Source organism: Xiphias gladius, chromosome 8 (assembly GCF_016859285.1).
Source record: "Xiphias gladius isolate SHS-SW01 ecotype Sanya breed wild chromosome 8, ASM1685928v1, whole genome shotgun sequence".
Lineage (NCBI taxonomy): Eukaryota > Metazoa > Chordata > Actinopteri > Istiophoriformes > Xiphiidae > Xiphias > Xiphias gladius.
The window spans coordinates 9,031,279-9,152,195 of NC_053407.1; the positions used below are offsets into that span (position 1 = coordinate 9,031,279).

The 120,917-nt window shown below is 39.4% G+C and overlaps 4 protein-coding genes across 6 annotated transcripts; 2 read left to right on the forward strand and 2 right to left on the reverse strand.

Annotated features, from left to right (window-relative positions):
* Nucleotides 1-4,149: 4,149 nt before the first annotated feature.
* On the reverse strand, nucleotides 4,150-16,698 carry mlycd (malonyl-CoA decarboxylase). The gene is made up of 5 exons (XM_040133912.1): nucleotides 16,088-16,698; nucleotides 11,094-11,206; nucleotides 9,677-9,833; nucleotides 9,136-9,288; nucleotides 4,150-5,501 (listed from the first exon to the last, which is right to left on the reverse strand). Exons 1-5 carry the CDS (start codon nucleotides 16,631-16,633, stop codon nucleotides 4,956-4,958), a joined length of 1,515 nt encoding a protein of 504 aa, XP_039989846.1. The 5' UTR covers nucleotides 16,634-16,698; the 3' UTR covers nucleotides 4,150-4,955.
* Nucleotides 5,438-49,630, forward strand: zgc:173742 (DNA topoisomerase I, mitochondrial). 3 transcript variants are annotated; one of them, XM_040133911.1, is made up of 22 exons: nucleotides 5,438-5,526; nucleotides 11,111-11,221; nucleotides 18,681-18,810; nucleotides 20,544-20,672; nucleotides 21,998-22,052; nucleotides 23,114-23,160; nucleotides 27,483-27,602; nucleotides 27,812-27,899; nucleotides 28,021-28,148; nucleotides 28,320-28,435; nucleotides 29,528-29,649; nucleotides 32,899-33,021; nucleotides 33,156-33,343; nucleotides 33,884-34,028; nucleotides 36,148-36,291; nucleotides 36,864-37,049; nucleotides 42,487-42,555; nucleotides 46,397-46,511; nucleotides 47,228-47,355; nucleotides 47,579-47,679; nucleotides 48,583-48,732; nucleotides 49,312-49,630. In XM_040133911.1, exons 4-22 carry the CDS (start codon nucleotides 20,557-20,559, stop codon nucleotides 49,412-49,414), a joined length of 2,244 nt encoding a protein of 747 aa, XP_039989845.1. In that variant the 5' UTR covers nucleotides 5,438-5,526; nucleotides 11,111-11,221; nucleotides 18,681-18,810; nucleotides 20,544-20,556; the 3' UTR covers nucleotides 49,415-49,630. The 3 variants fall into 3 exon arrangements, with proteins under 3 accessions (XP_039989845.1, XP_039989843.1, XP_039989844.1); XM_040133909.1 differs by lacking the exons at nucleotides 5,438-5,526; nucleotides 11,111-11,221; nucleotides 18,681-18,810 and adding an exon at nucleotides 20,063-20,197; XM_040133910.1 differs by lacking the exons at nucleotides 5,438-5,526; nucleotides 11,111-11,221; nucleotides 18,681-18,810 and adding an exon at nucleotides 20,177-20,247.
* Nucleotides 49,631-49,683: 53 nt separating this feature from the next.
* Nucleotides 49,684-52,680, reverse strand: hsbp1b (heat shock factor binding protein 1b). Its single transcript, XM_040133914.1, has 4 exons — nucleotides 52,443-52,680; nucleotides 51,101-51,167; nucleotides 50,722-50,848; nucleotides 49,684-50,563 (listed from the first exon to the last, which is right to left on the reverse strand). The coding sequence occupies exons 1-3, from the start codon at nucleotides 52,485-52,487 to the stop codon at nucleotides 50,727-50,729; spliced, it is 234 nt and encodes a 77-aa protein (XP_039989848.1). The 5' UTR covers nucleotides 52,488-52,680; the 3' UTR covers nucleotides 49,684-50,563; nucleotides 50,722-50,726.
* Nucleotides 52,681-52,894: 214 nt separating this feature from the next.
* Nucleotides 52,895-102,424, forward strand: si:dkey-246g23.2 (solute carrier family 66 member 2). The gene is made up of 5 exons (XM_040133913.1): nucleotides 52,895-52,994; nucleotides 55,501-55,756; nucleotides 56,245-56,378; nucleotides 84,377-84,593; nucleotides 102,250-102,424. The coding sequence occupies exons 2-5, from the start codon at nucleotides 55,548-55,550 to the stop codon at nucleotides 102,422-102,424; spliced, it is 735 nt and encodes a 244-aa protein (XP_039989847.1). The 5' UTR covers nucleotides 52,895-52,994; nucleotides 55,501-55,547.
* The last annotated feature ends 18,493 nt before the right edge of the window (nucleotides 102,425-120,917 follow it).

Consider the following 120,917-nt stretch of genomic DNA (forward strand, 5'->3'; position numbering starts at 1 on the left):
AAAGAGGAAAGGACAAATGAAGAGGGATTTGTGACTAATCGTCACCTTTGGGCCTCAGACTGTGTACCCAATCAATGAACTCAGCAACAGAGCCTCATGTGTATGTGTTTGTTGTACACATATCGGCACACTGGAGCTCTTTATGGAAGGTTTTCATCGTCTGTTTAACTTTTTCGGTCTCAGTGATCCAAGGGGGAATCAATGAACAAAGTCTTTGTGTATGAATGTGCGTGTGTGTGAGAGAGAGACACATACAGTGAGAGAGTCTTCACACTCTCATTTCAATCTGTCTGGCAACTGTATCAGGCCTAGAGTGGCTGTCACCTGAGGGTGATGCTACCTCTGCCTGTTTACCTCCTTTTCATTCAATTACCCAATCTGGTACAAGACGTCAGGTCAACTAATACTGACTAATTGCAATGAATGAAGGGGGGCAGAAAATGCCATCAGCAAGCCAAATGAATTTTAATTACAGCCTATAATCAGATATAGCAAATCTGTCAATCTCCAACTCACTCTGCAACTGGGACAGAGGCGGGGGTTGGTAGGAGTGAGCTGAAAGAAATAACAGCACGGACCCGAAGGGAGAGAAAGGAGGGAATGCAAGATGAAGGTATAGAAGAAGAGAGAAAGGTTATGGTAAATTACAAAAAGTGAGGGAAAGAGGGTGTTAGGCCGGCCAACACATCAAAGAAACATTGCGTGAACTATCAGAGTGAATTGTGTCACATGCTGTGATACAATTCACCCTGTGAAACCCTGCTGCCCCCTAAAGGTTACAGCTTGCAAAATATGGGCTCAAAAGGCAGTGTGTCTTGTATGTGTGGCTATGCACATGTGGAACGTGTGAATGTGTGTGTCCCGATTGCTCGTAAAACCATGAAGCCCTTTGAAGACAGACCAAGGGATTGGATGTGCTGTGGGTGCAGGGTCGGGTTACCAGGGGGTAGAGAAGGAAGAGAATGGTGATGATGTGAGGTGAGAAGCATGAAGGAGGGCCAGCAACAGCAACCAGGAAGAATGGATTAACACACTTGGATGAACCCTCCCCTAACACACACATTCACCCTCACTCATGAAAGTCAGTGGCCTGCAGGTAAAGCCAGCCTTTGGGAAGATTTTTTTTTTCTCTCTCCCTCTCAGTATCAACTGAAGATCCCATATTTCTCACATCATCACTTACCTGCAAAAACTGATGTGAATAGACCACACAATGACATTTATTGCATGTGTGCGAAAATTCTCGTCCAAAAACAACTCAAGCTGAAAAAGTGAGAGGCATTGATTTTCCACAAATGTCAGCAGTAAGTTGGCTGTTGCAATAAAATGCCACACCCTATAAAATTCCAGAGGACACATCCTTCAAACTGAGCTGATGCCCTAAAAAAAAACATACAAAAGTTCATAACACTGCAAATGCACATCACTGACAGGAAAAGTAGGTTGTGTAGTGGTTAGTTAAAGGACTTTAACTCACCAGACTTTGTTTTCTATAAGTGTCTTACTATGAGTGATAGTGCTACGTGAGAACAAAATTTGCTGCCAAAGTTGGAACAGTTTTCGGTGATTCAGATGTGAGATATCTATCTGTGTTGTTTTTACTGAAGCGGGAAGGACTATTTTGGAAAAAAGTGATGTCACGTAGTTTTGTGCACTAAGAAGAATTTAACGATATTTGAGTCAAAATCTGATAGGAGTTGGTGGATTGTTTAGCCACTGTCAGTTAAATCTGGTCAAACCACACCAACACAGTCCTGATAAAGTAGATTAGCTGAGGTTTTGACTGTTTAGTGTTTAATGAATAATACGTAAGAATGTTCTTTATCAGAACTTTAACTTTGATCGAGCCTATTTAGTCATGAATGCTTTAAAAGCCAGGTTATCAGGGGCTGTAAGCTTTGCTGTGGTTTTGAAGATTTTGTGGTGTATTAAAAAGAAACAATTAAGCTATTTCTCAGTATTTGGCAACAATTTGATGGTTCCAAGAGGAAGCTGTGACACTGAAGGTTCAATAAGAGTTTTCCCACCATCATCTCAAAAATTAATTCGTTTTTTACTTTTTTAATTTTTCTATTATGTTTGCCTTTGAGGACTGCACTGTTAAATTGAATGTGACTTGGCATGAATATACTCAGTATGTTTTCCACAGGGGCGCAGTGATCACAGGAAATATTGGACTAATAGTTGGAATGGGTTTGTTTGTGTCCTGTGCCAATCTTTATACTCTATACTATTTAATATAATCAAGGTCCCAAATAATGAAATGAAATTGAAGCATTTTGAGAAAGATGATATACACTGTTTGGATGAAGTTTTGGAGCTCTTAGACTAATAACTAAATGTGACATTTTGAATTTATCGAAATCCTTTTCACTCAAACTCATGAGAGTATTCAATTAATTGTTAAAGGCTCGAATGTTGCCATATTCAGTGGTTACTCATTGTTTTAATTTATTTTTTTTTAATAAATTCTAATATAAAATTCAACAAATCCACATTTATCAGTGATATAGAGCAGCATTAATTTCTATTGTTGTCTTTTAAAACTCTGTACAGATGAAGACAAAAGACTTTTATATCTCAGACCTCAAACATGAAAATACCGTGGCCACCACCATCTGACTTTTCTGGCCACTGTGATCTGTAAAAAATGGATTAGCTTCATTTGTAAGGCAATTTCCACTGAATAAGGGACAAGAAATTAAATACACCATCGCCAGGCACACATGCACTCCCATCTTAAAAAAAGAAAAGGACTGTCTGAATTACTGGATTATTTTTAGATGAGGAATGAATTTCAACAACAGACAGCTTCTAATCAATTGTAATTAGGTCTTCTTCTGCTTTTTGGAAACTATTGGCTCGAAGACATGTCAGACAACAGAGCAGTACAATATTGAACTTGGCTTTGAATCCATTATCAGCGTGTGCTGAGCTGGAAATGTGACAAAACTGCGGTCTGATTAGATACAAATGAAGACTGGTCTCAGCACACACTGTGCCATTGTGGAAATTGTCAATGATAAGAATTCTGACTCCTACACTTGTCTACAAAAAGCCCTAACATAGCAATCAAATTTTACTGCATTTTGATCACAGGTGTTTAAAAGTATCAAACATTGTCTTTGTCACAATATTCAAAGTAATTAAATGTTCAGATACCATTCATTTGAACAGCCATTTTCAAATGAAGTCCATTTAACACATGAAAAGTGGACTTGATTAGCACTTTATCATTGGCACCTTTAAAACAATTAAAAGCCTTCCCATCAGATACTGTTGGCGTGCAGCAGGGATTGACTCACACACTGAAAAGCCTCCACTGAGGATGTTTGTATCATCTCATTTAGTGGGACCTGATGTGTCCATAAATCAGATGTCAGTGCTGTTAACTGTTCACCATGTGAGCAATTTGTCTTCTTAGTCCTATGGGAAATACCTGACAGACTACTTGAAAAAAAGTCATCACTTTCACTGTACAACATAATATATTAAAAAAAAAAAAAAAAGTTTTAAACTAAAAACTACCTGACTTTAAACCTAAACTGCTCTGTGGTCACTATCATCAGCCATTCCTGGGCAAAGTTGACTCAAAACAAGCTCGGGCCACCAGTAGCAGGTGTGGAATATGTCATTTTTGTTTCCATGGCAACCCATACCACAGTGTTCATGCTCCTCCATTGTGAGACAACTTTACAGTGTCGCTCTTTTCCGTGTCCCCCATGCACATCAGTGCACAGAGAAGTATGGGTCTCTTATTGTCTCCAATATCTCTGGAGACACTCTCACTGTCTCTCAAGGGCATCCTTTAAACAACTGTCCTTTTTATGCTTCTTTATTCTCCTCCCCCCTTCTTCACAACTGAACACCATCAATCTAGCCATTTACTTTAACTTTATTTCTCACTCCATTAGTTTCTAGGACACAGAGAGGCACACGCAGAGAAGGGGGGGGCAGAGTGTGAAAAAATGAAAAGAAAGTTTGGCTCCTTGGAGAGATAAAATGTAATTTCACAGTCAACTTGCTGTGATATATTATTTCACAACAATGGAGTGTGGGCTGATATGAATCCTGCTTGGCACCTGTACAGAGCATTTAGAACATCAGTGATGGCTCTCTGGGGAGGTTGGCCGTGTGTGTGAGTGTACGAGTGTGAAGGAAAAATTATCAAAAATACAGCTGAATGGAGGTACCAGGAGGGTCCGGCCCAGTGGATCAGAGTCAGCACAGTCAACTGAAAAATATGAGCAGTAATTATGGCAGAAAAAAAAAATCCAGTTTTATTTAGTTATTTAATATGAAATAATATTTTACAGTCTGTTATTTCATGCCTTTGTGTATTGAGCTTTAGTGAGAGTAAGCAATTTAACAGCAGGTGTATATAAACCCAACCCATGAAAAAAAAAAAAAAAAAAAAAAAAAAAAATCCAATACACTCCCATTCTTCAGACTGTTTGCAGTGAGACAGTTCAGCCATATGAAAGAATCTAAACATCATTTATTCCAGTAGCTGCACTCCCTTATTGCTCCTGCGTCACCATTGCACACACAGTTATCCAAAAACATGGAAAGGCATTGATAGATGCCTCATGCTTCACTAGCTACAGTCTCTCAGCCTGGGAAACACTTACACAATATCAAACCACCTTCTGCCAGAAACCCAATGAGGGAAATAGCCCAACCTATGCACTACATGCTGCAGATGGGATAAGACACGTTAAGTGAGAAATGGTCTAATTTCAGTTTTTAAAAAAAAAAACAAACAAAAAAAAAACAAAAACAAAACAACTACATTAGCTGATGTCCATTCAGTGGGGCTTCTGGAGCTGTTTTTTAATTAAATATTAAAGACAAATTAAACAAAATAAAGTTTGTCAACACAGTCTTGATATCATGTGCAATCTAATCTGCAGATCAAAAGAATAAGTATTTCTGGGTGTCTCCTGATCTCTTTCTTACAGTTTGCTGTTCTTCTGAAACTGGGACACCAGTCCCAGCACCTGCTCTGATGCCATGATGACCTTATTCTGCAAGTACAGAGCGCTGTTTTTAGACGTCTCGTTCAGGAAGTAACGATAGTTCACCATGATACCGCAGGAGTTTGCCACACCCCTGGGGCTGGTGTCAGCGTGCCAGTTGAGTCGCCACATGGTGGCACCGTTTTGCAGGTGGAAGTTGGCCACTGGGTTGAGAGCGTAGCCTCGTCTTTTCTCCCCATAGAGGTACCAGGCACAGAGACGCATCAGGATGGGCTCCAGGCTATGGGAAAGCCTCTCTGAGCGCAGCCACTCGCTGGTGCCAATCAGCTTGCGGAGGGCGTCTACAGCCGGGGTCCCAGAGGATGAGTCAGTGGCCTGCTCCACCTCCTTCCACTCCTGTTCAGACAAGAGGTCATAGCCCCGGCCTTCCTTTCTGTACTGGCTGAGGAGGCCTTGGAGCCAGGAGGAGAAGCCTGGGATGGGTGACAGGCTGGAGAACTGGGCCATGTGAGGGAACTCGCTCTGGAAGACATGAGGAGGGAGAGAGGTAGGGACGTGGGACCATTTTACACCCTGTCTACTTCATTCATTTTATTCAATTAGGCCCTCAAATCCCTTTTGTTCCTCAAACTATTTCTGGCATCAGAATGTCAAAGTTGCTGGGAAAAAAAATAAATAAATAAAATAAATAAAAATCACTGTTTTTCTAATGTTTTTCTCTAAAAGGTTTTTAGACCAGAGGTATTCAAGGGTGTGATACTTTTGGGGCTCAATTTATTTCAGAAGCAGAACTGGAGCATGAGTATGACACAGCTCAGAGGTCATGAGCTTGATAGGAATATTTCAAACAAGTGCATGTAGTGCGCATAACCATGTTACAATAGCCACCAGACAGTAAGTGTGATTTGTGATCTCATGTTGACCGCTTCACTGAGCAGTCACAGTAGCCTATGTGTTAATGCAGTACAATATGCATGACCAAAATATATAAAATGGCTACATTGAAGTATATTAATAAGTTGATTTTTTTTAATCTATAAATGATCAGAAGAAAAAAAAAAATAGACAAAAACATGTTTTTGGGGGGTTTATTATTAATACTGTGAAATTGTTATAAGCAATGTTATTTTAATTTGTAGCTCCATCTGAGTTAAATATGGAACAGGTCACCAAATATCCAAGATATGTACACAAAAAGTTCCAGAATCATTTAAAAAAAAAAAACAAAAAAAACAAAAGAAGAAAAAAACTAGGAAAGGGGTGGGATGAGAAAACAAGGTGAAGGTATAAAGAAAACAGATGAGAGGCAGCAGAGATTTGATCTCTAGTAGAAGTAGGGCACCACTTTTGCAACAGCGGAAATAAGGGAGAGGAATGCTCAACCTCGGCATCAAAACAAAAAACGAAATTTTTCTTGTATGGGCTCAGGCTGCCGCTTGGGCCTTTAGTTCCTCAGACAGGGATAGTATTACAGATCACTTCCACTGCTTCATGATCATGCCCTGCTGCCCTGCCCTGCTGATGGAGATGGATGTTCCCTCTCTCCTTCCCTCCCTCTTACTCTATCCTCCTCCTCCGTCCCTCACACTCTCACCTTTGATGCCTTTCTTGTTCTCTCGCCCTCCCCTCCTCTATGTTTCAGTTTCGTCCAGAATCATGAGCTCTCTTCCACCCCCATAACCTCTCCTTTTGTCAAAATACCCCCCCCCCCCACCCCCCACCCCCACCACCACCAATATTTTTGCAGTCCGGCATCTGGGTTGATAAGTGACAGAGCGATGTGGCAGGCAGTGGAGTGAAAGGCTGCAGATGCAAGATGAAGTGTCAGACAGCCCTTGCAGGGACACGTTGCTGCCTGTCTGGCTGCCTCACTCAGCAACACTGTTTTCCTTTCTTCCGCCTTGATTTCACCCTCTTTTCACTTCAAAATCCAGCCTTGTCACTTTCCATTTCCTGCTGGCTCTCCCCCTTGTGTTTCTTTTCACTCTGCTCTATCATGATCTCGCCTTCGTCACTCCAACCTCTACATTTAACTACTGGGTGCTCTCATGTCGAGAGAGGCCAGGATTAACAGAGAAAAGAAGGTGGTGGAAATAAGCAAAGAGGCAGTAGGCAAGGTGAAAAAGGAACAGGGAGGAAAGGAGAAACAGAAAAAGGAGGAGCAGTGCCAGAACTTTGCTCCAGGGTCTAATCTACAAAGACAAGCAAGACCTCCTCCCCTCACCTTAAATCACTACTGTGACCTTTTCTTTTCCACTCTATCATCTATCCATCATCACAGTGGTCCCTCCGTGGCCGCACTGCTGCTCTCATCACCTTCACGTAAGGTATGACCCTGTCAGAAAGCCGCAGCCTCTGTAGAATACAAGTCTGTGTTGTGGTTTTTTGTAGCCTCAAACGCAGAGTATTGCAGTTACACTGTTGGGGTCAGGGGTTTCATTCCCCACTAGGATCATAGAAAAATGTATGTATGTTAGAGCTTATACGGCAGTGATTTATTTGGGTAAAGTAGTCTGCATAACTAAAAAAAAACACATAAAATATGAGGCATTACAACTTTTCTATCTGTTACACAGTTGCCCGCCTGAAAACTTTAAACCCTTCATTTCCAGCATCAATGATTTGTAGTTACTGCTCTGTGCTTTTGTAGGGCAGTATGGAAAAGTTAAAAAGTTTATTTTACAGGAGAAGATGTCGACATGCAAAGCTACTAGACCTTTTGACGAAGACAACATTGCACATCAGTAAGGCTTTTACAACACAGTGCAATAACCTACTTTCCTCTGACACAAACAGCCCTAATGCTGAAGCAGAAAGCACAAAACAGTATCTGTTGAGCTCACTGAGCCATATGTTTCCATTAATAAAAATGCTCCAAGTAAAAAGCTTGCAGCAATTAAACAAGTCCTCCTGTATGAATACCTAAAGCGGAAGCAGCTTAAGCTCTGAAATCTGATTTTTATGAGGATACACTAAAAAGAACTGTTTCCCATCTGTCGGGTAGAGTGGTTTTTGATGTTCCATTCAGTGTTCCAATCATTTAACTAGTGTTAGCTGGAGTGGCCCAACATGAAGGGCTCTTGCGCTTATTGAGAGGGATAGATGAGATTTCATTATTGCCTTTCTGGTGACTACTGCTCTGTTTGTTACCTCTGCCAAGGAGGCGTCTGTCTGTTGGTTTGTTTGTTTATTTGTAATGCTTGCGCACCGATTTACACCAAACTTGGTGGAGGGATGGGCCATGGCCTATGGGAGAGGCCGTTAAATTTTGGTGCCGATCTGGTTAAAAGAGCCAATCCAGGAATGTTTTTTAATCACTTTCTTTAACATTGTGAGAGAGGGCGTTTTTCATGTTGGCAGAGGTATGCGCTGTACTGAGTGCCAGTCAAATGTGTGTATTCATTCATGTGTTATTATGCAAAAAAAAAAAAAACTTTTGAAGAGCAATCAAACACAATTCTTTCCTGTCCCAGCTATATCTATCTATCTATCTATACACATGTACCATGTACGTGCAGACTTTCTATGTCATGTGCACTGTCATGATCAGAAATTATTATCTAGCTATAATGGGATAGAATTGTTTAAAAGCTTCACTGATAAAACTGGGTACTTTACGGCTATTGTTTTTAGATAACAGATGTTTCCATAACCTTGCCTCTTCTCTCAACTTAAGCGCTACCTTGGCTTTACCTTGCCAAGTCGTTATAGGAACTCGAATAGAATGGATTCAAATAATTCTTCTATTACAGTATTTTACAATGGCTTTGGCTCTATATTTACAGCATTTTAATTTGCAAAATTTAACAGACAATGCTATACTCCAATCCAAACAACTAATCATTTTTGCATTTTAAAATAAAATTATAATTTGCATTGATGAATGTTGCATTGATTCAGTGATTTGTTTATTCAGTTATAAGCATTAAATCTTGTTTTAATTTGATGCGGGTGTGTTTTGAGGAGTGAGAAAGCGATTTAGCCACAACTAGGTGTGAAAGCTCCCTAAGCCTAAATAACTGTATTTTGGTGAGTTACTTTCTTGCATGCCATATCCATTCCTTGTAGTTAATAGCTCTTTGACTAACGTTTTGCTGACAAGCACCCAGATTACACCCTGAATCCCTCCCACACACACACACACACACACACACACCTGCAGTTCTCGCACCACCCTCTTGATGAGATAGTTGCCCAGCTCCACCCCTTGTAGGCCAGCCTGGGTGGAGGAGATGGAGTAGAAGATGGCTGCATTTATCTTATTAACATCCTCCTCAGAGTCGAGAGTGGCAAACTCACGGACGATACTCTAAGAGAGGAACACAAATTTTGTAAAGACAAATTCTACAATACTCATTTAGATAGAAGCCCATTCCTGGTGTTCTCATAGGGATAGTTACGGTCAAGACAGAAGTCTCTAGCAAATATTTCAGAGGTGCATTGTATCACACCATGAAATATTCAAAAAATTTCAGTATTATCAAAACCCCCCTTTTCCCCACTGTAAACAAGAACAGAAGTCGGCACTGTGGAGGTCGCTCCCACCGGGATAAGCAGGTTAAAGGTCTCGGTATTATTTTTCACACAGCAATAATCCATTTATCAGATGAGAGGAGGAACAAAGTAGTTAATCCCAGATGTGTAACTATCCTCCAGGGTGTGGTTAAGTGAGACAAACCATTACAGCAGCTTCTCACCTGAATGTTATCAGAGATGTCTTCAGTGAGGGCCACGTGTAGCACAACCAGGGGTTCTCCTGGCATGGCAGCATGGGTGAAGGCATAACAACGGCGGTATGGCCCCACCCTGCGCTTCAGGTCAGTCCAGTTCCTAACAGGGTGCACTGCCTCATACCTGACAGAGAGCTGATAGTTAGGTCTTTCAGTATTCAGTTTACCGTTCACTAAGCTCTGCCTTCCTTAGTTACTTTTGCTATGCCTATTAAGCTTTCTGTTTCCGTGCATATGCAGTTTACAATGATGACTGTGACAGACAGACAGAGGTAAACAAAAGCAGGACTTTCATTTATAGCTCATTTTGCTGGCTGAAAAACTGTTTGTTGGCAGATTTTATTAGCTGTAGCAAGCTCTCCACTTCAGCTAACGTTAGCTCCAGGAGTTATTTTAATTGCCATCTCTGGATGACTTTTTGATGTTTCCAGCTGACTTGATTTAAAACAAGAAAATGTGTCTTAAACACGCACTTGATGGCTATATATATATATGTTTTCATTCTCAAAGTTTGTTAGGTTAGGTTAGCATCCTTACCTAGATCCATGCAAAATACGTGGAAATAGTAACAGCATGTCTTGTATTGTAGTATAGAGCTAGTTAGCTCTAGTATGGTAAGAATCAGATGGTACATTTTCCATATTTAAAATAGCCTGTTTGGGTTTAGCGTAAATACTTTGACAAAACAGGACAGACATTAGATTTATGCTTTTGAATTTAAACAGTATATTTCACTTTCTATGTTAAAAGAGAAAAGGCATTTATGACAATGACCAACCAAAGTTTTTGGCAAACATGCTAGCTCGGACAATGAGCCTGGCTGGTGGTTGCTGGAGTCTAAACTTTCCCAAAAGAGTAGGACAGAGTTGCTAAGGGTAGCCTACACTCTGACATAGTAGCATCCAGGACCAGCTCTGTTTTTTCTAACGTTACCTATCAGCCCAAAAAAGTGTAGTTAGCTAATGAAATGCCCCTTTCCCTTGGATGTACCCAGATTACGTTTAAATTATTACTGTAGGTAGTAAGCTATTTGGACATGCTAACCTTTGCAGTTTAACACACTGTTTAATCCATTCCTCGCACTTTTTCACTTTTAGTCTTAGAAAGGCAAAATAAAAACTCTTCAGATGCCAACTACCAGTCTTAATAAAGCCCCATGAATGGCTGTTAAGCATGTGGAAAAATATACTGCTTGAAAGGCCTGCCACGCCTAGTTATGGTTGCTAAGCTAGGACTGGACAATCACTGGTCAAAGGAGGGGTTGAGCAAACAGTCAATTTTTAGACTGTGTCATTTGTATGAAAGAACACAGATTACAATGACATAAAAGAGGGAGAGAAAGAAAGAAGAGAAACACAGTGTCGGGGTCCGTGAATGCGCTTACTGGCTGATCTTCTGCAGGATCTCGCAGGGGGACTGCCAGGTGATTCTTTCCAGGCGGAGCAGACCTACAGAGAACCACTCAGACAACAAGCTCTTCAGCGTGCCGTTCAGGTCCTGCGAGAGAAAAAGGTGAGAGTTTAGAATTAATATCCACATCTAGCTGATAATCAAAAATTCACCACATTCTTTCCCTTGTCAAGAACAGCTCAGCAGCCAGGCTTTGGGGAGAATGAAAGCTCAGTCTTGAATTTGTATTTTATGATGGTATAGGACCTACCCTCTATAATGTATAAATAAAACACTGGTATGCAGGTAAATCTTATATGCACATGATTAATAAGAGAAAGGTGGTCATGGTGTCCGCTATTTTAAGTTATCTGAGCACTGTGGGGAATGTCCCTTTACTGTGGCTATGGAAGAATTTTATCTCTTTTTTTTTTAATATATCTTATCGAGAAGAAACACCATGAAAGTATTCTCTAAAAATTGCAGCTTTTTTATGACTATTAAAAGAAATGGATAGACACGCAGTCTTTACAACCTCAGCCTCTTTTATTGAGAAAACTCACAAGCTCTATCTTGTTGACTGACAGCAAGGTTGCTTAAGTTTGTCTGCTGGCTATGAACAATTCCATACCCGTATCTTACAAACTTTGCGGAGTGTATGGTCCCCTGGGTGTCTGGTTGCTGTTTGAATGTTTTCATATTATGAGTAGTGATTTGTTTGAGCCTGCAATGGGTGTACGGAAGGCACTTCAATAAACAACTTGCCATTTCAAAGCAGGCCTGTCCTCCTGCAAAGGTCAGGCGTCATTTAAAGCAAATCTCTTGCAAACACACAAACAAGAGGACAAGGTGCACACACAAACACACTCAAACACATGAATACAGCTTATATTGGCGATTCCATAGGATGATTTCACTTCAAACTTACTTTAATGCCCTTACGTCATAATAATAGCTAACACAAACTAGCTCAAATACAGTCATGGTATAAAAGCCACTGGGTGAGATTCTATGTGAGCAACTATCAAAACCAAAACTAAAAAAAATCCGAAATTCTTCCACACATAAATATATAATCAGACCCCGCAATATTCAGCTCTATGGTTGAGAGGTTTCACGCTGGAAAATTCTGTTGAGTGAGAAGCAAATCAAAAGTGACCCTCAGAAAAAAATATGTAAATTAAATAGTTCAGCAAAACTTCCATCCCTACTTATGGGATGTGTGTGTGTGTGTGTGTGTGTATGTATGTGTATTTGTGTTCCTCCAACTTCACAAACTGCCAGAGGTTAAATAATCTATGATGGAGGATAATCCCAGTGTGGCATTTCTGCAGAAAACGCAGCACATCAACAACCGGCAAGAGTGCAGTCGCTGCCTTGGGTAGCCAATTCTCATCCACACAAAAGGAAGGCCAAACTAAGATGTGTACTGCATTGACCTTGTAGAAAATGAAGTCTTTTGAAATGGAAGGGTCTAACATTTGAAGCTTGAGATGAGGTAATACACGGAGGAAAATGGGGGGAAGAGGGAAAGAAGAAGATCCTGCATTCCATTAGAAAGAAAATGAAGCAGCACTTTTTGACACTGGAGCAGTGCGGAGCTGATGCTGTGATTTGATACAGCCTCTGCTCTTGATACACCCTCTTTACCTTGAGCTTCAGTTATTGTGTGATTACACAGAGCGATAGAGACCGCAGTGCCTGGAAGGAACAGCCTGTCTATACAAGGCCAAATGACCAATGACAGCCAAAGTGTTTATAGGTCAGGCTCAGAGAGTGCCACTACCTTTACCCCAGTAGGCTCCCTGCCCCTTGTCAGCCTCGCAGTCTATCTGTGCGGAAAAAATAGCCTCATGACACTTTGTTTAATCCCAAAGAGCCAACTAAAATTACATCTCTGACTTGTCTTTACATCTTTCATCCACTCAGTTTGTGGCAAGGTGAACAAAAATGAAAGGCCTGGAGGTAGAAGGAGTGACGAGGAACATCAAAAATCAATTACCCAACCAAGAATAGACTAATCTAGCGTAGAATTCAAAGTGACATGCTTGCAAGAACCAGAGTAATTGCTGCCTTGCAAATTCCAGACTTCAGTAATTTTAGAAATTGTGTCTTTTTCCCCTTCTATGATTCAGTGCTACTTTGATTATCTGCATTTTTTTTTGATTGCCAGTTTTTTTCTCTCCCCTGGTATGCACATACCATCCATACAGGTACTAAAAAGGTTCATATTTACCTTGACCTTTTCTCATTTTTAGCTCAATTAATTCTAACAATGGCAACAAGCAAAGATTGCTGTGCACCACCACAACCAAGGTGGTAAGCACGGAGTACAAGTGAGTACTCTGTAGGTTAGACATTTTTAATCTACAAAAGCTCTAAGTGGGCTTGGGATATTGAGATCAAATGCAACCGAACCACTTCTCAGCAGGAATAAAGTAGATACTGAGCAGGAGAGGACAGGTCCTCTGACGATAGTGCAGTCAAGGTGTAAAAAAAAAAAAAGAAAACAAAAAAAACAAACATATTAGGCAATAGCTTTTATCACTTGATAATGCAAGGTCAAAGGCACACAGGCATACAGCTCTATTCCAAAGTGAAACCAAAAATAAAAACTGATCACAAAGATAATAGAAAACTTTTTCTCTCCATCATCAATCAGAGCAGGAGAGTTTTAGTTTGACCATCTCAGCTTTTGATGGCACACATATCAGTTTTGTTGCTATCCCTTGCATCTCACCATAAAAAGGCTGACAAATCAGCAGTATGCATTTCATCTAGTGTGCTCTTGATGGTGAATTTCTGTAGAATAATTCTACATCCACTATACACTATGGGGGCTTTGTGATTGTAGTTTCAATAAAAGAGCTGCTGGTGGCCTGTGAAACAAACAGCAATTCACCAGCACAAAGCTTATATAAAGCCACTAGTCTATTTATAAATGCAGTTTCATATCAAGCCAGTGTCAGTCCAATTTAGGGAGAAGCCAGCATAAAGAATTCAAGCCATACTGGGTTTATTGGCAGACATCAAACTTAGGGAAAGTTGCAGTTGCCTACTCAGGTGAAGGAATTTCTGCATACACATTTTGATTGCTTAACCACACCGGTAAAAATAAAATTTGAATCTTCATAGTATACTAGACAACTGCCTCACACTATTGTCACTTATGAAATACAAATACATACTTCAACAGTTCTGTAACTTTCATCAAGTGTAATAATGCATTGCTAAAGAAATAGAATATATCCTTGCCTTCAGTGATAAGCATATTTGTTTCTATTTTGCTCTATTGGAGGCAAGCTCTGATTCCGGAAATAAAACTAGAGCTGACACGGTGAGTCAATTAATTGATTAATCAATTGATATTAAAAAAAACAATTATGATTGAGAGATTCATTGTCGGAGTCATTTTTCAAGCACAAATGCCCAACATTCCCTAGTTTCAGGTTCTAAATTGTCAGGATTTGCTGCTTTTCATTTTCTAATGTGTTACTAACCTGAATATCTTGAGGTTTTGGTGCTGTTGGTTGGAAAAAACAAGCAATTTGATATCCTAACCATGGACATTAGGAAAATGTAATGGGCATTTTTTTTCCTAATTTCTGACAATTAATAGCCCTAACAATAAATCGACCAATCAAAAAAAAAAAAATATTAATCGATAATGAAAATACTTGTTATTGGCAGCCAAAAATAAAATATTAGGTATCACACATTTAAGTTGTTCTTCTGTAACTCAGATAGTAATAAGATTACTATAGATAAGACTAATCAGTGCATTTATCTATACAGTGATCTAGTTTAGGTGATGCACCTGCTAAGAAAGTAGTTGGATTTGCAACCTTTGGTGGACTTTAAATATAAGCTGCACCCTTTGACATGTTATTAAAAGAGTAAGCCTGTCAAATTACCCCATCTTTGCACTAAATGAATGAGCATGTATCAGTTACAAAACATCTATAGAATATTTCTTGTACATTTCTGCATTGTGGGAAAAAAATCCAGGCCCTAGAAACTTGACTGGGGAAAGAGCAGTAGGGGTGCTGGATGGAGTTATCATTCTAATTCTTGGACAAACTAAGTGAATGAATTATACATGCAAATACACACACGCACACAGAGAAATTCCACTCTTATGTCAAAGCGTGCATGGAAACCGCTAAATTTAAGTGGTGAACTGAACTGAAAACTAATTAAATCTGACTGAACCTGAATGACTGAACAATGAGGTAAATGAGAATGGAAAGGTGGCTTTTCTGAAAAATGAGTTGCCAATAATGTGCCAATAAGGGGGCAAACAGCATGAGAGCCAGGTATGTGTGTGATTTGAATATTAAGGGTTTTTTTTCCCACTGCCTTTACCTTTCAAATTTTATTTTCACTTTGTCTTCAAAGGATTTATTCAAAATATTCATTACATGCCTCATTTATATTCGGCTCTTTCACCTTTTTGCTGCCGCAGAGTGGCTCTTGCCTCTTCATGTAAAGACTGACACATTGTTACAGGGTCTATTTTCACAAAAGAGCTTTCCAGCAACAGTGGAACCAGCTCTGAGCAGTACCGTAAGTTTATCTGTTGAGCCAAGTAGTGCAGAAAAATATGGAGCTTGATGTCGTTTTATGCCAAACAATCTCCGTCTAACCCGTTAGCAAAAACCTCCTAAACTATGCAGAAATTAATAATAATCTAAATTAGTTCCTCCAGTTTGGCATGGAAAGTAAACTGGAGCAAAGGTCATTGACACTCAAGCCGTGATGAAATGTGAACCATGTGATGGGGGGCAAAAAAAGGGGCGCGTCTGCGTGGGTAACTTGAATAGGCGGCTATACTCAGCCCACCGTCAATGCTGTTAAAATATACCACATACAAGGTCTCTAAATCACTGAACATTCAGGCCCAGCTATTCAGGCAACAGCGCCAAACGCCTAAACGCGCACTACTTGACCCATGCGAGCACCCGTAGAAAATGTAAACAAATGTATTACCTTGATGTGAGGGCTATCGCTAGCTTTCGATGAAATTATTTCAAGCACATCGGCTCTGAGATCCACCAGAAACTTCACTCCACCTTCGGCCCTGCTTATATGATTAAGCAACTGTTTATAACGGGGAGTCAAATTGTACCGAAGCCTGTCTTCAACTTGCAAAATGGTTGCCAAGTCCCGTAGCTGAGTGTCTAGCAGCTTCACAGCTAGCTCTGAAACGCTTTTGTGGTCTACTCCGAAGTCTTGCGACAGCTTCGTGAGGAAAGCGAGTCTGTCCTCTTTGTCGAGACTTTTGTAAAAGTGCATGAAGTCCAGGCTGTTTGAGTCAGGGGGAGGGGGGGATTTGTCTTTCGTTTCGTATGTGGGTAAAGGTGCGACGATCCTCGCCAGTATCTCCTCCATGCCCGTGACACCGACACGAATCGGGGAAGAGTACCAGCGCCAACCCCTGATGTCCGAGGCCTCCAAAGCAGCTTTGAGGCCAGTCCGGTGTCGCCAGCACCTCACACTGTTACGAAAGGCCCAGATAACAGGATGGGATATCATCGCCGCCGGGGAGCTCAGCTGTCCGTTTGGAACCCGCGACCAGTAAACACAATGGAGGGAACCGTTTCCGGGTCTCTTAAAGAGACAGTATAGCTGCCATGGCAACAAATTAGAAGGCTAGATGTTAGACTGATGCATGACTGATGCACTCTTAGTATGAAAACAAAACCAGGTATTTCAATCTTTTTGGTGGTTAAGCTTATGGATAAACATGGTGATACCTGAGGTAAAAGGATTTGCAAACAGAAACTGTATTCCAACGACACTCATCATTATCATTATAACTCATCTGCAGTACAGCCCACTGACTGTACAAATCTGTTACTGCACGAATACATATTTGTGAACAAAGGTATAATAATTCACACAAGAGTAACTACTGGTGGTCAACAGAATTTCATTTATTAGAACAAAAATACAAAAAACATTGCACAATTTTCATCCACAAATTCATTATTAAAATTAGTAAATGTGTTGTTGTTTTTTTTTTTGTTTGTCGTTGTTTTTTTTTTACAACTACTGGTACTCCCAAATGTTTTGGTCAGATGTTTTCTAGTTTACAGATGTGTTACTATATAGTTGCCTTTGTAATTAAATGTATACATTTTCAGAATATATTTTTTTATCTTTTTATTTAGTATATATTATTACAGTCGCTCCTCTGGAAGAGTTTGTGGAGCACATTTAATGTATTTTCTTTTTTCTTTTTCTAATGATAATTCCATAATTTTAAACTGTCCCTGCCTTATGTTATTATTTTGTGAGTTGCCATGTACGTGCAGACTTTCTGCATGTATAAATACATTTTTTTAAAAAGAAGAAAAGAGAAACATCTATTCTTAACAGATCCAAACTTTATATCAATCAAATAAATTAATGGGATGTTGTAGATTAAAAGTTTAATGATTTGATCTTGTTTTCCTTTTTTTATGTGCTTATTTTGTTCATACGATGTATTTTATTCCATGGTCTGTAACCTCTAAGGAAAACTACAAATTCCAATTTCATCATCATGATATGAAAACCTAAAGATAGTGTTTTGTAGAAGCTGTCCGGTCAAATCATCGCCCTATATAGTCAAGCAGTACAGTAAGAGGTGATTTACAGGATCGGGATAATCTTGGTTTACCTTCTATGTCCTTAACTATCTGCAGATTGTAACATTTTTTTCACTGTTTGAAAGTAGAAATTCTTTACTCTTTACTCCTGAAACAACTGTATGGCATTCGAAAGGATTATCCGAGTCCTTGGCATTCATAAACAACTTTCAGTTTTTTTATTACCATATTTAATTAATTCCATTTATTTTAAAGACTTTTGTGTGTATGATGTGACGAAAGGTTTAAGAGCTGGTCATAAATATTGTCTTTTGATTTCACAAATAAGCAATGTGTTCCCACTGATATTTTGAGATCCCAAATCATCAGCTTTTATGGCAGCTCACAGAAAAGAAAGACAGCTGCAATAAAGAAAATTAATGAATGACAGCACTTGTATTGTTCTATGTTTCATTAAACATTATTTTAATAGACAAAGGTGACAGAAAAAAGGTCTTCTCAACATTGCCGAAAATGGTGAGAAGCTTCCCTCGCTTATTATGCATCTGATGAATATCACCTACTCTAGATAGGTAAATGCATAAAGGGATAAAATAAAGAGAAAACAAGGAGCCATACAGTGATTCATTTCCACAACCAGCCACCACTACAGCTAAGACCTTACCTTTAGTATATTTTTATGCTATCACTGAATAATGGTGATTTATTTCACCAGTATCTGCTTGTGAAGAGCTGTAGGTTGACAGAAATGCAGTTACACACCCCACAGAGCAACGGCCATTTACTGTTTATATATTTTTTAGCCTCTATTCTGCTTTATTTTAACCTGAGCAGTGTTTGTGTTCAGCATCGGACATCATGCAAGGCAACTAAAGTTTATATGTATTAGTCTGAGGTTTTGGTGTAGGTACAATATGTATTGTAGCTCAAGGTTCACTCCCCATCATCTTAGGCCCCTGTATATATGAATTTTTACTGGACCTTTTCAGGTGTCTTGTTCCTGCCTTTGGGAATACAGAAGGCTCTATAGAGAAAGACTGCACTGACAACCTGTGTGTACAGCACTTTTCCACTAAGTCAAAGCTTTCTTCTCTATTGGAATCCTTCATCAAGTAAAAAGTAAGTATAAAGTAAAAACATCAAGCCTCTGTCCAGTATTGTTTGACAGTGTTTGATCTGCCTCCCTATAGACTGATATATCACTCAATCTTGTCACACAACTGTATGAAAATTTTTTTTGTTAAGTGATTTATTTAAATTAATAATTAATTTAAACGCTAAAATATTAATAGATTAGCTCATAAATTGCCACTAACCAAAACTAAAGTAATTAGTTTGGTTTTTAATGAGGAACTTTGTGATAGTCCTACTGCTGATTTATAGTTAGGTTTCCACTCTCAAAAGAATAAAATTATGATAACAATAAAATATGATTATCATTATATAACTTTGGATTTAAATTCAGTCTAAATAATAATAATAATGATTATTGAAAGAATTAATATAAAACAATGGTCTTAATATTGTCAACACAGTTTTGATATTGATGTTAGCAGAAATTTTGAGCAACAGCCAAGTATGGCCTATACTATAGTATTCATCTTCTGGGTCTGGGATGAAGTGGGGCTGATGGAGACAAAGCCTTGCCTCAGTAAAAAGGCTGAGAAGACAAAAACAAAAAGACTAGGCTTCCCCTCACCAAATGGCAGAGAAAGTGAGAACAAATACAGAAAAATCCCCTCTGCAGACTTGAAGAGGGTATGTGATGGCACTGCCATAGTACAAACCAAAAGTATGGAGTGAAATAAACTTGTGTCAAGGGGTAGATCAGGAGCCAAAGTGAGGTCACTAAGTCAAGTGGTGCTTTAGATTTGCTTGTTTGACCTCTGATAAGTGCAGCTTTGCACCTCCAGATACTGTGAGTGTCGCTTATTCCATTATTTATTTGCTGTCGAACCTTCTCTACTGCTGACACTGATTTTTTTTTTTTACTACATATATAGCCTACATAAATTCACAATGCATTTTGCTTTTCAAACGGTAATACTGTACATTGCAGGGTAAAATAAACGATGTTACAGGTTTGGCCAGTCAAAACCAAGATGCCCCATCCGTCCACGTTGCAGAACATTTAACATCACTATCAGACCAATCCTTAATTTAAATGTCCAAACACAGTTCCTTTCAAGTTTCGTATGATCAGTGGTGTCCCAGAGATATCAAGTGTTTGGGAGACCCAACTAGTCATTTCTGTATGGAACGTCATTTGCGCAAATGACGTCTTGGAGATTTCTGCGGGGCATAAACAAACACAACACAAGACATGATTCTGTCAAGTCAGGTCACAGAATTTTGCGTAATACCACCCAACCTGGCAACCTGGCGACTCTCGGAACTTCCTCAGCCAATCAGAATTCAACCTGAATTGACGCCATCTCAATTCAACGCCAGCAAAAGTCGAGTGAGATCCCGCCCTGGCGATTAAGGGATTTTAACCGCCTAACAGGTTTGTCTTTTACTCGAAAAATAACCCATTAATTGGTGTCATTGAAAGTGGTGAGCAAGTCTGTTGATATTGTAGAGTTTTACTTGCCAGCCATGTAATTGAATTTCTTTTACTTGATACGTCGACGCGGATTAAGAGAAATTTGTAAATAGCTAATTAGCGTTAAAATTAAAGTTATTTTTTTCCTGCTGGCTTTGGCTGAAGTTTGCGAGCTAACTGGCTAACTTGGAAGGCGAAAGCTTTCCAGGGCGCTTAAAATTTTAATATTGAGAACCTTGATTTTTTTTTTTTTTCCTTTTCAAAACTGTAAATTTATGTTTTGCTGACGGACACTGTTCTGCTTAAGGTCCATGTGAGAGATGGGAAGAGAGAAGGACGCTAAAGGAGACGGGAAGGCCAAGCACAGAGCAACGAAACTTAAAAGGCTAAGTGATCATGAAATCGCCGGTGCCCGGGGCGATACGCTCAAGAACAGGTGTGTGTTGTTTGTTTGTTTGTTTGTTTGTTTGTTTGTTTATACACGTGTGTGTATTCACGTGTGAGACCCATAAAAAATGATGGATAGAAAAAAATGTTTGCTGACAGGCACGGTTTAGCTAGCACTTAATCATTATTCCATGAAGGGCGAGTCAAGTGCCATTATCAGACAAGGTACCCGAATGACGCCTGGTAGCAAGAACAAAGTTAGAGCAGCTCCCTAATAATATATTCTTGTGTCCTGACTCCATCACATCCAACGTCTGTTCACCATCAACATCAAAGCTGGTTTTTGCATGGAGCAAGCAAGAAGCATTTCCTTTCATGTTGCTGAAACGTGAAGACAAATTAATTTGGATTAATAAAATAAACGCATACTTGTATTGGTGATCAATCAGATGAGAGTGAGAGCTATGTTGCAGTGTGTGTCTACTACTAAAGGACAGACACACAAAAGTGTTACTGAGAGAATGCTACGCTGGCTGAGCTGTCTAACAGGCTGGTGGCATCGAGTGCATGCATTCATTTCAGTGAGTACAGTGGGTACTCCATCTTCATATGAATAAATAAATTTACCTTGATATCTGATGCATTTATTACCATGCATATGTGAACAGACAAATTAATGCGGCGTGATCTGTCATTGGCTTATGTAATTGATGAGAGCAGAGAGATGAATAGACACCTGTAAGCCGTACTGGGAGTAGAGCAGGCAGCTTTCTTTGACAGCTAGCCTCGTGTTATTCATGGCAACCTGACTGAATAACTGAATAAGGATCGATTTATCATCTTCAGCTGCAAGATTCATGGAACTAATTTTCCGCAGCATAAAGGTGTCTCCTGCTTGAACTGTTGTATTGTCATAGTCAGATGTTCAAAACTGGGATTTCTGAATAAAAGAATTAACATAGCTTGGGAATAATTGCAGCTCAGTTTCATGACACATCCAGCCCTGAAGGCTGGAAAGGTCAAACTGAAAAGAAACATGTTCAAAGCTGTAGAGAGATCCTCTGGGACACTGCTTGTCTAATTAATGGCATTTTATAGCGTTGTCTGACTGGAATGGTACTAAGCAGGCAGACAGACATGAATCTAACATCAGCTTAATATGCTCTCACTTTAAGCTTGCACTTTAAATTTGCAGCTCAGACTGTCTCTTGGGGCCCTTTCAGTCAGGTCGCAGCAACAAGGAAAGCTGATTTCTTCTTGCCATTGTACTGTTCTTCCCTAACTGCTCATGTGTTACAAGTACTGGATCACTAACAAGCCTTTCCTCCTCATCTTATTGTCATCCCTGTCCAATCTTGACGTCCTGATGAGCAGCACAAAGCCAACTAAATCTACAGAGAAAACCAATACTGGAAAGTCTCATAAGAAGGTAAATCACCCCCCCCATCTGCTCTATATGAACGATAGATCTGGCTAAAATTTGACCTGATGTCCCATTTACCTCAATGGAAATTCAGTGTCATCTTGACCAAAGGAGGGTTTGTGTTGATCATGAGAGTCCATCAAAAACTCTTGCCCTCTCTGGAATTAGTACGTTGGATACCATGTTGAAAATTCCTGCCCCTTCTACCCACTGACCCCAGCTCAGACTGATATAGCTATAGTATGTGCAGCAGCTTGCCCAGGTAGGTTGCCTCCATGCTATTGGATTCCCATTACACTGACTGAGTATATTTACATGCATACCAATATTGAATTACTTCCTGTTGGAAGTAATTATTTTGGGTGCTGTTTTGACTAAAGTGTTAAAAAGGTAGAAACTTGTTATCTGATAACAAGTTTAGCCAATAATAATTGTATGGCCTCCCACTCGACAGCACAGTGCTATGTTTAGAGCTGCAACGAATTATTATTTTCATTTGAAACAAATCTGCCAGTTATTTTTTCAGTCGGTCAATAAAACATAAAATTGTTTTCTTTATAAAATTTCAGAAAACAGTGAAAAATGTTAGCAGTCGGAAATTAAAAAAAAAACAGGAGATATTCAGTTTACATCAAACAATGTAAAACAGCAAATACTTGCATCAGAGACACTGGAAACAGTGAATGATTTGCATTTTTGCTTGATAGATTGATTATCAAAATTGATTAATTTCCTGTTGAACGACCATTTGATAAACGATTATACTGGATTATGCTCTCTCCCTCTGATCCAGAGCCTCATATGAAAGATTTGCCTGATATTTTTACAAGTTTCATGAGTCAAAATAGTACATTATTCAGAGTAAGATGTAACGTGTGAATAAATGTACACACTAGGAGACCTAGAAGATAAGGTATGACCTCTTGTGGTGGTATGAATGTTTGAAGACTTCCTGCATACATTTATTTATATGCAAGAGGTCGATGTGTTACTGTGCACAGTGTCATGTAAATGTGCTTGCAGTGCATTTATGTTGTGTGAAGCCTTAATTCATGTCCTCCCCTCAGGTCAAGACATCTAAGACAGAGACCCTGGAGTCAGCCAACAGCCCCAGGTAGGGATGAAGTCTTAATGCCAGTAGACTGTACCTTTTTAAGGCCAAGATAATATGCTGACAAGCTAGTATGGAGTGACTGTGCCAGAAATATATATTTTTTCTTCTTCTCTCTTTCCTCCTGAGGTGATGGAAACTAATTCTTCTGTTTTTGATGTTCAACGGCCCTGGACAGAAGCCATTCCAATTTAATACAATGTGTTAACCTCTCTCACAGAAAATTAATTTTACTCTGCACTGAAGACAAACATCTGTGGCTTGTCAGGAAAGTAATAAATGAGAATGCATGATTTGAGTAGTTGCACGCTCAGCGGGGTGTTGACGGAGTGGCAGACTTTGGCCGAGGCCTGCTGCGTCAAATCTGTCTCACAGCAGTGTTTCTATACAGTTGATAATGGATTGTTTGCCAGACACAGACTTAGCCCAACCCAATATGACGAGTGACATTTCTAAGGAGATGTCAGTTGTAAACATTATTTTGCTAAATTCAGGCTTTTACTGTTTCCCTTTTTTAGGGTTCTTTTATTCAAGGCTCAGGTGGAAACTGTCCTAGTTGAGTGGGTTTCATGCAGAGAGAAAAGTTAAGGCAGCAGAGTTAGGGAAGTAACATAAGACTATTATAACCGCGGACCGTAAATGTCAATGGACCCAGTGACCCACTCTCCATTGTATAGCTTTTTATGGATCTTGCTCAGTGGTGCACTATACCAAAAAAAGATGACCATTTCTATACACCCTTTTTTTTTTTTTTTTTTTTTTTTTTTTTTTCTTTCCACATTGAGCAGTTGAACTGAACAACATAGCAACAGCACACACTTAGGGTTGCTAAGTAAACTAAAAGAAGAACAGGGAGAAAGTTAGACAAAGGCTTCTATGTGTGTAATTTACAGTATAGTGTATATAATAAGAACTTTGGCTCACAAGTAGTTTGCCTACTGCGAAGGTTACGAAAATGAAGGTGTCAGTAATTTGTGATTGTGACACAGTGTGAGACCTATAGGCAAGTCAGTTTTTGCATTAACTGATCACATTAAAAATCCCTTCATCCCTGAAAGGCATTGATGCACAAAGCTTTATGCAAAAGGAACCTGTTGGAACAAATGTAGTCGTTATGGCCGTATTTGGCCCACATTCGCCCAAACATACGAAAAGTTACAGTTACATTTATTTTTATTTTTTTTTTGTTGCTGTGCTGTTTTATTAAACAAAGACGGTAAAACATAAATGTCAGTGATGACACTTGCCATCCCTGTTAGTAGAAAACCAGTCACCTTGCTTTCTTTTCTACTAACTTAGACTATGTACAAATGGAGGACTGCACTGCAAAGAGTAAATCTTCCATCATGTTGAAAAAGGTGCAGGGCAGAAGGTTCTGCCTTATATCAAGATACTGACAATAGGGCAGCGTGAAGAGAGTAGTGAATGAGTGATTTCAGACTCGGCAAAGGTATTCCTAATAAAATTAACAATGGCTCAGCACCGTTCAGGTGTGACAGTGAGCCAGCATGTACCATACCAGGATCTTGACGCCAGTATTATTTTTTTCACCCGTGCTTTTACAGCTGCGAAAATGAAAGAAGGCTCGGTACCCTCAATCAGAACCTTGACTGAGCTTCTGATTGAGGGTACAATCAGGGGTCATGCTATAGAAGAGCTGAGAGAATGCATTAAGCTCATTTGATGTGTACCAGGTACTTGCTAACACAGTGGCTTGTAATTGGGATTCAGTAAGACAGTTAGTGCTGCAGTGCTTTACATTTTCCCCAATTGCCCCTTAACTAAATGTTGTGTGAGGGGAAAGGGGAACATTGTTATTTATTAGCAGTGGTGACTCTAATTTGTTGATTTCTTAATTTGGGCCATTTCTCCCTACCCACCAATTCCTCACTGTGCAGGGAAATCCAAGCCTGCAATTGTGTAATTATTTTTTTTTATTGCTGTAATTATTCCATTATCATTACTGTTTTGATAATGGTGCTTAACTACCATGATTTCATGTGGTCAGTGAGTCATTGTTTGCTTAATGATTTTTTTTTTTTTTTTTTTTTTTCCCTCTGTCCCGCATGGCAGATTAATTTTGTCCTAACTCTTTAGCCAGGAGTTTGGCCAGCAGCAGTGAAAAAGAGCCATTAAGCTTAAGTAGAGTAAAAACGGAACAGTTAATAAGAATTTAGGAAGTTGTTTGTCCAAGTCTAACAATATTGAAAAAAAACTTACTCCCAATAGGGTCAAATAAGGAGGGTTTTAAAGAATTAACTGAAATTAAAAAAGTTGCTTCCCTTTTGTAAACTGGAGTTTAAGAGGGTTGGTTAATTGAACAAATTTATCGTCCGGCATAAAAGCACAAGTGTGTTGTGGTCTATAAGTGTAAGTATAGGTGTTATGGTCTAATACGCATGCATCCGCGATGTGTTTATCTGTCGGAGGCTCTGTCATAAATTGACATTTTTACTTTTAGGGCACAGTTTCTGCTACAGTTTTAGATCCTGGTTCTTTTTGCCTACAATTTTAAGTTGTAAGATTTCAATTATTGGAACGTCCGGATTTTAAGTTATAAGTAGTTTACGTTGGCTGTCAGATGTATGTAGCCTACTGAATGACTAAACGGAGCGAACAGCTAAGCACACTACAAAAGCCTCACTAGAGTTTCTGTGAACATCAAACAACAGATTTAACATTATTATGCTCCGCCAGGCCTGCCTAAAAGCAAAAAGAGACGTTACCTACCTCAAGGGGGATATCTGTTATCTTTAAGATGAACTGCGAAAAAAGGACCCCCTTTTATCTGATTTTATTGACACGGCAGCCACACAGTCCAAAACAATCTCAGTCATGATCTCAGCCACCTCGGATACCATCCTCTGGGACCCATCATCATGTTGTCAGTCCTTCTCCTGTTCCTCCCAGCCTACAGGCTACCTGTTGGAGGCGTTAGTCTGAATTGGCAATATCGCTTTGCCATACCACCGGCTGATGCCACAGCTCATCCTGCCGCTGACTATATATCAACCAATAAATTGGACTTCCTCGTCTTAACTGAGATATGGCTTATAACTGGTGATATAAGTGCCTTCTCAGAATTATGTTCCCCCAATTACACATTCGTCAACTCCCCTAGGCTTAGTGGTAGGACGTGGACTTGCAGTTGTCTATAAAAAATATTTAAACTGTGCCCTCCTCTCAGTGGAGAAACATCCATGTTTTGAAGTGCTGATGTTCAAAATCAAGGTTGACATCCCTGCGTGTTGTATTATTATTTATCGTCCTCCTAAACCCAGTAGTTGTTTTTTAACAGAATTGTCAGATTCTATTCTTTCCATTGTGCTTAGTTATGACCACATTTTATTTGGTGATTTTAATATCCATATTGACCATTTTGTTAATCGTTTTACATCTGAATTTTTAACAAAATGTGAATCTTTTAATCTAAAGCTGCATGTACCATTTCCTACATATGAACGGGGCCACACTATTGACTTAGTTTTCACCCTGGGTTTAGACACAAGCTCCCTCTCCCTGAGAGATTTTATTTCAGATCATAAAATGGTTTATTTGATATGAACTGCATTTCTGCTATTCCCTGTTCTAGGCAAACAGTGTACACACACATTTTAAATAGCAATTTGGCTGCAGACTTTGCTCCTACCTTAAGTGCTTATAGTTGTATTACACAGTGCAACAATGTAAATGATATAGTTGACCTATTTAATACCACGTGCTTAAACTCTTGACCAAACAGCAGCTATGAAAGCTAGGCCATGCAGTCCGTGTAACACAAGGCCATGGATAAACGAAAATATTAGAAAGCTAAAAAGAGAATGTAGGAGAGCCTAATGTGAATGGAAAAAGTATAAACTTCAGTTTCATTGACTCCATATGAGGGAGCTATTATCTTCATCTAACTGACTGGTAAAGAGTGAGAGACTCTTATTTTTCCAATCTAGTTGCCTCCAAAAAACATAATTCAATACTTTTTGCAATACCATCAACAGTCTAGTAAACCCTGCCCGAGCTCTCAGAACTCTTAACCCCCTATTCTTTACCTAGACCTCTCACTTCAGACAATCAGAATGTTGTTAAAAGTTCCGTGGTCCAGGCTTAAAACAAAAGGGGGAAGCACCTTGTAACTCTGGCTACAACTCTGGTATAATTATTGTTGTTGTTGTTTGTATGATTTGTAGGATTTTAATAACTCCGTGAGACCACGAATCAGGCCAATTTCAGACTGGAGAAAAAAAAGAAAAACATTAACTTCCAGTGTTAAGATGATAAGGTCAGTCAGCTTTATGTTATGGACACTGCCTGTTCTTTTGTGGTTTTAGCAAGTTGGTGAAACTGGAGCCAGAGGATGAGGACTTCACTGTGAAGAAGAGAGGGTTGAAAAGGAAAAGAATCAAAGATGAGCCCATGGAAGGCCCTTCACGTTCTACTATCACACCTACGTAAGTGCGACAGGTCTCTAAGCTTTGGTTTGGCCTGAAATGAAATCTTTACATGTAAGTTTTTCTTGATATTAGAGTATAGCTAACAAAGTCATTTTGGCATTCTAGATACATGTAAATATTTGTTTTTAAATTAGTAGTTAATGAGTTCCACCTTTCATTTTATCCATATTGTATAAACTATTAGTATTCTTTCTGTCTCCTTTTAGCTCTAAGAAAAAAAATGAGCAGCAGTGGCAGGAAGACGAAAGTGATGAAGAATCTCAGAATAAGAAGTCAAAGAAGAGAACAGAAAAGGTAAACATGTCTTCCCGTGATAATCGGTCTCTATCAATAATACTCCCGCTAAATGAAGTTTGCTAGAGATGCGGTTCACAATCGTGTTTGAATTGACATTGTAAGTATTTTCTCGGCACAGACAGTAAAGAAGGAGAAAGGAGAGCACCTGGTCTCAAAAAAACCCAAAAGGAAAAAGGAGGAGATTGAGGAGGCAAGACAGTTGAAGATCAAAAAGAAGGAGGAGGAGGAGCAGAATCGCTGGAGATGGTTTTGAAATGCTACTTTTTTCATCTTGTATTGATCTGGACCCACCACACGCACGCACGCACACATGCACACACATACACAATCAAATGCAAACTACATGGGGAAACCAGAAAGGAGCAGTTTTCACTTTCTCAGATAAATCCTCATTGTTTCATCATGTTGCTTTGTCAGGTGGGAAGAAGAAAAGTATGAAGATGGGGTGAAATGGAAATTCCTGGAACACAAAGGACCCTACTTCCCTCCTGAGTACCAGCCTCTACCTGACAACGTTCACTTTTACTATGATGGTCAGTTGAGCATGGAAGTGAAATGTATGAGAGAGGGTAATTGCAACAGGGTTCAGAGGGTTTTACTCAAGCTATTTGTGACACACTCCACATATTTTCTCTTATGCCAGTAATTTAAAATAATTTGGTACCTCAGAGGTACTGTTGAGAACTACAACAGAACATTCAGAAATTTCATGCATTTAACCAGTGGTTCTCAAGCTGGGGGCATGACCAGGGGAAAACATGGAGTGAAACTAAGTTGAATGAATATGATTTATGTAGGGAAAATAAACAAACAAGTTTGCTGATGCTATTGCACTGACCCTTATTTCACAAAAATTCAACTTGGATCCTTTTTCATTTTTTGCTTCCCCCTATGATTGATAAAAATTGTGGGGTGGGGGTGCGTGATTTTTTTTTTTTGCCTTCTTAGTAGGGGCATGCCAGAAGGGAGTTACGCAAATTTGCTAAATTGCCTCAAGTGATGTCACCTGAGTCAGTGTCAGTTGGGTCTCGCACATGAAAATGTATTTTACAAACTTTTTTTATACATTTGTACGAAACAAGTGAAAGGAAAAAATTTGTAAACAAGTAAAACATTTCATATTTTTGAAAAATTGCAAGAGAATCACAGGGACCAATACAACACTAACTGTAATATATAGTCTAAATTATATGCAAGCCTGTTGATTTAAAAGTGTACTCAGAAACTTTTAAAAGAAGATACTGATTTTTAGACTCAAGTCTAAATTCTCAAGTAGGTCATTCCAGAGCTTGAGTGCTGTAAGCACAAAAACCATTTCCCCTTTACTCCATGAAGCATAGGAGTCATCTTTCAGCAGGACCCTTAACCCTAAACATTCTCTCCAGTCACACAACCATAGTCACACGACCTCGACCCTTCTCAGCATATTTGGTAACATTTGGGAACAGGTGAATAATGTTGGAATGTCACATTACACTCTTGGAGATGCTTTAAAATTGTGCCAAAATTATTTAGATTCCAAATATGTATTGGGTCAAACACTGATGACTGTAATTGTTATTGCTTTGTTTACCAGGCTAAGAAATAATCATTGTAGTGGTGTGCTTGTGTTCATATGTGTACAGGTAAGAAGATGAAACTGAGCCTGGCAGCTGAGGAGGTGGCACTGTTCTTTGCCCAGATGTTGGACCATGAGTACACCACCAAAAAGGTCTTCCGGGAGAATTTCTTTAAAGATTGGCGGAAGGTAAAGCCAAAAGGCATCATAGATCTTTTCAGTTTTGGAAGATGAAAAATACCCCCAACTGGTATTCGGAGCTGATACCTGCAGCTCAGAGGTTATCTCTAGTATTAAAATTGAAATCAACAAATGAAGTAAAGTAAATTTGACATTTACATTAAAACAATATCCTCAGGGCTCCAGACTAACTTTTCCACTGGTAGCACTGGTGCTACCAACTTTCCCAGTTGGACACACCAGCACATAATTTGGTCGTACCCTTGAATGCTGATGAATAGTTGTCTTCATTTTTGTTCTTCCTCCACTGAGCGATTACATCTAACCACTGAAAAGACGTGCAGATGGGCTCTTTTTTTTTTTTTTTTTTTTTTTGGGGTGATGAAACCTGCAGATTTTTTGTTTCTTACTTTCCTGCAACTTCGAAGTTCCAAGCTTAAACTGTGTTGACCCAGTAACAAGTTTAGACTGGCCTGCAACACACACACAGCATAGCATTCTCCTCGTACCACAACCACAGGTACTGCATTAGCCATTGTGGTTAAAAGTAGTACTCAGTACTCAGTACTCAGACGGCCTGTCACTTCCTACACCTGCACTTTCTCTGCAGCCTGCACTATCATCATCATCGTTGGCTCTCCCTCTCCACCAGCCTTCTCCTCTCTTGTTTTTTAAAATAATCAACTATAGACCACTTCATCTTTGAAACATGGTAACGGCTAAATGGATTGTGTGATGTGTGTGCACTGATGATGAAAGTGCAGGCAAGGAGTAACAAACAGAGCCAGTGAAGAAGAAAAAAAAGTCTAGTTTCAGCCACAATGGCTAACGCAGTAGCTGTGCCAGAGGGCCACCAAAACAGCCTAATGATCATCACGCCGTCACATAAAGGTGACCATGTGAAATTTTAACACACACTCTCTCAAAGATAGTCGCATATGTTCTGCAACAGTTCTGTCATATTTCTGAGTGTGAGCCATTGTGGTTTTCATCCAGCAACATTTCCCTTGATGCTGCTACAGCAATGATGACTGGAAGCTTTTCCAGCCATGGTTAATTTGCTGTGTACATGAGTGCATACTTTTAGCTGAAACTTTACTGTCTCAACTGTGTTTACTTTACTGTCACTCCAGGGGAAAAATGCTTATGTTGGCATAAAAAGTGCAACATAACAGTGTCAGCTTCTGCAAATGTCAGCTGCAGAAACTTTCTTTTGATAACATCCAATTACAGTATCAGTTGTCTGTAATTGAAGCTTTACGTTAGAATATGTGTGTATAAAGTGCGGGTTGCGTGTGTGACTGTTACATGGATGCCGGTGTCTGTCAAGGGTCCTCTGTACACAGAAAACACTGTGCCAAGCCCCAAGGCATATCATGCAGAATTAATTTTTCGCTGCTTAGTGCTCAATGCACTCGAAAATACGATTTGTGTGAAGGCATTGATATGCTAATCCATACAAGTAGCTCCCCTGCATATGAACAAATCCAATTAAACTGTTTTATTATAGCCGGAAAAAACTCTCCTCGCTCCACTGCCCTCAGTGCCCGCCCACTGTCGGGTGTCAGTCATGCTTAGACACACAGACTGACTGCGACTCCACACTGTCAGTGTGTGTCTGCAGAGGGGTGTGTGTGTGTGTGTGTTTGTGCCTACGTGCTGATCTAGAGGTCTGTTTTTATCTCATCTCCTATGACCCTAGACAACAAAACTGGACTAGTACTGCTGTGAGGAGTTTGAAAGATTATTTTTTTTTTTTTTACCCCTAATGAATATGTTAAGGTTAGATGACCTTTTGTTTGTCAAATATTTCACCCATTTAAGTCTTCCTTATATTATGATCTATGTTTTTGTATGATAAGTATTAGTGTTACTGCCGTGTTTATGATTAGCTCTGAAGTGAGTGATGACAATGAGATCTCCAGGTCATTAAAAGCCCTTTTCATTGTTTACTGTTATGTTCTGCCACTATAGGCCAATGTGACCTTAAAAATACACATCCAAAAATGTATTTTTGGTTTACTTGGGCAGAGTCTTCGAACAATATTGCCCTCTAGTTCCTGTAGCAATAGCTTTCTTGCCCGACAGCAGAACACCATATCAAAAGGGGTTAATGTTGTTTTAACATTTTAACATCAGAAAATTCTGATTTAGTGACCTCTTTGAGGAGGTGACCCTTTGTGCAAAATACTTCAGAAAGTTGATAGCTAAAGTTAAAACTGCTGCTCTGCTGCTACCTTCAGTGTCCCGAAGTGTCAACGCTGCTTTTGTAGCTCGCTTGGCAGTGTCCTTAGGAGGAAATGGTCTATACACTGGCCTTTCATAATGAGACCACTTTTTTCTTTTTCTGTCTCCTCCGCCTCCTCAAAGATGAGTGATTAACGAAAAGTCACTGATCTGTTTTGATCATTCATGTTTTATTTGGTTTTTATGATACATTATTATTGTAATGCGTTATACGTACAGACAAAGGTTCCACACACTGTTGTATTAGCTCCTGGTAAATTTAATGAATGTTGTGTGCAGATCTTATGGTTTTTCCTCCTACATTTCCAAGGTTTTTGACCCAGCACGTTAGTGTTGTGGATGTGCATACTTTCTGTTTTCACTATTGAGGTTTCAAGTTAAAAAGTTCTATCTGCAATAGAAGCTTCTGATTGGTAATGAAAATATATGCAGTGGCTTCAGAAAGTATTCAGACCCCTTCACGTTTTGAACAATTTATTGTGTTGTAGATTAAATTTTAAATCAATAAAATTGGCATTTTGCAAATTTATTAAAAATCAGAACATTTAAAATTAAATCTACAGCACAATAAAGTGAAGTAAAGGGGTCTGAATACTTTCTTAAGCCACTGTAGATGTATGTTATGTATGTATATTATTTACCACACTAACACAGTTAATTCAAAGATAGTTAATCATGCATGCCCGGATTGTTCAGGCTGTAACTAAGGATTACTTTCATGGTGGATTAATGTGTTGATTTAATTTGTAAAATGTATTTGATAAACTGAAAATAAAACGTCAGAGAAACTTCAGTAGGTGAAATTGCCCATCAGTTTCCCAGTGGCACTTTTCCTCTCTGCTTGATAATGATTGAAAAGATGAATAGATTATCAAAATTGCTACTTATTAATTATTTATAGACACTTTGTTTTAGGGAGACCACAGTTTTTATGATGATTTCAATTAAAAAAAAAACATCAGACTCAAGATGGGACCATACTTCAGTGTAACAAACTTTGTGCCTGTTTAGGAAATGACCCATGAGGAGAGGTCACTGATTCAAGATCTTGACAAATGTGACTTTAGAGAGATCCATACTATGCACAAAGCCAAGGTGGAGGCCAGGAAAAACATGACCAAGGAGGAGAAACTGGTAAGGCTTGGGCTTTTTTCTTCTGTGCATAGGCCCGCTGTTGCTTTCATATCTTCCTGTTAGCGTCTAAAGAAGTTTGGTGTAGATTATTTAGATCTTGGATAACAGATTTTTTTGCTTTACATCTGTTGTAGGCTTTGAAAGAAACGAATCAGAAGATAGTGGATGATTATGGCTATTGTCTGCTGGACCACCACAAAGAGCGTATCGGCAACTTTAAGATTGAGCCTCCAGGGCTGTTCAGGGGTAGAGGCGAGCACCCCAAACAGGGCATGCTGAAGAAAAGGATCCAGCCAGAGGATGTCATCATCAACTGCAGCAAGTGAGTGGGATTATGACATCATATTGATGCATCAGTAAAAGGCTGGCCTTATGAAAAGCAGGATTTACCAAAAATTCATCATCGTAGGTACTATTAAAAAAAAAACCACTTGGTGTGATCTTCTGGCTTAAAGCGCAACAAAGATTCATCCACTGACCTCAATGCACAAAGTGTTTAAAAATTTGGATTCATAGGAAAATCACTTTTTAGTTTTTTCAAAATGTACATTACCATCTTTCTTGGAATGCAACAAAGCGTAGCCACAGGTAATGGCAATACACTGCTACGCAGAATGTGTTATCTTTAGTTAACAACCAGAATAGGGTTCGTCAAGGCAGTACATCACTCAAGAATTATAGTTATGCATCACTTACTCACTCTCAGTAGCACAGATGGAACACATGGAAATTATATTTGTAGTATCCATTTCTGGTACTGGTGTCAGACATTTATGTTGAGGAGGTTTGGGCCTCTGCAGGATGGTCAAGTTTATGCTCCAATGCTGTAACTGCTTATACACACTTTTTCTTGGCCCGACAGAGAATCCTGTGACCCAGTGCCGCCTGCTGGTCACCACTGGAAGGAGATTCGATATGACAACACTGTGACGTGGCTGGCCAGCTGGACTGAGAACATCCAGGGCTCCATTAAATACATCATGCTCAATGCCAACTCAAAACTCAAGGTAGGCCGTCAATCTGCTGCAAACACTGAAAATGCTCCCATTTAAGTAGACAGACACATTAGTCATAAAAAGCTGCAACCAGTTTATGGGTAAATTATAACTTTTTCTAAAAAAAATAGCCAGGTGTCAGTGGTTCAGGGTTTTTAGATAGGGTTTTCAGTTGATTAATACATTATCCACAATCACCTGATTGCACCACCTGTCAAGTGTTGCCATAGCAGTTCCTGTACTCAACAGCTTGCCACTCAACAAAAAGGTAACTTGATAAAAATGATAGATGTCATGTTGTTAGCCGTAGTGGATTGTGTATATCAAGCAATTTTCAAGTCTTTAAGTTGATTTATTTTCTCCTTTTCATATCACATTGACATTAATGGAGACCAGTGACTGCCCGAAAGGTGGAAAAAAACAGTCATCAATCAAACCCTTATAACCTGCATTGGAAAATAGTAAACATAAGTTGTATTTAGGATACAATCTCTAAAATTTAGTCTGAATTGTAAATTAAATGTAAATAGTTTATAATTAGTTAATTGTATATTAACAATGAATCAATTAACTACTTTGAATGTGAATGAGATAGGGTGGTGCCCTACCATGATCTGTAGTTTTTGCACACTGTGTATTCACCACCATTTGGTCTTGGTGGTGGCCTAAACGGGTTGTTTTGAATCAGCATTAGTGAGAAAGAGCTAACTGAATCTTAAAGACAGACTACTGTCACAGTGTGTTCAAGTGCAACTTTCAACATAAGACGCAAGGTGACACAAAGCACTTGATCAGCTTGGCTTTGTCGGTACTAGTTATTGAAGGTTGGCTTGGTCTGTCTGGGCCCTAAATATGCAGTTGTTCTTATTTGTTCACTTGACCAGAGTATCAAATTCACAATAGATACTGAGGGATTCTTTTTATGTAAACTGCCTACTTAGACTTTGTATAAAAGTGAACTTCACAACTATATTATACAGTGCTATTAAAAACTTGCAACCCCAACTGAGTGTACAAAGATGTGTTCTGTTGAAATAATACAAGCAGCACATGACAGCTCTAGCACTAAAATTTAATCAACCAATATGGGCAGACCAGTTATGTTAAAATGAGGGCGTACCAAGGCGCAATTCTTCCAGTAGGATGCACATATCAATACAAGAATTTTTTTTTTTTTTTTTAAAGAAAAAAAGAGAATTAAACACTTTTAAAAACAACTTATGCTGATTCTGAATGTGATCTACCCACTAATAGTTTATGGAAATAAAATTATATTTTTAAACACAATTTTAAGCAAATGTCTGTATTTCCTTACAAATAAACTTTAATCTTTTTACCCTTATAGAAATGCTTATTTAAACATTATTAACATGGGTATTAAATCAAACCTGTACTTTTGTTTGAAGCATGTTCATTAGTTTCATTTTCTTACAAATTCAGAAGTTGTCACCTTGAAGCAGCTGTGCTTTATAGTTCCTGAAACAGTTGGATTTAGACCAGAGCCATGATTCTGATTTTGATCTGCATTGTACACTATAAGCACCTAATATGCATCCTTATCATTGTTGATAAAGCCAATAATGTTTCTGAAGGATATTTGCATTTAAATAACTTAATGTTGTTTTGCTTTTGTTAAACTATTAAAATTTAATAATTGTTTGGTTTGAGAGTAAATAGCAACCCCTGTGAGTTATGTGTTAAGAGAGACTTTTGTGCGACATCTTGTTATTCTTTCCCTATCTTTCATTTTTCTTTCTCTCTCCTCCACTTGCTCACTCTCCCTCTTCCTCCTTTTCATCTTTCATGTGTAAAGGTTAAGTTATTCCACTTTTAGTCTCCATGACAAAATGTGCGATGTATTTGTCCTCTGATGTTGGGTTTAATTGTGTCTTGGTCGTAATCTATATACAGCAGCAAACAAAGAGAATTTTGTCATTGTAGTTGTGTGTTTTTATATTCATTTTCTTTTGTGTGCATTCATGTCATGATTACCATATTGAAAAACAATTTTGGTCTGACGCTTTTAAAGGAAAATTACTTTTCTCATCTTTCCCTTCCTGGTCACGATTGCTTTCTCTTTGTCTACTCCCCTCTACCGCCTCTTTTCCTTCCTGTCATCCTATCAACGCAGGGAGAGAAGGACTGGGAGAAATATGAGGTTGCTCGGAAACTGAAGACATGCGTTGACGACATCCGTAACCAGTACCACCAGGATCTCAAGTCTAAACAGATGGGAACTCGTCAGAGAGCTGTAGCCCTCTATTTCATAGACAAGGTCTGGTTCTGAGTTGATAATCAAGGAAAAACCTCGGAAGTAAAGATGCAACAATGAGGATAACAATTTTTATATGGTTAAGCACTAGTGCTAGAAAGAAATCTCGGTCAGTGTCAGATTCTCCTTAGTACTCAAGTCTAATACCAAGGGCCATGTGAACATATTGGAAATCAATGCAGTGTGTCTTGATTGCCTTTTCTGTTTTCTCTCATAGCTTGATGGAAGATCTTTTACAAGGAGAAAATTGATTATATGTAGCTTTTTTTTTTTTTCTAGTGACCCCAAGCTAATTATCACAGAATGCATTGAGTCAAATGATAGATCGAGTGTGTGATTTCTTTTAGTTCATAACAAAGATTATTTGACTTTGATTCGGCTTTGTTGTGTTTGCTATGCAGTTTGGTTTTTTTGTTTGTTTGTTTGTTTGTTCTACTTCATGTCATGAGTGCCGATTTTGATAGTCATCTGATAGGCACATGTTTGTTCTGTGAATTGGAGGGATGGTGTTTCAAGTGCTTGGTGTGAATGTTTGGATTTGAAGTGTATTTATATCTCCATCTTACCAAAAAAAGCTGGCGCTGAGAGCAGGTAATGAGAAGGAGGAGGGAGAGTCAGCAGACACAGTGGGCTGCTGCTCGCTACGTGTTGAGCACATCACCCTGCATGAGCAACTGGAAGGCAACGAGTGTGTGGTGGAGTTCGATTTCCTGGGTAAAGACTCCATTCGCTACTACAACAAGGTCCCCGTCATCAGGAAGGTAAAGGAACAAAAGACGCACAAACTGATTAACACCTCCACCATCCATCCTCTCCTCCTCTAAATTGATGGAAAAAAAAAAACTGTAAAACTGTATTTTGAAAATATTTTTTAAAGCTACTTAATATAGTTCATTCACTCTCCATTGAAGAAGACATCACAATACTCCAGTGCAAGGGCTGTTCATCGTGATACAAAACCAATACATTTCATTATAATCTAGGTTTTGCCCTTTGGATTTTGGCAGACGTCCCTGCAGAGAAGGTCACTTGCATGCATATCGATACGCACAGAGCCTGAAGCAGAAAGGGAACTGAGAAATATCCTTGGAGCAAAGTAGTAGATTGGATTCCTGTGGCTGTAGTGGTTTAATTTGTCTGTCTGTCAGAATTGCTGAACTGTCGGTCTGCTCCAGTCTGCTTCTCTTGGATAACATCTTCATGGAGGGGAATTTTTAACCTTCTAACTGGGGTAACCTGGAGCTGGTCAGTGCATCTAAGCATCATGACATGGTTTCAACAAGCTGGTCAAGTTTACTAATAGTAAATTAGTAAAAATATTAAGTAATACTAGAGGAATCAGTGTTTTCTTTCCCTTGTATTATAAGTAAGTCAGATCAGGTTGTAATAGTGTTTTTGAAAGTGAAACCTATCTCGATGAAACACCACAGGTAAACATATGCATTCAGTCAGGGGCAGTGCTGAACTCATTTATCAAGAAAGCACAAAAAACAACCACAGGTGTTAATATTCATCATCTTTCCTTGTTGTGTCATAGCATTATGTAGTTTAGGATTTTTGACTGCTGGTCACACAAAATAAGCAATTTAATACTTAATTTTGGCTGACATAACTGGTAATTGTCAGAAAAAGATTAATTCCTTTTAATAAACAATCATCAAAATAATTAGCAGCAGATTTATTGCTACAGACTATATATATCTGACTAAATATATCTTATATCTATATAGTCAAAAGATTAGACAGCCCTGTGATTATCAAAGATGTCACGCACATTAGTTTTAATAATAGACAATCATTGTTTGTTTCATTGTTTACTATTACTTTTTAGTATTGCCCTTACATTAAGTTGGGGGACTCGTAAGAGACAGAATAAAAGTGTTCAAAATGGAAGCAGCAGGGGCCAAGATAATCTATAATCTATCTGTATGCATTACATCTGTTGCATTTCTTATCTGTATGTAACAGTGTTTATTTGATCCCTGTTAAATAAGCAAGCAGATAAATATATTTTAGTCCCTATTATGGCTCAACCTCCAAAAACACTTGACTCCTACATTTCCCATAATGCAACTCAATAGCATCTTTCATTAGACTCCAACTTCCTAAATACCCTCTTCTTTTACACTCCGCGCCTCCAGTTTGTAACTCAGGCTTCCTGTTAAAAATCTGAAATCCAACCCTGATGACATCAGTTTCATTATCAGGGTTTTTTTTTTTTTGTTTTCAAGGTTTTTTAACGCTCCTTCCAGAGCAACAAAAGACATTATACAAGTTTCACAGGCTGAGTTGTACTTCTAATAATGCGAAAATAACCTTTTATGTGTTAAATTTGTGGAGTGACCTTTTAAGATGTGCTGTGCTTTTGCCATTCAGAAGTTTTCACAATAAAGAGTATGGTAACAGGAAACCTGTTGAAGCTTCCTTAAAATTGTTACAGCACTTCAGAGTTTTCATAGTTGCACTACCACTTAGTGATGTTTATATTCACCCTTTCTACTTCTTGAGTCTCTTATTAGGAGAGACAGAATAGTTGCATGTTAGAACCTGTACTGTTGCAGCAAGATTACTGCAGTGGAAGTGGAAAATAGTAGCTAGATTCTTGACCTACTAAACACGCATGTGTTGGCGGCAAGTCAGGTAACAACTTCCACATAACCGTTGCCAATGTCATGTACTCAGTTAGTCTTTTTAAGTAGAGTGCTCAATTAGTTATGCTGTACTGTCTTGTATTTTTAGGTGCAAAGGGTGTTTGCACAGGTAACAGTATACTAATGCCTGAAGGGAAAGCATCAGCACTATAAAAGAACAGAATGTAATTAAGCATTGCAGCAATTCACCAGTTGTTAGTTTATCAGATACAGTAAATGATGATGGATACTGTAGCAGGTTAGCCAATGCCACAATAGAAGAAGAGAAAGTTTTTTTGTCTTGTTTAGTGTGTCTGTCTCTGTGTCTGTGTCTGTGTCTGTGTAAATTTACCCCCATTCTGGTCAACCCATGCTATCTCCTGTTCCAGTGATGGAAAGGAAGTGTTAGCACCTGACAGCCAAAGTGTTTTATTTCTTGGCAGAACATATAATTATTCAAATGAGTGCATGAAAAAAGCAACACATTAGCTAGAATTAATTAGTGCCTTGCATATTTTAGCATGATCAATTCCCAGGGAAATCAGTGGGATTGCTGCTAAATGTCACTTGGAGTAAAATGGAACAAGGATGGAAGGAATTTCCATTTTTAACCTCTGGAGGTGTGAAATCATTGAATCAAATTCCCTGTTCACACCTGGCATTAACATGTGTCTTGGGTGATGTAATCAGAAGTAGGGATGTGCATGATTAGTCAACTAAACAATTAAACGTTGCTGCCCTTGGTAGTCGGCACCAGAAATACTAGTCAGTTAAACTAACTATTAACATTTTATTAATTTTCAACTAACATCTAATATGTTATGCTATTCCTTGGCATGTTCCAGGCAAACCAAATCACCCAATATGTTTGATGCACTCTGAAAAGTGCATCAAACATAAACCCCTTGAATTAAAGCTGAAAGTCTACACTTCAATCACATCTTGAAGTTGATGACTTCGTATTAAATTGATTGTGATGGTTTACAGAGAGCTGCCTGAGAGCATCATAAATGCTGTTATCAAAAAACATAACAATTACAAAGCTACAAGGCGATCGCCAAAGCTCTCAAAATCCCAGTTTCAACAGTTCGTAATGTCAAGAAGTTTCATAGTCATAAATATGTTAAGACGCTTCCAGGAAGTAGCGCTGAGAAGAAACTCAATATGAGAAGTCTGCGAAGATGGATACGTATCATGGAAAAAACACCACGCAAGACATCTAAAGCGCTTCAGGCTAAACTGGGGCATTGTCGAGTGGTGGTTTCAGCCCATACCATACGCTGCACACTAGACCAAGGAGGGCTCCATTGGCGAAGGTCTTTCAGCAGGACAGTGACCCAAAGTACAAATCCAGCAGCACAAAAGAATGGTTGAAAAGTTAGAGAGGGACTCTTTTACACTGGCCAACAGTGAGTCCTGACCTAAATCCCATTGAAGAACTTTGGAGAGAGCTGAAATCTGCCATTGTAAAAAGGACTCCCGCAAACTTAAAAGAGCTTGAGCATAAAGCAATGGAAGAGTGGCAGATACTACCAGGAGACAGGTGCAAGACGCTACTAGATGGCTACAAGAAACATTTACAGGCTATCATTGTTGCAAAAGGTTCTGCAACCAAATAGTAGTGAAGAGTGCTAATAATTGTGCCTTTGTTACATTTTGTGTTTGCAATATTTCTATTCAAGTTTGTTTTTTTTATTTTCTTTTGTTCAGTAACCTTGAATATTGTATTAAAATATTTCAATTATACAAAATTGGTTCATTTCCATTTATTTCTGACGATATTATAAATTCTGTACTTAAAATTCAGGGGTGCCGATAATTTCAACCAGGACACTACTGGGAATGAATACAAAAATGGCAATGAAGTGCAATCTATGCACAATATGGACCGCTAGTGTGTTCCATATATAATTTGAGGTGAAGACATATCAAGTCATATCATTGCAATAAAACATAAGGATTATGTTTTATTATAGGATTATAAGCCATCCGTTTGAGCACTTGTGTGCCTTTCTTTGCCTTTCGCACCCAATGAATGCTTAGCCAATGACTCATCAGCACCTCAGTGTATCCGTTCATTGTTTAAAAAGGAGTACCTACTTAGGACTAAATTTAAACATCAGTTAGAACGCTGAATGACTATCAAATAGCCCCAGACTGTGGGGACACCTGCAGCTTCATAAACCTACAGTGTGGGTATGTTCAGCCTGCTGAATAATTATTTTTTTTCTGAATGATTATTTCCATTCTCAGCGCACACACATGCACCCAAACACATCACTAAACCAATTAGGCAAGCTCACTGTGGTGTCGCTGCTTCTCTGAGACTTTTAGACAGATACGGATTTACAGTTTCATTCAAAAGCACTTCCACTTTCATATTTTCAGTTTATTTGCAAAGGTGGGAACAATTGCCCCACAAACCGGCCAGCGAAATATGTCAGTGTGTTTTATAAAGCAACAGATCTGTTGCTATTAATTGCTGTCTTGCATACTTTACTAGTTTATTGGGGATTGGTGCATATGTGGAACCCACAGAGTTGCTGGAAATGCCGGGGTTTTTTTGTTTGTTTTGTTTGTGTGTCTTTTTTAGAATTTCCAGGCTGGTGTATACTTCTGCGTAGGATCGAAGCAGAGCCTACACCGATGTGAGCATTTATACTTGTGTGCTAGTGTGTCTGCATCACTCTGCAGTTACACAGCCCATACAATAGTTGCCGGTGGGTTTTATATGCCACTGTATTGAGTTTGTTTGTGTACTTGAAACAATGAATACTCAAAATTACTGCAACAAAGAATAGGAAAGACTTCGGAGAGATGGTGCGTACGACCATTGAACCAATTGAGCCAGAAGGAGGGTGAATTGTCCGTGCTTCTCTGGCGGGAGAAGGAACAGCTGGAAATACGCAGGAGGAAACTCGATAATACCAATCACTGTTGTTGTGGTCTCCATCACTGTGACATGTTACATTACATTCCTAGGTAGGTGCATGTCAAGCTATGCCGTGGGGTACGCTATTCTACGCAGAACTACCCAAGGCGTCGATTCTACGCAGAAATATAAACTGGCCCAGTGTGTATGCCTGACACACAGGCATACACACTAAATTCCTTTAGTCTAAAGTGCATAATAATGTGTATTACTGTGTGTAATTTCACCATTTATGGTATTTAAGATTTGACTTGTAGGCTAGCTAAAGAATCGCTGTCACTTTGTCTTTCCCGTTGCATTTGATATATTGAAGCTAATTTCACCTCCAATGTTTTGCACCCAAAATATCCAAATTGCCCCAGTTGGGCATGCAGTGCTGGCAAATTTTGGATAACTAATAAATGATTGGCTCGTTTGCTGTTCCCTAGTTATTACAATACGAACACACAAATGTCCTTCCTTACACACTTTTTCTAGTCCTATAGTGAAACAAACTTCAGAATCATCAGTGCAACACCCAAATTTGATTCTTAATTTCAGTGGTTAGTAAATAAAGTTTAGAAATATTTGAAAAATGTTTTTATGGTGTAAACTTAAAAAAGTACAAGTCCTTTGTTAAACTTCGTATCTTTTCAGGTTTTTAAGAATCTTAAACTTTTCCTGGAGAACAAGCAATCTGGAGATGACGTCTTTGACCGCCTTAATGTGAGTATCTCACTAACATTTCTTTCTTTCAGTATTTTACATGTTTTCTAGCCATCCCAGATGTTGAGTTTTGAACCTTTTTTAAAATATTACCAGCTGATGCTCTAGATCTTGGTGTTAAACAAAGGAAGTGTTTTTTTTTTTTTTTTAAAGGCTCACAAGTGTAAAGTACCCTTAATTTTTTCAGGGTTGTGAACAAAATGTGTGAGAAATTCCCCTGAGATGCGTAATATTTAAAGAAAAGGCAGAAAAATACTGTGAAAGCAAAATAGTTATACTTTTAAAAAAATGTTTTCTGGGGACAGAAGGCTACAGTAAAGGAAAAGGAGGTACTAAATTGTAAGGTGTAAGAGATTAGCTTGCATGAGGATGAACCATTGGTGTGGAGAGATGAAAGGGTTAAAGTAAGGAAACGGTAGGTGTGGAGAAGGGGACAAGTATTGGAAGCGAGGAGATTGAAAGCAGAAAAGGAGTTTCAAAAGAGAGGGGATGGACACTTGCAGATAAAAATGAAACTGCACACGTGAAAATTGATGGTGAACATGCTGGGCGGATGAATATGCCCACATAAAAATCTGGCATCCTCTCAATCTCTTCCTGAAGCTTCAGGCAGCAAGGCCACTCAGAATGCAACAGTTGTATACAGTGGTTAGTCCACCATAGAGATTCGCGGGGCTTCTCAGGCTACTCTCATTCTTTATCAAACAAGATCAGCTTCATTATTTGTCTTTTTGAATCTATACCCCAGGATACGGGTATAGATTCCCCTTGTTGGGGAAACCTATTTAGAATCACTCAATATACAGGTTTGTTGTAGCGGAAACCAGGCTACAACAGTTTGTGACCTTGGGTTAAGTGCTCTGATTGCTGAGAAATACCTTGTCTTGCGATATGCTTGAGAGACAAGTTTGTAGATGGGAATGTATGTACGGATAAATGGCCACATCAGAAGAGAGATGGGTTTAATGAAATGGAGGGAGAAAGATATGCAGATAAGAAAACATGAGGAAGGTCTGAGATTGACAGGCAGGAAAAGGAAGACAGGACAGGAGTGAGAGGGTGAACTGCAGAAATGGAGCAATTGAAGGAGTGAGTGCTGTGCCTCTGCTCTCTGCCCTCTTGTGTGTCAGGAAATGTCAGGGGGTGTTGGAGGTGGAATGGTAATGGCTGCTGTGGGCAGGCCTGATTGACACCCGGAAAGGCCAGGCCACTGAGAGACCCGAAGTGTGTGTGTGTTTGTGTGTGTTTGGAGGACTATATGGAGTGGTAGGAAAGTGACAGCTGGTCCAGGTGAGGGGAGGTCAGGAGGGAGAGGGTGGACGATGGCTGGAAAATGGTAGGAGGTGGGGAGAAGGTAAAAGGGGCAGAAGTGACAGCCAGGCAGCTGCTGTAAGTCAGAGGGGAAATAAGAAAGATGGAGAATGAGTGGTGGAACTGAAGGAAGGGAGTTGAAGAGTTAAGTGACTCCGAGCCATATTCCATCAACAAGCCTCTCTGATGTTTGGCTGGTGAGCTTGGTGTTAGTGGCTCCAGTACTGCTCACGTGTGTACATGTAACAGAATGAGGAGTTTTACATATATATGAAAGACTTCCTGATTTAAAAAAAAGAAAAAGAAAAAAAGTTAAAAACAGTCGAACCACTGCTTAAATCTTGTTAAACCAATGAAGTATTCTCAAAATAGGGCCCTGCAGGCCCAGTAGTGTTAAGGTGACTGTATTCTCAAAGCAAACTAGTTTGTACAACATGTCGCCCAACCATGTCTTAAGGTCAAAGTGCTTATAACTGTTCTGAATGACCATACTCGAAGTATAGAGACTGGGTGTGCTTGTTTCTGGTTTTGTAAAGTTCAAAAATTGTTGAATGCAGTTCCCCAATTCCTACATCAGAAAAGTTTGGGACAAGGGTATTTCAGATGCTAACTGACCATCCAACAAGCACATCGGTTGAAGCCTACTGACACCTTTAAAGCCACAGCGAAACGGAAGTTGGAGTGTCTTTGTTTGCAACAATGTAATGGTATAATTGTGCTCTTTTGGAAATGTAAACAAAGATTTTACCCACTGACTGATATTGGTCTGCTGGCCACTGCTACCTACAATGTGAGCTAACTGTCGAGTGTGGATTCTGATAAAATGCATATAAATTGATTATTGCAGAAATAATGTACATTGAAGTGCTCAAAGCACTTTAGAATGTTGGGTTAATGTCTGTAAGCGTTCTGGGTTGCAAACATTTCATTGTACTGACATTTCAGAGAGAAAGATGGTGTTCATCAGTATAGTGTTGCAAAATGCTCGGCCATTTTGCATCATAAAACACAGACACACACACACACACACACATTGAAACACAGACACATCATGTTAAAGTCAGAGTGTCTGATATGAGCTGAAAATACAGGTGTATATCAGGCTTGTCTGGAAATCTCCTCTCCTGAGTCCACATCGTTAGAGCTACAGTACACACTGTCTGCAGTTTCAGGTTAACTGCAACCTCAGTGGGATTTCGTGAACTACATCTTAGTCAAATAAATTTCTACCTGCAGTGCAGTATAGTCCCTATGAGCTGCTTTAATTTGGCACATTCCATTATTTTCCCTCCATTCTTATCATATCTCTTCCAGTATCTACCAGAACAGAGTGTTTTTACAGGGAACTGATTCAGAGAATGAACAAATTTGAGCCAGTGAAAGATGAAAAGCAGATTATCAATACTAGTTTAGAATGGAGACGGTCATTATTTCTCTGACATTAGTTGCCATCACCACAACATGACTGGCAGTATTTTAATGACAAAGTTCAGCATGTAGCATCGTGTATTATCTATTGGAAAGTAGAAGTGCAGTAACAATACTTTGTAATAATGCCATAGGAGGTGTGATAGATGACATACACAAACACACACATTTGTGCACACAACACACCATGCCAAAGGAGTTGGTGTTGTGAGAGCTATCTTACCTCCCCCTCAGACTTGCAGAGACCTTCATTAGCATTGCAGGGGCAAAGTTAGGTAGCTCATTAGCAAGTTAGGCATGTACAGCAAATGTGTTCGTGCGTGCGTGCGCGGATGTGTGTACCTGTGTACTCGTACACGTATTTATATACATGAAAACCCTCCCTCATCTTGTTTCTGATAGGCTCCTGCAGTGAGACACACACATTCATACAAGTCTGCGGCCCCAGACAGCTGGATCCTGACCCCACTCTGATTAAACCAACCACGTCATTATTGTAATCTTCATCAGAATTATTTCTTCTTGTGCTAGAGCTGTGAGCTCACCAGCAAACTTGTGTTTTTTTTGTTTGTTTTTTTCACATTTGTCTGCTTTCATCTATGTTTAGAAAAGTATCGTCTGCCTCTAAAGTCCATGTGTTTGCACCTAATATCAGAATGTGCTCAGTGAGCATACGCTGGTTTTGTTTTCACAACAGTGTGTGTGCCTGCCCTGACACTCTTCGTGGTTTTGTCTCTTTGCTGTTCTGCTGAAGCCGGAGCCATTTGACAGGAGCTAATGGCTATCTAAGCACTGGCTATGACAGCTCTAACTTGTTATAATACCCAAAGAAATTTCATAAGGGAACTAGTGCTGTGATATTTTTTAATCTCCCTGCTCTAATGGATGATGATAATGAAGGCAAAGATGGTATTTTATGTGTTTTATTTGTCGGTATATTTCAGACGCTTCAAACACTGTGTTGGTACAGTGCCACAGTGCCACCTAGTGGTAGAGGACGTGTTGATTTAGTAGTGTTATCACAGTGTATTCGTTCTATACCACACTGGTGAGGATGTGTTCTTTGTCTCTGTCTCTTTGCCCCCATTTCTCTTCATGGCAGACAAACATGCTGAACAAGCATCTGAGTTCCTTAATGCCAGGTCTGACTGCAAAGGTCTTCAGGACATATAACGCCTCTATTACCCTGCAGCAGCAGCTCAAAGAGCTCACAAACAGTAAGTCACACCTTCATTATACTATAAAGCAGTCAAAACTTACATAATCGCAGTATGACATACTCAGGCTTTTAAAGCACTGGCTCATATTCACCTGCTGGACAGGTACCAGCAGCTTTATTGCAGTAGCCCTGTATCAGTCTGTCTCATATCTTTGTCTCATCTCCTGTGTGCTTGTGTCATGGAGTCCCATGATTAAACACATTCCCACACTTTTGACATTTTTTATTTTTAGCTTGTTTGATTTAAGATACCCTGATGTCAGTCAGCATTTTTCAGCCATGGCAGGAGTACATTATCACTGCACCCAGTGTGGTGCATCTCTGCCTGACTCTTATCAGGGTTCCGTAGGCTGCCTTTGCCACAGTTTCTCATTCACAGATAGAAGTGTCCCACACTCTTCCCATTTCTGGATGCCACTGAGAACCAATCTGCAGACTGACGTGTGGTTGCAGTGCATGTTGTGTGGACCCCAGGAAGAACAGACAAAGATAATGGAGATCTGAATAAAGATGAAATGAAATAGTAGCAACCTGTAATTGTGTGTGTGTGAGAGATTGAGATTTGTGGTGCAGATGGTGGGTGGGCCGTAATAACATGAGGGATGCCAGCATGATTTTATCTTTTAAACTTGTGTGCATAATTCTGGTCAAAAATGCCTTCTCAGCAGGATTTTCCTTCTTAAATACTTAATTACTATTCTGTCACTCTTCAAGAGTCTGACAATGTGGCAGAGAAACTGCTGTCCTACAACAGGGCTAACAGAGCAGTTGCTGTTCTCTGTAACCACCAGCGAGCGCCGCCAAAGACCTTTGAGCAGTCTATGGCTAATCTACAGGCCAAGGTAAGAATGGCTTGACTTGGTTCATTTGTCTCACAGTGTATAGGCAAGGACAATGATATTTTTTCATGTTCTTGTGTCACTGTAACATTTTTTTTGAAAGAAGCAAAACTCTAGAGACAGTGAATTTTGGAACCGTTACAGCCCAGTTGGCTTCAAGTCAAGCCTGAAGCCAACGTTGATCCATATATAAAAACAAGCTTATGTCCTTATGTGCTCCACCTAGATTGATGCTAGAAAGGAACAGCTGGCCCTAGCTAAGACGGAGCTGAAACAGGCCAAGAAGGAGGCCAAGACCAAAGGCAGCTCAGACCCCAAGCTGCAGATGTAAGTGTTGCAGTAGTGCGGAAAAAACATCAAGCTGTGGACGTTAAAACATTTACAATTAATTGACAGCACTCTTAGAACAGATGCACCTCTTTTTAGACAAAATCACACATGCTTACACACTCAAGAGAAAGGTACCCTGTAGGGTTAAGCACCTCCAAACAACAGAAATAACTGCTTCAGTGAGAATAATGGTGCGTAGGTTTAAGTCACAGGAAACTTAAGATTTTGAATTTGCAGTCATAAAGGTAGTAGTTATTTTGGTAGCCCTGCTGTAAACTCTCAGAGATGAGCTTCCCCGGTGTTACTTTGTGACTAGACTCTAAAGGCAATTCGAGACACTGTTAGTTGTACATTATAGTGCATTAAGGCATACACAAATGGACCTCTGCCTCTGCATGAGTATTACATTCATGACTAAAAAGTTATTTACAGGATATTTAGACTTCAGAAAACATTATGTAGCATTGAGCAGTGCATAGAAAAGGAACACTTGGTTCCACTGGATGTCAGATGAGATTTTTCCATTGCAACAAAGTGATACTTATGAAGAATCTGCATTTAAGCCAGTACTCAGTACAAAGTTACCTGGTGTTGGATGTAGCAGTTTTAACCGCTCGTCACTCCTAGATTGTTTAACTGCTTTACAACAACCAACATTGGATGTTTTATTTTTTGTAGATGCAGTGGTTTTTTGCAGGTTTGACATGTTGTACTACTTCTAGTTATTAACTCAAACATCTTCCTCTGAATGACGCTGGATACTGATGAAAACACTCCTTTTTGCTTGCCCAAATTGTGGAAAGAATCCATATTGTAAAGCTCCTCCAAATCAGGAGGCTTATTTCTGCTACAGTAAACTGTGACTCTATTTCACTTGCCTTTGTGAATATTTTCTTACAGGCTGGTGGAGCGTAAGAAGGCAGCAGTGAAGCGCTGTGAGGAGCAGCTGCTGAAGATGGAGGTCCAGGCGACTGACAGAGAAGAGAACAAACAGATTGCACTGGGTACCTCAAAGCTCAACTATCTGGACCCACGCATAAGCGTGGCTTGGTGAGTGAATACAAACATGGACACTTGACTTGGTGAAAACACTTCTGCCTACTGCCTAAATTCATGCATGTGCATACCTACATGAGAGCAACCAGACAGATTTTGGTTTTCAAATTGAATGACCTCCAGCTGGGTCCTGTATCACAAAGCAAGATTACTAAATCAGGGCAGCTAAATTTGGGCTTCATTTCCACTTTCCAGTATCATGAAGCTGACTCACTTTTAAATCCAGGTGGATCACTATAACCTGAGCTGTAGGGCTCCCCTGTTCAGGCCGGTTCAAAATGGACCATAGCACTGTATTGACACTATAATAACAGAGACAAACAAATGTATTTCCAGCTCACTAGAATCACTTTTCCTCCTGTGACTTTTTTTTTTTTTTCCAGAGATAAAAATTTTGCAGTGTAAGCGCTGGTTCTCTCTGGTATTTCTGTCATTTTTATGATTTGTATTCTAGCAGTAGGATGTCTTTTGAGAGAAAAGATCTCATGACCTATTACAACCTTAACTGGGTGTTGTGATGTTTGGTGCTTATTTTACTGTGTATACTTGAGTTTTTGTTTTTGTTTTTTGTAGGTGTAAGAACATGGAGGTACCCATAGAAAAAATCTACAATAAGAGCCAAAGGGACAAGTTTGCCTGGGCCATTGACATGACAGAGGCAGACTTTGAATTTTAACTTTAATCTTCTGAAACTCCAGTCTCATAAGTTGATACTATGATGCAATGAGGGAACCATTCACTTTATATATCATACAGTACTTTAATGTTGCATTTATAATATTCCAAAGACTGCGTGACATGACCAAGCTCCATCCTTTGACACGTTTTGTTTACTGCTGTTCATTTCTGTTTAATGCTTTTGGCACTTTATTATGAAGATTGCTGTTGGTGAGTTGTTTTATTTGTACATTTTGTTTCCATTAATTTGAATAAAGGTTCGTATTATGCAGTGAAAGCGTGGTTTCCAATATGTCTAAATGCTACTTTTGAGTGGACATTATTTCAAATACCTCTAATCCCATATACATTAAATGTGAGTTTTGGCCAATATAGAAGATAAATTCCGAATTGCTCGGCTTAGTTGATCTTAAAGTGTAATTCTAAAAATTTCATTACATTATAACCAATGTAGACCAAAAAACATGCAACACTGTGACATTCCAGATAATTTGCATCATAAAATACAATTATAGCTTGAAAAAATAAATACAGAAAAACACAGTGAGCACCTAAGAGTAAATTATATTTTAAAAAAATTTACTCAGCACCTGCCCAAATATTATGTAATACATGACAAACTACATTGTATTAAATAGTTTTAATAGAAGAAAATCAGTTAGAATTGGAATGCATCCAACACCTTGGTAGTAACATAGCTGTTTGTAAAACACTGCAGGCTTTAGTTGTCCACGGTGCCCATTTCCCATGTTGGTAGGGATGGAGGTTCTACTGGCCTGTTAGCCTGCAGGTTGTACTTCTCAGCACAGGCTTGCGCAAAGCTGTCTCCAACCATCACCTCATGGGACTGAATTAATTATGATATATGATGGCAGCGAAGTAACCTCCAGGTCCGCACACTAAATCCCTAAATTGCATTCCTGCACATGAGCATTCTTAAGTTCTGGAGGGCATTTCACACTACTCTAGCTTACAAATAACGTTCAGCTTTTCAAGTCATCACATAACTAACCGTTTATGACATTATTCAATATATAAAAAAGCATTTCACACATCGACACACCAAATCAATATAAGTCATTTTCAAAATGGAAAAGTTTGCTGCTCCTGAATTTAGGACCGACTTCACACCTTGTTACTTCAGAACCTGCAGGACAGACAAAACAAATGGTCCATGTTGTTGTAAACTGAGACTGAAGGTGAATTCATCAACATTTAACAAGCAATTTGCCAGTTACAGGAAACCAGGTGAAGATGAATTAACATGAAATCCTAGGTGGAAAGCTAGATGGACTTCCTTCTTACCTTCATTATGGGCCTTGACCCTCTTTGGCCTTTTCTGGTGTTGCCTCAATCTCTTCAACACCAGCCTGGGTCATCAGGTCAGCAATGTTCTTCTCCAAGTCATCAATACGTGTGCTCATCTCATCAAGTGAAGAGGCGGTTAAGGCACATAATTAAAATGAGACAAGTTACTCTTAAATGGGCAAAATTATGTCTGGGTTGGTCTATCAGTCAGTACTTTGACTGTGGAAAGAAAGTGCAGTTAGAAAGAGATGCTGGGTGAAAGAAACTAAGAATGACACATCAGTTTATTATTGGATAAGAATAAAAATAAAACAATTAACTTTAATGTATGTTATCAATTAAAAAGTGCTTGTTGGCATTTTAAATGATAGGATATTCCTCCCTATAATCTGGTCTGACATGGTCTGGAATTTGTCCTGCATCTGTTGCAGCAGTGTCTGGACCTGTGAAATAACCAGCACAAATACTGTAAGTGTCAAAATCAAAGTTCAAATCAAAGTTGTTTCACTGAAGATGGCAGCCATTCATCAAATATACCAGTTTAATTTGTGAATGAGTGTGACTCCACTGAATTTAAATCGTAACTCTGCCAATGGACTATACAGTATTAACAATACCCCGGGCACTGGCACTCCAGCTCTAATGCACCATGCCTGTGCTCTACGGATGATTTAAAAAAAAAAAAAAGCAACAGGATAATGATAACAGAAGTAACTTGTTTCCTTGACAATTATATAAAAAGCCCAGTAACCACAGGAGATGATCCTTTAATTTACTGGGACTAGTATGTCTGCAGAACAATGAAAGTACCATAAATTCACACGATTCTATATTTGTGCATTTTCTGTCTGCCCATCACGTAATGTGGCTCTATCATGGTGATCTCCAAAGTGATGTTTAGGCCATTATGTTTAAATTTGACCAAATTTATGCCTCAAATGCTGAGAACTTGTGAAAAAGAGCTAACCTGAGCAATAATTTCAATTTAAAAGGTTCAATGAAAACATACATAGTGAATTAAACATACTGGATGTCATTTAAAGGAAAATTTTTGGAGAGGTTTATACAAAAATACTCGCCAATTTCTGCTAACAAAAACGTGTATATAAAATATATGGGGAAAAAAAAGCAAACGAGAGGATTGTCATGGCTGAAACTCAACGCCTCTTACTGAAGCTCGTCACCATGACAACACTCAGAAACATTACCTCAGCTATCTCTGCCCTATAACAACAATAATAATATAACAATAAGTAGGATTTCATTTGCACAATGAAATGTGTAAGTTCTCTGTCTGAAACTGCATATTATTCGATATGATGGAAACTTGCAATTGAAAAATTATTATCAGTGCAAGTGTCTATGGAAATAACATTACACAGCAGCATAATTTCTGTTTATGTAATACTATGCGGTTACTCGGTTGTGAATTAGTGATGTCATTCAGAAGACCAACTGACCATTACTTACATAACATGATGACGCTAGACAAAAGTCAGGGCGGTCTGGCGTCATTAAACACGTTGAATGCACTGACCCGAATAACTTATTATTATATAGTTAAATAAATAGCACGAAATGCTACAGATTCGCTATACTCTGGCTAACCTTTGCTTGCTAATTGGCTAACGACAGCTCGCCATCGTTAGCCTTCTTATTGCCATTGCTGGCTAAGCTACTCTAGCTAACGCAGGCTTGCCAACACGACCACGACTCACCACATTGGTAAGGTCCTGCACCGACTTGGGATCCGTCTCAGCCATGTCGTGGTGTAAATGATTATCAGTGCCTGAACAGGGCTAAAATTCAAAAAGCTGTCTACCGATATTATTTTTGCTATCAGGTTCCTAACTGTTCGATATAGATAGCAGTCCGTCGCACCACCCACTGCACAGTCAGCTGTTCCACAAAACACGAGAGTCACACGAGAGTCTCGCGAGAGCTGAGTCAAGGTGCTAAGAAATGTGGGACATTGAGTTTTGAATTGGGAGTGTTTACAGTACTTGATATTTTTTTTTTAATTACACCTCATGGCCTCAGGAAGACCCTCAAAGGTGTTCAATCAAAGCGTTTGTTCACCAGCTGCACCCCATTAAGTGCCCCGGACTTAACGACCTGCATGCCTAATGCTGGAATAGGTAAGTCTGCAAATATTACTGAACAACCGTGTATGGATCGTGCGCGAACGTTTCTCCACCTCTCGTGTGAACGAGCTGAGATTTGAAAGTTGGAGCTGCCAGGGAACTGTGTTTTTTGACGCTGAACCATTGGTATGTGTGTGCGTGTGTGTGTGTGCGCGCGCGGGGGGGTTGGTGTTTTTGATAAGGTGAAGGAAAGTGAATTAAGGCGACTGGTAAGTGAGGCTGGAAGTTTTCCACAGATTAACTACAAAATGTTGACTTTTAAATTCCGCCACTTAGGCAGGCATTTCATCCTTATCGGGAGCGGTATCAGACCGGTGGGCATTGTGCGTGTTGCGAATGTGCTTATTAAAACTAAAATTACTCTTTTAGGAAAAGACGCAAAGTTTCTCAGATGATTTTAGAGAAATTGCCTCAGATTGGTGAATTCGGATTTACTCTGCATATTTTTATAACAGCGTTAATGGCTGTTTCTTTGTGTCCTGTTGCTGGAGTTGCCGTTGCCCAGTAGCCCAAAATTGATGCCTGAAAGTTCAGGCATGTTGGCCCAACCCCACGAAGCTATGCTTTGCTAACATTACACAGCTTGTTCTGTCACAGGAGGGGGTCCAACGAATTTGGACTACTACGGTGTGATGATTTACTCACACCGCTAGCAGAAGGAAATATCTGGGGACGACTTGGATTGTTAAATACCTTAATAATGTTTAACGTAAGGGAACCTGTAAAAACATGTTTTATGGAGTGTGTTCAGGGCTGTTCAACAGGTTTGCTTTGCTAAAACTGCTCTAACCTATATAAATGACAGGCAGACCTTGAATCTAACTGAGGTATTAAGTATTTGAGAAGTGAGGTCTTGACTGGAATATCGATGTCCTTATGTTGTTAGTTACAGCTGAGTTATGAGAAAAAGCGATTTCTAACGAGTAATCAGACCCTGATCATCTTCTGGATGACTCCGCCATGTAAAGTTGCATCTGCTGCTGTGTTGAAATGGCCTATTATCAGCAATCACACCCAGAGAGTGATAAAAAATTACTACCAGAGAACCTGTTGTCGAGGTTTTTTATTTTGTCATGTCTAATATACCTCTTAGTGCGTTGACCCAGCGTTGACAGGTTCGCTAATATACACTGCATTAACTTGTCAGCTGACTGGCTGCCAAATATATATGGAAACAAAGTAGTTTGTGTTGATGCAGGCCCTCTGTTTTAGATTTGCCAATGGAAAAAGTGCTGTTAAGTTATGCAATGATTATAACACAGCTACAAGAAGAGTTAGACAAGAATCACACCACAGCAACTTCCTGAACTCCTTACTATTTGCTCAGAATGTGTGGGTCATGGCTTTGTGTACACAGCAGCATAAGGGCTAATTAAACATGCTCACATGCCATTTCCAGTGAGCTGTTTACCAGTATTAGAAAATCACATTGACTGAACTGTAATAAACCACTCTGTTTTTTCTAACCATGCCCTTTTAGTAATTGATGTTATTATCCCCTCAAGAATGCCTGCTGACCCTCGGCAAAAATCACCAATTCATAAAACACGTGAACCTATAAGCCTTGTTTCTACAAGCAGTCTTTGTAATTAAAAATTTTTTACTCTTGTGTGTCCTGCACAGCCATAATATCCCTACAGCATGATAAGTTACTAATTATATTATATGTTTATTAAATCTGCTGTTGATAAAGTAACTACTCTGGTTGTAATTTGCTTCATAAATTATTTTAGAGAAGGAAAGAAGCAAAGCATGAAAACTGTAGAGGTTTTGAAGCTTTAATTGACAAATTTTTTTACTAAATGAATAAAACTATTAATAATCAATAATATAATGACTTACATCTGTTATATCAGAAAAAGCAGGAAAAGGGAAATACAATTGTACTCAATCTAAAAACATAAACAGATGTTGACTTAGAACAATATATACAGTAGCTACAGAGAAAGGTCTACACACATATAGTTTAACTGTCTTAAATATGCACAACAAGAAGAGTCACAGGTGGTCAAGATCGGAAATCTGTGTACTGAATTTTTGCTGCTGTAATATACTTCAAAGACTAACAAGAACATATAAAATGAACCCAAAGGTAACTTTTACCATCTCCAGCAGATGTTTTGACTCGTCAAAGTAGGAAAAGCACAGGGTTTTCTAATAAAGTGAATGAATGCTTTGTTCTTTTCAAGTGTCAAGAACCAGCATGCACAATATCAGGACCCTGAAACAACAGCAGCTAAAGGGAATTCAGTCAGCATTCATATTTACACCTCTGCTTTTCTTACTGTTAAATGTCAAAATGTCTGTCATTAAAATGGTCTAATGTTCGATAGGAATTTTATTTCCCCTAAAAGTATGTTAAAGTTTGCATAAGTTTGGCCATTGTGGCCATAGTGCCTGAGCCATTAGGCTGCTTTAATTAGATTTCTCCCTGCTGAGAGCGAGTATTGTGAGGTGAGGAGGGACAGTACAGTTATCCAGGCAAAAACAAGCTGGGCCATACATAAATGAGGCTTTTAAATATAATCAGTTTAATAGTTTTTCCTGCTTTTTGGCCTGTTATGGACCTCTGGTTGCCTCAGAACAGACATCAGTGATAACTGATAAATCCTGTCACCCTTCTGCTTCCAAGGTGCAACCTCTAGACCCCCTCGACGCCCCTGAGCTTTTCTCAGTGTGATGGATGCGGAGGTGGTTCTACAAGAGGAGGACATGGAGGGCTCGTGGATGCTGCTGTCCTGGCTGGCGTCCTGCCTCATGGTGTTTGGAGGGGCCCTGCCCTATGTGCCACAGTACCAGGAGATCCAGAGAAGCAGCAACACTGAGGGCTTCTCCACCAGAGTCTGTCTGGTACTGCTCATAGCCAACATCCTGCGCATACTCTTCTGGTGAGAATTAGAGGGAAAGCATTTTGTCCGTATTTCAGATTTTTTTTTTTTCTGTCTATTTTCTAGTTTGCTTCCTTTTTTGCATTTCAGAATGCTCGTGCTGTTGACAAGGTCACTCCTCAAATCAGCTTTGGTGTCAGAGGTTAATGGAATAGGAATAAAATCACAGAGTAAAATGAGAATGATAATATAATCAGAAGCGTAAGCTGCTCACTTTGAAGCTTTTCTGAAATTGTTTTACACATCAGGGAGCACAAGTCATTTCCGATGTCCGGGACAGGAGAGAGAAAGGAATGTAATAGATTCTTTATGGAATCTGGTTAGAACATGCATGACTTTAAAAGCTCTATCTGTGCTACTTATAGCCTTTATGACACGTCCTGTAATAAAACCGCATATATTAATTTGTTGTCTATTCTGTATTTCTTTTTCTACAAGTTCCCTCCTATATAAAAAATGTGACTGGTGTTTTGATCACGTCCTTTCAGGATAGGGAAGCAGTTTGAGCTGACCCTTCTGCTCCAGAGTGTGGTGATGATCGTCGCCATGTTTGCCATGCTCCACCTCTGTTGCACAGTCCAAAACACCAACCGGGTGAGCACCAAGCAGCACCGACTTTCAGGTAACCAACCGGCTTTGTGCCAAAAACCATTCTGGTTGGCAGCAGTCATGACGAACCACTCCATAATTACCGACACAACAACCTAATCACTCACATGTATATAGAGTGATAACAAATCATTTTAATGCAGCAAATGACATATCCAGCTTATCACTTCTCTGTGTCATTAATTTAGATGCCAAGTGCTTCAACTCCTACTTCTTGCCAAAAGAGGGGGCCATTGGAAAAGCTTAACTGGCAAAATGCTTTACATACGACAGCCACATTTTTCCTGTTATTTAATTTTCAATTCACTTATTCTTCACTGAACGGTTCCTTTTGGCTCCTTGTGTCTAGACATTAAAACACATGCTACTGTTCAATAGTGATAGTAAAGTAAGGGTAATGAAAATAATGGTAAATAATGGTATCATAGACATTAAGATACAGTACATAAGAAAGTGTCCTATGGATATATTAATTGCTGTACTGTCACGCATGAGATTAGTCTATTCGAAGACCAACTGACTTTGTGTGTGTGTGTGTGTGTGTGTGCGTGTGTGCGTGTGTGTGTGTGTGTGTCTGTTTGTAAGAAAGAAGTGAATGAGGCATCAGTGCAGGGTAAGGGAGAGTTGGAGAGGAGATGAAGAGGGCTAAGATTAAGCAGACCAATATCAGCATCCATTGTGCATTGTGTATATGTGTGTTTGTCTTACGTCTGCAAGTGCAGAAGGAGGGAGCCCGTCCAGGATTATTTTCAGGGTCAGTCTTTATAGGGTGCTGTCTTTTATGGGTAATTGGGGTTTTTTTTTTTTTTACAGATGCTCAAGTTGATTGCTTTTGCAAATTGGCTGACAGAAATTCAATCTAAGTATAGTTTTTATTAGATAACAGCCAAGAGAGTGAAATTGAATGATAGAATCTTGTAATACTCTGATCATGCAGACCACAATGCATTATTAAAGACATAAATTATGATAATTCTTTGATGTTATGTTGATTGATGTGTGAGCATGGAAATATTTCTTAATAGAGAAAAATAGAATGTAAGTCTGTTTCGCTGTCAATGTAATGATCATCTTTTTCATAGGCATTTGTGCTTCTCTTGTCTCAGTTGGTCTATTACTCATCATCAGCCCTTTTTTTGATAAGGCCCACGCTTTTAAAAAAATATTATATGACTACTAGTGGTGGATTGTCTGTCTTCTCTGAGGGCGGATGATTTTCATCGGCTTTATAACTATTTGCTCAGTATGAGTGCACATGTTGCAAATACAGTCGACACTATCTAACTGCTTGTGAGACAGTTAGATACAGAGGGATGATTGATTAAAAGGGATACAGCCCAGGATCGAATCTTCATACACAAGTTGTCTGTTATAACCCGGTTACTGAAAGTCAGCATAAGCCACCCTCTCACATCAAGCCCCCCTCTCTGAGGGCCGAGCCTGAGATCCCGTTTCACAAAGCGTGGGTACAATGGGGGATGGTGGGGTCAGGATAAGAATAGCTCAACAGCCCTTCGTCCAAACTGTCCACTCCTCCCTCAATCCCTCCATCGCTAAATCTTTCCAGCAGATCAGGGTCATCTCTATGTAAAATAGTTGCCTCGCCCCAAGATGCTTGGTGGCATGACTTCTGAATATGTGACTTTTTTTTTAGGATCTTTCATGCTGAGATATCTCTTCTGTCATTTCTCAGCATCCTTCTCTGCTCTTTATCTTTCTCTGCTTCCATCTTCCTTCTTTTTTCACGACCTTCCTCCACTGTTCCTTTTTCCTCTCTCTTATTCCTGTCCTTTTGTTGCATTTTCAGATGCTCCCACCTCTTCTTCCTTCCCCTAACTTTTTCTTCTGGTAGGGACATCTGAGACTGCCAAAGTCCGTGTGTGTCATACTGGGGTCATCTATGATCCTACTGCTTGCCTGCCAACACCTGTTCCTCACTTACTGACCTGATTTTCCACTTCCTAAAAACACACACACAAACACAGACTGGGGATAAGATGAAATGGAGACTCACTTGCTTGTGCAGCTATTGGTTATGCTGATGATTCCTACCTGTTACAATCTGTTGTTGCTGCTTGTGCTGGCTTCCCCCAGCCTTCACCTGTTCTGGTTTCCTTTCCCATACATTGATAATATTCCATATTGCCAATGGATTATGGAAAATTGAGTGGACAAAGAAACATATGGCTATTTTTTTTGGTAATTTCATTCCCAGGTTGGGACTAAATTTTTAGTGTAATATTCACCTCAAATACTAAATCTTCAGAAACACATACCCTACTTGTTAAAAAGGCATTTTATTTGTAAATATTTAAGTTGAATAACCCATTTATCTTATGTTAACCACAATGTAAAATCTACAGTACTTTTCCAACGAATCAACATGAGCACACTGACAATGTCAGATCTTTTTGACAGTTGCCTTTTCATTAAAGAGGAGGCTGAGTGAGAATCCACATAATTAGATTAAGAATTGAATTTTCAAGTCAGGTCACCTTCATTATCATTAATGAGTTTGGAAAGGTATGGACTTGGTGATTTGGATGTTTTTTTCTTTGCGTGTGTGTGTGTGTGTGTGTGTGTGTGTGTGTGTGTGTGTGTGTGTGTGTGTGTGTGTGTGTGTCTGTCTGTTTCTCTGTGTGTCTGTCTGTGCGTGTGTGTTGGTATGCTCTACATTAGCTTTTCTTTATGCCGCCTTAATGCAGTGATGGTGCTGTAACTACAGTATGAAAGATCAGCAAAAACAGATGCTGTTCTTGGTCTGCGTCAGCATTGTTAAAGAGCCCATTACAATGTTATTCTTCACATAATCACCAGTAGCGGTAGTGGAAATATTTTCAAAATGAAATAAATTTCTTAGTAAATGTGTTCAAATTTAATAGACTGAAAGATACTGTATATGTTAGGATCACTAAAGGATGTGCTAAACAGTGGTCTCTACACAGAGCTGAGTCAGAGTTATGACTTTGCAGTAACTTCCAGAGGCTGCCCTAGGGTGCCACATTAAGAATCCTGGCATTATGATACAGGGATTTAGAGGCTGATAGGGGGAGCGGGAGAGAATATGTTCAAAGAGAAATGTTACCTCAGGCTACAGTGTCAGGCTTGGTGCAGTGAAAGTGGGGAGTAACACGTGAAAATAAAACATTTAAGGGTTGGGGAAATGCAAAGTAAAGGAAAACTGCTTACATCAATTATGCTGTAAGTATGAATTATTTAAGTTTTAGTTTTTAGGAGTTGAATTGATGTGATTAACTGGAAGTTAATTTTAGATTCAATAAAAAGTAGAACAACATCTTCCTTTACTGGTTGGACAGGCTAAAGCAAATTCTAACTACTTCAACACATTTGATCTTAGCCTAAGGGTATTTTTTATTTGTAGCGTGTGCATTACGTTTTACAGTTTAATAGTCTTTACATTTCTTTTCCACATTTAACCTGCCAATGCTCTCAGCTCTTGCCTACAACCCCACTTTGTGAGTCACCAAGCACAGAGCCACAATTGCTATTTAACATGCTGTTTGTGGGAGCCAGTGAGAGCTTACCAGACCATAAACAGAGGAAGAGATGGGACTCCTGATAGTTGGTGTTGACCCTGCCACCATCCTTAAAACTGTTAGCGCTCAAGTGGTGAAAGCAATTTCAATTTGCTCTAGATAACTTCTTCAGGGGAGGTTAGCCAGAGCAGACCTTGGAAGCATGATAGGAATTATTTAAAGAATGTGGGCTCAGTCGGTGGCTGATTCATTGTCTGTAACGTCTCAAAATGAACTTTCACTTTACTTTTACTTGCACAGGCAAGAACACATGAGAACCCACGTTATTTTCCAGCAATTTATGGCCCATTAAGTCACACCATAGCTGTTGTATACAACTACAGTTCTGTTCAGCACTGAGCAGAGGTAACTAACTTAAATTCAGTGAGGACCAACTTATTTGAAATTGAATATACAGTACAGTATCTAAATAGAATAAAATAAAATTAATAAGTTAGTATTTTTTTCTGTACACACACAAGTTCTGCTGGTGGTTCATTTCTTTTTTTCCTAAGGATAACTTGATGGTAAAGGAGAGCTGAATATGAACTTTTTAGTTTTACTTCACATATTTTAAAATTTGAATGACTAACTCAGTGGTAGTCACAGATCTTAGTCGTCATGACATGACATGCTGTAAACATTTTAATAAGGCATATGCCAAATAAAGCAATAACATAAAAATTACATTACAATTGAATGTTTCTGAATTTGTAAGATTTAATGTAGAAAAATTACATTCAAGCAGTCAAGTGCAAAACAGCCATACACATTAAACAATACAAAAACTTAAACTTAAAAATTGTTCCACTGTTTCTTCACAGTGTTCAATGTGGATTGGTGAGTTCCACTTGTGCTTAAAAGCGTCCCAAATATAGCACATGACTTTAAACAACACTTACACTGTCCCTTTTAGAAAACTAAGAGCCAGGTAATAGTTTGATTTTCAAAAGGATTTCTGCTGCTGAATCACTATTGTCATGCTGTACTTTAGTTGGTCATGTCACACTGTGTAAGACAGTCCAGGTGTGCACTAGTCAGTCTGATCCTGTCTTTTCTGTCCCTAATGTTCATGTTGGAAATGTAGCCTAGATTCACAGGCATATGTATTTACAAAAAAGGACACCAGCTTCTGCACACGTTGCTTCACAGAAGGGTACTCACTGTCAGAGATCATGTTCCAAAAGGTTTGTACATCTGCTCCAAGTTCAGTTTTGAGGATCTCATTTGACTCCAGCTCAATAATTTGACATTCCACTACAGCGTGATCAGGAGAGAGGCTTGTAATGACTGGGGCGATATATCACAGGGATTCATGGAAAGGGTTCTCGATGGAGTAAAAAGAAGAACAGTGTGCTGATTTTGTTTTGAAAAGCTGTGACTATAAAATGCATATTACCTGCAAGGCTGGAATTTGAACAAACTAAAACATTCTTAGACTTCTACTGCTGTAAAGGACTCTAACATTAAATAAATTAACAAGTGAGAATGGCACTCAGTAGAGTGCATACCTCCGGCAAGGCCAAATATTCCAGAAAATGTAGAGAATCTCTCAATGTAAAGGATAGGGATAAAAAAAATTCCTGGATCCTCCCCTTTAACCAGATCTGCCCCCAAATTTTATGGGTTTTTCCATGGCCCACGCCCCATCCTTCCACAAATGATTTGGTGCAAATCTGTTCAGTACTTTTTGCATAATCCTGCTGACACATAAACAAACAGACAGACACGGATGAAAACATAACCTCCTCTGCGGAGGTGGTAACAAAGCAGAAAAAGGAAAAAGACTTTTTAGATAGAAAACTTTTTATCTTTCTTTTCTTCTTTTCTCCCCCTGGAGCTGGAGATGCCCTGAAATCAGGTGGCAGGTGATGTCTGTCAAGTAAGCCAACTTCAGCACCAACTCCGGGATTCAGCAGGTCCGGATCCTCTGTGCCTGTGCTTGAAAGGGATTCACGGATTTGAGGCAGGAGACTCAAAAACCTCTCTAGCTCTCTACTGCAACAGAACCAGCGCACCTCATTATGCATGAACAAGTCTCCGTATTTTGTTTCACATTCCTGTAACAGTTCTCAGAACTGGTGATAAATCAGGGCTCTGTCAAGGATGAAGTTGATAATCTGTAAGAGCAACTGCATTACTTTCTGAAGAGCCTTTCTCCTTAAGTTTTGCCAGGAACACTTCTTGGTGAATATTGCAGTGGATTGTGGCGAAAATGGGCATATCCTCCCTCTTTCTCAACAGCCCGATGAGACCCATCATTAACAACAATGTGCTGCATCTCTTAGGCAGGGATAGTGAGTCTTTAGTACTTGCATACTGTCACAGTAACGTAGTCATTGAGGGGTGCAGTGCAGAGTATGATGACTGTGTCACTCATCCTTATCCGCAGTGCTCAGGCAGCATTGCAGCAAGATGAATCAGGTGTAACCTAACAAACAAACACACACATACACACACACAGACACGTACACACACAGACACAGAGACAAGGACAAATACTGTGCAACCCAGCCAATGGCATTTACATATCCGACACCATAGAAAAAATGTAAGTTTGTTTAATTAAACCCCTGATAACAGTAATGTTTGTTTAGCAAGTCAAATGAAGTCAGGCAGGTGAGAGGTGCTTTATTAGAGGACAAGCATATTGGATTACCCAGGCAGAATATTTAAAAAATAGAAATAAAATAACATGCCTCAGAGGGAGTATTTGTGGACTTAAGCTTTTTGCTTGTAAATTTTCACAGAAGAGTCCCAATGTGGAAGCATTTTCCTAAACCAAAGATATGTTTTGTAATTACCTTTTCTGATTGAGGAGGTTGTTTTCCCAGTGATTGTTTTGCCTGGTGTGACTTTTAAGTGTAACAGACTTTTGCAGTTTGAGTGGTGGCGTGTTGGAACCCATCCTGTCCATATCTGTCTGTCTGTTTGTCTGTCTGTTTGTCTGTCTGTCCTTTGATTATCTCAACAACTGTTCATCCGATTGACTTTAAACTTCACGCGTGAATTGTTGAGGACCCAAGGAAGTGCATTGTTGAATCTGAAGTTTTTTGAACGAGCAGTTCTCGAGAAACATAAAAAGAGAAATATTAAATGACAGTCGGTTAGGGCTGGGGCAACTCATCCATGTAGCTGACGTCATTGATGAGGACATAGGCACGTCACACAGAGGGGTGCCCCCGGTCAAAGCATGGTTGGCCGGAAAACAAGCTGCAGCTACAAAACCTCACACAGGATCATCTCAAGTGTGGGACTATTTTAGACAGAGACTCAAGCTCTGCAAATTGGGAATGGTGTATTTTGGAAATAATTTGTCAACCTTTAATTAATATAAATGGGATGGACAAATATTTGGAAGACCTCTCAGTATAACCCAGTACAATTCAACAGCACCACAAATTACAGCCTCCAGAATGACCAGTAAAATAAATCAACACCTCTTTCAAACAGATTCAATAAAAACTGAACATTATAGTCCTCATGAAGGGATGATTTTTTGAAGGCCTGTTGTATTAGACTGCATTAATTTTATCCAGGTGTACAAAATAAATTGGCAAGTGAGTGAATGTGTTACAGCATACCTTTTGAATTTTTGGTCCAGTATTTTCTGATCAGTTATCTGACTAATAGGTGCTGCTATTATTATTATTATTGTTATTATTATTAATAATAATAATAATAATAATATGGGCATTAATATTAATAATAACAATAATAATAATAATAATAATAATATCATCATTATTAATACCATAACACACGAGTGACGTGGAAATTAGATGACGATGATTAGATGATTGAACAAATATTGAACTTTTAATGAGATAACAAGCACGTTTTGATTGGCATTGCATTAGTTAACACAAGAAGGTGGAGGAGTGACTGTCCCTTTTCTGCGGTGGCTAAGGTGAACATGCAGCTTTCATGGGCTGTTTGTCGTTCTCATGTCCTGAAATGAATTATTAACTGTGAGAAGTACAGCTGGTATTCTACAGACAAAGTGTAGTTATTATTTGTTATACATTGTGTAATACATAATTTTACATGCCAGTTACATGTACAGTAGACAGACTTTTCACAGAAGACATTTTGACTGGTCACAGTAGGAAAAGCACAGGTGTAATGATAATAAAATGAATGATAGCTGAACTACGTATTCTATATGAGATTATGAAATAATGGTATGCTTCGAAGGATATTACAGATTATAAGGTGGTTTTTAATAAAATGTGCTAAAACATGAGAGAACAATGGTGTGCTTTGGTCTTTTATTGACTCTTGAATTAAATGGGTGAAATATAACTTATGAGACCATTCACCCCAGATCTGATCAGTCAATTTCGTGGCCCAGGTATATGTTCTAGTTTTAGAGCGTGATTTAATGAAGATACCTTTTTATCAAGCATTTCATGGTAAGTTTGAATCTGATTTGTCCTTGACTGACCCACCTGGTCCAGAAAAGGTCATATCAAACAGAATGGAAACTCAGACTTGTCTTTCATGGGGAAAATTACAATACTGAGCAAATTTCTCAGCCTCTCTGAGGATCTGCCCTGATACCTCATGGTTATTTATGGATGTGGGTTAGTAATTCATGAATTTGTCTTTGACCCTGTTGAACTGGTTCTGTAAGTCAGGACAGTGTGTTGTCTCATTAGACCAGCACAAGAGAGAAGACCTGACAGACAGACACCATCTATCACTACCCACATAACCTGACAGGTGTGTGTGTGTGTGTGTGTGTGTGTGTGTGTGTGTGTGTGTGTGTGCGTGCGTGCGTGCGTGCGTGCGTGCGTGCGTGTGTGTGCGTGTGTGTGTGCGTGTGTCAGTTGTGTCAGTTGTGATTAAGATGTCCAGATGCCTGCTAACTGAACATGAAGTCAATACCTTCTGAGTGACTGTTAACTCGATGAAAGACCAGCGTCAACTTGTTCAATATGGCAGAGCTGTCTGTTTTAATGGCAAAAAATAATATCACGATACATTTTCCTACATTGCCCATATTTGTATTTATCACCAAATGTATAAATAATACAGCTATTGTATCTAAGTATCCTGACAGTGACTAAAACCTGAAGAAACTAAAAGCTTCTGTCTGATCTAAATGTAATATTTTAAGTTAATAAATAATAACATTTAACTGTGCAAACTTACTTGTGCTGCGAGTAGTGTTATTTTCAGTACTGATTAATCCAGGGATGAAACAATTAGTTATTTATTGATTTGTCGATCAACAGGAAAATAATTGGCTACTATTCTGATAAATGTAGAAAGTAATTTTTCATGGTTTCAGCATCTTAAATCTTAAACTTTGCTGCTTTTCCGTATATATTTATAGTAAACTGACTAGAACTCATAATTCATAATTGTAAGCAGAGCAGTGTACAAAACACTCAGCTGCTGCTTCTCATTTTTAGCCAGCGCTAAGCGGCACTCTCGCCAGCTAAAATGACAAGCCTTGCCAGCGGTACGTCATATCAGCAGTCACTAATTAATGTTAATTCTGTCAGTAACTTGATGACAGGCCTAAATTAAAGGTGGCTGTTGTCGGTTTGTGTGATCTGCATGCTGCTGTCAGTACTTAGTACTTAAGTGCACTTTCTCTAAAAAGTACATTTTAATTGTGTTGTGGTGTCCTTGCAGGGCAGTGGCATGTGGCAGCCTCCAGCAGGTGAAAGAAAAGATTCTGCATGCACACAAGTTAGCTAGTTGACTGTCTCATTGAGTCTTTTTAGTTATTTATTTCCTTTTTTTTTTTCATTATCTCTGTTTCCAGCTCTCCTCTCTGTTACTTACATTTTTGGAAAAATAATTTCTCATCATATCTAAATTGCTTTGTTTCTTAATCGCATAATCCCCTACTTACCTATAGTGAGGAAAACTACAAAGATCTGTTAGTTTTAGAGTTTTGCAGTTTTTGTTAGGCCAGCTGTTCAAACTAAAAACAAAAACAAAACCCACAAAGACAAATGACGACTAAGACCTAAATACAGTAAGTAGTGTGCAGCAAAACTGCTGATTATGGACGAGCTGATACCGCAGGGGGAATATCTCTAAAATTCCTCCAATGATGCATTTAGGGTGAATAAAATTGTCCAGTGACTAATCCGATTTTTGGAGAGTTAATGCACATAAGTCCTTGACTCCACAATGTCAAGGAGGCGATATGATAAACACAGATCCCTGTGAGGTTTAAACTCATTATTCCCTCATTGAGTTGAACTGAAACGAGCACGGCATCAACCGTGCCCCCTTCATTCTCTCACGGCTTCTTTGCTCAGTGTGTTGTGCTCTGATCAGACCTGATAAGAGGGAATGTGATAGAGTCAAACTTTAAGAACCCTCTGGCTCACTCGTTAGGAGAAAATTCTGTGTTACACTCTGTACACATACATACATAAAGTCACAAATACCCATGCCCTAAAGGAAATAGCCTCACTAAGACTACCTACTATATCACTGGTAAAAACACTTGATTCTTAATTGGTATATTTTCCTTATTTCAGTGGATAATTGGCCAAATATACATGTTTTAGGCTGTGGCGAAGTTAGTGGAATGATAAATCTGCTTGTGTCAGTTAACCCCTCTAGCATCGTTAAATTCAAGAGTCACCTAAGAATTTGAGATACTCACACTTGGCATGAAATAAATACACGTCTTCTCATAGAAAGTTTTCAAAATCAAAACTTTGAGGGAGGATCCATTTTGTCCTAATTGGAGAGGTGATGCTTTGCCCTGGGCACTGTGCCATCCTTAAGCCACTACACTTGCGCAGACTCCTCTGACATGTATCCAACATGTCACGGTGTGCTTCCTGAGAACATCAGTGCCTGCAGGACTGTCCTCAAACCAAAACACACACACACACACACACACACACACACACACACCTGAAAAGTCAGACAATTACAAACATCCAAAGTTGGCTAGAAAAATGCCTATTTCACTGAAAAACTAGGATATCAGAAAAAACAGACGGAACAACCGACGGAAGTACTTGATCTGCGGATCAAGTAGTTCCACCAAAGTAAGATGTCCCGCAAGCAGCTCAGATAATTATAAAAAATGTCAATTAGAGCAAAAGCGACAAAAGCTGTTGACTGATATATAATCAATACAGCTAAAGTTTGCAACAACTGGAAGTCCTTGTAAACTCATCATCCCACTGCCTCTCCAAGTGTATGAAGGCTGTGACCAACACGTTCAAATAAAGTGGACTATGATTAACAACTTCAAATCTTCATTGCTGTTAAATTAATCCTGACTGAGTCATTTAACACAGGGAACTTTATTTTGCAGGCAGCCCACAATGCTTCAACGGAGTTCATGTTGGAAGTGAAATACAGTAAATGAAAGTCCCTGCTGTCACTCTGCTTTACTATATGTCCTAATATGATCAGTCCTTCAGATGATCAAGTCAAATTTATTTGAATTGGGAGTAATACCATATATTCAGCATTAAAACAAACTGAAAACCAAGAGGCAATTCTGAATAGTCAAGGTTACCATGGCTTCACAGATGATTCCATTTACCAAATGCCTCATAAGAAATGTATTGATGTAAAACATGTCCCATTTCCTGAATGTAATAAACACTTTGACATATTGTCATATCTCACATTGACGGATGAGATAATGTAAAAGGGAAGAACATTGCAAGAGTGCTGCGAGATGCAAAACATGTCCCAGTCTCTTCTTCTTAGAAGCAGCCACCTCTCTCTATTCCACCCTCCCTTTGTCTGTCATTATCAGACTTCATCCATCTCTTTTTCTATTTTATTCCACTCTTCTCTACCCAACCCTGTAAATCTCTCTCTACTTCTCTTCTATCTAAACTGTTGAAGCAAGCAAGTGGACACTGATGCAACCTCACAGCAACAACATACTTGCTGATACTTGGATCCTCATCCATCTGCATCACATTATAAAAAACACTGACGGCGTTTAAAGCCAGTCAACTACAAAAAGGAAAAAGCATGTAATTTGTGAAAAGACATCTATATGGATCCCGAAGTGGCTTAAAATATGTTTACGAATAAGTCCAGTCAGGCCCAGTCCCCATCATTTAGATGTAGAAAATAGTGGTACATATTCAGGGACTCTTTGATTGACACTAACAGTGATGCAGACTTAGGTTTTGGAGAATATAGTCATTTTTGAATGTTTCAGTTTTGCATGTTTTTATTATTTATGTCTGTTATTCTCTGTTTCTTGCCACAGATGGTTAAATATTTAGCCTTGTTAGTAGTGTTGTAAGGTATACTGATACCAGAAAAGTACTGCAATACCCTGCTGTTAAAAACAGTACAATACCCCATTTTATTATTATTGGTTCTTCAAGAGTGACAGTGTTTTGATAAGAGCCGCATTTCCTATGAGCTGCATCAATGTGCAACAGCGGGGCAGTGTGTGTGTGCAGCGTTCTGCTTCCACTCCCTGCAGGTGTAGTGGGGGTGCCAACCATTCTTAGCTTAAATGGTGATGAAACCAGAGGCATGGCCGCATATACATTCGCTCTTGCCAACCGTCCAAGGCTTGTCACCGAAGCAGACGCAAGAAGCGAAATATGGCATCATTTTGCTTACAAGGCCAACAGTCAGTGCAAGCCCACGGACACCAGAAAGCCCGTATGTTACAGAAGTTATAAACCTAAGCAGACCGAGGGAGTCAACATGTCCAACTTGGCAAAAAATTTCACTGACAGACATGCCGCCTGCTCAAAGAATTCACAGAGCAACAGGTTAGCAAACTTTTTTCACCATCCAAGTTGACAAGGCAATTAAGCACAATTATAACTCTGTCATTTCACTTTATCTTTTTAGCTAACTTGTAAATTTTTGCAAACATCTCTATATACAAACGCAACGTTCACACTGGTAACATTAACTTTACTATGAGTTGCAAGCTGCTAAAAATCATGAATTCACAAGTATGCAGATCAACAACACCAGTTACAAGGGATCAACGTACACTCAGTCAATACTGGTAATGATAATCATGGCATGTCAATAATTATTTCTATTAAAAGAAAATGCTGTTTAATAAGTGATATTTGGTTGCGGAAATAAAATTAACTATCAAAGAAATCACATAAACTCAAGTACAAGGGACATCAGATTACTGCATACCATATAAAAGCATTAATAACACTATGACCTTAATCTGATAAACATAATAATTAATTGTCAAAAACACACGTACTTGTACAAAACAACAAACAAAAACACTCAGCAGCACATAAACTTTAGTTTGATTGAGCATGAAAATAATAAAGAGAATTGAAATTAACCGTAAGTCTGGCACTTCATGGTGATGAAGCTCAAACCCAGGATTATTAGCCTGCACACTACAGTACTGCACTAAAGTAGACTGAATACAAATGACTCAGTATACCTCTTTGTCAGAGGTCTGGGCTCTACTGAGTGCATTTTCCAGTTTTCTGTTTAGTCAAAGTAGATTTAAAAATGACAGTTTATGAGGACAGCGTCTCTCTTTTCCATGTTCTTTCATCTACTATTCTATTACTTTTTCTGATGTATTATGTTTTTGGCATGGTATCGTTTCAGTATTGGTATGGAGATATTTATCGTATCACAGTCATAATTTAGGTATTGTGACGATGCTACTCGTTAGTGTCTGTCTTACGTTGCCACTCAGGCAATATTATAGGTTCATAAGAAGCTACAGGTATAAACAATAAATTGTCCAAATAAACTGCATTCATAGCTACGCACGCACACACACACACACACACACACACACACACACACACACACACACACACACACACACACACACACACACACACACACACACACACACACACACACAGGGAGAAGACAACAAAGGAAAGTAACCTGTTGTGTAGTGAAGAAGGTCAATGGACATTCTATCTAAATAATGACTTTTAATGAGCTGCTGCTGCGCTAATTACTGTGGACTCAGACTGGGTGATGAGGTAATTGTACCCTGAGGAAGAAGATGACTTGTACGTGTGTGTGTGTGTGTGTGGCGGGGTGTGGGGGGGGGGGTCCTGATAGGGACTAGATCACAATAGATACAGATGCCCTCTGTTTGTTGCAGAAAAAATGTATTTCTGCATCACGTTCTGCATTTTCCTGTGCGTTGCTCAGGCAGAAAATTAAGCTGCTGTTTCTGAGTGCATGTAAAGTCAGTGGCAGTCATGTGTAAGTTATAGAAAATACTATTTTTTGCTGTGTACAGTTTCTAAAAATTGCTTTTAACATTAAAGTATTCATATCTGACAGTAAGTCACACTGTCAGCTACCTGCTATCCTGATTATTCCCTTACATCTCATTATGTTTAGATTCATTTATTCCAGGGTAAATATTTACTTACCGTACATATGATAACAAGCATTTATAATTCATACAATCACAGTTTTCCCTTTGATGTGTGGTGGAAATTGTGTGGAAAATACTCAGCACACATGAAATAGCACACAAAACACTGATGGGTCAAAGATTAAAACATATATAAAAACATATATTGTATAATATGGAGACAACACCTTACAGGGGCCAGAAGTCAGAAGGATATACCTCCTAGTAAGAAGAATTCACCATAGTATTCCAGCAAAAAAGAACTCACACATGATTGGCCCTCTGTTGGTTACATAAGGTAGTCATCCAATGAAAAACTGCCAGACCCTAACAAGAGTCAAAGTCAACATCAACATCACCCCTCATTGGTGGCCTCATCCAACAGGTCACTAGGACACGACGTCAGTCCTGGGGGCTCCCTGTCAGGAATGCGCTGAAGATGTCTTAACACCGAGCATGCAATATTTTCAGAGCAATACGGTTACAGAAACATACAAATTAGCAGAAACACATACAAACTGAATAAATGATAAACTTTCATTTTCATATACACTCAGAGCCAATTCCCTGCACAGTGACTAAGCAGGAAATGTGGAGGACTGCGCACAGATTTACAGAATTAACCACATCGAGTAGAGAGTTCCTAAATTTCAAGCAAGTGTGCCACCTCATGTTTATACATGTGTAATTTATACAAATTTGCAAAAAGTCTTCCTTAATATTTTAAGCTGTTAAATCTCATATCGTCTCATATATTTCACTCTGTTTCTATGGAAGCTCAGCGCTCTCATATAAACATGTCAAATTGTGTTTATGAACACACTATTCGAGATTGTAGAGCCTGCATGGTACATGTTACACTGTAGGATGGTTCAAGAGTTTGAATGATGTAATTGGAGGGACTAATATGATTTATGAACACCAGCAATTATGCACTCAAGAGTGTGTTCTTTTATATCCATAACATCAAGAAATGTCAGCATGTGCCCTTATGTGCCCAATAATTACATCATGTTATTTCCACAAGCCCTGGGCACAAATTGCCTTATAATGCCTCTAATAAACTGCAATTAAGCTGTGTATATCAAATGTGCATTTCAGACACTCAGGCTGTATCCAGTTTTCTAAGTCTAAGTTGAAAATGAATGTTGATGTACATACTCACACCATAGAAACCACACAGAAAATTTTAAGTTTGTGCCCTTCTTTTAGCAAACACTACAGACATGCAACATCACAAACTATCATCTCTGCTATGCAGGTCACGTTGTTTGATCAGGAAAGCTTTTGAAATGCACAATGTAATTCCACAGAAAATAATAGTCAAATTGCTGTCCCGCCTGACTTTGTTTTCCAGTCGCCTTATCTTTGATTTACACCTGCTGATCTCAATAGGAAGAAAGCCTCCAATTGATAATGTGTATGTCCTTGTAGACCGTAGTAAGTAGTTTGGACCCTTCTGGCCCGCCATGTTGCTGTGTCCTTATCTGGACCTCCCGACTCTTCCATCTGGTCAGCAGCTGATTATTATCAGACCAGATCACCTTCATACAAAGCCACGTTTAACTTTGACTCTGTGATTATGTGTGCGTGTGTATGTGTGTTGAATAGAAAGGAAACAGACAAAGGGAAACATAATCATCATAAACTAGTGCACTGTATTTACACCCACGTCACTGACCTGTCTTTGTGTGTCTGCCTGTGAGTTTATGAGTGAGACAGAGACCGAGAGAGTGTGGCTAATTTGATCTCCTCTTCCTCTGTCTCTGTCATGCTCTCCCAGCATGTGTGAGGAAGGGAGGAGTGCTTCAGTGATGCTTCACCTCTTCCAATTACATACACTCCTTCATCCTCATCACCAAGGTCAGTGCAGCTCAGCAGTCCGGCTTCACCCACCCCCAGTCCAGTCATCATAAATGAGACGCACAGCTCCATGGTCCAGGATACCAGCATTTCAGTTTTTCATAACCTTTTATGTCTGCTATAATCAGAGTAGCCACAAAATGTAGTCAAGCAAATGGATTGTTACTTTGTAACAATTGGCCTCATCAAAAAAGATTAGTTCTTTAGTGGCATGTACAAGTTCATGGTGAAAATTTGCATTCACCAGTTTTCTCATGTGTAGCATTTTTTCTCTTAGGTAAGAACAAGATTGAGCGGTCCGGACCTGTCGTGCAAAGGTCATTGATTTACGAATTTAATGCCATAAACTGAATTAATTTTGATCTTAAATACGTAACTGACATCAACTAAAATAACAAGACTAAGTTAAAACCTTGTATTGTGGCCAGACAGCCCTTTATCTGCTTGCTTCTCTCCAACTCTCTGTGTTCACTTATACAGTATTTTAATACAGTCGAATTCCCAATGAAGCTCTTCTCATTTACATGATTTTCTGTTTCTGTTGTTAGACAGGGGAACAAGTATGAAATAGTGACTGAAACGCTACCCATTAAGATTATGTGTTAACCATTAGTCACTTCCAAGCCATTTCCAAGCTGCTACTCTGCACTGCTAAAATCCTGATTTTACAACTAGGTTTTGATGTTGGCTATATTTACCTGTAAAATGATCACTCAGAGAAAGTTAGAAGCTAATTCATGTCTGTTTCAGCTGCCGTGCGGTCAATTGAATGAGGCGTATAGAGAGCTGTGCCTGTGGAAGCAAAGCCTGATCTCGCGCTCGCTGGTGACTCTCTTCTACAGAAAGCAGCTAACATTTGTCCAAAAAGTGGCTAAATTTGTCACTAGGTGCTTTTGTGAAGAAAAGTCTGTAAATCTAGTGACAAAGGAGCTAAATAGGCAACAATGCCTGTAAACACCCCCTGGTGAAGCATTAGAAACTGTTTGTGCATAATCATTTAGAGAGAGCACGAACAATGGTGTAACTTCAGCACTTAGTTATGTGGCATTCGGCTGACCAAGGGTGTAACTTTATAATGCACTCAATCAGTCAAGTCAGTCACAGACAATTATAGGGCTGGCCCCGCTGTCGCAGTCCAGCCAAAAATGTATCTAATTATAAATGGAGGAATCTGCGTCTGTGTGTCCGTAATAAGTTTTTCGAGTGCTCATCCGATCAACCTCATACTTTGCTGGTGTATCGCTGAGGACCCAAGGAAGTGCAGGGTCGACTGGATAGGCAGTTCCCGAGGAAATCTTATTGTTCTGCCGCACTGCACTAAAAGAGCAAGACTGTATAAAAGCCCCCATGAGTGCTACATTGTTAATGTTAATGTTAATGTACATTGTATGGATGTGAACATACTGGAACAGACATTCTTAAAGCTGAAAACAAGCACTTTCATCTTACTGTTTCATTTCTAATCTAGTATGCTGGAGTAGAGCCAGAACAATAGTAAACATGTCACTGGTCATATACTGTACTTGGGCACCACATTACTACTATGGGCATTAGAACAGTCTAAAAAGACAGACCTTCCTGCTCACTGTCAGCATAGTGTCAGCTCTCTGCCCTGATGTTCTGCTATCAAACAACCATTCACAACCCCAGTTCAGTGCAGTCTGAAAGCATGAGCTGTCAAGGCTGGTTGAAAGCGCTTGTCTGCAAAAGAGAAAAAAAAGTGTGTGGCCAGGGATGTTTTGATTCTTGTTGTTGATGTTGCTTCAGCCGTTAGCCCTTTAGCCCTTCAGCAGTAGAATCGCTGGTGAAAATGAGAGTCAGATCAGTCTGTCGGTGTCTTTAAAGTTTATAAGAACAAAATGATTAATAAAAAATAGGTAAAAGTGATCTGGAGAAACTGGGTAGAACAGTGATTAAGTGTCTGTTATGTCATTGATGGCAGAAATGAAAATAGCATGTGTTTGGGATTAACAGATAACAGCTCATCAACTAACACCCAAAATAAGAAAACATATCTGCTCTCTCATCATGCCGGATAACCTTTGAAAAGCACATGAAACAGAAGAACAGTGCTTTCTTTGAAACGTAAGACTTTCATTTTGCTGCAGACAGCATCTCCTAAACAAGCAAAGTACTTCAAAGAACGCTGAAGTTTCTTAAGGCCTAACCACCTGAAGACACACCCGATCTCGTGTGATCTTGAAAAGATTTGTGGCATTTACAGATTCGGCAGGCATGCACTGGAAGATATAGAGGCTTATACAGCTGCTATCAGGACACGTGAAGGAAAATGCCTATGAAGCTTCTTTTATCTCTCTTTTTCTTTGCTTAGTGGAACTTACTTTACTGCATAGATGCAGAAGAAGAAGATAGGGTAGAAAGGGAGGAGGTGCTGTGAATGAAAGGATGAGGGGGAGAGTGGAAAGAGTTATAAGGTGAATAGCAAGAGAGAACTGTTAAAAGATGCACAGAGTAGGGGCCTTCATGGGTCCTCTCTGCTCCTAGTAACTGAGAACTGACGAAGGTCCCGAGACCTGGTGCGCTATACTGTAATAATTACAGCAGAAAAATGTGCTTTGAGGTGAGATGGCGAGGTTGAAATATCTGTATGAAGTGCAGGGAAAAAAGACATGTACTGCCACTCTTTTAGACTAAGCTAGAGTATTTAACTTCTTGCTAACAATTTTTAGTTGAAAAATGCCCCAAAACATATCTTAATGTGGAGAGATGCTGTCCAAGAACCACCTGGCAACAGTGCAGAGATATTACCTTCAGAAGTTTTTGGTCCGAGGGACATATGAAAGCATCTGGTAGACCGTGGGAGACGAAAGTGAAAGAGACTAAAAAAATCAATTGTGATGACATTTAATTCAGCCTAGAGCATGGCAATATAGTTGAAATCATTATTGTGTTATTAATGTTAAGATCGCTTTTCCAATATCAAATTATGAAATACTATAATTTAATTAAATTAAGTGCCTAAAGTTTCTACTAGCCTTGCACTAACCATGCACCATATTGGCAAGCACTATCATTGCATATGTTTTGAGTATGGTCCTAGTTTTTAGTTTTAGTTCAGTTTCTAGTTAAGATTTTAGTTATTTTGGGTTTTATTATTTCAATTGACTTTTTCCTGTTTGCAAGTCCTTATGTTGTTTTGTGATTTATGTGTGACTTGGCTGAAGGGCTGCAACCACCAGTCATTTTGATTATTCCGCAAATACTTCATTTTTTGATTAACTGATTAATTGTCTGGTCTGTAAAATGTTAGAAAATTGTGAAAAATGGCCTATATAATTTCTCATAGCCTAAGATGATGTCTTTAAATGTCATGTTTTTTTCTGGCAGGCCATCCAGAACCCAAGGATATTCAGTTTACTTTATATATGCCAAAGAAATGCATCAAATCCTCCCATCTCAGAAGCTGGAAGCAGCTAGCGTTTGACTTTTTTTTTTTTTTAAATGACTAAAATGATTATTCACTTATCAAAGTAGTTGCCAATTAATCTCCTGTCAGTTGACTGATCGCTCCTGTTCTACTTGGCTACTGTTATTGCTGGTGCAATTTCCCATTGAAATTAAGGAAGTCTTCTATCTATACATATCTATTTATATCGTGATATGCACATATATGCAAAATCATATAGAATAATTTGATTGATGTCGACTGTGTTCCACTGTTATGTATTACATCAGACGGAACTCTTCACACACACACAAAAAAAACTTATTAATTGTAACTGATAGAATGACAACAGAATACAATGAAATTATCATATAATAACAATTCGGCTCCACTCAGCCCATGACAGGCAACTCACTGAAATTGTAACACAAAAGCAAACACATGTTCTGTATCCATACAGACAGCCTGATCATAGCAGGAAGCTGGCCAGTGTAGCTGAATGAATGGGAGTCTTTTTTTTGGGGGGGGGGTGACATGCCAGAGGCTGACTGACCCACTCTCATTTGTCTCTGAGCTGCATGTGCCGGCCAGCAACTTTTAGGGACAAAAAGTGAACGGAGGCGCAAGAGTACGAATGAATGTTAAAAGGCAGATTGGTTGGTGGTGGTGGATATGGGAGTGTGCAGTTTATTCTGACTTTGAGAAGAAACTCTTTAGTATCCATGTTATTCTTTTATAAAACCGATCCGACTGTGGCATCCATTAGCACATAACACAGGTCAAATGGTCACAGAGTTGTTGTAGTGGGTTGTTAATGCCAATAGAGCTCATTAGTTAAGCCTCATCTAGGTCAAGAGGCTAGAAAGAACACAAACATACACTGACTTAGGAAGCAATCAGTGGTGGAAAAACACAGTCATAGTTCACTAGCAAGGTCAAAGCGGCCCACTTTTGGAAGTGCTACTGTAGCAGAAACTCAGAGGGTGTTCCTCACAAAAAAATTATTTTCTGTAGAGCATGATATAAATACCCTTTTCTCTCCCTTTCTCTTAAATATTAATTTTATGAATCCATCTGTTTATCTCTTTTTATTTTTTTGTCTCCAATTACCTGAAAAAGTTGGAAAGAGTCTGAGTGCCTTATGAGGAGCTGCGCCTGACCTTATAAATATCCAGTAACTGTGCTGAACTAACTGTCCTAATCTCACCATTCATCTATACTTTCACCCTTGCAGTTTTTAGCACATTCTTTGTAGTTGCTTATAAGAACCTCTGATAAAAGACATACAATGACTTGCCATTAAGCATTCAAGTGAGCCACTGTTGAACTATTGACTTCTGAATGTATTACTTGGATGTTTCTGCATGAATGAGTTTTGTAATACACATAATATTATGCAAATGAATGTGCCAGTTCTCTCTGTGAATAGATATGCATTAGAAAATGCAGGCTTTTTTGTGTGTTTGTTTTTTGTTGCAGATGTGCAGAAAAATATCTTATAAAGACCACTGCAGTACTGTCAGGGACTATAGAAACAATTTTATAATTTAATTTATTTTGTTAATTTATTGCCCATAAAAGATAAAAATAAAGGATTTATCTAGGACAAGTTGGGCAGTAAAGCAACAAATCGAAAACTGTACAGAACATGTAAAATGAAAAGATAATGCAACAGAAACAAATCCAATCTCAAATACACAGTGCCATGTAAAGCACATTACAATATTCCCCATTCCCATATGGCTAACGCACACCAAAGCTGGTAGAAATGAAAGAGTAACAGCAATTACAGTGGACATTGTGATTCCCCGGCTTGTGCATGTGTTTGTTTGTGTGCATACAGGCCTTTGTGTGCAATAGTGTGTTTATGTTATCAAGATGAGATTAGAAATTTTCACTTCTTATCAACATGCACAAAAAAGGATCAGCCTAAAATACAATGATGCAAGGTACAGTAAAATCTTAATCCTGCTTTCACAATTGAAAAAGACCTTAACTGCATTGTCACAATTTACAGTTTTTAATTGCTTATCACTGTCTTGCACATTTTCAGTTATTTTGTTGTTATGTTTTCCAGTAAAGGGGCCATTAATTAGTGGAAGACCTTGTGAGTTTTTCTGTGCCTTGACTACTCTCAATGAGAATGTTTACTTGGAGCTTTTTGGGCAACTGAAGAGGACAATTAAGAGCATTGATGTAGAGGTTCCTTTTTTGTGTGATTGAAGACATAACAGTAGCTGCTAACTAAGCTCAGTTGGCAATTTCTCATGAATGCGACTCAAAAGTTTACAGCCAGGCGGATGTAAACTTCTGGGCAGAAAAAAAAACGGAAATTTGGGCAGAAATAGCAAACCTTGTTACCACAATTAACCCCTGTAACGCATGGCCGGACCGGAGCCGTCCATTCTCCACACAGTGCAGGTCTAGGTGCTATATGACGTTGTATAACATCCCATCTGAAAATTCCTCTCCACTCGGAAGAATCTAAACAGTTTAGCAGGAGGGAGGGTGAAATGGAGCAAATGATTCGGAGGGGTGGTAGAAGCAAAACAGTCTGGGGCATTTCTGGAGATCAGTATGGTCTTTGCAAAGTTTCTGAGAAAGTGCAGGAATAAGTAGTTGAAACACTCAATCGGCATTACTCATATTTGTTTTCATAAATCAACTAAATGTTTTACCAGAGAAGGCAGTGGTGAAATGAAGTTCCTCCACCCCAAAGATAAAAATGAACTACTTCAAGAGAGTAAATCCACTGGGAAGGCAATTTGTTCTCGTGTGTGTGTGTGTGTGTGTGTGTGTGTGTGTGTGTGTGTGTGTGTGTGTGTGTGTGTGTGTGTGTGTGTGTGTGTGTGTGTGTGTGTGTGTGTGTGTGTGTGTGTGTGTGTTGCATTCCCAGTGTAACTTAAAGAGTGGACATTATTTCAGAAGCTTTTGTATTATTCAGAGAGCTGACAGAGAGAGAGGGAGACCCAGAGAGCAGTGGACCCTTTCCTGTCTGTCTGGCGAACCAAGTTATGTAGCAGAAACATAACTTGGTTCGCCAGCCAAACAGGTCTGAGGGTCCATAACTTTATTCATCTGTTCAATCTGTTGGACAGTAAGAGCTCAGAATGGTTCAGTGACTTTCTGTCTATCTAAGTGATTGCAGCATGCGTGTCATGTCCCTTTTAAAGCTTAAAAGGGACCTCTAGAAGATTTTACTGGTGTGTCTGTGCTGTCAGTACTCCATGGATCTGTGCTCATGGACTGAAAAAGCAGAGGTACTCTGCGGGTTCAGCTCACAGATACTGTGAGATGGCCTTTGACCAATTTCTGGATCTGGTCAGGATATGGTAAGGAAGTCAGTCACTTGTGTTGTTAGCAATCTGTGGGCAAACTAAAAAAGAAAAGAAATGGTTTTTACTCATTACAATAATCTGAAAAGTCCATTACATCCTGCATGTCCTTTGAAATGCCACACATATCCTCTGATTAGACCAGTGAGCCGAGCACCAAACAGACAGCCTACGAAGAAATGTCGAATAGCAACTTTCACACGTCTTAAAATACACCAAGTGGACTCCGTAGAGTGGAGTCCTTCTGCTCGCACACTGATAGTGCTGAGTCTGCACATCTCAAGGCTCTCTAGCTGTCAGTGTCTATCCTTGTCTGTCTCTGAGTCTCTACTCTCACCTCCTCACTGTGCTCTCTCTGCTCGCCCTGACTCGGGGCTGCTGACCCTCTGTTTCTGACTCGCTCACCCTCCTTCTCTCCATCCCTCCTTGCATCTCTGATCGTCCTCTGCCTCATCTGTGCATCTTGTGTGAGACCACTGTTAAGGTCTAACAGCGCTGACACAAAGCCTTGACAATGCTACACCCTATATTGAACTGCTGAGGCTGTCAAATCTACCTGCACAGACATACACATGCATAGATTGATTGACTTATTCTGCCTGAGCAACTTTACATCATCCCAGAGTAACTTCATACACGGATGTCGACATCCATCGGGACTGCTTCCTCTTCCGTTTTAGTAATTGAATTGTTTGATCTCGAATGGACTTTGTGTAAACAAAGACTCTGCATGAAGAAAGAATGCCTCGCTTCCTCCTGGCACTCCAGAGTCTCTGGGGTCTTTGAAGTGCTGCCCTTGCCTCAACACACACACCAGACAGGAGGATGCTGTTTGGAAAAGGCCAGGTCACCTGTGCTGTCCTAGGGTGACAGGACAGCAGTCACAAAGACAAAAAGAAGGTGTGTGTGTGTGTGTGTGTGTGTGTGTGTGTGTGTGTGTGTGTGTGTGTGTGTGTGTGTGTGTGTGTGTGCGTGTGCGTGTGCATGAGTGTATGAGAAGTGCAGAAGTTTCTTAAGTCAGCGAGGTGGGTGAAAAAAGGAAGGATACAGTGCGGGGAAAGAAGTGAGCCAGTCAGGGAAAGGAAGCCGAGGATGATGCATGGTATGAGAGGAGGACAAATAAAAGAGATGACTCCATGAATGATGTATAGCTTTGTCTCTTCATTTTACTCTTCCGGGCAATTTGATTATGCAGATAAACATACGAGGCTGTATAACTGGGAGATGAAATGGGATAGGGAGGGGGGGGGTGTTGCTTTATGGATGGAAATAGATTAGATTGCTTGGTATGAGGACAAAAGAAGAATGTTTTTTTGGTGTCTGTATGGATATGTTTGCGTGTGTGTGTGTGTGTGTGTGTGTGTGTGTGTGTGTGTGTGTGTGTGTGTGTGTGTGTGTGCGCACGTACATGTTCTGCAGATGTGGGAGAGACGGAGGGGAAACTAAATTAAAAATACACATTTATACACTGAGGTTTTATACCCACGAGTTTTGAAATACCGCTACTCTCATTGTTGCCGCTGTCAGCATGTTTATACTTCACCACCTTGGCCTCATTCAAAAGGAAATAAAAGGGCTTTTATGTTGCGGATAAAGGGCAGCCTCTAAGCTTCTCCTGGCTCACCAGTCTCTCTCTGCCAGCCGAAAGTGGATGCAATGACTCAGGTTTGATGTTGTGTTGAAGTAACAGGGTATCACGATTGAGGAGAGCTTTGTAAATAAGAACGGAAGTTTGACATGCTCTTTGTCTTTGTCTCCAGCTTTTTGGCTTCTATCAGTGTCATAGTTTGTGAGGACAGACATAAGCAATGCCCAAAGAGTAGGGATGGGATTCGAGAAGTGGTTCCAAACTGTATGAACCATCGGAAACCTGTGCCTCAGAGCTCATTGTTTCTTTTTATCAATGGCGGCATGTTTTTCTGAAAGTTGTGCATTGCATCTACGCTGCTGGAAACGTGCAACAAGAAGGAGTCATGGGTAATGCTGGAGAGGAAGAAACGGTCCAAACCGTGGCTCCATTTCATGAAGAAAGATGACAACAGTGCTAGTTGTAATGTAGCATTTCCCATAAATAGACTCTACTTGGGGGGCCCGCCCAGGTAGATAAAATGACTTGGTTTCAGCTTAGGTAAATCTTAAATTAGAAGGCCTTATTTCACTCTTTCAAACTAAGTCATTTTTGGCCACACACTTGTCTGACTTGCTGCAGTAACTGAGTGGTGACTGGAGGCCTCTCTGTGTGCAGCGGCCTAGTTATCATCTACTGATAGTTTGCATGTGAGGCGTGTAGGGAACATCTGTAAATTGTAGCTACAGAAAATAACCTGGGTTACACTCTCCCCCTCTTAAATGCATGTGAAGTGTCTGCATACACATCGGTCACACGCCGCGCCGCCTACGGCCACAAGTCAATTCTCAGCCTGTGGGAACTGTAACGCTTGTAAAATGGAATTTTCAAGTAAGGGTGGAAACACCAGCAGTATTCTGAAACATCTTTCTACGCAACATGGGCTTAAATGGGAATGCCATGTATTTGACGCTCTACACACAAGTGCCATTGCTTTCCAAACGAGCAGCATATCCATTACCAAGGGTAAAGATCTATAATATGTACAAATATTCTCTCATTTCATCGATTTTAGATGATGACAGACAGAGTGTTGCTACAGCCGTGTTGAGACTCAGAGATTATAAAACAGTTGTGTTGATGCTGAAAACCTGTGTAGGCCTACTTTTTTCTAGAAAAAAAATTGGTCTGGAAACATTAAGGACAACAATAAAGAATCGGACTGATAAGCAGAATCAATAATGGCATTGGTATCAATAAAATCTTATTAATTCCCGTCAGTACCAGAGAGTTGATATTTGTCATGTCGTGTGTGTCAGAGAGCTGAGAAGCATGTGTGTGTGGGTGTGGGTGTGTCGTGTTATATGTCTGTCCTCTCCCACCTTGCATGTCTGTTGTCAACTGTGGGCAATGTGTCTTTTCTGGCTCCCGGTAATAAAGTCATTAATCACATTCACTGTTTGCCACAATCATGCCACGCCACGCTCACTGCAAGATGTCTAAATCTGTCTGTCCCAGGACGCAACAGCAGATGAAGCTCACTGGAGTGGAATTGGAGGCATCCCAGCCTTGTGTTAGGTGTGTGTGATTGTGTGCGCGCGCATGTGTGTGTGTCTGCTTACAGAATATTTTGTGGGACCATATACTGTATGTACATTTTGTGTGTTCCTTATTGGCTGCCCATTGTTTCAATTTTTACCTCTCGTGCAAGTGCAAAAAAGTGACACAACACTGCATGTCCCTCCATCGTGTTCTACTATAGCATTTAAGAATATTCTTGAGCTTGAAAGCAGTATATTCACAAACAAACTTTAAGTCAAGATCAGTTTACTAATTGATCCCACAATCTCCAGACAACTTGAGCAGACTCCATCTGCCAATAATTTTTTTACCATACCTGTATGTAGTTTCCCTGTTGTTAATGACAACAGTTATAACATAACTCCTAATCCCTAATGTTTCGGAAAGGAATTAAACTGCTTAGTTAATCAGGTAGTTTATTAAACGTCACAATAAAGCCAACCACAGCCTTGTAGACTACAATAAAACATCTATAAAAGCAAACACATCCACCCATTTAAGAGGCTATAAACAGCAATACTTTAAATTCATGACAAAACTGTCATTGATTAATTTTCAGTTAACTTATTTATTAACTGTGTAATTGATTGAACAATGATGTACAGTACACTTACTAATCATAATTCTCATTTTAACCCCAAATCCAAGCCCTGACCTAAAAATGATTATTGCCGAAAAGATAACTTGATATACAAGTGTCTATTTTCCAACAAAGATATACAAATTCTCTGGTTCCAGCTTTTCAGTATACAGATTTACAGTTTTTCTCCATTTTATGTTAAGTAAAATATAACTGTAAATGTAATATGTTAAATGTGATTTTAATGTTTCTGTGTCTTGAAATGGTTGGACATAAGAGTGTTTGTCATTTTTGTGAGTTTATCCACTCTTTTCTGACTGTTATTATTATTTATTTATTTATTTTTAATTAAACGGGAGAGAATATGTTGGAGAAAATAAAGAAATCAAGGGGCAGGGAACCAGAGCTGTTGCCACTTTATTACATGATATGTGCCTTAGAGCACTAGGGCACAGGGATGGCCCATTTCTTTCTGTTTCATGGATCAAACAGTTGAATGGTTAATCAGAAAATATAGGGCATAGATTAATCAAAGATAAAAGTGATTTATTGCAGCCCTAAAAGTGATACGTCATTAAATGAGGGAAGAGATCCATGATATCTACATTTGAGAGATTTTGATCCTATCTCTCTGTGCTGACAACATTTGTCCCTCATCTATATACAAATTCAAGGACACACACTCACATGCAAATGTACAAATGTACACGCGCACATTTTTTCGCTCATATAGGTGTAGCCTTTGTAGTTGACGTATGAAAGGTAACTGGCACATGGAAACCCCGGGTGCTTCACAGTATGCAGCGTCACACTTGAATACCAACACTAACTAATGTGCTCTTATTTAGCCATCAATCCCCTTTAGCTGATGTCAGCTGGTTTCCACAGCTCCACGGTCATACATAAGCAATGAGAGATCGTCGATCATCTCACATTATGGTCCATTGAGGAGATGGCTGATGGTGACGGGAATGTTATATAGTAGGCTAATGCTTCCTCTCATAAACTTTCTATGGCAGCTCCTGAACCAGCCTCCATGCTTGGAACTCAGTCCTGCTGAAGCCGATAGGACAGAAATTATTTTAGGTAGCTACAACACTACGACTATGTAAATGTTTGTTCATTTCCAATTCAAAATCACCCCCCCTAAATTTGTCACTGGTGCTGGCCACCTCTTCCATTCAACTTGAGTAGATGTTTCAGAGAAGAAACAACAGCTTTAGACACCGGTGCTCTTTGTATATATCAGTGAATTGTAAAAGCCGCACATGACAAATAGGGTTGTGTCAGTGAAAAGATAGCTTTAAACCAAAGGTAATAAACTTTCTAAATGTATAGCCTGGCCTCGCCAAAGGCCAGGTTATTCCAAAGTAATAAAAATGTAAAAGCTTTCGAGTATCTAATTTATCTTTGTTCCATTCACTTATGCGTGTGCACAGTATTGATTAAGGAGTGCTGTCTTTACAGAATTTCTATGAATTCATTAATGAAACACTCATTCTTGCTCTTTCCTCCTGCCTCCTTTTCCCGCTGTATCACCTTTGTTGCTTTCAATCTCTGTCTGTCACTATTGCTCTTTTGTTACCAGCTGCATATGCTGTACTGTAAGCACCTCCTAATCCTTCAGCACAGACACATACACACAGTTCCTCATTGGGTCTGCTTTCGGTCCTTAAAATCCTCCCACACTTTTTCTATTCAGTGTATATTTGCCTGAATGTAAACAATACTGATGACAAGTACTGAGTATAAGTAAATTTTTCTTCTCTGCATTTCTTCTGACCCCCCCCCCCAGACTTAGACTTTCACTACTTCTGGAAGTGGAGCGCATTTGAGGACTACCTGCTCTTCTGTTTCACCCTCACCGTGCTGTGTGCAGTGGTCACCCTGCTGCTGCTGGACTCTGCTGTGTTTGTGGAGATGCTGGGCTCCATGGCTGTGGTGTTTGAGGCCATGCTGGGCCTCCCTCAGCTACTGCAAAACTTCCACAATTGCTCCACCAAAGGCATGAGGTACAGCACACTCTGAGGTCAAACAGAGCTTTACAGAAAGCTCATAACTCGCTGTACTCACCTTGGCATACAATGGCACACTCCCACACTGCCTTAAAGGTTCTCAGGACTTCACAAGTGCTCAGTAAGCCATATGCAGTATACTCTCATTAACCTTAATGCCCAGGGTATGCAAGTAATTTATATTCTCTTGAACAAAATATGCTAATTAGGGTATTTATATTCATTGCAGGCTACATAAAAAAAAAAGTCAATTACTGGATAAACCCAAAGGCTGACTCTTAAACTGTTTTATAACGGCTATCTATTTAATTGACAAGGGTAAATGCATTACTAGTGATAAACACTGATACTCTGAAGCTTAAACTGCATAAATGGCAGAAAAAAGTGATGAAGTGAAGGTAATGATAATACTGTTACATTACAACTTATCTGCCCTCTATAATCAGTTAAAAGAATCAACAAGAACTTTTTCTTGATAAAATTAGTACACGCTACATTTTAAGGTAATTCCTGAGGTTTAGATTGTGTCTGCATTAAATTCAAGGTCACCTTGAATCGAGAGAGAGAGAGTAGATGGTGAAGGAGTGGGGCAAACAAAATGCTTAGATTGCGTTTGGAAGGTTTTTCCTGTTAAGATTATATCACTGTGTGCAAAGGTCAATTTCTATACCGATTAGCCTCTCAGGTGATGACTGTGAGATCAATTACACCCCTAATGGCATAGAGCCTCATACTAATTATGATCATTATTTCCTCATTATGTCTCTTGTCTGTCATCAGTGCAAAAGCCATGCATACAGTGTGTCTGTGTGTGTGTGTGTGTGTGTGTGTGTGTGTGTGTGTGTGTGTGTGTGTGTGTGTGTGTGTGTGTGTGTGTGTGTGTGTGTGTGTGTGTGTGTGTGTTTGTGCTTACATTGTTACATGCTCTGCTGGTGACTCATTTCTATGAAAAGCCCCTAGAAACAAGATTTTTCAACCTTTCTCTCTAGGACACAACTACCATCATTTGGTGTCAGTGGGTATTCAGGAAGCATAGAAGTTAACATTCATAACAGGGGAATGTTATGAGATGAAAGAATAAAATTAGGATCTTGTACTGACATCAGTTGGAATTACACTAGCAGTTCTCCCTGTGGTTGGGAGTGGTTTTGCTTTCTATATCTTGACTTAAAATTCCTTCTTACATAGATGCACAATGACAAAATATACATTGTTTAGGGCTTGCAACAAATGATTAATTTCATTATTCTTTAATCTGTTTTCTCAATTAAGCAAGAAATCCTTTGGATTATTAAATGTCAAAAAATGGTGAAAAGTGCCCATCACAGTTTCCTAAAGCTCAGGCTGAAGTCATCACACCCTAAAGATATTCAGTTTATTATCACATAAGACAAAGAAAAGCTGCAAATTCTCAAAATTTAGAAGCTGGGACGAGAATGTTTGGCATTTTTGTTTGAACAAAACTAAGGGCCCTAATTTTAACTGTGCAAGCGCAATGATAAAGCGTTAGGTCTTGGGCGCACAAGCCCACCTGCTATTTTGATTCATGCAGGTGCAGCAGTGCAAAATGCAAAAGGCTGGCCAAGGTAGAATATAAATCAGAGGGTGTAGTGATTAGCCGGTCACATCACTGGTCTCATTGATTTGAAAAAGCTGAAGCCATCACAGTAATGCATGACGACAACGGTTCATCTAATGGAAAACGTTTCTCCACACAGTCTGAACACACAGCAGCACAAATCTGTAGGTTTTTATTTAACTTGTACAATGATAATAGAAATAATAATCTGATGTGTGTTGTATTGTACGGGGTTACTTTGTTGCCGCCTGGTGCCATTTACATGTGATTAAATGAAGGTAAACACAGCAGATGGTTGTGCGTAATGGCACTGTCCTCTGACGCGGAACTTCCGCGATCAGAGGGTAAAGATTTATCAACATATGTGTCCTGCTGCCTTCGAATGGCAGCATTTAATGAACTGAAGGATAATCTTTTCATTCAGTATAAAGCAGCTATGGATAACCGATACTTTAAGAAACAGTCAAACAAATTTATAGATTAATGCAATCACAGTTAAAGCATTCCTGCAAATGTAACATGCTCACAATGCTCACAATATCAATACTAACTTGCTTATTATAAGCAGGTGTAATATTTACCATGTTAATACCCAAATATTGGATAAAAATAACATTTTGACCTGATAATGGCACTAGATAAAATGTTACAAGGTCAGCAAAGTTATTACAATTCTTCCTGAAGGGGACATGAATATCTGTACAAAATGTCATGGCAATCCATCCACTAGGTGTTGAGACATTTCATTCAAAACCACAAATGTCAACCTCATGGTAACGCTAAATCCTAATTACTCTCCAAAGTCATTAGGAATCATCAACTGGGAACCATGAATGTATGTAGAAAATTTAGTGCCAATCCATTTAGCAGATGTTGATATATTTCACTGAAAAAGAGTTTTAGTGGCATGCCACTAGCATGCCACTATAGAAATGACTTAAATGATTCACAGATTGTCAGAATACTGATACAGATTATACTGATTGTCTTTCAATCAATTTATTGATGAATTAAAACTGAAACAGGTCAACTACTCATTTCAGCATTAATGTTTTCTCTTTGAAATGAGAAGTCATTCACAGCATGTTTTACACAGGCAAGCTGGGTTTTGATACACACCCCAGCTAAAGTATATTGCATAGACTGACACATTACCAGAGCTACGTGTTGAGACTAGAATTTACAGTAACTCCAATAGAGTTTCTTAATCCCTCCTGTACTATTTTTTCTTAGCAGTGTTGTTTTGTCCTAGTTCTCCATATTGTATTTGTTTTTTGTTGTTTCCCCAAAGCATGAGAATACCATAGAAATCGTGTACACTCGAAGGAGTAGAAATAAAAAGTGGAGGTGAGAAGTGCCTTGATTCATGATGGTGCTGTTCATGTTTTTCTCCTGAGAAACAATCCTGCAGGCAAGTGACAGAGGTGTCACATACTTACATATTCTCTACATTGTGCAGAGTTCACTGTACATCTATCATTCTTCTTCAAGTCCCCCCGCATGTTTTCTCAGTACTGTCACAGTCGCTTTTACACTGAAGCACATTCAGTCAATTCAGTCAAGCCTGTGCATATTTACCGCATATCACACATGTATCCATAATCACAAGGGATAAGCTCTAAATATATTTTTGTCTTCAAATAAAGCAGTAGTGTACTGCAAGATGCTGTACTGTAGGTGATGTACTGTTTGTATGGCAAGATGCTCTTTCTCAGTAATATGCCCCATTTCACATAAAGTGTCCCCAGGGTGTACATCTGGGCCTGCACTTCCTCCAAGCGCCCATTCAGCTCAGAGTGAATATCATGGCCGAAATTAAATACACAATAACACTACATTAGGTTTCTCAGATGACTGATGAATATGTTAGTAACATCACTTCACTAAACTCAGATATATGGCAAAGTCCCTGCATAGTCAGTAATGAGATAATATTCTATCAGCCACCAAAAATAAGAAACGTTGATGTTAGAAAGTACTTCACAATACTAAACGAGAACCAGAAAATGTTGTAAATTTTAAATGATTATTTTTTCTAACCTTATTATTGATCTCAGTGTCCTAATTGGACGAATGATGTTCAGTTAAGATGGAACAAACTTTTTTCCAAAAATGATGACAGCACATAGTCAGCACTTCCTTCCTTTCATGTTATCCCATGTGAAACAGTTAGTTGTTGTACAATCAGATTCCCCTGAGTCCTATTACTGAGGTGTAAGTGTAAGTGTATGGATCTGATTCATCAAGGACTGCTCACCTTTTCCAGGTCACTCAAATGATCACCTTCAAACAGATGCATGTTGTGTAAAAGCAGAGAGAGATAGAGAATAGACAGACACACACACACACACACACACACACACACACACACACACACACACACACACACACACACACACACACACACACACACACACACACACACACACAAATAGACAGTGGAACATTCGATCATACAATTGTAGGTGTAATTATGTGGCTTGGTCACTTTTGACACTTTGCATGTGTGCATGTATGTTCGCACACATTCACGCACATATCACTACTCAAGGGAAATCGAGGAAGACAGGATAGTGATGGAAAGATACAATAAAAGAGACAGTGAGAGAGAGAGGGGGGAACAACAACACTGGATTAGGTGTAGAAAAACAAAGGAAAAGAAGGATGGAACACAAAAGGAAATACATGGGGGAATGTAGAGTCATGACAGGAAGTAAGCATCCTTTAATTCCACTGCCGTTTTTTTGCGGGTGCTTTAGGTTGCTTTCTTACCTAATTTGTTTAGTGCAGTTCAAACAGACAATTTCTGGTGTAGACCAAACAACCAGCCTGAGAGGGTTATAAAAATGCAGGTCTCAGTCCATTCCAAATGAACTGTGGTCCGCTTTGTTTGAAGTGCGAGAATGAATTGGGGCCAGCCGTATGAGATGATTTTAGTATGAATTCAAAAGGTCAAGATTAGATTTGCTCAATCCATGTGCTGACCGTGGGAACAGTAAAGAAGCTAATCATGCTATTTGCTGAATCATTGGGTAACCATGGTAACACGCCCGCAGGTCAATACAAAATGTGGAGGAATTTTCCCTGATGCATCAAGTGAAATAGGTTTAAAACAGTGGTGTGTTGAGCTTGTGTCCATGTATTCTGGCTCATTAAAAATAAGTGAAACATGGCAACCACATAGCAGCTATTCTAATGTAGTAGTAACTTTTTGCCCTGTTTACAACTACCTGTCATTAGTATTGGTATATAAGGTTAGAGATCTGGACTTGTGACTGGAAGGTTGCCAGTTCAATCCCCAGACTGGCAGGATAAATTTGGGTAGGTGAAATGAAAGACCTCAGCTTGTCCCTCCTCTATTACCAGTGAAGGCTCAAGGGCCACTACACCCCAGCTGCTCGAGTGGAGCTCCTCAGTGGCCATCAGCTCCGACTGTGGGTGCTATGGATAGCTTTCAGGTGCGATTGTGTGAGTGTGGTCAGGGCATTTGTGCAAAAGAGAGCATTACTTTCAGTGAAATGTCAATGAATAAATAGAGGATTAAAAAACTAATGATATCCACAATGATTAATTTCTTTGTGAACTCTTTGCGACCACCAGAAGATAAAAGCATAGGCACACTAAAGTGCAGCATGAGTTGCTGTCATTCTGTGGGGTAAACTTGGTTTTATGTTGTTTCACCAACATAAAACCTCAGTAACATTACTGCATGAATTTACTATTTTGCACTTTTAGCCCTCAAAGTTTTTTCTGTGACCTCATTTTATTTCAAAAACTTTGCAAAAGTCAGATTATTACATGCTGTTCATTCAGAGCATAAAGCTGTTTCTAGTTATTTAACACTGACCTTATAGAGATACCAAATTTTCATCTGACAGGGTTTGGTCTCTGAGTGATGTTGTCACCTGCTTGGCATTTGATAGCACGCATTATGCAAGTCGAAGCCACAACTGAATGGTAAAGTTGCAATTTGTTTATATAAACAACAATGTGTGGTGTTTGTGTGTGTGACTGATTGCTCAGTGCTCTCTGCTTGGTGTCCTGGGGAGCCCGCCTGTTTTTCTCTTCCCTCTCATTAAACTTTATCTATTTAGCCTCCTCTCCCGTTCTCTCCCAGCTCTGCAAAAAAGCTGCCAACCTTCATAATGTCACTCAGTGACAGTGGAGGGGACATTGACAGGGGCAGTCTGTCGGTCTGTATGCAGACAGATGCAGTATGCAGACATATGCAGTACTGCTTCCTTTCTTAAGGGATACTTACCTCTGTTAGTTGCTTTCTGTAGACAGTTCATCTGCTTTTCGTTTTCTCTGTCTCTCTCAATTTAATTTGCTGTTCTTTCGTGTCATGAATTTGACAAGAGTAGTCCAAACTACCTATATACAGTTGAGCCCAGCAAAAAGAATAAAATATATAGATAAAAAATGTTGTATATTCAGCTCCTGCTGCCCCTCTTGGTCACTCTTTCTCTCCCACCCCTATACTACTAGCAGCTTAGGGCATACACTTTTTATTTCTTTGACTTAGAATCTGATGTTCTTACATCAAACATGACAATCACATCCCCTAAAAATGTACTGTGTAGTCTATAGTAGGAGTTTAGCCTGGAATGGCTGGACTGTAATGTAACTAGGCAGAGACAATGAAAAAATATAGTATTTCTCATAATTCTAGTTAAGGTATATCGATAAACAAGAGTCTACAGCCATTGCTAGTGGATCTGTGAGGCTATACCCAGGCACAGTGTTAACTTTAGAAAGAAAATTATGGGGATCTAGAGTCAATTCTGAAACTTTTAATTCAGATACAGCCCTAGACAACAGTATGTGACATGTTTGCATGTCAGGATGTCTGATAATATAGTAACAATTCCAAGCTTTCCAATTCTTTAACTACAGCTACCAGAGCTGAAACATTTAGTCACTGAATACATTAGTTGAGAAACACAAAATAAATGATAACTTCTTTTTACATACTTTTTTAGAGCTTCTATTATGCAAAATGTCAAATATTCTGTGGGTGTAACTGAAATGTGAAGATTTTTTTGCTTTTCTCTGTTTTGTATAATGGTAAACTGTCAATTGAACTGTTAGCCGGACAAAACAAGCAGTCTGAAGATTTCCCCTTTGTTGCTGGGGAGTGTAGTGTTGCTTGAATTTCCTGAGTATTTTTTACGTGTTACTGTACATATAAAGGACTCCAAGTCTTAATAGGAACTGAGAGCATGCAATCACTGGTTTAGTGCATGTTTTCTTCTCACGTAGAAGTTACGAGTGTACAGTCAAGAATTAGCCATTCCAGTGTATTTGTGTCTTACTGTGTGTAATATTTGCACATATGCATGAATGAGGGTGTGCATGCATTTGTCGCTGACATAGTATAGTGTGTAAGCAATCCACAAATAATAGTATGTGCTAAGGTATAGTCACATGATCAAAGCCATTGTATTGTAAGTCCACACATTAAATTATAGTCAATTTGAGTTATGTCTATCCAGGGCCAAGACAAGACAGGAGATAGTGTTTTGAGACCTCACATTTTATTGACTTCTCTATTTATACAGTAGGGAGTATGGTAGGGATTTGGAGAAAAGCAATATGGGTTGTTTTTGCTGTCTGTGGTCTTGTGACTGTACTGTGAATGAACTTCTGAATTTATTATTCTTATTTGTGTAGTTAACAAGTAAAGTAAGTAAGGCGATATAAAGATGATCAGTGCATTTGGAAATAAATTTGTAAAATGTATTTTTCCTATATAATGCATTTTTTTTTTTCCATAACAGCTATGGACTTATTTTAAATGTCAAGGCCATGTTGTACCTACAGCTTCAGACAAAACTAAGCTACTTAAAGCCCAAAATACGTTATTTTCTTTGCAAACCCACACACTAGTGCAACAGTGGAAAATCAGCATTTTTTTCACACTCGTCCTGGCTCTTCTACCTTGACCTCTTCTCGATGGGCAATAGCACCTTTTCTTCCGCAGTCCTGTAGCTATCACAATCATAGTGTAATAACTTACTGTTGAGGTAAAAAAAAAACATATATCCACACCTCTACACTCCATAGTCAAAAATCAATCATCATAAAATAAAATAAAAAACATTTCCTGGTGAGCCAGAGGTGGAGAGGCTGGTTCTTCAGGAGAAGCATCAATCGAAATAACACACAAAGGCTCCTAAAGTCAGGGCAGCATTGCAGATTCACTTTATATACTTCCCTTTACTTTTCTTGTGTCGTATCAGGGTTAGTGTTGGACTTAAGTCAGAGGAAAAACAGGAGAGGAAAATATAACACAGATCAAGATGCGGACAAAAACTAGACATTTTCTACTCTCACAGAGCACTTCATTAGAAACACCATACTAATACTGGGTAGGGCGTCCCTTTGCTGTCAAAACAGACTCAATTCGTTGTGGCAAGGATTTCACAAGATGTTGGAGACTTTCCTTTGAGATTCTGGTACATGTTGACATAATTGCATCACATCATTTCTGCAGATTTGTCAACTGCAGATTCATGTTCTACCACATCCCAAATGCGTTCTACTGTTCTTCAGATCTCGTGACTGGAGAGACCATTAAACTCATTGTCATGTTCATGAAACCAGTTTGAGACGACTTTTGCTTTGCAACATGGTCAATTGTCTTGCTGGAAGTAGCCATTAGAAAATGGTAAATTGTGGCCATAAAGGGATGCACATGATCAGCAACAATACTCAGATAGGCTGTTGTTTTCAAACCATGATTGATTGGTATTAGGGAGTCCAAAGTGAGCCATGAAAACATTCCCCACACCATAACTACACCACCACCACCAGCCTGGACTGTTGACACAAGGCAATTTGGGTCCATGGATTCATGCTGTTAACATCAAGTTCTGACCCTACCATCTGCGTGTCTCAGCAGAAATCAAGATTCATCAGATCAGGCTAATGTTTCCAGTTTTCAACTGTCCAGTTGTGGTGAGCCTTTTCCCACTGCAGCCTCGCATTTCTGTTCTTTGCTGACAGGAGTGAAACCAGACATGGTTTTCTGCTGTTGAAGCCCACCCACCTCAAGGTTAGACATGTTGTGCATTCTGAGATGTTTTTCTTTTCACCACAGTTGTAAAGAGTGGTTATCTGAGTTCGCTTAGCCTTTCTGTCAGCTCCAACAGGTCTGGCCATTCTCCCCTGTCCTCTTACATCAACAAGGCGTTTTTGTCCGCAGAGCTGCCGCTCACTGGATGTTTTTTGTTTTTTGCACCAATCGGAGTAAACTCTAGAGACTGTTGTGCGTCACATTGATCACATTTTTTCTCAATTCTGTTTGACGTAAACATCAACTAAAGTATCTGCATGATTTTATGCACTGCACTGCTGCCATCTGATTGGCTGACTGGATAAGCAGGTGTACGGGTGTTCCTAATAAAGTGCTCAGTGAGTGTACACCCAGCAGCCACAACATCAAAACCAGTCACCTGTTTGTGGCTGAATGGTGTATGCTCTAAAAGAGGAACATGTTTGACCTTAGGTAGTCTACAGAGCACAGGTACTAAATGGAAAAGTATGAACCAACAGAAGCTATCTGGACAATTGAACATCTTATCATACATGTGTGACATAAACATTTTGGAAAGAGTTCTTCCTCGACATGTAAATACGTCTGTACTATAGACATGTAGTGCCAACATCACTAGATAGGCCCTGCACTTAAGGAAATTGTAGAGGTAATTGGATCAACATAATGACTAAACGACAGCTAATTTAGAGACATTATGATGTTAAGTCCTTTGTTGCTCTATTTTTTAATGTGTATAATCATAATGTTAGCTGGCTGAAGTTTATGGGTTACTTGCATTTTTTCATTTATGTGAAAAATTTGTGATTTCTTTATCCATCTGTACATACATGCTTAATAAAATATTTCATGGGGATTTTTTTCTCTACTGTTGGATTCCTCCCATTGACTATTTGTATAAATTACATTTAATGAAACCTCTCTCCAACTCCATCTGTTTGTGTTTAATATTTATTACATACCACGGAAACATTTTGCCATTGTGTAGATCTGAATCACCTGTATGGTTTGCATAAGTGACCGTGATCACCCACGGCTGTCTGTACAGTTTGCCTAACTTTGCACACTGAGGAAAGGCTCTGTCTGAAATGTTCCTGTCAGGAATAAAACGGTTATCATAAGGGAGTGGATCTCATTTCCAAATTGCTTATTAAAATACCTTTTTAGAGGATTAAGTAGCCTTGTGGAATATGTTTTTTGATTTTTTTCTACAAGCATTCAGAGATAAATTTCTAGTTAAGAAACAGCTATGACAAATAGACCGTTGTTTTAGATTACATAAGATTATAGATGAATATACTGAAATAGCCATCACCAACAGGCCATCTCAATTATTCTGGCTTATTTACACTCTCTAAAAAATCTAAAATATCTGTAGGCAAACTCTGTGTGATACTCCTTCTTCTCCTCACCTCCCCTCCGCTTCATTTTGTGAAGTACAATCCATCTTTTTCTGGCAGGTTGGGAACTTTTCGGTGTTTGCCTGTGTGCAATCGATCAACATGCATAATTCATAGTTAGTGGGTTAAGAGCAGCTCGGCTTCTTTCTCACTGGACCCTTTGATTTTCTTCTCTGTATCTGCCCCCCACAGGGAGAGCTACAGCCCTGCTGCTAAATCACCTCACACACACACCCTCCTGTGTGGGCGCACACATGTGTACTCATAAACATAAGCCAGCATGCGTGGGCACACACATGATGCCAATGCATATACGCATGATTGTGTAGAGAAAGAGATGGAAGAGGTTATTGAAGCTCTTTGAAGCTTCAAACATCCGCCCTGGCTGCTCAAGTGGGAGTCTGTCTCTTTCCATAGAGCTTCATATTAGTATTATCAAGCAATTACCAGGACTGTCTAACCCCCCTCTGGAGACTCTTTTAAGTCTCATTTACAAAGTGTGATTCCTCACTTAAAGCTGAAAGTCCGCACTGGGTTTAATTTGTGATCAGCTGCCTATTTATCTCCACAACAGTATTGGAAAATGTGCAGTGTCTGGCAAGATCCAGTGGAGAACTTTCAGGTTTTTGGTCATGAAAACACAAAATGCCTTCAAAACTACCAACCCAAACCCCAGTTATTACAGAAAGAGTGTTAGTGTTAAGGCAACAAACCGGTGCATCCAGTGTGTATCAGCCTTAAATGGAAAAGTGACTCATTCCAATGAGTTCAGTGTTGTAGAATTTAGTCCACATTGTTTCTGTTAAAGTTGCATGACAGTTTTGTCATTGACTTCACCATCACATTCACATTTGTATTCTGGACTCCAGTCACAAAATTTACATATATGGATACAAACGTATCAGGAACAAGACAGCAGTCTGTGTTGTGCCTGCAAGAAACTTTCAGCCCTCAGATGGCTATTCCTTCATCTCAGTATCCATCCATCCAGTGGTCCCTTGGGCGGTGGACAAGGTGAAAGGCAGCAGAGGAGCCTGGGACAAGAAGATAATGAGACATTATTGGACAGGAGGAGGGCAGGAGAATTGTGGATGAAGATTTAGAAGAAGGCTCGGGGGGGGGGGTTGGAGAAAGCGAAACAGAGTAGAGGAGGGCGTGAGGAATGAGAACAAAAAGAGGCAGATTGGTGTATCGATAAACCAGCAGAGGGATGGGGTTTTGGAGGTGAGGGCACTGGGCAATTTGCAGAGGTCAAACGATGTGAAGTAGACATAGAATAGAGGAAACCTAATCAAGTACCTGTTCTAATTAAGTACACCTGTTACAATAAATCAGCCAGCTGCAGAAATCTTGTTAGCCTTCTGATCCCTGTTGTTACAAGTGTTGTATGGCTACACCCATACATTAAATGGAAACTGCTTGGTGCCTCGTGCACCTTTTTACACAGGCATCCCTGTAACCCAGATTGAGGTATTTGGTTAACCTTTGGATCTTGACTAGAATTTAAAAATGATGACCGATGGGTGTGACCAGTGCTTGGCTGCAAAGCGCACCCTGATGCAAAACCTAATTATTTTAGTTATCAATTAATTAAGCATTTTGTGGAGGAATTAATCTAATAAATTGTCGGGGATTTCAATTCTGTCTGTTTTATTGTTCAGTTAATTCTTTCATCACTGTTTGGATTGGATTCGAATGGATTTGCCTGTTGCATATGTCATCTCATAGAGTATTGGACAGTTCTCCAGGACATGTTTTACTGTATGTTCAGCACCAATAATTGGTGCCAATACAGAATGTAGTGTCTTATTTATGTAGCAAGGTGAAAAGTACAGTTTGTTGTGGTAGTTGGACTTTCACACCAAAGACTGGATTTGCTTCTTGCCTCAGATCAGCAATTGAACAAAGGCAAAAACAAAGAAAAATGATAAAATAGTTACCCTAACTAGCTCAAAGCTTGACTTCCGGGTTCATCTTGGAATATTTTGAAATTTTTGAAATTGTCCAACAACAATATCAAGTCTGGGGATAGAAACATGAAATTGTCTGGCAATAGCACTTGGGCATTAAAGGTTGGGACATTTAAAGTCTTATGCTATAATAAACTCAGCTGTAACACACAGGTACTATAACTTTTAATTCCTTTTAACATGATTAAAAGAAGTTAAGCAATGATTGACAAGAGGCCGTGCTAAAGTGATTGTAGAACTGCTATAAGATTCAGTTTCACAAAGTGACATTTAAAGATTTATCAGGCAACTTTAATATTTGGGACGTGAAATCAGTAGATTGCACACACCAAACTCATGTCCTTTTTATTCTCTCTCTCTCCCTCTGTCTCCGTCTCTCTTTCTAAATGTCACTCAGGCCTATTTCCTGTAGTCGTGTTCCACTTGTCCACTCCAGCCGCTTAGAGGGGCTAATAGCTGGCCTGACAGCACTCGTTCAATACAGAGCACAATTACTGCCTGGTCCACATACGGCACAGCCATCACACCATGCAATCAATTCCCCCTCTCGCTTTCTCCATGACTCTCTCCTGTCCTGTCACTCTCCAGCTCTCAGGCTGGTTTCTTTTCTCACCCCTCTCTAGATTTATCACCCCCCTGCCCGGCTACATTGGCATCCATCTCTCGTCATTTTCCTTTTACTTCAGTCCTCCCTGATCCATCTCCATGCTCCCATCTTTCCCTCTGCATCCCTGTAGTACCCAGTTCACCATTTCACCCTTTCCTCTCTCATCTCTTGCCACTTAGCTCAGATGAAGGTGTCAGGTCAGTAGTAATCAATGAGAAATGTGTCAGGCTGAGCTGAACGGAGTCAACATGAGTGCATGTGTGGGCATCAGTGTGTTTGCGTGTGTGTGTGTGTGTGTGTGTGTGTGTGTGTGTGTGTGTGTGTGTGTGTGTGTGCTCTGTTTAGAGCGTGAAGCAAATGCACAGTGTCATGCTTTGCATTTTTGCATTTTGGGTTTCTCTCTGTGATGTATGCTCTGTTTTAGGCGTGCAAACAAATGCACAGGGTCATGCTTTGCATTTTTGCATTTTGGGTTTCTCTCTGCATTTCTATATGCTTCTGTGTAAATTAAAGCTAACTGACACTCATAGTGGTCAATGGATATGTGTGTGCATGTGTGTGTGACACAGAGGTAGTCGATCGTCATTATTCTTGATCAATACCATAATCACTCCTTCCCCCTGTGGATACTCAAAGCCTCACTCAACCCCAAGTTCAATTGTTTTTTCTGTGTGTCTTTCATCCCCGAGCCACAAGTCACGATTAATGCTATCTCTTCCCTAATGAAGCTACATGAGATTAGCATGACAGAGTCTGTAGAATGTGGGAAATTTGTGCATGTTTTTGCATGTGTGTGCACGTGTGTGCGCGTGCGTGTGTGCGTGCGTGTGTGTGTCTGTGCCTTCCAGAGATGGACAACCACAAACTAGTGTTTTGTGTCCATTCCTCTGCCCTGCTGTAGAAACGGCTTTTGTACAGATGACCCTCCCTCCTTAATTACATTGAAAATGACTCATCCTCATTAATGATGTTTGCCGTCTCTTGAGCAAAGAAATTAGCCAAAGGGGGGAGTGGAGAATTTTGGAGGGCGAAGGAGGGCAAGGGAAGGGAGGGAAAGATAGGCAGAGAGGGTAGCAGAGAAAGATAGAGGCAGAGAGGGGGATTATGAATAAATTAAGGTTGGAAGGCTATGAAAGACAGAGATGACATTGTTTAAGAATAAATAAAGTTAAGTGTGAATTTAAGGGCACAAGGAGTGAGATTTCTACTGCGAGTCTACTTTTTATCCTTCTTCTTCCTCCTCCTCACTATTATTTACCAATTTCATCCTGCACCGTTACCTAAGATATAAATAAATCACAAATATAAAAATAGGATCAATATACTCAATAGAGTGGCTACTTACTAAGAATTCTGGCTGTAATTAATAATTTCTACTTCCAGACATGCTTTCTGTTGTGCTCCAACAGAGGACATGGCTACATTCACTCAACTTCTCTCACAAAAGTTGTTCAAAAAGTCAAGGTGACCATCTTATTGTAGAGAAAAATGGTGGAATGATTTATTTTGTGCATCTCTGAATTCCTATAGTTACGTAATATCTCTGCCCGTCAACCCTACTGGAAATTGAGTTAAAGTCTAGAGCATGTCAGAATATATCGAAGAAAATTAGGTTAGAAAATTAATATTGTAATTATTTACATTAAAGGCTCCCTGTGGAGTTTTAGACTTCTCACCTTTAGACGTCCCCCTATAATGTAACACTTTGAGAGGGGGCCTTATTGCATAATGAGTACTTTTATGTTTGATACTGTAAGTACACTTTGCTGGTTATAGTTATGTACTTTTGAATGAAGGACTGGTAACAGAGTATTTTTCACTGTGGTGTTGCTATTTTTCACTTAAGTAAGGGATTCGAGTACTTCCTCCCCCACTGCCCTCATTTGAGTGACAAGCTAATGTTCCTGTGGAGTTGCATTTGACTAAGTATTAGCAAACATTAGTTAGCCTTACCATTTCCATCTATGGTGAGGATTTCAGAGTACTTCCTCACATTACTGCTCAGTTGCTTTGGTGTCATGTTTATTGGTTTAGCACAGCTCGCTACTCATGTCCATTTTGCGTAAGTGAAGAGAAAAACAATTGCGTAGTTTACTGATATGAGTCATACACATCTCCCACTGTAGTAGACATGGCTTGTTGTGCTCATACACTGTGAATTTTTAATTTAAAATTAGTGATCAATCTTTTATTTTTACCTTGTTCAAACGGTAGCTTGAATTTTGGATAACAATAACAGTACTATTTTTATTCCATTAATTTAAATGTAATATAACCTCTTCACAAGTTTTTTTTTTTCGAGGATTTGTTCCAACCCGCTAGTTTACTACGCTGTAAAATTCAACTTTATTATTTGACTTTACCAAGGTTTATGGTAGAATCAGAAGTCACTATAACTTTATTCCCTCTTATAAAGGAAAGAGGAGCTGAGAAACGGCAATGACAGGGGCAAGGTAAAGATGACAGTTGAACGGGTCAACGGGGAAAAGAAGAAAGGGGCGAAGTGAAAGGAAAAGATGAGGAGAGAGATGAAATAAGGAATCTAAAGTTCAATGAAGGGTGCTCTCTGAGGGAATAAAAAACATCAGTGGAACAAGAAGCAAGTATTTCCCCTGAGGAATACTGGCAGCTTAGAGAGAGAAGTAAAAGCATGACGATTTTAAATTCTTTGGCGCACTTATTTTTGGAGCAGTTCAATCAAACCCTGGAGTGTTTACTCTTAAAGTTTAAATTGTTAGGGGAGCAGAACACATCAGTGAGACTCAGATGTGCTCTAAACAAGCGCTCCTTGGTCAGCCTTTGGGAGAGGTGGAAATAGCCGGAGTCTTACTAAAGCCTGAGGTGGCTAAATTGGAGGTGGGAGGATCAGTGGGACCAAATAGGGAGCTTTGTGTTAACTGAAGCACATTGACTCCATCTTGTTGGCTTTTTTTAATATCATATTCAGGCTAGATTTATTCTACCTTTGGGGTGAAATACTACATCAGTTTAAAGCCAGTATGTAACCTTTGCTGAACAAAGGCAAAAAAAAATAACGGTAGTAGCATGAGTAAAGAAGACTCATAAAGGATAAAACTGGATTATGGATTTTTTTTTTTAAAAACACCAAAGATATAAATACAGATTTGTTAGCAAAAATGAATTTTTCAGTTTTTCTTCTCCTACAGTGACAATCAGTCCATTTTTTGACAGTTAATGACTGAAACTATGAGTGCATAAGGGTGGATATGATTTGATATGAAAGTGTCCAGATGTGCAGCCTGACAGTCCCATGAATCCTAACAGCTGTGAGTTCAACTTCGATCATTACAACCATTGTAGCTGTCCAAAACAGTCTGTGCAGCCTGTAAAAGTCTGCATTGTTAGTTAAATTTTATACCACATGCAGTGCCTAGATATGGTACATTCTTAGATTCTTCTTGTTCCCTGTTAATGTTTCAGTTCCTCATCGGGGCCTGAGGGAAACCCAGGGGAGAGTTGGGAGTTTGACGGGACTCTGCAAGGAGAGCTCAAGGATAGTACAGGACAGCTGTCCCTATAGTCATTAGGCTGCCTCTACCCCCATGTGCACTCACCATTCATATCTATCTCACTGAGGTCTTTAGCTTTCTCTCTGGTGGTTTTGTTGTCTTAGCCCTGTCCCTCTTACCGCATGCTTGATAAATGCTGTCCTCTGTTACATCTTTGTCTCTGTCTCTCTCCTTTCCTGTCTCCCTCACCCCTGTCTGACCCCTACAGTATGTCTCATTGATAACTGATGGTCTTGCTTCATCCCCAGGCCCAGTCAGCTCTAATAAAAAGAATAAACTCATATTACATTCATACCCATGGGACCTCACTCTCCAGAGAGCAACAACATAGAATAAAAGAGTGAGCTGAGAGTGCGTTGAGTAGGAGTAAGGGCAGAAACTGTGAAGGGTAAGAATTAAATACACATGGCAGTAAAAGGGTCGAGTTGACAACAGAGGATAGGAGTGGAAAGAGGGAACAGCACAAAAAAAGGAACAGCACGCAAATAGAGACTGAAGAAGGATGAAGACAATATAGAAAGCGATAACTAGAGGAGTACAACAAGCAATGATGCAAGGTGAAGTGTCCTTTCTATACTCTGATGCCCTCTGTTAAGATGCAGAGGACTCCTTGAGGGCATTGTGTTGGTATCATGCCATCAATGTGGTAGGTTGCTGCTGTCTCCTTCAAGGTCTTTCTTCTCCACCTCTGTCTCTAAAAAAAATTAAATTTTTGTATATTTCTCTTTGCCTCACTCTCTCTAACTGTGTGTGATCAGTCGACAGTTTGGGCCAAATGTCATCCTGTTAAGTGATTTTTCACTGCCTCCCTGCTGTTTCTTATACAGCAGGAGCAAAGTCATCAAGACCAAACCACTGCAGATGAATGCAAAGACTGGACGGGGCATCAACATTAAAAAGATGTCAAGGAATAGTTAAACATTTTGTGAAATACACTGATTTTTCTTGCCAGGAGTTTGATGAGAAGATGGTACGTATGTAGCTGAAACCTGCAGAAGATTGGCTTAGCTTAGCATAAAGCCTGGAAACATGGAAACTGTTAGCCTGTCTGCTTAAAATTGTGATAAAATCCACCTTACATCACCTGCAATGCTCACTAACACGTTATATTTAGTTGGAAATGTACATATACAAGGTGTAAGAACCACAAGTTGTGATTTTATGTGGTTTTACAGTCAAGAAATAGTCTCGCTCATAACCCCCTAGTAAACAATGAAATGTTTTTCTTACACTTTATTTTTTTGTACAAAATAAACAAATTAAATATACATTGTTATTTCGTGTTTCTTAAGAGGTGCTGGTAGGCGGATTTTTTTCACGTTTGGACAGAGCCAGGCAAGCTGTTTCCTAAACTAAGCTAACCGGCTGCTGGCTCCAGCTACAAACAGTATTTAGAGTGCAGACATGAGAGTGGTTCTCATCTAACTCTTGGCCAGAAAGCCAAGTTGTGTTCCTTTGAGAGAAAACTCCTTACCTCTCTCTTTTCTCACACTGTGTCTCTTCCATTCAGTGTGAAGATGGTGCTGCTGTGGACAGCAGGTGATGTCTTCAAGACCATCTACTTTGTGATGAATGAAAGCCCGGCTCAGTTCTGGGTGTGCGGTTCAGTCCAGATCTTGATCGACGTGGCCATCCTGCTCCAGGTGCTATTCTACAGCCAAGACACACAGGTCAAGCGAGGCTGAACCTGACTGTTTCTATGGGCTTTTTAATAAACTCTCCTTCAATGTTGACAGAATTGACAGGGGAGCTGTAAGTGCCAGAACATGGAGAAGGCCAAAGTCATTGTAGACTTTTTTGATGTTCAGCCATGAAACAAAATATTCTCTGTTGTATAAGTACCACGCAGACCCAATCGATTTATCTCCAAGTGCACATCAAACCAATTTTAGCCCTTTTTTTTTTTAGCTGGTTTTAAATTTTAGCAAATTTGTCCATGAACAAACTCACTTGCATCTTCAATCAAGCAATATTAACAAAACTCACTTCCTTTAATATGATAAGACAGTATTTAGGTGCATTTTTAGAATTTCATACTATTTATTTGCTCTCTGTGGGATATCACATGGACTCCTCAGGTGTAGGGGACATGGAAGCTGTAAGAGGGAAACATCACTCACATTGGCAGCTCACTAACAGCAGATCTGTGCTGGTGTAATGGCAACTGTAACAACCAGTCCTGCACCGAAATCCCTGCATTGGAATCTATTGCCTGACTGATAAGTCTCCCACTTCACACTTCACACCTCACTAGTTTGTTCTCATGATACATTGCGCGTGTGTGCGCGTGTGTGTGTGTGTGTGTGCTTGTCTGTGCATGCTTTTGTGTGAGATTGTGTTGGCATGCTTACTGGTGCATCTGTACCAAAAACACTTTTTGCTGTTGGCATCCAGTGCTAAGCCAAGGCCACAGAACATACAGTGAGCAATGGTAACTACATTGGCCGTCAGTCCCTGTGTTATGACTCTGCTTAGTGGTTTGAACCACAAGCAATGCAGGTCTTCCACACAGTTAACAAAGAATAATGAAGATATGTGGGCATGCCACATGCCTTGCACTTTATCTCAGTCAAAATCTTTTGTAGATACGAAAGAACATGTCAGACTTAGGGTCGAGCTAACTTGTGTTATTCTTATTATGACAGTTTTACTGTAGATTTTTTTCTTATTTTTTTACCTCTGTGCAAGAGATGCTCTATTTGAAAATGTATGAATGAAACAGCACTCTTTCTGAAACGTGGAAGTGAGGATTGGTTTAGTGACTAAAGAAATGTCCTTTTAGGGGCTGTATGGAAATTACTGCTGTGTGTGTGTGTGTGTGTGTGTGTGTGTGTGTGTGTGTGTGTGTGTGTGTGTGTGTGTGTGTGTGTGTGTGTGTGTGTGTGTGTGTGTGTGTGTGTGTGTGTGTAATATAACAGCTACTTGCTATTTTTTTTTAAAAGCTCGCAATTGATAACTGTCTGTTACTGAAACAGAATAATAAATATCCATTACATCAGATGATGTAACTTCTGTATAGGTCAGTAGTGTGTATGCCTGCGTCACATAACGCCGGTGTAGCTATTTATGTAACTATTATCTGTTTTGAGGGAAGGCTAAGATAAAATATAAATCCAGGGTGAAAAAAGGCCAGTGCCTGCTCTCCCACCCACCCTTTTCTGACACCCCCACCCCCCCATGCCCAAATAATTTTCGTACAGTCCCTTAGATCAGATTATTTAGTTTGTGTTTCATAGCATGTTAAGCTTTGGTGAGCTTTCGTTAAGAAGCGGTCTCAGCTGAGTTGCGGAGAGAACGAGGCTATAAACTGTAATGATGACTCAAGCAAGGCCATTTGCTCAGATCATCTTATTAGCCTACCTCCCGCTTCATTTTGTTATCTGCCATGTCTTCCGCACAGTTCACTTTTACTCATCCTGATTGCAGATGGACACGTTCTCTGTGTAATAGGTTCAGGAGAAACATTACAGCCATTACAGAAACACATTCCAACCTTTAAAAGTGCAGGCATTTATCGAATATTTTATTCAGAAGCTCTGTTTATAATCAAAACACTGATTTAACAATGTAGCCTCAAGTAGACTTGTGGATCTTTCACCTTTTTCGCAATAGCTTCCTCTTACAAAAGCAATGAAGGATAAAATAAATCAGTACCAGCAGCTGATTAGTAGTCAGCACAGGCTTCTTTTTACTCTCCCCTCAGTGTGGCTTAATTAAGTAATAAACTTACCTGCTTTTTAAGTGTGTCAGTCACCTTTTTAACCCACCAGTTTGTGTCCATCTGTTAGTCTATACCTCTCTGTGTAGTTTCTCCTCAGTAAACATCATGTTTAAATTACACACTGCAGTGGTTATGGTTTGCATCATGCAGACTAACTCTGCATGCAGATACCATTATGCCTCAGCCATAGGATTACATTTGTAAAGAGGAGGGGCACTGCAGATGTATATTAGTAACGTCCTCAGGGTCATGAAATTCTGTTGTGAGTTTTGCTTTGATATTACATCAGGTTTTTTCAGGTTTTGGTTATCACTGAATGTATGAAAGTAATAGTTTGACATTTTGGGAAATACTTGCTAGTTGAGAAGATTGATACCACTCTCATGTATGCACAGTAAATATGAAACTACAGTCAGCGGTCCCTTAGCTTAGTTTAACAAAAAGACTGGGGAAAGGGTGAAAGAGCTAGTCTGGCTCTTTGTGTAAATGAAAAAACACGTAAAAGTGACTACTTGCCGTTTTACAGGGGTTATATGCCGGGCTATTTCCTGGCTGGGAACAGTTATCAGGCACTCAGATATATGGTCCCTGATTTAAAAAACAATGTGTTAGTTTTATACTTCAGAATCAAAAAAACAAGATATAACATGTTAATTAGTGAGCTTTAGCGGTGCTGGTTGTGGATTGGGTTACTGTTAGACAGAGACAGGTACTCCCTATGTCCAGGCTTTATGCTAAGCTAAGATAATACTCTCCTGGCTTTAACTTCATATACAGACATGAGAGTGGTATCTCCTCAAACTCATCAAGCTATTCCTTTAAGGTTAACCATCTTCATTATAAGGTCAAAAGCCAAAGAGAAGCTGACACAGTCTAAATGGAGAAGCACTCCATTCTGTTTTTGTATATGTGTATCAATTTATATCATCTGTATATGAAAACAACAAACCTCCCTCACAGGGAATGTTGGAATATCTTGGGACAATGTGTTTAATGGCAGCTTTTGGACCTTGCTTTACCACATTATGTATGAGTCTATGCATCTATAAATCCTTCTACGCTGGTGCTTTAATACATGTCACATATTTTTGCGATCGGTCAAAATGATATTTAACGAGCCACTCTATGTGAGCGTCTGTGTATGTGCTAAGGCTCATGGATTCTTCAGCTCCAGTTATCTTACATTAAATCTGTTAGCCATACTGTGAGCTGTGCGAGTCTCATCTCCTCTGCCCGGCACACCGCAGATGTATTGCAATTGCAGTGTGTCTGTGTTCTATATGCTCTTATCACCAGATCCAGATGTGTATCTTTATATTGTTTTTCCATTCAGTAGAAGCTCTGAATAGCACCCTCGCTGGATTTAGTTTATTATTTGCACTCCCTGTGGCCTTTTCTTCTCAAGGCCAGTAGGACAGATTAACACACACACACACACACACACTGCCTGGTTGTGATAATCCCTCACCCAAATTCACATTATGGTAAAAAATATTTATTGCCTCACCCTTACAGCATGATAAGAAAAGGGTGGTTTGTCATTTCGTGGGGGATGGGCTGTTATTTCTACCAGTTGCAAGATATATTTGTATATTTCATGTATATCTTGAAATATTCTTTTCATTGAATAGTTACATAAAACAGAAGCCTTATAAGGATTCGTGTGAACTTTTGTTACTGTATTAGTGTTTGCAGATGTTTCTTCAGGTAATGTCTTTACAGGATACGTGAAACCAGAAGTACAACAAGTACTCTCTTATGGAGACTGTATGTATGTGAAATATTTATCATGTTATTTTTCTTAAATATAAACCATTTATATTCCAGCATGTGGTCTTGTGTTGTTACTAGCGGCGTGTTTTGAAATGAATGAATGTTTTGGAGCATTGTTAAAGAGAAAAAGCTTGACATTGATACTGGAAAAACAAAAAATCTGACCCGATATGAGCTAGCAGGCTGCTGCTGTGACCTCCAGCTGGATTTAGACAGGATTTCTTCACAAAATCTGTCCTGGAATATCCGACCTAAATCACATACAGGTAAAAGTATGCTTTTATACACCGGCATATAAATCCTTTCTATACTCCAGCTGCCCCTGCAGCTAACATACAGAGCTGTGATATAGTGGATGTGCCTGCTGTCTTGGGAAAACCTTGACTTCTTCTATTTCAAAGGACTGAGAGAGTGAACCTGCGCAGTAGACAAATCATGAAAAACACTGAGGCTGAGTTCGGACTGTGCCTGCTGCTGGACACATGAGAGTGAGAATGATGAGTGGGGTTTAATTAAGACGTGTTTGCCTTCAAGGCTTTAATCCCCTCTGGCTGATGCATCATCACACACACACACACACACACACACACACGCAGATGCACACAAGCCTCACAAGTTTAGACCACTGACAGTCAGCAGTGCAGGGGAGCACTGCAGTATGGATAGTACAGATAGATAATAAAACCGGATACGTTAGATAATAGGACGCTGTATGGTTAATAGATGAGACAAGGACAGAATGTGTGCTGCACCTGTTGGTGCCTCCACTGTTCTCATCTCTTGACCTACCGTACACATCCATTAATATTAAGCCTACTACAAGTCCAGCTGGAGCCTCTCTGTGCACTTTATCGTAATGTATCATACCTGTACCTCATATGTCATTCAGTCTGCCCCCGAGTGTTACCGTTCTTCTGTTCAGCCAACAAAGACACATGACTTTGCCTATGATATATTTAAGACGTCTCGCCGTATATCTTGCTCATAATGGACACATCTGGCTGCCTGCCATCGTCTGCGTTTCTGTCCATCCATCAGTTGATCCTCCGACACACCCACCTATACAGTGGCTTGTTTTAATGATAGATGAGGTGGGCTAAAATTGTGCACCTGCACTCCACGTCCGTGATGTGCTGCATTAACCCTGCCCTGCACCATTTATTAATGGTAGTGTGTCATCACGCTGTGAAAGACAGGAATGTGCACTTTTCATCCCCATCAAGCGTTCCTCACGTTAATTCATAAGCACAGCAATTTTAGTCAATGCCAGACTTAGTGCACTACCCAGGAATATTCTGTGCAGATCAGAAAACGTCTTTTTTTAAACAAAACTTCAAACAGGAGTGCCAAAAACTCCTAAGCCTGTTTATTTCTTTTATGTAAAAAAAATTTTCAGATCTTAAAGGGCCTGAAAACATATGCAGCTTTTTACTTTGAGAAATTTTACATAAATGCACTTTTTTTTTTTTTTGCTAAAGTCCCAATGTTTTGTGAGCGTATTTGTGTTTTTGCCCTTCGTTTTGAGTTGATTTCTACATAAATAATAACTAAGGTTGTGTTTTTGAAAGGTTAAACTTTTTTTTTTGTTTATTTAATGAATATTTAATGTTACAGAGAACTACTAAATATTTGAAACACAGTTTTTTGGGGCTTTACGTTGTACTCATGAACACTGAAAATCTTACCTCTACTGTATGTTTATTGCACATACTCAAAGTATACCAACACAGCCCTTAAATATTAGATATTTATTTTAGAGCTGCATCTTTTTATCTCAGAAGTAGCTCTGACACCTTCATAAAGACATACTTGTTATTAGCACTTAAATTTCAACTACATTGTTTGATAGCTTGTAAAACTTTATTTTCTTTGACATTGTGATATAAGGCAGCCTAAACATTTTGCTAAGCACAGCTCACTCATTTAACTGTTGATTATAGCACTTAGCTGCTTCCTGGACTATAGCCAACAAGTTGATGTAACTCAGCTTTACCAAATTTTTAAACATGATTTGCTTCCAAACTGCCATCGACAGCTGCAGTTAAGGACTTTCTCCCTTATTTCTATAACCTTTTTACTGTCTAATCAACAACACCCAGATGTGCATGTTCTGTCATTAATGCAACTTAATCCCTGTAAGGGCAATCTGGACAATGGACAACATCTATCTCTGCTATCGTCCTACCGGTTGTTTTTTCCACCACCTCAATTATTAAAGTAGACATATGGCCGTCTATTTTCCTCCATTAATGAAGTAAATAAAAGACAAAATGAGTGGGGGCGAAAGATAGAAAGGGGGATCAACGTCATTTCATTTTCGGGATCTAGGCCCAAAGCACTTAGAAGGTCTTATATTAATCGGCCATGGTAAGCAAAGGAGCCACTCTAAAAGCTAGAGAATATGAGAAAAATTGGTCTCTTGTCATCAAGACTGATAAAAACATTTCACTGTTCATTTTTTGTAGGAACTGCTTCTGAAATTAACCTGTAATCCCCTCTTTGGTCAAACAGTGGATGACAAGGCACCGAGAGGAGGAGAGGAAAAGCTCTGGTGACAGACGGTAGGACAAACAGAGAGAAAATATCGTAGTATTTAGGGAATTCGACAAGCAGATGGTCTTGAAATTCACTGAAGTTTGATAGTCTTGCAGGCATGAGATGAGAGCACTAAATGGAGAAAGGAGAAGGGGAGTGAATGAAAGAGTTAACAATGAAAGTAAAGGACGAAAGTACAGTCTATAAGGCACCGGAGGGAAAGACAAAGTGCAAGTCAAACCCTATGCTTTTGGTAAATGCAGCATAGCCAGATGGCTCTGGGCTTAGAGTAGTTTCATGGTCCCATAGTACAGGACGGGCAGCCCCCCCAGGCATGTAATGACAGGCCCGGCACAGCTGGACAGGATCAAACTCTCAAGATGGATTAGTTTTTTCCTAGGTCACAGACTGCAGAGAACAGAGAGGTGCTGAGAGGAAGAGGAGGACAAAGTACCCAGAGGGTTCAAATGTAAAGAAGGCTCAGAATTTGAGAATTCAGGGGGCAAAAAAAACTTGTTTTCAATGTGAGAACTATGCACTACTTTGATATTTCTTCTTTGCATCTTTGGATTTGGATGCTGAAGCAACATAAGAGCCAATATATGTGAGACTGTGCAAAATGTCTAATTTGAAGCCTTCACTGTAGCTTTTAAAAGCATGCCACATCACAAATATGAAGTTACAGGTTTACAACTTTATATTACATTCCTTAAGCTTCTCTATGTAGACACCTTGTGCATCCATCATATATAGGGACTGTATAGGGAATAGGGAACAGATTTCCTGCTATATGGAACAAGGGCATTAGCTGTTGGAAGCTCAGAATCCATCAAAGAGAGAATTATTCTGCCCACCTCTGCAGAGTAATCCTGCCTTCTATACGTCAAATACTTGGAGGTTCATAACTTTCCCTGCACCTCGTAAAGAAGCGGCAGTGATGTGAGTGATGTGCTGACTGAACAGCAATGCTGTTTCCCCCATTTAGAGCTGCACAAATCAATATTTTAATAATAACAATGGATCCAATTAATATGTTTAATGTGAATGGGGTCGCTCAAAGTGAGAAATCCGCAGGGAATTATCACCAGAGTCTGCCGTTCCCCTCAGCTCTACAAAGCATTCTAGCATTTTTCTGCCCCTTGTTTTGGTTTTATGGCCTGCGCTTTCTCTGTTGTTCAGTCTCACCGCTGTCATCAGTCTCATTTCCAGTCACTGCAGGCAGCTGTTTTTAGCAAAAAAAGGTTCTGAGAAACCCGCCCTACACTACATGCTCAGCATCAAACATAAGAGAACACAGAAAAAGTTAGCAACTAGCTGGTGAACAGGGAGCCTGATCTTTCCCTCAGGAGCTGGTGAAAACCAAAACAGAGGTAAAAGGAGCGAGAATATTGGACTTACCATTCATCAGGTGACCAGAAAAACAACTCAAAACGAATCCTAATGTTGATTTATGTGTCTGCTGGATGTGTAAATAGCTCAGTTCATCACAACAACTATACAGTAATAATACGTCACATTTGTGTTCGCAGCTTATTCGGTTTCCCCCAAGTGTCCATGAAAGATTAATTACTGCAGCTTTGAGTTTTCTTCTTTCGGTTTGATTTTAGTATTTCACATAGATAGAGTGGCCATGGCCATGTCTAAAGGGAAATGATAGCCTGTGTGAAATGGGTAATTCATTTGTAAAACAGACCTTACTTATTGATTTAGTCACTTAATTGATTAGTCCATTAACTGAAGATGAATCAGCAACTATTACTTTTGATTAACTGTTGAAACTGGTTTTCCATGTGAATATTATCTGTTTCTATAATATTAAACAGAATCTCTTTGTGTTTTGGACTGTTTGCTGTTAAGTCTTAAGTACCAAACAAGTGTGCATCTGGTTATTGATGGTTTATACATTTTATTTTATTTTAACTATTTTGCAATCTTACAAAAAAAATCATTTCTCATGATCGTTTTATTCATCCATTTGTTTACTGTATGTTTACTAAATGGGACAAAAATATTTTTGTCCCCTTTGAGCAGTGCTCAGTCACTATGGAGGGAGTAAACCAGGCCTGAAGCAGGCAGATGGTCTAGAGACCAAGTGCAGCTCCACACAGCATGAAGAGGAGGGAACGGCCCAGCAGGACAAAGATCAAACCTCTCTTAATGGATGGTCTCGTCTGGCCTGCGACTCCAACCAGGGAGTCCGAACTGGAGCAGAGATCAGAGCAGATCATCAGAGGTTGTAAATTACATCACAGACAAAATGTAAAGGACATGCAGCTGAGACAGAGTATAAATGAAACTGCAGCATATGCACTGACCTTAGCTTATGAGTTATTCTAAAGATGGGATTCTGCAGCAGTATGTTTTGAAATAGAAAGGGTTTGTTTCAGGCTCCTTTGGTCACTGGAACTGAAGAGATAAGAACATTTTCCAAGTTTCCTTGAGGATAAACAAGCTTAGCTGCCCTTACTTCACCAACTGCTCCCCTGTGGAGTGTGCATATCCCTCTGCTGTCACTGACATTTCTCCATCTGAAGATCCACAGATGGCCAGACAGCTCTTTTTACATCATCTTGTTCTTGCTCAGATTTATTTTGGAATCATTAGTTTGGTGAAGGGGACAGGTTCTTCTATCTGTGAAGTTTGTGCCAATATTTCTGCCTCATATGGTGTTTGGAGTTTGTGTGACTGCAAGGCACGCGTCATGTGTGTGTTCATGTGGACGGCTGTGTGCATATGTGTGGGTGTGTACATGCTGTCTATCATGATGGAGAATGCAGCACAGCAAGTGTCATGTTTCGTGGAACGAGGACATTAGTTGCTGTTGTTACAGTGGAGCCAGATGACATGCAAGCTGGCCAGTAAACAGATAAGCAACGACAGGGATTTAGCACCAGGAAGGGGAAGATGACCGCATGAGGACAATGCAGATAATGTCAAGTAGAAAAGTCTGTTGACTTTGAAATACTTTACTCATAGAGCAGTTTCATTTTAGTGTTTGGGTAATTTCACACATCCAACAAAACAACTGTGGGAGTCAAGTTAAAGGCAAAGGACTAAATGTTCTGGTGAGAGTGGTGTAACATCAGTGGGAGTGGATGTTTGAGGAAAGAGCAAAAGCTCATGGTTAGAGTTAGGATGGGTTAGGATATTTACTGAAGGTTATATGTTTCCTGTTTTTTTTATTTAAACACTTATAGAGGCTAAATGCTATCATAGGTACATAGATTCCATTTTCCATTCCATCCATTCCTACCTTAACCCTATTGTAGATATTGTAGAAAGCAAATTTTCTGAAACTCTTGCATTGGAGGTAAAGAAATTTTGTCACTGAATGTAATCCAGGGTGCTTGTCTGATGATAGGGTTGATTCGATAGACAGTGTTTTGAATGGTGCTAAAACAATTGATAAACAATTACAATAATCTACAATTTTGAAGTGATGTCACCCAGTCAGCATTGATTGGGGTTGTAGACTACAAGTTTGAAAATGAAAAAATTGAGGCTCTGGAGTTAGATAGAAGTGAGCTCACCAGACCTCTGTAGCCCGCTGCTCATCCCTGCTTGATGGAAGCAACTCGAGGCTTCATTAGCTCTTAACAGCATAACAAACCAAGTCTCTAAACCAGACGATATCTCTGATTCTGCTGCAGCGATTTTTTAAAAACTGTTTATCATGAATCCATCAGTGTTCAGGAGTGCAATGCCAAACTGGTGGAGTATTCGCTTTACCAAAGTGTATTTGCCATTAGCATGATCTTTCAAAACCACAGCATCAACATTCTTGTTTTGTTATTGGGTTGAATATACTGTTTTTTTTTAATAGTGCTGAAATTATTAGTTGATTAATTGATTAGTTGAATATAATATTAAAGAATATTATCACCAGTCAACACCCGTCAACAATTTTGATAATCATTTAAGTCATTTATTAAACAAAAATACCAAACATTTGCCATTTTGTAATTTCTCAAATGTGTGAATTCTCTGCTTCCCTGTTGGTTGGACAAAACAAGCGATTTGGGCAGTTTTTACTATTTTCTGACATTTTATAGACAAACTGATTAATCAACCAATGAAAACGCATCAAAATATTAATATTGTATTATATATAACAATGATAATATTAATATTGTTTAGTTCAGCCTTAGTAATGAATGAAATAATTGTTCAGGCATCTAAAAGTGACTTTAAAAGCTGCACAAGGGTCACACACTCCAAACACTCATAATGACTGACTGCTGCTTATTTCACTTTTTTTTACCCATCTCTTTTACACTCTCTCTCTCTCTCTCTCTCTCCAGATCCCCTGTCCTCAGTTATATTAAATGACTGTATAACTTGATTTAATAGAGGGGAGTGCAGTCCATGAGTGAAACATCCACCTTTTCACAGTGCCACAGCTGGTCCCCCATTTGGAAACAGAATAGCCAGCATTTTGTGTTGTTTGCCCATATGTTCTCTGGCTTAGAGAGGTGTGTGTGTGTGTGTGTGTGTGTGTGTGTGTGTGTGTGTGTGTGTGTGTGTGTGTGTGTGTGTGTGTGTGTGTGTGTGTGTGTGTGTGTGTGTGTGTGTGTGTGTGTGTGTGTGTGTGTGTGTGTGTTTGATTGTGTGTTTGCAGTCCACTGCACCTTGTGCCTCATGACTGCTTCACTCTGCAGCACTCTACTGCTTTCCCTCCTCTATTCACTACTTGTCATGTAAGGTCACGCACGCAGCACACTCATATAAACATATCCACTCATTCACCCAAACACACACACACACACACACACTCAATTCCTCCATTCCCTGAACAATTAGCTCAGGATTAGATTGAGGTCAATACCCTCAACTCCATTGTGTTTCCAATTTGTGTAGCATTTTAATAAATTCCAATTCCTTTCCCTCCAAAACAAGTTTCTTTTTCACCTTCTTCTGCGTTTTTACACTTCAATTAAGATTCAAATTGGGCCACCTCTATTCTGGCTGAACACTGGGACTCTATTGTAGCTTCTCAGACTCTTAATCTTGTGGTGGAAGCTCTTTTCTGCTCTGAGGCAAGGTAATTATTATATATAATAATGTCCTTTTATGTGGAAAGAAGTTTATGATAACAAGGGGCTGCACGTACCACTGAACACCATCACCAGGCCACAGATTTTCTATTGGACAGGTGACGTAAGCAGGAGGGGCTGATAATGATGATGATGAGGCACACAATGATAGCCATGACCATGATGAAGATGACGATATGGGACATGACCCTCCTTGCCATCAGTGCCAAACCAATTAGTTAGTAGAGGGTAGAGCGTCTATATGCAGTATTTCACAGTTCATAGGGTATCACCGCCGGGTATTGAACCAGGGTTCATTTGCATGTTTCGGTACTGCATTAGCTTCATTATCGTAGGCTTCATAGCATATCTCAGAGCATGTGGCTGATGGGGATTAAACCAAATCTGTGTGGTGTGCATGTCCAGAGATAACATCAACTTCTAAAGCTCTTCTTTCATTAAATCTGATTAGCATTAATTACAAGCTGGAAATGAGAGTAGATACACAAAAAGCTGATTAATAAAAGTCATCTTGGAGTTATAAGGTTCTCTCTGGATAATGAGTAGGAGATACTGAACAAAACAGCCAGAAAATGTTATTGCAAAGCCCATAAAAGGTTGAATGCAAGTGTCGGTGACAAAGCCTAATCCTTGCCAGTGTGGTTGACAACCATTGACCACCGTTTAAAAATGTAACTAAATTAACTATATAAGTGTAAACTGCACATGCAGTTTAAACCCAGCATTGGCGTTTTTCACTGTTAGTAGAATATTCATTCACCATCTGATGCTTACTTATGGTGTCACAACAGTTTTGTGCCGATAAACGAACCACTATAATGTTAAGATGCTACATAAGGAGAAATAACATCAATTTAGCCGAGCCTACCATTAGTTAGATGCCAATGTCTTTTTAACAGTACTGTTTTGGAGACTGTCCCCTTGTAAAAAAAAAAAAAAAAAAAATAAAAAACAGCCCTATAGGTCATCTGTGAAAGCAGCTTCTTATGACCCATTGTTACGTTTTGACCTTTCCATAACCATAACCACTTAGTTATTATTGCAACCATGACGACAAAGGTCCTCTAACTTTAAGGAAGTACTTATTTTAACCCAAACCACAATCCTCTCGTAAACCTAACCAAATGCTTTTTGTGACTCAACTTATCCAAACTGTGGCTGTTTCACAACCTTAACCATGTATTGATTATTGATACCATGACTACGAAGATCTGGTATGCCTGCCGCTGGTATTCTATCTGGGTCGTATCCGAGGCTATGGACAGATGAACTACATGGTTGTTTAGGTTGGAGGACTTGTTGCTGGTTTTTTATACATAAATAGTGTAAATAAGTAGAAGCAAAAAGAATGAACCAGCGAGCTCATAATGTATGGGGTTACATTTACCGTTGCTCTGCTTTCATCAAATTACTTTCTAAACTCTGTCACTGTAGGATGTAAAAGCCAGAGATTGTACCTCTGGTTCAGTAACAAGTTGAGGCAGGTTTTGGTAACTGTATTCTACTTTTCTTCCGTGAATGTAGTGTTATGGCATAGTTTGGACAGTGTAAAGAGGGGTAGAATTAGGTAGGGGGGGCAGAACTCCTATCCGGCTCTCTGAGTTAGCTAGTTACCCAGCTATCGCGTGGCTTCTGCTAACTATGTGCACCAGCTCTCTTCATCCTCACCAGCCACGTTACAGGTGCTTTTTCACGTGTATCTTTGTTAGGTCATAAAATTGCACTTTTTTTCCTTTGGCAAAAGTTTTGTTACATACAATATGTTCCATTGTTAAATTTTAGGTCACACTGTAACCAAATTTGGTAGCAAGTACTCAACTCCAACAGAAGAAATTGCTGTTCATTCATTGTTCATTTCTGTGGTCCAAAAAATTGTTAAAGCAAAAAAAGCACAGAACCAGAAAGTTTGCATTTGAATATGTCACAGCAGGAACAGGATGGAACATAGCCAACATTAAGGGTAGTTCCATCTGTGCTTTCACTATTGTAGTGTTGTTTGTGAATGATTCGATCAAAAGAACTTCACCCAACTTTAGTCCTAACCCCAATTTTTCATAGCCTAATGTTGACATTAAGCCCAAACTGTTTCTGGAAAATTACTAAAAATAGTTTACCTGCACTGGTAATGTTTTGCAGAGCAATGAGTTTGCTGTGTGTGCCACATTGCTCAGTAGGAAAGTAAAAACCCAGGCATAGATGTTAACAGTACTCTTGAGCTCCAAGGGCAGCAGTGTCCTCCCCAGCCTCACCCTGAGGGAGATAACTGATGGCTGGAAGGTGGGACGAAAGAGGGGGAGATGAGAAGGGAGGAGGAGGAGCAGGATGAGTCAAGAGGAGGAAAGGAAAGGTGAATCTGACTGTGAAGAAAACAACTTTTAAGGAGAGACTACTTGACAGGGAGGGGAGGAGGTTTAAGATGGAAAAGATGATGTAAAGAGAATGAGTTTAAAGGCTACAAACAGGAGTGTAAGGATATTTAGTATGCATGCTGCAGCTGTCTCCTCCCTCACTTCTGTCCCCCCTCATTATACCACAGCGTGAGCTGGGATGTAAAAAATATAATGAATGTTTGCTGGTGATAACGACCTAAATGTTTATAACATGAGAATTGAATTACAAATTCTTTGTATATGGCAGCTGTGCAGTCTGCGAAGCCTTTAATACTGTGGTTTCATTCCCAGTCACACCTTTCTTTCATACAGTGGCTTATATAGTAATATGTGCGGCTGTCACAGTTTATGTTTACGAGGCCCTGCCATCAGGAAATCATTTAACCACACTCTGTAATGATATACAGTAATTTAAATGTAATGTATGTGCAAGAGTATCTCTCATTAGTGCTACTCAAATGTCAATTTTAACATTCCGGCTGCTGACTTAAGAATGACTGCTGCATTTGTTCGACTTGCCAGTGCTTTGTGTCTAGAGAGCACCCTGGATGTGTCTAACTGAAAGGTGTTTCTTTTTTTTGTTATCCAAGGACAATCTGGATGCTCACTGACTGACTTTGGGAAGGATTTTAAAGGCCCTGAAAAGCTGTTTTATCAAGCAGCTTCTTTCTATGCGCGATGGAGTGCAACATAAAACAAAAATGTTCTGCCAGAGTTAGAACATTTTTAGTTACAGAGAAATACTGTTCTAAGCTGTTCTAATTGGTGATTTTACATTAACAATGGATTGAATTTTGCTCATAGTGACAAATCCAAAAAATAACTGTCACCTGACTCTGCAGGTCTCCTCAGCTCTACGAAGCAATTTGGCAATCGTAGATCATTGTTTTATTTTTATGCCTTGCACCTTTAAACTTTCGGTTCCATCTCAAGGCTCTGTTTTCAGAAAATTATTTCTGATAAACCCACTGTCCACTACCTGCCCAGCAACTAGCTGGTGAACATAGTGGAGCATTTAGTAGGTAAAGAGCCAAATATTTCCCTCACGAGGTGATAGAGGCCAAACCAGAGCTGAAATGAGAGTGAATATTGAACTTACATTCATCAGGCGGGCAGAAACATGACATGTAAATAAACCACTGTGTGCTACCACTTTCACCATATGAAATTTATAAAGAAGTCATAATATGTCATAATATGTCAGAGGTTGTGTTCACAAGTTGCAAACACAACCTCACTCCTTCTGGCCAAAAAATTCAATTACTGCAGGTTTGAGATTTGAAACCAAGCTTTAAGCAAATTGTAATACAGCTGTAACTGCTAAGCCTCATGAGCAAGTAACAAATCCAAATCACAGCTGTTTTTTTTTTTTTTTTTTTTGGTAAATCACTCTTCTCTGGTATTAGTACGACATCAATTTGCCTTTATCTCATTATCGTAATGCCTTTGAATGCTTTGAAATGTACAAATAGCCAGTGGGAAGAGAATGATAATGAACCTTTGGGATGAACAGTTTATCATTTTAGATTTTGAATCTGTATTACGACTTTCAATCTCATAAATGCAAAACATACATACTGTACATTGTGCAACTTAGAGCACCAGGATGCCACATACCTCACTGTTATTTGAGCAGAATTGCCTACATGGATCGTATCTTCACAAAACCTAATAGTATTTTTCCACCCCCTTATATACCTACTGTGAGACATGACAATGAATGGGAAGGTAAGCTGAGAATGCTTCTACTTGTAATGGAAACATGATAGCTGGAACAGAGACAAAGGAGCTAAAGGAAAAGCAAGGGAGAGAGGATAACACGGATGAAAATGAGACAAAGATTGAGAGAAAGGCAGAGAGGGAAGAGAAAAAACTTAAAAGTGGCTCATAAACATTGGGGGACAATGGTAAGAAGAGAATTTCACTTACTGTGCTTCGCTTCTGTCACAGTTTTGGTGTACTAGGTAACAGGAGCGGTGGACTAAAGTGTGTTTTTTTCTGTAGCTTTTGGGCTGAAAACCTGCAGTATGCCCTGCTGTGAATCACTGTTTGAAATCATGCAACACATGTTTAGAAAACCAAGCTGAGGCAGTGATGGGGGACCAAAATAGTAGAACAGCAAAAGAGTGGAGCATTTATGTCCATGGTATTCTTACAAAATATGTTTACTAAAGAGGTAAAAAAAAAAAACAAAGATGGAAGGGTAAGAGATCTGAAACAGTAAATGGATGGAGCATTTACAATATATTACATACATACTAACGGTGTATTGCACACTTTAGCGTCCCTTTCAGTCCATCATTTTATGACAGTTCAACTGACTACGATATACAGTCTTATATTGAGCCGCGACTGGTAGCAGGAAGCTAAAATATGACTGAATTGGGAAGCTATCCACAAAAGGTTCTTCTCCATTGAACACACCTTTACCTTGATTTACAGGCTGAATACAGTAAAGGGGCTTTTCACCAGGGCGCTCTCAATGAGTTAGAACAGTAGGAAAGAAGAAGAGTCTCTGAAGGGAGAGAGCATGTCATTATCATCAGCGGCTTTGCAGGGAATGTAGAGTCATGACTATTGTATAGCAGTTAGTAGATACTTTTCAAGGTATCTCAGGGTAAAATTCAAGAAATTGTTAAAGATTAAACCAGTGGTTGCCAACTTCATTGAAAGTGTCTGTGTCTAGTTGGGCTACTTGGTCCCTTTGTCATGTTACAGATGTCTATGAGTTTTTTCATTAAAAAAAAAAAAAAGATGAAAGGAAAGTCCAAAAAAAGGAAAACACATTTTTCTATCAGAACTTTATTTTTTATTCTTTCCTCCCCCATTAATCATCAAATGACCCCACAGATTTATCTTGTGACCCTTTGGAGGGCATGTGACCCATTGTTTGAGAGTCACTGGACTAAACGAAATGTTTAGAAAGTACTAGTACTAAAACTAGCTTCACCTCAGGCAGCTGCAGCAGTAAAATGCAACTTAACGCATCAGTATTAGCCATCTAGCGATTTAATATATGATAATCAGTCACAGGGGCCATTTCACAACAGAACATATTCTTTTACTTGGATAGTTTAAAGTAAATTTTGCCAAAAATACTTTTGTACTACTGGAGCGTTATTTTAAATGCAAGACTTTTACTGGTAATGGAGTATTTTTACAGTGTTTTTACTTTTTCTTAGGTAAAAGATCTGAATATTTCTTCCACCACTGATGGAGGTTGAGGTGGTGGGTGGGCGTGTTTGATTTTCATGCAGGAGATAGTTTTGCATGCAGTGTTTGCATCTTTACGCACACCGTTGTATTAACCATAACCAAAGTCTTTCCCTAACCTTATCCATATCATAGTTGCCATGCAAAGATAGTGTAGAAAGTGAATTTTTTAAATATTCCAGTATTCGTTGTAAAAGAAATCAATGAACATAATCCAAGGTTTTGCAGGATCTGCGATGTTCTGTCTGGCGATAGAGTTGTTTTGAGCAGATTTTCACCTGTATTTTGTTTCTCCAGCCATTCAGAAATTGTTGTGTTTTCTGCTGCATCAATGCCCAAAAGCTGACAGAAAACAAAATTCTCTCCTGATGAGCACAGCTCACAAAATCTCTGCAAATGAAAATGCAAATGAGCCACTGATAATGCACCAGATACACCAGAGTAAACTTTTTGAAAGAAATAAACAATCTGCAGAGGTTTTTTTGTAAATACTAGATCTCTGATCTTTCTTTTTTTTGTTACATTACCTGTTTTATAATATTCACAGCATACTATACACTGGTTGATTCACTTATACTGTATAGGAGAAGAATTTAACACAGAAACACACAAAAGCACACTTGGTCAACAAGTATATAACCTACACACACGCACAAATTCGCACAGGAGATGTCCACTGCGTCTCCTCTCTGCTGGTAAACAACTCCTTTGCCTTTTTGCGCTCTCACAGCCCCTGTGTGACTTATCCTCCCACATGGAGAGCTTTCAGACACACGTGCAGACACACGCACTCTTACTGTCCCTCTTCTCTCTCGCTCACTGTCTCTGTTGCTTTCATTTCATGGCACAGAGAAAGAAAGAGAGGGTGTGTGAGCTAGAGAGAGTACACTTTTCTCCTCCCACACACCTAGCCTTCTAAAACAGGCTCATCTCTCCTTTCCTCGGCTGTATCATTGCGAGCCTTTATGGACCTCTTGTTCCCAGTGTGAATTATTAACTGTCACGCTACAAGCGTGACAGTGAGAGAAGAGCATTCCTCAAATACTCAGCTTAAAAGAAGAGAACTTCACTTTTGCTTTTGTTTTTAGCAGCGCTTCCCTGACACTTTCCAGCCAGCCATGCAAACACTTGTAGCAAATCTGTCTGCTAAAAAACAACAGAATTTGCCTGTGCGGGGCCATTTCTTGTACGTTTCTTGAGGTCAGTAATGAGTACTGTGTAAGAAAGAACTTAATGTCAAGTGATAGAAAACAAGAAAATCAATCAAGAATGTTGTGTTCTCGTGCCTGTTTGTCTTTGTGTGTGAGTGCAGAAGTAGGGATAATCCTGTTACTGCTACACTGCTCTAAAGCATCCAGCTCTGATTTCATAAAGCTTCTCCAGCCTCAGAATCTCAGCATGCTGAGGAATAGGTTGAATGGGCTTGTGATCTTCTTTACTGCTTTCTGTCATGCTGTTTTAGCTCAGACTTACCAGTGCTTGATAGCAGAAA

Bases quoted from the DNA above. Each gene is read 5' to 3' on its own strand.
- mlycd (XM_040133912.1), bottom strand. From the start codon at position 16,633: ATGATATCCCATCCTGTTATCTGGGCCTTTCGTAACAGTGTGAGGTGC. The intron at 9,834-11,093 runs GTAAGCGCATTC...GCTCTCTGTCAG, and splicing joins ATCCTGCAGAAGATCAGCCA to GTATGAGGCAGTGCACCCTG. The intron at 9,289-9,676 runs GTGAGAAGCTGC...TTCCTCTCTTAG, and splicing joins ACATCTCTGATAACATTCAG to AGTATCGTCCGTGAGTTTGC.
- zgc:173742 (XM_040133911.1), top strand. From the start codon at position 20,557: ATGGGAAGAGAGAAGGACGCTAAAGGAGACGGGAAGGCCAAGCACAGA. The intron at 20,673-21,997 runs GTGTGTGTTGTT...CCTGATGAGCAG, and splicing joins GGCGATACGCTCAAGAACAG to CACAAAGCCAACTAAATCTA. The intron at 48,733-49,311 runs GTGAGTGAATAC...TGTTTTTTGTAG, and splicing joins CCACGCATAAGCGTGGCTTG to GTGTAAGAACATGGAGGTAC.
- hsbp1b (XM_040133914.1), bottom strand. From the start codon at position 52,487: ATGGCTGAGACGGATCCCAAGTCGGTGCAGGACCTTACCAATGTG. The intron at 51,168-52,442 runs GTGAGTCGTGGT...GTTATTTCACAG, and splicing joins TGCAGGACCTTACCAATGTG to GTCCAGACACTGCTGCAACA. The intron at 50,849-51,100 runs ATATCCTATCAT...CCGCCTCTTCAC, and splicing joins AGACCAGATTATAGGGAGGA to TTGATGAGATGAGCACACGT.
- si:dkey-246g23.2 (XM_040133913.1), top strand. From the start codon at position 55,548: ATGGATGCGGAGGTGGTTCTACAAGAGGAGGACATGGAGGGCTCGTGG. The intron at 55,757-56,244 runs GTGAGAATTAGA...ACGTCCTTTCAG, and splicing joins ATCCTGCGCATACTCTTCTG to GATAGGGAAGCAGTTTGAGC. The intron at 56,379-84,376 runs GTAACCAACCGG...CCCCCCCCCCAG, and splicing joins CAAGCAGCACCGACTTTCAG to ACTTAGACTTTCACTACTTC.